Source organism: Arvicola amphibius, chromosome 3 (genome assembly GCF_903992535.2).
Source record: "Arvicola amphibius chromosome 3, mArvAmp1.2, whole genome shotgun sequence".
Classification (NCBI taxonomy): Eukaryota; Metazoa; Chordata; class Mammalia; order Rodentia; family Cricetidae; genus Arvicola; species Arvicola amphibius.
Genome location: NC_052049.1, coordinates 27,406,308 through 27,550,486, shown reverse-complemented (window position 1 = coordinate 27,550,486; position 144,179 = coordinate 27,406,308).

The window sequence follows — 144,179 nt, the reverse complement described above, 5'->3', positions numbered from 1 at the left end:
AATGGTTAAGATCATTGATGTCTGTTTCCTACAGCAGCCTGCACATCCCCAACAGATGGCCCCACGCCCATTCACATATGAACAACACTAATTGGAATTAGTGAGTTTTTTTTTAAAGAGAGAAGACATGAAGTTAAAAGGGTGATATCTGATGACACAAAGGGAGTTGCGGAGTGGGAAATGGATACTTGGAATAATCGTATTATTTAATCATGAACAAGTGTGAAAATTTTCAAAGGATACATTAAATAGCAGACACTTGTCAACCTACAGATAAAAGCAGGCTGGTATTGGGTTTACTTTTAATAATCAGTGACAAAGTTGCCAAGAATAGCAACATTGGGGAAAGAGTAGACTATTCAAAAAGCAGTGTTGAAAAACCTAGATATCAACAAGAAAACAGTGAGATTATACAGATCATTCTACAAAAGTCAAGCCAAAAATGTATTAATTATTTAAACATAAAACTTGAAGCTATGAAGTCACTAAGAAAAAGCAGAGGTGAAAATATCCTTGATATTGATCTTGGCAACTCTTTTTGGATAAGATACGAAAATCGAAGGAGACAGACAGAAATAAAAAAAAATAGGACTACATAATTCTCTAAAGCAAAGAAAAGAATCAGTATGATGAAAGGGCAGCCTACACAATGGAAATGCTATAAGTCCATGCACTAGATAGGCAACAAAACGTGTACAAAGGGCTTATAGCTCCATAAATATTTTGATCCATCAAAGTAAAAAAAAAAGAAAAGAAAGCAAATAAGAGGCAACTTGGTGTAAAGGGGAGTTCGGAGACTCAGTGAGTCCCATTAATGGCCAACAGGAATATGAAAGGTGACTACTACCAGTACTGACTGGGAAGATGAATACAAGTCACAATGGAATGTCACTTCACATCATTTAGGGTGGCTACTGAAGAATCAAAATGTCACAAGGATTAGTATGTGGTGAAAGGAACCTTTATTCATGATTGTCGTTGTTGGAAATTGTAAGATTCACCTCAAAAGAGGCCTACCTCATGGTCAAGCAATTTCATATTTGAGTTAAACCCAAAAGAAATGAAAGTCCAGTCTCAGGCAGACCTAGCAGGATACTTTGAAAAATGCTTGGATATTTTTCTTTTGATTTCTGTGAAATAGCGGGCTTTGCAGTGCTTTATACTTTTTTTTTTTCTGGACAAAGACATTCCCAAGTGAGGACATTTTGATTAAAATCTGCCAATATAACAATGGCAAATACTTACAAGTGGTATAACTCCCCATTTTATGACAAAACCCCAATAAAACAAAAGAGAATATATATTTTTACCCATCTCCAGTCAAAATGAATAAACTAACCTGAAATCTAATGAAGATGTTTGTGTCCAAGGAGGCCGTGGATTTAAACAGTAAAAAGGGTAGGTAGGTAACATGCATCAGGCAACAAAGAAACTAGATAGAGCAATTCAACAGAAGTCTTATGATTTGATAAAAGTTGACTATGAGCTGGTATGGGCAAGTAATATTTTTGCACTATATAGTGAAGGGAAGCCATCCTCATATTCTGATAGATGTGTGCTCAGTTATAAGACAGATCATGGACTTTGCAGACAGCGTGGAGCAAGTCTTTATTAGTTCATCTGTGCTGTCATGACAACAAGACAAGGCGGATATGTTTTAGAGAACAATTAAGTCGACTGCAAAGAAAAATGGGCCATTGAAATAAAATCTGTCTCCAAAACATCAGTTCTTAAATTAAATTATGTATCTCAGCTTATTTCATGACAGTCATCATGGCTCAAATAGTAGACTTTACCAGTACACAAATTAACTTTTCCCTGCTGAATCTATGAAGCTTTCTTTATAATTTATATTCTTTCTCATATTTTCTGAAGGTCATGTCTTCTGGCTTCTGAGGATGTGTGTAACATACCATAAGCTGTCTGTTTTGGAAACAGACATTGCTTATGCTTTGGTTTCTAATGTGCAGATCAGCTCTGGGATTTTTTTGTAACTGTTGCTGATCTGTAAGCCACTGCCATGCCATGGCTACACAATGCTAGAGAAAAGAGCCATATTTGTCATCAATTATCACATTTTATTGCTTCATAACTCATAACACCTCGCTCTTGCTACATAATTATTTGGGACAATGGTTAAAAAATAAATTGCAAGGGAATGATAGCATTGGAAGAGGTTCAACTATAAGAGAGCCATTCCAGTAATTCAAAGAACGGATTATGAAAACTAAAAGAGCTGTGATCAGGTCTTGTGATAGGAACAGCTGGTTGAGAACAATTAAGGAACAAATGGAATTAAGTGCATTTTTCCTTTGGTGGCCATTTATGAGTCAGCTGTAGCGTGTCATCTATTTGGAGTAGAAAGCCAAGGACAGTAGAACACCAACCCAGTAATAAGTATTCCTGCACATTAAGTTCCAGTTGAGAAACTGCAATCCAATGACGGTAAGAGTGTCTTAATGCTTGCTTTATATTTACAGACTATGAATCCTTTGCAATTATGCCAACTCAACTAATATTTACACGAGCTCTGCAAGGCAAAAAAAAAAAAAAAGATTTGGATTCATAGTTTTGGAGACATCCAATAACTTTTCTCATCTCGTGTGGTTAATTGAATATTTTATTTTTATAGTAATCGTGCCTTCCTAAATAGGAACATTTAAATTTTTACAGTACACATTCCAGATAAAACTTTAAAATTTCGTAAAACTGAAGCTGTTATCCTCGCCAATCAATGCATAATTTTGATTCCTAAACAGTGCTGTGATGTGGGATTCCCCTCTGTATGCTGTGATTACCATTGATTAATAAAAGCACTGCTTTGAGCCTATAGCAGAGCAGGGAAGAACAGAGCTAGGTGGGGAAAATTAAACTAAACGTTCGGAGAAAGAAGGGCAGAGTTAGAGAGAAGCCATGTAGCCCCGCCGGAGATAGGTGCTGGAACTTTACCCGGTAAACCACAGCCACATGGCAATACACAGATTAATGGAGATGCATTAAATTAACTCATAAGAGTTAGCCAATAAGAAGCTAGAGGTAACGGGCCAAGCAGTGATTTAAATAATACGATTTTTGTGTGATTGTTTCAGGGCTGAGCAACCAGGAACCAATAAGCAGTCTTCCTTCTACAGTGCTATAAAACCATTTTACAAAATCTCTCTCTCTCCTTCATTGTTTACTCACATGGACTGAGCTTTAATTTCCATCCACCCATTTCTTTCTCAACAGTTTTACAAATTATCTTTACCTCACACTCCGAAGACTTCAGTCTGATTTTTGCTTCAGTCTTGGCTAACAGACTCCGGTTCTTCTGCATAAAAACGGGAAAATTTTAAATCATATATCTAATGCATATTCCTTCAAACCTCACTGCAGAAGAGCCATAAATAGCATATTAAATACTTTTGCTCAACAATGATGTTATTCAATAACAATTTTGAGAACATCAATAGAGGAAACAGAAAAAACAAAATTACTGGTCCATTTGTGTTAATTTACCAGTTCAGCCAAAAGTGAGAACTGGTGTTGTTAATGGCTAAAAAATGTCAGTGGGTGAATTCAGACTCTCAGGGTCAGAGGAAAACTACAAACTAAAAAGCTAGGGTAGCCTTGTTCTTGTCATAGCAGTTCAGCAAGTAGACAGCTACTTGGAACTAAAGAGAGGATGTCTTTAGTATTCTCCCAAGGAAGCCTATATCACTCAATGTAGTAGATGGAATTTAACTGAACCCCATAAGCTCATAGGGAGTGGCACTATTAGGAGGTGTGACTATATTGGAGTGGGTATGTCTTTGGTGGAGGAAGTATGTCACTGTGTGAGCAGGCTTTGAGGTTTCTTATGCTCAAGATACCACTCAGTGTCAGAGACCACTTCCTGTTGCCTTCAATCAAGATGTTGCCAGCACCATGTCTGCCTGCATGCTACCAAGCTTCCTGTCCTGATGATAATGGACTGAATTGCTGAACTGTAAGCCATCTCCTCAATTAAATGTTTTCCTTTATATGAGTTGCTATGGTCATGGTGTCTTCACATAACAATGGAAACCCTAAGACACCAAGCCAGGTCCCAGATCCCATTGGCTTTCTACTTCCCTAGACAACACCACTAGCTAGGCACAAAGTGTTCTATCACATTCACCAGCTGGACACACTGGCAAGCCACAGTTTAGTGTAGCAGTCACCTTTGTGTTTTGGAAATAGATAAAGTTTCAAACTTGGTTGTCATTTGGTAGTTAAGCAGAACATTTATTTTACCCACTTTGTCTCTTAAGAAAAAGGATTCCAAACACGAGATAGTAATAATCCTTATTTTGAAGGCTTTTTATGAGAACCAAGTGAAGAAAACATATGTAACACTGTCTGGATGATCATCAATATTGCCCAGATGTTGCTAGGAGTCCTGGGCCAGCCTACAGGTAGGAAGCAGTTAACTGCTGTGCAAATGCAGGATGGTGGAGTTAGAAACACTGTAAAGTGTGCTTTAGAAAGTCTTGGCAAACTATATCACTTCAGACACATTGTTCTTAAAGAACATGGGGTTGCTGGTAGATGGCTCAGTGAAAAAAGTTTGCTGTACAAGTATGTCTACCCGAGTTTGACCTCTAGAATCCACAGTGGAAGGAAAGAAAGGAACCAGTTTTGGAAAGTTGTTTTTGACCTCCGTACATAGGCTATTACATATTGTGTATGTGTGTGCACTCACAAAACACAATTAATGATTTAAAAATATAGTATGGTTCTATTAGCATACTTTATACTATATGGCTAAGTAAATACAATAATAAATACAGGCGTTGGGATGTAGCTCAGTTGACAAAGTATTCACCTCGCATATGTGAAGGTCTGGGTTCTATTCCTAGATCACAAATTGGGTTTGGGGCACACATCAGAAATCTGAGCAGTTGGAAGGCAGAGGCAGGGGACTCAAAAGTTTGAGTTCATCCTTGACTACACAGCAAAGTTGGAGGTCAACCTGGACTATGTGATTAAACAGTTCAAAAGCAAAACAAAAACAAAACCAGACAAACTAAAGTAAAAATATGAATAAAATAAAATAATGCCATGTGATCGAACTATCCAAAGCCTCGTATTTCCACGTTTACACCCCAGTGGCATTGCTTGGTAGATTTGAATGTTCTGTCTTAGGGACTGGGCGTATGACCCAGGCACTGGGGACAAGGAGGAGCTGTGGAAGAAGAACTATGTTATCTATGCTCCATCATTTGTTCATTCCTGTAATCTTTGAATTAGTTTTCAACAATTAAAAGTGTTTTCTAAAATAATAAGAGAACACATTTAGTAAATCCACCAGGGAAGAAGAGTAGAGTAGTCAGCGGGGAGTCATGTGATCTTAGTGTTTGGGAGGCTGAAGCAGGAGGATCATCATGGTTCGAAGCCAACCTGGATTGTTTAGGGATCTCCTGGACAAAGAAGAAACAAACAAACAAACAAAAACTCAGCAGAAGTAATAACCTAAGGACTCAAGAATCTAGAGGAAGAAGGATCTGCTCTGGCTGCTTCTGTGACATCCTTGAAACCGGCCTTGTTTGTTTCATTCCTCAAGTCACAAACTGTGCTTCCAGCAGGCCAGTGTCATGCTCCAGCGACTCGAAGAAACCTGTGGAGCAATTACTCTGCATGCCAGCAAGAACATTCTGTAAACCGGGAAGACATTAGATTCTTACCTGTGTGTGTGTGTTCGTGTCCATAAAGGACCTCTTCCCCACACCAAAAAATAATAACACAGCTCGGCCAGCTTACTTACTAAGCCCTGTATGTGTTTCTGCAGGGTGTCGGCACACCCCTGGAGACTACCACAATAATCTATTAACACGTTCATTATTGCTGTGCACTCTTTCCAATTGGCGGGGTGGAAAATACGGGGAAGGAAAACACTTGAGCTGTGAGACGTCTGAGAAAATGGGAACCTGCAGCTGGTGGAGGGAAACGAAGCAGGTGCCATAGTGTTCGGGTGCTTGCAAGGGCTTTGCTGATTGGAGCACGATTGACTCCTGAAGCTTTAGAGAAGAAGTAAACAAGTCATGTGTTTGTAATTATTTGCGAACATTCTAACCTCTATCGTCCTCTTTGGCAATGTTTCCTGCGTCAGTGCGGAGCACAGCTTCTGTTGGACTTGAGAGGAATGTCTGACGATGTAAACCAGAAGTTCATACGCTAGAGTCGTCCCTGTCCTGAGTTTACCTTGTTGCCTAAACACTGATGGTATAAGAAAGATAAGCAAAAATGAGAAGGACCAGAAGAAGGGAAGTAAGCTCTATTCTTGCTTATTTTTATATTGATTTATTTAGTCACTGTTTTTATTTACTGCTATTCAGCAAGCACATGGAGTACCTATTCACCCTTGTATTTATTCAATAAAAAACATACGTTACATAATATAGACTAAGCAGGTTGTATTTATTTATTTAGGAATATATATATATATATACATACATATACATATATACGCATAAGTGTGTAAGCACAGTTAATGAGAAATGGAGGCCCCAAATTTAGAGAAGCATGGAGGGGTATATGATAGGTTTTGGAGAGAGGAAAGGGAAGGGGAGAGATGATGTAATCATATCATAATCTTAAAAATAAACACAATCACTTTAAAAAATGGGAAGGGGGATTTCACATGATACATGCTTATGCATGTTCATAATATGACCTGTTCTTAATAAAGACAACTAGCCCACTGATTGAAAATAAATTCACAACCTTAGTGCAAAGGAATTGGATAAGAGTTTAAAAAGTTTAAAATCTCTCACCCTTTCTTCTTCATCAATAACTTTACAGGCTCAGCCTATACAGACCTGTTTGAGAGTACTCATTATGCTTCTGCAACTGCTTTTGGGAAAATAAATGCTCTATGATTTTTTTAAAATTTACTCATTTATTTTACCTACAGTGGCCAGGAGAGGGCTCCAGATCTCATTACAGATGGTTGTGAGCCACTATGTGGTTGCTGGGAATTGAACTCAGGATGTCTGGAAAAACAGCCAGGGCTCTTAACTTCTGAGATATCTCTCCGGCCCCCTGTTCTATGATTTTTTTTTATGAGAATACATGAAGCTAAGTAATATCACAAAAAAGCTAGATGGTTTGATTTTTTTCAGTGTAAATTGTTATGGTATGCCATATTTATCTCAGGCTGAAATATTCTCCACGTCTATAGTTACTTCCCACGTGAGGATCGACTCACTAGCAAACTTATAGTAGGCAACAAGCTAATGGAGAGAACCTTCTGGTGCAGGAAGACAAGGCATTTCAGACACTCTTGTGACTAGGAACAGTGCTGTGTGCCTTAATAGTCATGTGCTATCATGTGGTACTCTTTGAAAGTACATTACACACAATTGAATTTTGAGTCTTATTTACAATGTATTCATTAACAATATTTTAGACTTCTATGAAACATTGTAGTCCAAAAACACATTTAATTTTTTTAAATGTGCACAGTGTAGCATTATGGCCCAGGAATTAGTGCTTGCTTTTTAAAAATTATGATGTCCACTGGTAATGGATCACTGTGAAATTTAAACTATTAGGATGCAGATAATGATCTCTCAGATCATTAGCATATAATGATCTGAGAGAATACAATATATAACAGGGGGTAAGCTTTTTCTGTAGCGTTATTCTCTCAGGCCACCATGTATCTGCTGCGACTGGTCCTTTTCATTGTTGTAGGGCTCCAGTCAGTGGCTACAGAGATGAGTCTGGGTTGCGACTGAACTTTATGTACAAACATAAGTTGACGGGGCTTGCCTATTAGCTAGACTTTTCAACCCTGAATTGTATTATTATAGGAAACAATCTAATTATATATTCAACCCTTAATGTCTCTGGGTTCTGCAGCTAGAGTTTCAACCAACTGTGGGCAATTGAGAAAAATCTGGGAAAATATGCCCGTACCAAATATGGAATGGATTGCTACTTTAAATATTTTTAACAATTTCGCAGCTTCATACATTTAATAGAATGAATTTTAGCTGCTTTTTACCTCATTTCATAACTGCCCTTCTCCCTCCTCTACTGTGGACCTTCTTCCCAACAGGATCCCCTTTCTGCTGTGTGGGACACACCTTGCTTAATTGCTTTATTTTTCCTGCATATGGGTGGGAGATAATTTATCAGAACAAGAGAAACTTCTCAGTGGTTACACCATTGAAGAAAATTACATTCCCTTCCAATGAGAGTGATTCAGCCATTCAATTTTGCATCAAAATATCAAATTGAACCTCATATACATGTACAATTATAGTTTATCATTTAAATGCTATTAATTTTTACAAATAAGAGCTTTTTCAAGTAATTATGCTTTATTCTTTATCCACTCATAAGCAGTGTGTTTATCCAAATATCTAGTTTGCTGAACCTTTGTGGCTTATGGTTATATGGTTATATGCCATTGTGGCATATGGTTAATACCATATCTTTCATTTGCTGGTGCTTGAGCATTCTGGGGCCTCTCTGACTCTGAGGGACCGATGGCAAGCAACTAGCCTCCAAGTGTACCAACCAAAGTATGCACTCCATCCCTTTACCAGATTTTCACACTCACTATCAGCATCCAAACTTCTTACTCAGTCTGGGGACAGGGACCAGACAAACCACCCCCAAGATTAATCAAACTAGCCAATCCTAAGCCTGCTCACCTCCATCCACGCACTTCTTTATACAGAGACCATGACTCCTGTCCTTGCATCTTTTCTGTTTCTCTACTGTCACGTGGTTTTTATATCATAAAATACACCCTCAGTATCTTCCAAAGTTAGGTTCCAGTCAGACTCCAAGGTTCCCATATTATCTATATGCTCAAATCCCTTATATGAAACGATGCAATATTTTGTAAATTCTACACACATCTTCCCATGCAGCTTAAATCACCACTACATTACATATATTTAACAGTCAAGGTTCTATAAGTCCTATGTAAGTAACTTCTATTCTGCTATTCTGCATCATTGTGAGAAATTGCATAGTGTAAAAAACTATTCCATGGTCAGTAGAGATATATTTTTTTTTCAAATCTCTTTTATGGACAGTTGGTTGAGAACAAGCCCTCCCATTGTCATTTTGACCATTATTTCTCTTTTTTATCACTGCTCAGGAGATATTCCCATAAGCATACATGACCATTAGCTGAAAGATAATAACCCAACAATTTTCTTACACTCAAACACAGGAGTTTAGCTTGTCTTGATTAGTGGTTGCTGCATTGAAAGCTGAAGTTTTGCTTTTAGAATATTCTGGATTTTATCCAACACTTTCATTTAGTAGTTTAAGTTTACAAATGTGGACCCCTGGATACACAAGGAAGACACTACCCAGTAATTATTTAAATTTATGATGAGTAAGTAAGGGATATGGAAGAACACCAAATCATGGTGAACCACAGCTGACTGAGCTTTTGCTTTACCTTGCTAAAACATCACAGTGGGATCATCAGTTACTTTCGGTGTTGTGAAAATTTAACCACTGATATGAAAATATTTCTTTCTAGATCTGGGTCCATAAACCCTATTGTCTGATACACTCAGTTTCCCTTGCTCTCCTTAATTTTAGAAGTGTTCTCCATTTCAGAATCTGTGCAGAAATACAAGTAAGGAATCTAGCATGGATGTTACATTTGACTCTGCAAAGTAGCCAGTGTGTTCACCAACTAATTTAATCTAAGAATATCTTTGTTCTTAAGCATTAACGATTACAATATTATCCACTGAAGACAGCAAACACTAGACGCTTCCTCAGATCATGTATTTATTCACTAGTCACAATCCAGCTGAAAATTTAGAGATTGATAAAAATGGCTGTTGGGTAAAGGAGTTCACAGAAACAACGCTCACTTTTCACGCTGTAGATATGACTAGGGCAGATATTTTTATTAAGCATTAAAAAATTCCCAACTCACCCTTTGGTAGTAGCTACTGATCACGTATATGTGCAACATTATTCTAGAACTAAAGGCAGCTGCTGAAGGTGGAAAATACGTCCCTAGGAACTGATCCTATAATGGCACAAAATTGCCCATTAAACGCTGCGTAGATGAGGTTTTCATAGTAGCTGATGTTTTTCTTCTGCATTGTACATTTCACGTGCTTACGATTACTCAAAGTCAGGGGATTATTTTACTTGTGGCCCACAGGTACTATTTGAAAAGCAGTAATTCCGAAATAAAATGAGAGTCATATGAAATGCCATTTGTTTACAGTACAAAATTAATATATTCCAGTCGTAGGGAGCAGAAACAGTCAAGGAAAGATTAAAATACTCTCAAAACAAATGAACTAGAGCAGCTCAGAATCCATGGCATAGGGTGAATCACTGTTGAGCTGGAGCTGTGTTTGGGGGGGTAGAATGCTTATCCATCATTTGTGAAGGCCTTGATTAGATCCCCAGCACCACAAAAAGGTGGAAGTTTATATATCAAACCCACAGACATTTCAAATAATATAATAATCTACCTCAAGGACTTAGAAAAGCAAGATGGGCCAAAGACTGAATTAGTAAAATGAAAAACATAATAAAAATCAGAGCAGAAATAAACATAATCTGAGGTGAAATAAAAATAAAAATGACTTCCATTAAATAGAAGTTCATTTTGAAAAAAGATAAATAAAATGGACAAACTAGCAAGGTCAGTAGAGAAAAACTCAAAATAATATTTGGAACATAATTGCTGTCAAAGAAATAGAGGCTCCCAGAAGAAACTGCCGGGCACTGCGGCCCCGGTCTGCGCTCTATGCGCTAGACCCCAGTTAGCGAGCTTCAGGAAAGGGGCTGGAGGTTGAGAATACACACGCAGAGACAGACCGACACACAGATCTTCAAACACTGGTACCAAAAGCCCTTCTTTATCAGCACCATGTAGGCTTAAATACACTGCAGTCAATGGCCAACAGGTGAAAATCCCATCCTCTGATCCTCTAAGCTAGGCACAGCTTCTAGTAACTTCAATTAGAAGGTTCTAGGAGGGAAAAGCAGCTGAAGGCCAGGACTCATTAGTCCCAACAGAAACGACCAAAAATTTACACCCTAGTAAATAGAATAACCCGGAAAATATGAGTAATTCTTTGACATATACATATTATCAATACTTTGTCAAGAAGACATAGTAGGCTAATGTGATTGATACTGTTTTTTTTTAAGAAAATCTCCCATCAAAGAAAAGTTTAATACACAGCACCTTCACAACTGTTTCATAATATATTACAAAAGAACTAAATAAATTACTCAAAAAAATATAAAAGGAAGGCATTTTGCTATACACTATCTCCAATGTCAGAATCATGCTGATCTAAAATCGGGTAAAGATGCAAAAGAAAACTTTACACCACTATTCCCAGCGCACAGAGACAAAAACATTGTCAAAAATTGCTGGCAAATTAAACGTAAGAGTACATTGGGTAGTCAACATTTATAATGAAGCATTTTCTGTATGTGATTTCATCATTGCATATATGAATCCACATGTACCGTCACCGTGTGCCCAAGATTCACCAGACCAAATCCAAATATTGATGGGGGAGAGCCTATGAAATCTCACCCTTAACTTAGAAGTTATTGTTAACTGATGGTTGTTAGCAACCGGACCTGTACCTTCCTCCTTAAAGCATTAATATTACTCTCTTTTTAATTTTACTCTCTTTTTAATTTTACTCTCTTTTTAAGTGTCATTAACACTCTCACAACATGTGATAAATATTTATGAAGCATGTTTATTCAACGAAAAATAGAAGTCTTACAATTGAGAGTTTGTTACAAAAGTAAACATTCCATTTTAAGTAACTAATGCAACGTGCTTTAGTTAAAACTCTGTCTTCCATTAAGATAGCGAAAAGGGGAAGCAGCTGAGCAATTCTTGATGCTTCACAAAGCATCACCTTCTCCACCTTAGCTGACTGCACATAGTAACAGCGTGGCTGCTCCATGTCTACCTTTTGTTAGCTCTGCTACACACACTGCCAGTAACCTGTCTTTATTCTCATTCATTGCCTTGCTGTTTATGGGCGTGGCTGATCTAGGAGTCTCAGCCTCTGTTTGCCCTGCTCTTGAATCCCAATTTCAACCCTATCTCTCCGATTTTCATCTGTAGCAACAGCTACACCTTGGATCTCTGTTCCAGAGACTACTCTGACTTATTTTTGCTTACCTTCTCAAACTTTTAGTCCTTGCAGCCAGCACCACTTATTTAACAATATTTATCTAACCTCAAGCCCCAAATTCTCTGTTTCTACCTTGTCTATTTAGTTGGAATCAAAGCTGCCAAATATTGCTCAAATTGTGGTTGGAATTCCAGTAAGCAAGCTGTTTTGCAGAGTGGAACCCTTTCAAAGGAGGATCTACTGGCCAGGTACAGAGACCGTGGTTGGCAGCCACATCCAGTGGCTATCTTAAGATCTGTGTCAGCTATGTTGAGCTTTTCATACAAGGTTATTCCCTTCCTGGATCGGTGCACATGCACTAAAGTAGAGACAGGGCAGTCTGACCTATGAAGGGTCAGCTATAAAGAATAACTTTGCTGAGGAGGGCATTTTTCTAGAGCTCCTTTTTGGTTTATTTACACTTCTGCTGTGCTCTGATAAAATACCATGGCCACGTTAAATTGGAAGGGCCTATTTGAACTTATGATTCCAGAGGTTTAGGACTCATAACGTCAGAGAAAGTATGGCAGCAGGTGGCAGACATGTCAGCTGGGGCTGAAAGTTTAGTGCTGGAGGCTCATATCTTGAATTACAACCTGGAAGTGGCGAGAACCAACAAAATGTAGAGACAGCCTTTAAACTCTCAAAGCACACCACCAATGACATACTTTCTTCAATAACACACCTAATCCATCCCAAACTGCACCACCACTTGGAAAACAAGTGTTCAAGTGCCCGAGACTGTGGGCCCCATATCATTCAAATGATCAGTTTCTGAAGATTTTCAGATCAGTGACCATTCAACTTCTCTGTCTACTCTATTCTTCGTCATTTTCTTTACATTCACAGATGTTGAACCTCATATATTGCTTACACTCCCTATAGCTCATCAACGGCTACCCCAGTATTTGACAAGCAGTAACCCCTTATGCTCATCAAAGCACCCGTTTTCTTAAACACCTCACTTCTTTCCACTGTGAACTCACAATCAACCCTCATTTCTTTCTCATATTGGACAGCGACTGTCAGGGAGTCGCTTGTAATTGAGTTAGGATGACAACACAGATACAGGAGAGGCCATAGCAGTGTCAAACTTGGTGCATTATTCTCATTGGAAATGTTAATCCTGTGTGAGGAGTCATAGAAAGACCTTGTCTCATTTAATAATTTTTTTTTAAAAAGTAAAATAGTGTGTGTCGGGGGCGGGGGGCTTAAAATGGTTTAGTGAGTAAAGGTGCTCACTGACACCTGATTTTGATACCCAGGCCCCACATGGTGAAAGAGTAGAAAAAAGGCTTTCAAGTTGTCCTCTTATAGACAGATAGACACACATGTACACATGCACACACACACACACACACACACACACACACACCACACACCCATTCATACAAAGTGGCAATTGTCTCTGTCTCTCTCTCTCTTTCTCACACACACACACACAGACACAATTAGAAATAAAATAAACATCAAAAAAACAGATATTATGCATGAAGGGGATGATGATAAACCAGCTAGGGTCAAATGCAAGTGTGTGTTCAGGGTTCAGATCCATGTTAGCAGAGTGATTCTTGTCTACTTCCTTTCTGCCTTCACTGGGAAGTACCATACCTGTAATTGTTATCTTATTCATGTTGAAAGGGCACTGAGAATCTCCAAGTTCCAAACTAAAAATTCATTGTGGTATTAATTCCATTTTTCTACGTGGCTCTCAGAAGCTCAAAGTGAGGATTGGTAGGTAGTGATGGAGAAGAATCTAATTTTCACTGGAAATACCCAGGAAAGCAATCAAAGTTCCTCAGCATCATATTGAAGTTATAAAAGTCAGAATGAGTTAGACAATATTTTAGGCCAGTTTGTGATGGCTACCGAGACCTGACAGACATAAAACCCAAATACTGTATATTTAGGTGCAATGCTAGCAAGTCAAAATGGAGGTGTCCCACTGAAAAGACCTGAAAACTTGGTTAGTAGTTGATGCCAGGAAAAAAACTCAATGAGTCTATGAGTAGAAGATACACATTCTGGCAAATGGTGAGCAGGCCGTCAATTCCTGGTCTCATACCTTACATGTTAAATTAAAAAAATTAAGAGTGTTTAAGCCCATAGCAAAGGAGGAGCTATGTTGATTTGAGCCTGTTTGGAGGAAAGCAGTGATATTTTAATTTCAGGATGCTTCCAGTGGTAAGAATTTCTAAAGGTAAAAATCCAAAGGGTTAAGGTGTTGAAATTCCCAAGAAAATTTCTATTTAGATGATTATTTTCGGTTTCTCTGGATCATCTTGTTTTGTATCCAGGGATGGATCAGCATTTGAATCAGTAGTGTTGGCCCTAGTTCAGGTTACCTCTGCACACTCAACTGTGTGACAAGTAGTGTGAAGGTGCGTGGTTGATCGGCAGTTATGATTCACCAGACAAGCTTTAATATATATATGTCAGTTTTAATAAAGGAAAGGAAAGGGAACTTACAAATCCAAGGTTCCAGCGAGGAGGGCAGGAAAACAAAGAGAGAGCGGGCTGTAGGCCCGCAAGATTTTATAAGTCAATATTAGCCTAAGGGGGACACGCCTAAGAGGGACACGCCTTTAGACCAAGGGGGCCACGCCTTTAAACCAAGGGGGACACGCCTTACAAAACAAGGTTTTGGGCTAGGCTTCCCCTTCATCTCCCCTTTTTGTCTAAATAAGACAGAACCAAACCAAATACAACTATATTCAATAGGAACAAATAATAAATATAAAATTACAAACAATATTAAGAAGAAACATATAACAAAAGTTTTACTAAGCATTCTATTTCAAGGAGTCTAAATAATGTAGAGGGTAACTACAATTATCTAATCTTCAACCCCATCAAAGATCTGAGAAGGGAAGTAATATTACTTAAGCAACCAGGAAGTACAAACAAGAAACTTCCAAAATGTGCAACAAATGACAGAGACAACTAACTACCTGGGCAGTCACCCAAAGTTTCGTTTTGCAATGTTGAGGCAACCAACTTTGGCTAAGGCCTAACACAACTGACATAACATTTTTCAAAGGCAAGGAACTTTTTGTAGAACTGTCCAACCCTGTCTTGGCAAGATAAGACAATCCTGTTTTTATCCATTTACGGATACTCTGAAACTCTGTCAGTGGTCGAGGTATGGGCTTTTTCTTTGCCTAAAGGCCACTTCTGCCAAGAAGAAGACAAGCTCCCAGTGGAGTGTCTTTGGTGCTCAACATTCTCTCGGGAGTAGAGTGGTGTTGCCAGGAGTGATTGTGTCTCATAAGTACCAAACTCTAGGTTAGATTAAAGGCCATGTTCTACAGCTCTTCAAAGAGGTCGAAGATTATACTATCTATACTAAATATAATTTCTATGTATCTAAAAAACCTGAAAAACAACTGTGCAATAAATGAGGACAATATCCCCAAACGTAAACAATGTCATTATACAAATAATATCAGAGGTAGAAATGTACATTGCAATATGATAAATATCTCAATATAACAATTGTTTTAAACAGAGGTAGAAGCATACTCTCATACAATAGAGGTAGAAGCATATTCATATACAATGTTCAATATACAAGAATCAACACCAATGCAATTTTCTAATAACAATAATTCACAAATACCAATCATCCCATCAAACCAGGTAATCCCCCCCCCTTTTTTTTAAATACCCCTGAGTCCATATAATACCTCCCCCATCCCCTCAACCCTATACCATCTACCAAATGATGTCCCTAAACCAGAGGGCAAACTCTGTTGGGAGAGGGGGCGTCGTCCTCTAAGATTGCTTCTAGCTGACATGGGGGCGACGTTCTTCTCAGGGGGTTCCATGAAAGCAAATGATGGTAAAATTCCCAGAATAACATTTTGTCGAGGAAATTGTAACTAGCCTCTGAGTGTTTTGAGGAGGTCCGGCCAGAGTGTTGTCAAAATTGTACACCATTTGAAACTGTCTTGTGTAGTTGGTACCAAAAAAAAAACAAAACCAAAAAAAGGTCTAATTTTAGCGCTATTAAAAAACATGACGTCATAGTAACCAGGTGAAATTGATGTTGTGGGGCCCCATCTTCATCCTGGAAACTTCAAAGATTACTGAAGGAAAATTTGTTGTTTGTTACAGGAAAGGTAAACATTATCTACAAAGACATATACAGACATATATATTCGATGGAAGGTATAATAAAGACAGACAGATATGAGGAAAGGCAAAGAAAGTTTATCAAGTATCATCATCATCATCATCATCATTATCATTATTATTATTATTATTATTATTATTATTATTATTATTATTATTCTGTCCCATTTCATGGCTCCTGACCTGAGACAGAAACTCTGAGATATCTCTTATAAACAGGCTTGGAATTGAAGAAGGACTGAGCCATAGTCCAACTCCAAAACCAGCTCTATATACATATAAATAAAGGCACAGTATATATGTAAAAAAATGTTTTATACTTACTAAACATATTCGGGTTCTGTGTTGATCCATATTAGGTTGTAACTAGTGTCCATGCATCAGTATTTAAATATCCAGGGTCCCTTAAGTTCTTTGAAGATGAGTGGTTTCCTGTGGAGATAAGAAAAGAACCCTGCCCCCAACCTATATGCTTTTCTTACCATCAGTATGATCATCATCCTTGTGAATGAATTATTTTTCTTCTCCAAGGGGCTTCTTCTCTTCAAACCGAACCTTTATTAATTTTGACGGTATCCACAATTTTTCCTCTCCTGTGGAGACAAGAGCAAAACCCCTTCCCCAACGCAGCACATCTCCTGGCTTCCACTGCGAGGTCAGCACATCCTTGAAATAAACTGGTTGATTTAATTCAGCAGACTTTTCCATTATCCAATGTCTTTCTGCAGCCGTTGTCCCCTTCTCATTAGCGTTGAGAAAATTCAAGGTTAATAAAGCACTATGTAACCTATTTCTAGGGGTATTTTCCACCCCTTTCTGTTTGTTTAACATATCCTTTATAGTTCTATTTGATCTTTCTATGACTGCTTGACCTGTAGGATTGTATGGTATACCTGTAACATGCTTAATATTGTAATAAGCAAAAAACTGTTTCATTTTCCTAGAGACATAAGCTGGACCATTATCTGTCTTTATTTGTGTAGGTATACCCATGATGGCCATAACTTCTAATAAATGAGTGATTACTGAATCAGCTTTTTCTGAGCTTAAAGCAGTTGCCCATTGAAAACCTGAATAAGTGTCAATGGTGTGGTGTACATATTTTAATTTGCCAAATTCTGCAAAGTGAAACACATCCATCTGCCAGATTTCATTCCTTTGAGTGCCCTTTGGATTAGCCCCTGCAGGCAGTGGTGTTTGGTTATAAAAAGAGCAAGTAGGGCATTTCTTTACAATTTCCTTAGCTTGTTGCCATGTAATAGAAAATTCTTTCTTCAAGCCTTTGCTATTGACATGATGTTTTTTATGAAATTCAGAGGCCTGCAGCACATTACCAATCAACAATTGATCAATTTCTGCATTACCTTTTGCTAGAGGACCTGGCAGACCCGTATGAGATCGGATGTGTGTTATATACATAGGGCAAAGCCTGTTCCTGATCATGTCTTGTACCTGGATAAACAATGAGGTTAGTTCTGTATCATCAGGTATAAATTCAGCAGTTTCAATATGTAAGATTACTCTTTCTGCATATTGTGAATCAGTAACTATATTAAGCGGTTCTTTAAAATCCCTTACCACCATAAGAATGGCATATAATTCTGCCTTCTGGACAGAATCATAAGGGCTTTGTTCCACCTTACTCAAATCTTCTGATTTGTAACCTGCTTTCCCTGATTTATTAGCATCAGTATAAAATGTACGTGCTCCAGTTATTGGAGCATCACGGATGATTCGGGGGAGAATCCAAGAAGTTCTCTTTATAAAGTTAAGCCTCTTGCTTTTCGGATAGTTGTTATTGATTTCTCCCAAAAAATTAGCGCAAGCTCTTTGCCATGGTTCGTTATCTTCCCACAATTTTTTTAGTTCATCAGCAGTGAAAGGAACTATAATTTCTGCTGGGTCTATGCCTGCTAGTTGACGAAGTCTCAATTTGCCTTTTATAATTAATTCAGAGACTTTTTCCACATAAGTTTTTATTTTCTTACTTGGTTTATGTGGTAAAAAGATCCATTCTAAGATAATATCATCTCTCTGCATTAAAATTCCTGTAGGAGAAATTTTGGAAGGCAATATGACTAGAATACAACTGAGCTCTGGATTCACCCTGTCCACATGTGTCTCTTGTAATTTCTCTTCAATCATTCTCAGCTCCTTTTCTGCTTCAGCTGTTAATTCTCTGGGACTGTTTAAGTCTTTTTCACCATCCAAGGTTTTATTTAAATGAATTATCATATCAGGTGTTATGCCAACAGCTGGTCGTAAGCTGGAAATGTCTCCTAACAACCTTTGAAAGTCATTGAGAGTCCGTAACCGATCTCTCCTAATTTGTGCTTTTTGTGTCTTAATTTTTTGTAAACCTATTTTATAACCTAGATAATTAACAGAATCTCCTCTCTGAATTTTTCAGGAGCAATCTGCAATCCCCATTTAGGTAAAAGTATTTTTACTTCTTCAAACAGTCTTTCTAAAGTAGCCATGTTTGAATCAGATAACAGAATATCATCCATGTAATGATAAATTATCGACTTGGGAAATTGCTTGCGTATTATTTGCAATGGTTGATTTACAAAATATTGGCACAGGGTGGGAGAGTTCAACATGCCCTGTGGGAGGACGGTCCACTGGTATCTCCTTGTAGGTTGAGAGTTATTATAAGTAGGCACTGTGAAGGCAAACTTTTCTCTGTCTTTTTCTTGTAAAGGTATAGTGAAGAAACAATCCTTTAAATCAATTACTATGAGAGGCCATCCTTTTGGTAATAAAGATGGCAGAGGAATTCCAGATTGCAGAGAGCCCATAGGTTGAATAACCTTATTGATAGCCCTGAGATCTGTCACCATTCTCCACTTACCAGATTTTTTCTTAACAACAAATACAGGAGAATTCCAAGGGCTGGTAGATTCTTCTATATGTCGAGCATCTAATTGCTCTTGTACCAGCTGTTCTAAAGCCTGCAACTTTTCCTCAGCTAAAGGCCATTGCTTTGTCCATATTGGTTTCTCAGTCAACCATTTTAGAGGCAGTGCTGTTCGTATCTCTGAAGGGCCATCAATTGCTTTGCATTCTTGTACAGCCCGAACAGCCGGTTTCTGCCTTCTGTAATATCTTTTAATATTTCCCTTGGTGATATAGGCTCTAGAAGCAGCAGGAATGTTAATTTGGGTATTCCATTGCTGCAACAGGTCACGGCCCCATAAATTCACTGCAATATTGGCTACATATGGCCTTAATTTTGCTCTTTGTCCTTCTGGCCCTATGCATTCAACCCATCTCGTGCTCTGCCTTACTTGAGATAGGGTTCCAATTCCCAGGAACTGAACATTTACATCCTGAAGAGGCCAATGCGGATGCCAAGATTCTGGAGTAATGATACTTACATCCGCACCTGTGTCCAGTAGGCCAGTAATAAAAACGCCATTTACACACACTCTCAACTTTGGTCTTTGTTCATTTATAAAAGTCTGCCAAAATACACGTAACTCATCTTTCAGGCCATTTTTGCTTTTAACAGCAGGCATGGGGCTTTCTAATTTTCTTGATGAGGCATGTTCTCGGCAGTAACCGGAAATGACTGGACCACATTCGCCATGGGGGCCTGCGAGAGGCCCCCCATTGAGTTTCCCAGTGGCAACAGGTTGCCTTGTCTATCTCTTGTTGACCTGCACTCATTTGTCCAGTGTCTGCCTTTTCCACATCTCCTACATATACCTGAAGGCTGAGTCCTCCTACGTCTGTTATTTCTAGAAGAGGCATTATTATTATTATTGTTATTATTATTATTATTATTATTGTTGTTATTATTATTATTATTATTTCTGAAAATCCGTTGTCTGCAATTTCTTTTAATATGTCCCATCTTGCCACAATTAAAACATTTGGTAACTTGATGCCTCCTTTTTGCATTAGAAATTGCTTCTTCGACCCATGCTTCAGTGCCATAGTCAAATGATTCAACATTCATTGTATGTAAGACCCATTCGTCCAAGGGCGCTGATCTCATCTTTAAAGGCCCCAGGATCCTTTTACACTCCACATTGGCATTCTCATAAGCCAAAGATTCAATTATTATACGTCTTGCTTCTGGGTCAGATATCCCTATCTGTACAGCTTTAGTTAGCCTTTGTAAAAAATCACTAAAGGGTTCTCTCTGACCCTGTTTAACTCTGATATATGATTCCAGTCTCTGTCCTGGGTCTTGAACCCTGTCCCAAGCCTTTAAAGCTGCTGTAGTACATATGGATAAGGTGTGTTCATCATAATTCGCTTGTTCCAGAGGATCGGAGAAAAGTCCTTCACCTAGAATTTGATCTAGGGAGATCTCAATTCCCTTTGCTCTTTCCTGCTGTTCTAAAAGTTTAGCCTCTTGTCTGAACATGCATTTCCAATTTAATTGTGACCCACTCTCTAGAACAGCTGATACTAATTGTACCCAATCATGGGGCGTTGCCTTATTGCTTATAGACCAAGTTTTGAGCATCTCTCTAACAAAGGACGAATGTAGCCCAAAGTTCATAATAGCTTGTTTAATTTCTTTGAGATCATTCATACGGACGGGTTCCCATGTATATTCCTTGATGACTTTAGGGTTTTTGGAACCAGTCACCTTTTCTGACGTTACTATTGGAAAGGCAGGTAGAACTTTATGGAAATTATCCCGGAGAGTTTTACTCATTGACGGAGTTAAATTTCGCCTTTGTACCGTTTGCTCCTGTTCTATAATTTCCTCAATCTTTTCTAATCTGCTTACTATTGCCTTCTGTAAGGCCTGGATCTCCTGTCCAGAATTATGCTCCAAGGCCTTCATGGAGGATTCCAAAACATGAAGTTTGTCCAGTAGAGTTAGTATCTCATCCTTGGATAGAATTTTCATGGCATGAATTGTGCCTTCTTGTATTGACAATCTGTCAGCCAATCTGTCATATCCTTTAGACAAAATCCGATTTTCACATTCAGCAGTTTTAATTCTCTCTGATAATGTTTCAGACAGGGACTGAAGTTTACGATCCAAATCAGCTGTTCTCTCCTCCGCAGCAATGAGTCTCTCCTTAATATCAGACTGTAGTTTTTCTAAATTTTGCTCATTTGACCGAGTCATATCAGACAAAGCCTTATTCCCTTCCTTGAGACCTTCAAACTCTTTCTTGGTGTCAGTCTGAATTGTTTTTGCAAATACCTCGACCGACTTAAAGTTGTCACTCAAAACAGTTGTGCCCTTTCTTAAGCATTCAACCTCTGTCCTAAGAATCCTGGTTTCATTCTGTAAGGACTTTATCATTTTTCTATTTTCAAACCATGTAAGGGAGAAACCAAATACGAGAAAAATTGCAAGCCCTATAAACATCCAAGTTATGGGAATATCATATGTATCCTGTAATATTTCTACCATAGTATAATTAAATAGATTGCAGAAGCTTTCAACGGTGATATGGTCAGACATTTTTTTTTTTTAATCAAAAGAAATTTTACCTGAAATGACCGTTCCCTGCCAGTAGGTCGCTAGGGCAATAACCGCTCGGCCAAACTGAGTCTGCAGTACCAGCGGAGCTCGAATGTTGGGACTCCGGCAGTAACCGCTAGTCTCCGGCAGGTCAGGGCCCAGGCCGAACTCAGCTGGGACTGGTGCTGCCTGAGGGGTTAGCGAGCTCGGACTGAGTCACGGACTGAGTCACCCGCGCACACACACACACGTCCTTTGCTCCGTACAAGCGGGGCTGGGACAGGCTAGTCTGGGAAACTGCTCTGAAGCAATCAAGAGCCCAAGGCCGAATCCCTGCCACGCAGTGTGGGAACTGGAGCTGAAGGCTCCCAAATGCCCTAGTTGGACGCCAAATGAAGGTGCGTGGTTGATCGGCAGTTATGATTCACCAGACAAGCTTTAATATATATATGTCAGTTTTAATAAAGGAAAGGAAAGGGAACTTACAAATCCAAGGTTCCAGCGAGGAGGGCAGGAAAACAAAGAGAGAGCGGGCTGTAGGCCCGCAAGATTTTATAAGTCAATATTAGCCTAAGGGGGACACGCCTAAGAGGGACACGCCTTTAGACCAAGGGGGCCACGCCTTTAAACCAAGGGGGACACGCCTTACAAAACAAGGTTTTGGGCTAGGCTTCCCCTTCAGTAGTGTCTCTTTAAGACACTTTAAAAACCTTCATTCCTCCCTGAAGATAGAAATGGATGATTTCCTGGAAACTAAATGCATGTACTTATAGAAAACCCATTAGTGAAATGAGTAATGTAGCCACAAGCATTGTCTGGTAGAAATATTTATATTCTGTTTTGGTTATTAGATGAGAAATAGGAAAAAATATTGAGATAAGAAAATACCACTTCGATCACTGGGGGATTTGGTTGGAAACTGATTTTCTTTCAGACTTCTTCAAACTGAAAAACAAATCAGTGAAGAGGCAGAAATGACATGGCATCTGTATCAGGAAAGCATGGAGCTTGTTAGCATTTAATGTCCAAAAGGCAGGCAAAAGCAAGTTTATGTCCTTATACATTAGTCAAGTCCCCAATGTAGTCAGAGGGAAAACATAATAGTCTGTATTTTATGCTTCAAAGATCACTGAGACACCATCACTTCAGCTTTTTTGTTTTAAACTCTGATCTATTTTTTCTTTATTCATCATCCCACCTTGAAGCCTAAATAGAGATGTTTTTTTTTCCAAATGGGTGACAGCAATATGGATTTTGAAGACTCTAGAGTGATTATGACCGAGGGAATAGTAAAGTGTATTTTAGAAAAGTCTGAACTGGTAACAGCAAAACTGAGAGACTTAATATAAAAATCCTGTTACTGTTGAGGTTTTAGAGGGATTGGAGGTTTTCCCTAAGGCCCTGATGTACTGAGAGGGAGCACATCACCTCCTCAAAACAAGGAACAAGCTTAGCCAAGGCAGAGCCAGTAATAGCCTGCGGGCAGGGCCTTGGGAGCTTTTCCTTGAGGCCCTGATGTGTAAAGAAGGAAGGAACACAGTTCTCTCTCTAGAACCAAGAATATACCTGACAGAGCTGGTCATGACCTGGGGTGAGGGCTTTGGGGGAGTTGGACTTCAGGTCTAAGGAACTCACCTCTTCCCACTGTACCAGGCAATAGTTATCAGTGCCAAAGTCATTGTGTGCTCAGTCTGTACTGCTCTTGAGATTATTTGTGTTCCTCCTATGCTAAGTTGCTTGATTAGCTTCTCTCCGTCTTTGTCCCATTCCTATCCTGGAAATAGTACATAACAGGCTGTGTTTCTTAAGCTTGCTTGACACAAAGACATAGCATATGCAAGGCCTCCAGACTCCGGCTTTCTGTATTCATCATCTTTTCTTCCTCTGTCCACTTTCCACCTAGGACCCTGTCACTGAAGAAGAATGAATGACCTGCTGGTCCAGGTCAGTTACATCAAAGAGCTAGAGGAATAGATGAAGAGAGGATAACTGGAGATATGAACAATAATCTAAGTGAAACAATGGCTAGTACCTATTGACAGGAGCACTTAGGGCTGCTGTCACTGCTGCCCAGCCTGGGCATGCTAGAAACACAGAGCTTATTACTGCTCTTGCATGGCCAAGGTCTGCAATAATCCTGTCCCATCCATACTATAGTGACCTGTAGAACCACCATCATTGCTGCCAATGTCAAGATCTAGCAGCTTCTTTCACCTGCTCTGAGAATATCTCCCAATGAAAAACCTCAACCCAGACTAGACAGGCTGATATATCACATGACAAACATAGTGGACAATCCAAAATTGTCCTACACAGTAAATTTTCTTAGTGCAAGCAAATACTAATATATAACAATGCAATGTAACTCAATTCCTATTTCTGAACTAAATGGCCACTAGGGTCTTTTTAATTCTTGCTATGTTTGGCAGATTCCAAGTAGAGATGCAAAGTAGCTTTTCTTTCTTTCTTTCTTACTTTCTTTCTTTCTTTCTTTCTTTCTTTCTTTCTTTCTTCCTTCCTTCCTTCCTTCCTTCCTTCCTTCCTCCCTCCCTCCCTCCCTCCCTCCCTCCCTCCCCCCCTCTCTCTCTCTTTCTTTATTAAATATGCTTTTAGTCAGTGCTAGGCATGATTCATTGTTTTTCAAATTTTGGTTTTGATACTTGTAAGCACATTGTTTTATTACTCAAACTTTGAGTGTTATTTGGGGTAGGTTCTTAAATAGAGATTGGATGCCTTGAAAGGAAGACTAAGTGCTCATAATCTTTCCACCCCAAATAGCTTTATTTCATCAAGAGCTGCATGATATGTCATGTCTAGTGCACACATCTTCACTTGTCATTTTATTTGGATACTCAATAAAATGTTAATGTTCATACAATACTTACTAAGTGAATTGTCTTGATCTGGAGAGGTTTTAGCACGATAATTTTTCTCGATAGACTTAACTATCTAATCTTCTGTTGCATATTTCAGTGTGCAGTGATAGTCATTTATTTTTCTTGTAAGATAAACATATTTTTAGAAACATTTAAGAAATTTCCAGAGTGACACAAAACTCTTCACTAGGTGAATTCCAGTATATTCTACATACTGTACAGTAATAAACAATTACTAAGTACATTCTGAGTGTTATTTGGGTTCAAAGTTTAGGTCTAGAAAAGACAAAATGTTTTCCTTTATATTTCACAGTATATATCTGTCTCCCTTTGATGCTTTATCTTTTGCCACGAGATTTTTCTATCCTGAATACATGGAATATATTCTCTTTTTGTGAATTACTTCTTTCCCACCTCACCATGGATTTGTTGAGAATATTACTTCTAAATATGCTATTTATTAGTACATGCATTTCTGCACTTATGAGACTCTGTGGGTAGTCTATTATGCATCCTGCTAAACTGTTATCAGTCTATTGTTTTTTCTTTGCATGGGTGTGATGGATTTGCACTCAAAGGTGAGATGTTTATATCTGTATGCATTTCCTGTATTGTTTCCATTGATGCAACCTCTGCAAATGAGCAGCCACACTTCTGCAGGAACAGGCGCTTCTAACACTATAAAGCACAGGAACATGCCAGTCTCTACCTTCCAGTTTCTACACTCTGCCTTTTTACAAAGTTAACAAAACAAAATAGAATCCTTACTAACCAGCAAAGGCAGAAATTTTGTGTTTTCTGGAGGCTATGATTAGTGGTAGCAGATGAGCATTTTGTGTCAAAGATTTCCGCATTCCAGTTAATAGTTTTACTTAATGCATTTGTAGTTCGGAGACCCACACTGAATACATTTCCTAAGACAGAACAAAATTTTGTACAGGTACTGTTGAAACCTTAGCATTTGCCATACAGATTTGCTTGAAGTTTTCAGAGATTTGTTCCTTTTAAGAAGATACTTCACCAGGATTACTACCAGTGAAGCATCCCTAGAAATGGTAAAGTAGGGTGGGCAAGTTTATTGCCTTAGAGACATTAATTCCACCATGCTGCTTTGAGGATAAATATTATGAGTAAAATTGTTCAAAACATTGACCCAAAGCAGAAAGCAGGTATCTTTATAAACCAGTGAAATTGATGTAGTTCTCCGTGTTCATTTGTAGAAACTGTCTCATTTGCTCATCTCTTCCTACATTAAAAATTGCATGGTTTTGGCAAGACTTATTTGAAGTATTTAGAAAATACTCATCATACGATGATATTTTAGGGAATTATGTTAAAATTATACTAACAAAGAAAAATACTCTCTCACCTGTACATGATTAATTGATTATAAACTAGATTTGGAGGCTTAATACTTGTAAGTTATAATTGATTATATCTATATTCACACACACAGACACAGACACATATATCGTAATTCGATCAATTAGTATATGACTTTGATGAATGCTGTGGAATTACCAGTCAATTAATAAAACAGCAGGGAGCATTACATATATATCTAAATAGGCACATATTTGTATAAATATATCCTACACACTTGTGTGCACACATGCATTTACATGCACATATATATTATGTATAATTTCCCTAGTGTGACGGCACCACCTGCATTCCTCAGGCTGATCCAAAATTCAAATGACCTCAATAGGTAGAATTTTTCACTGTGGTACTGGTTGTTATTTTCCTTTTCTGTAAACATAATTAACTCAAGGGGAAGCTTTAAGTAAGGGAAAACTGCTGGCGGCAATAGCCCTGGAACATGGGAAAAAATGAGTGAATGACTTGTAGTGATTTGGATTTCACTACAAGGTTCAGTGAGCCCCAAAGTAGCTGTTCATGTTTAATTCATATGGTAAATGGTAAGTTAAAGAGAGACAAAAAGTTTTCCACTATTTATGCAAAAAGCTTACCAAGATTAATAGAAAAATGCATTTGCAATGGGGGCAGTTCTTAATTTTTCTGTGCTGAATGGAAAGTATTCATAGATTTAATGTCATGTTCTCAAGACTAGAAAAATATTTCTTTAAGATCATCTATACCTGGAAAATCAGCTTTGTAAAAGGGAGGAGTAAACTATACTTTATGAAAGGTTGGTAGAGCTATGAAAAGAGAGATATACGTTCTGCTAAAGTTGCCATTTCTGAGGTCGTATAACTGGTGTGGGATTCTCCTCTGTATGCTGTGAATATGCTTTATTTCCATTGGATAATAAAGAAACTGCTTTTGGCCAATAACTTAACAGAGTAAAGTCAAGCGCAAAATCCAAACAGAGATGCAGAGAGAGAGAGAGAGAGTAGGCAGAGTCAGGGAGACGCCATGGAGCTGCTGAAGGAGACAGACACTCCAGAAACTTGCCAGAAGGCCACAACCACATGGCAATACAGATTAATAGAAATGGGTTAATTAAGATGTAAGAGTTAGCCAGAAATATACTTAAGCTATCGGTCAAACAGCATTGTAATTAATTCCATATAAGATTGTCTGTTGGTCTAGGGGATATTTTAGAAACATCATGAGAAAGGAACGCAAGTCTCATAAGCCCAGCTGGCTTCCTCATTCATAGATATTGTAAGATACAATATGTATTTATCATTTCCTAGGGCCAAATGAAACTGAAAGCAGCTGATCATCAGTGCAGCCACGAAATATCACCAACACTCAATGAAACTTAAAGAAAGGGGAAGCATGAGTGATTACTGGCTTAATCCAGGTAAGTTACAAAAAAATGAGAAAAACAGAATAAGTGAGGGAAATGAAAGGATGAATATGAACAAAGGGCAACATTGTTTACATCCATGTCATAACGAAGCACATTTTTATACTTAATATACGCTGTGATATAGGAGACAGAAATGTCTTCATGTACTAGAAAACAAATATTTAAATGTAATTGTGGAACTCCATCTCCAAGCTAGAGCCACCACATGAAGAAACAAGTTGAGCATCATTGTATGACATTATCAAAATATATGTTTATATAAGAAAGCAATCTGGGTTCTTTTTTTTTTTTAAACAAGATACATGAATAAGGGAAGAATGGTTTGAAGAAGGCATATGAATCATGATACTTTCTTTGCATCCAAATCCCTGTTCAATGGTAACTATTTGAATTAGTTTTCAATTTCTTATTAGGAAGACTGTACAAAAAAGATTAATGGTCATACAAACACATAAAAACTGTCAATGCTTGAAAAACAGAAAATGGTCGCATTGAAGATGGGTATTTTCAAACTAAAATCAACCAATATTGTTTATATTACATAAATTCATGAGTCAGTATGACTATATATTGTAAAACAGAGAAAAGTAGAAGAATAAAATACTTAAGAAGAAAAAAAAAGATTGTCTGTTGGTGTCATCCCTGTGCATGCCTTGTTTAGGCAGACATGTTGATGATGTTTCACGGGTGTAGCTCCTTTGAAATTTCTAGATGACAAAATCACACTGCAAAATTCTCATTCTTTGGAATTGGCTATCCAATGCCAGTGACCAGCCTTAAATAACATACACACAAGTAACAGTATATGAACTGAGAGAAAATATATATGTGTGTGTGTGTGTGTGTGTGTGTGTATTATATATTATATATATTGAACTTTAGAAAAAGAACAAATGGGTAAGGTATATGAGAAGGGCTGGAGGGAGGAAAGGGAGGGAGAAATGGTGTAGTTATATTTTAATTTCAAAAAGAAAAGCAAAGAATTAAAGGGTTGATCCAAAGACTCCAGAAGGAAATTACCAGTGTGAATTGGATTTAAAAGGTGACAACGGCTGGAGAGAAGTCTCAGTTTTTAACAGCCCTGTATGCTTCTCCAGATAACCTATGTTCAATTCCCAGAGTCAATATGTAGCTCACACCTCCAGTCCCAGGGGATCTGATGTCTTCTTCTGGCCTCTTTGTTAAGTACGCAAGTACATGATACATAGACATACATGCAGACAAACCACTTATGCTTATAAACTCAACAGGTAAAATCAGACAACAAAACCATGTGTCTGGATGAGAATCCACTGGGCTTCTCATCTGTTTCATTCATTATGCCTTCCTGCCTTACATATGTACCACTCAAACTATTCGTCATGTTTCAAGTCACACATTTTGTTTGTTTACTTATTAGCTATGTTGCACATATGAGCAATAGAAAGTATTTTGTAAGTTACTTTTAAGAGAAAAAATAGATTCTATTAAATAAAAAAGATTCTAAAAAGATTACATAATTGATCACATCTATGATAATAAAATATTGAACCAGTTGGTATCAGGCAGATGGTAAGAACCACCTGGGAAATTTGTTTTTATATAGAACTCAATTATTTTTGGCATTTCTGACTGTTTGATTTCTTTTGTTCTGAGATAGCATTTCACCTAATAGACTAAATTGGCCTGGAACTCAGAGCATTCCTCCTGCCTCAACTTCTCACATGCTGACATTACAGGTCTTCACCACTATTCTTGACTGTCACATCTTAATTTGAACCTATGAACATTAAACATAGATACATTAACAAATTAAAGAATTTTGTCAGTTTCAATTTGCCTACAAAGGCAATATATTTTAAATATATTTTGAAGTGCACATGACATCTCAAATTCTTCCTTCCCTACACTCGGTGCAGATAATGATGTAACCATCCCACTTAAATTCTCCTGGCATTTTATTCATCATTTCCTCTTTCTGGTATTTAACAGACCCATCCATGTGGGACCTAATTGCCAGCAACACATCTCTTCCACAAGAGTATAATACATGATCCTGGCATCGAGACTGAGAGGAAACTTGAGTAATGTTGAGAAAAGTCCTTCTCTATTTCATGACTTTCCCATTTTCTTTCCTGATTTTACTTTCCAGATGGTATTTTAGATAACTGAGATTTTTTCCCCATTGATTTCAGATGTTTTGGATTTGCTGCCCCTTAATTCTTTTTCCATTTTTCAGTGTTAAATTCTTGGAATTGGTATAAGAGAAGTATCAATTTTTCAAGATGAGGTCTACAGAAGAAACACCCAGTAATCTCCATCTTCTATGACTGCAGAAAGTTCCATAACAGCTTCCAAAGAATCTTCTGGTTTTGTTTTTGTGCTGTCTTTCTTTTTACTCAAAGAAAATCACTATGTGCTTGAAATAGATATCTCCAGGAATCCGACTACAGAGTAATTTTCGCTTTTAAGAGGTGAAGCCTCTATAACTATAGCCAACCATAGTTATCACCCTGATGTTCCAGCAGTGTGAGAGTTATACAACCTGGCACACAAGCCACCTCTCTGCTTCATTGTGTGCACCAGCCTCAGCCCTGCCCCATTGTGTGCACCAGCCTCAGCCCTGCCCCATTGTGTGCGCCAGCCTCAGCCCTGCCCCATTGTGTGCACCAGCCTCAGCCCTGCCCCATTGTGTGCACCAGCCTCAGCCCTGCCCCATTGTGTGCACCAGCCTCAGCCCTGCCCTCACTGTGCACCAGCCTCAACCCTGCCCCACTGTGTGCACCAGCCTCAGCCCTGCCCCACAGTGTGCACCAGCCTCAACCCTGCCCCACTGTGTGCACCAGCCTCAGCCCTGCCCCACAGTGTGCACCAGCAGACTTTTGCTTTCTTAAGTCAGACAGCTGAACCATCCATGTCTTAATCATGCCCTAATTATCATACTGAGGAACTTCTGCCCATTTGTCTCTCCTGCTCTTCTCAGTCCCACTCATTCTACCACCACATCTAACTGCATATGTTCCAGTGTGGTGGCCTCTTTTGATATCTGTGCCATTTCCAGTCCCATGGCCACCACAGATTATACTTTCTCTTGCCAGAAATATGTTGACTTCATCTCCCTGCCTCTTTCCATCCCTCTTCTTTTAAAATATTTTCTCCTGTACTACTGTTACTATCCAAAATATTTATTGTGACCATATAATTCTCATTATGTGTCATGAATTTAAAACAGATCAGACTTCTTTGTCTGATAATGAAAGCACACCTTTACCAGGGTTTCACCTTACAATGTCCTACAGTTGACTTTCACAAAGAGCAAACGGAATTTATGCTTTTTCCAGGATGTGTGCTGGTAACTGTGCTCTGGCAAATAGTTATCTCTTCCCGTGATCAGTTGACACAGTCAAGCCACCTTTCATTATTACAGTGTCACCGTGGCCTGCAGTTCCCCCTTCTGTGTTCCATTGTGCTGTGTGAGCCTTTACTTTGTGGGTCAAACAGTTCTCAATTTCAACCTTAGCTCTCCCTGTTTTGCTTCATGACTATGAACAGATTACACCTCTTTAAGTCTTAGGTTTCCTTTTCAATTCTGAAAAATAAATATAGCATTTTATTATTATGTAAAAATTAGATGAAGCCAGCTTCACATAGAAAATGTCTGGAACAGACATATATAAGAGTATCTGAACACATGCCTTCGGGGCAACATTCCTTTGCCTTCATTTCCCTTTTCCTTGCAGCATGCATTGCTGCCATTTGATCTTGATCCATCCACAGTGAATTATGACCTCACTGAGGTCAGTATTTGGACCCATCAAACAACAGCTTAATTACAGAGAGTGCTGAAAAGCTGATTTGTCGAGGCTAAATTAGATCCCGATATACATATAACGTCTGTGGATGGACAGCAGCACAGGGTCTGGCTACAAGTTACCTCCTGTGAGTTCAAGGCTCTGTTATTCATGATCATAAATGTCCTGAATATTTGAGCATAAGTGTAAGGAGAGTCCAAGAGCACAAAAAATATGTGGTATCAATTAGCAAAGAGAAATAAATAAGAAATGAATTTGGTACTGAATTGCTGACCTTGTGGAATTACCCACATTTCAAAACGAAATCATTACATGATGAATTTATAGGCAACCACTTACAGCTATTCTCAGAGATGACTCTTTTACTATCCATATAATTAATGAGGTGTGGGAAGGAAAGGGAAGAAGGGAAGGAATCGGGGAGAGGGGAGAAGAAGGAGAGATCACAATCATAAAAATTAGAGAACAGAGGAAATTAACCTCATACAAAGATGTCTGGAGTACATTTGGTAAGCAGCAAGTATTCAGTAAAAAAAAAGTATTTTTCACTTTTTTTCACATACTTTTGAAACTCTCGTTTTTACAATTGGTTGACAAGCTGTCTGAATGTCTGAAATATCTATGCAGCTTCGACTCAATCTTTTTCATAAAATGATTTTCTTGTTATTGTTTGACTTCTGTCAAAGGGAAGTTTTCTTCTAAGGTTTTCTATAATGTATAGAATATGAAGAACCCCCTAAACCCCACACAGTCTGATGAGTACAGAAAACTGTTAAGGGGATTATTTGTCTCCTCCCAAAGCCTGGTGCTAAGTGTGCTAACTGTGAAAGCTCCTCAGGCTCTTTGTGCAAGTCATTCATAAGAAGAAAAATAATAAAGTTAAACCCTAGTTAGATTGTGTTTTCATTATCATAGAAAGAAGTTTAATTTGTTTAAAAATAGACGTGAGTTCAAAACCCGGCATCATCCACAGAATAAGCCAGATGTTTTGCAAATGCCTTCAGTTTTAGCTCTGAGCACTTGTTGGTCTCTCTCTCTCTCTCTCTCTCTCTCTCTCTCTCTCTCTCTCTCTCTCTCTCTCTCTCTCTCTCTCTCATGCACGCACGCATGCACACACACACACACAAAATCTTCTTTTAAAAAAAAAAACAGGTTAAAGCAAGTATGGTTTTTAAGGGCATGAAAGGTTAATGGAAAGCCTTAACAGTGGTAGGGAATTATCTAAAACACCCTCCCAGGGAATTATGAAGTTAAATGAATTTTAGCTCTGGGAGTGATGATTGTCTAAGTTCTTATGAGCCTGTCTGTACAAGCATAGAAAAGTGGAGGACAAGGTAGACTCATATCACTGGTGCCACTGGCTGGTAGGAAATAAAATTTCCCCAATCACATCACAGTATTATGCAAGTGCAGGGCACACTAAATAGGCAATGCACATGAAAACAATGGATTCTAGTGTGATGCTTCTAAGTTCAGGCACTATGTCATTTTAGGCCCGTGAGAGCCTTTGCTTTTCTTGGTTTCCAATTCTAACTCTAATCAGATATTTTATTTCAATGTGTCTAATATTTAACCAGCTAATAGCATGTCACCAAATATGAACTAGACTAACTTCCAGCAAGTATCCTTTGTGGTGAAAATGCATCATGAGGGGAGCAGAATAAATGGTTCAAGAAGAAAGGAAGAAACTATCATTAATATTTGGGTGTTTAGAGGCGGAGGAATGTTCATCTTGGCAAGGACTGTTGGATGTGAACCTAAAAGCACAGACAACAAGAAGTAAAAATAGAAAATAGAATTGCGTCAAACTAAAATTTCTGCACGACAAAAGAAGTCATTAGCAAAATGGGAAGTGCGATTCGTTTCTGTCTTTCTAGTCTCACAGCAGGCCTTGAATCGTAAATATTGATTTGTTTCATCTTTTTGTCACTAATAACTTTCTAGTGTTTTGTTCTCACAACACAATTCTAATGCTAAATCATTTGTTTGAGGTTCTTGCTAGGCCTCAAAAATGGGTGCAGAACTGCATCGCAGTGTTGCTTTCTGTGGATTCTGATTCCTAATCATGGTAACAAGTTGGTAATGGGGTCCAGTACTTAAGTCTTGGTGATTTAGAGAAGGTACTGGGCAGTCCTCCAATGACTAGCAGTATGCATTGTTCATCTAGTGCAGACATCTGGGTTTCTGCTTACTTGCTGCATGACACAGGAACAAGCAGTTTATTTGAGCATGTGTTTGTCATCCCAAAGGTAAGGAGGTGGGGACAGCTAGATCACTAGGACTCCTTTGATAGTCAATCTAGTCTACTGAGTTTCAAGTTAGTAAGAGATGGTCTTAAATACATACAGGATTAGCACTTGAAAAATAAAATGTGAGATTGCCCCTTGACCTCTGCACAGAGACACACTTTTTATCAGCCCTGCATTTCTTATTTAATTTGATTCAGGGTATTTTATCATCTATTTCACGGAAAAGCTTAGATTCAGATCTCTTAGAAGTGTATCCAAAATTGCATGTCCGTCTTATGGATAGGCAGAATTTGAATCGAGTTGTATCCCATTCCAAAGCCCAAGTTTCTAGTTGTATCCAATAATTTTGTCACAAGTTTATATTTAGTAAATGAGGTTTACCTTAAAATACTTGTTAAATTTTTTTAATTCCTTCATAGGACTGGAGAAGATTGGTTTTAGATTCCAACAGAGAGAAGGAGTCACAATGGTACAGCTCTCAAATTGAAACAGAAAATGGCAATGAACAAATAAAATTTCCCCTCATATCAATTTCCATTTATAACCACAGACAAAAGGAAAAGGAAGTTACTGTCTGCAAGGGCTATAGATAAAGATCCACGGTTCTTGCAATATGTGAAGGATGTTTCTGTTTTCTTTTTTCTGGTTAATCAAGATGGATTTCTTATATTGTCTAGTTATATGAGAATTTGCAAAACTAAAATTGGAATTGATGAGGCACTGAGCTTCGGTTGAGAGCGTGAATGGAATATTCTGTCCTGGAGTCTGACTTTTGCACATCACTGAAATTTTGTTGATGCAGCCTGTCCTTGCCTGCCCTTCACCTTAGCTGCATCTTCCCGGAGAGATAAATTTTATTCAGCACCAGAGTAGCTTCAGTATTTTTGCCGAGCATCCTGCCTGCCGAATACAAAGTTATAGATCTTTTTCCAAAGTATCTAAGGTTGTCTATAATCGTCTAACATCTCTACTCTTGAGCTAAGTGGCAAGAACTATTACCTAACAAAATTAGCTCTAAAATTCTCAGTAGATTACTTTACATTCTTTAGAAATTTCTTATACATTTTTCTCTCTCTATTGTGAAATTCTGTATGTGTGCCTAAGGTGGAACTTTATGGTGTCCTTTCTGCAACTCAACAGGACAGGGATGAATTATAAGAAGTCTTTAATTCCTGACATTTTTGAGCTCTCAACAATGGTATTAAAATGGAGAACCTGGACTTAAGCACCATTTTATCTCTATCCCAGATATAAAAGGTATTGCAATAGATATTGCTATAATCATGATCCCAATAGTGTTGTATGTGTGTTTGTTAGTTTGCAGAGATGCCTATTAGATTACTATAGTTTTCATTTCTTACAGCAACAGAAATTTTCCATAGTTCTAGAGGCCACAAGCCTGACATGAAAGTGTTGGCAAGTCTAGGGTCAGAATCTATTCTTGTCTCTTCTAGTTTCTGGGTAAACCCCATCATACGTTGGCCCGTGACCGCACCACTCTAATGTGTGCCTTCATCATTACATTTTCTCCTCTGTGCATTTTATTTTCCTGCTGCCCTTGTAAGAATACTGGTGATGGCATCCAGAGCCTCAGCAATACAGGATAAACTCCCTGTTTTAGGACACTGATTAAATTATATTTTTGCTATATCAGATAATATTAGCACTTTTGCTACATTGTGTTCACTAGTTTTACAAATTAGGAGATGAAAAAAAAACAAATTAGGAGATGAGAATCAATTTAACTTTTATTTGGTTTGCTCCTTGACAATTGCATATGTGTGTAAAATATATTCTTGCTATATCCCAGGGTACCCCCTACTGATGTGACCAACAAGTCCTCTTCTGACATTCATGTTTCATCATTGTTTTGAGGCCCACTGAATTTAGCCATGAAAGTCTGTGTGAAAATGGATTTGGAACTATCTGCTGGAGGCTTGTAGCCTATGCAATGAATTCACAGCTGAATCTCCCACCCCAAGAAGCCAACAGTAGCCGGTAGTTAGTTCATCAAGGAGGGACAGCATCCCACAAATTTTTCCCTGACATATGATTGTTGTTATTTCTAGTCTTGTGTCGGCCACTGCAGAAGGTATTGATGCTATGAGGTCATGATTGCATTGGCTGTGCCATGCCCAGAGTGCAACCGTTTACAGCCCTTCTTCTATATTTCTGGGTCTCGTATTTTTTCTACATCCTCTTCTGAGCTACACTTAACTTTACGGTGGTTGAATAAATGCCCTCTTTATGGCTGAGTACTCAACAGTCGCTTACTTTTAGCACCTTGAGCATCCCTGCATTCACAACCATTCAAGGTAAAGAAAGACTTCTCTGATTAAGGCTGAGAGGAGCCTTTGTCTATGGATATAAAGACAAATATTAGGAGGCAGTCTGGTGTCATGATAATTTAGCCAAACAACAGTATTTCTATTTCTTTTTCTGATAGGATATCCAACCCATAGGCTTTTGACTACATTTACAGTATGAGGTCAAATTCCCTTATATGAAGTATGAATTCTTTCTTGAGGAGTGGCCCTCAAATCTAGTAAGATTATTACCTCCATGACAGTCTCTACATGACTGTTATTGTGAAAGAAAGTAGGATTTTGTTAATAGTGTTTCTGCATATATTGGCATAGAAAAGAGTACAATACATCATCATTTCATCTAACTTCCAAGTATTATTGTAGGTGCATAGCTGTGGCACAGCTTCCATTATAATTTACTCCGCACAACGACTCTTGGGTTGATTTTGTTTGTTGGAATGTTAGAGAGAAGAAAATCCATAAAATCAGCTGTGGTGGCACATGCTTGTAATCATAGAACTTGGGAGGTAGATGCTGAAAGACAGTAGTTCAAGGCCAGCTTCTGCTATACGAGTTCCAGGTCACCCTGGGATTCAAAGCTTAAAACCAATGTGAGAGCTATGGGACCCTGCCTCAAATAAACAATCAAACACACAACCACTAGCCCAATTTCAAAGCTTATGTTATTAAGCACATAAAACACTGCATATACTCATTGTCTACAACCGTATATTATGGGTAGAAATGTTTATTTCACTGCCCAGCCACCAAAGAATCCAACATAATCATTATTCATTAATATTCATTAAGTTGGGTTTAGTTGCAGTTCTCCATCTAATTTTTTTCTTTAGAAAGCAATATATGACAAGAGAAAAGGTGGCAGACTTGGTGTAAGAGTTGAACAATACATTTTCCGATGGACGTCTACACATACGATGAGGTGTTATTATTAATTAGTGTCACTCACAAGCATTTGTCATCATAGCCACAAGAGTGACTTAACGTTTTGTGTTTGAGCAGTGTCTTTCATCTGTGTACTGTGGCTTTACACAGCTCTGGACTGTATCCATTTTCTGAGGGACACAAAGCAGCAGTTCATACCTTCCCTATGGATTTCAGCCCTGGTGCCAGCTTGCAGATTATAACCATCATTTTGATGTTACTCTCTTTGTACTGCAGGATCATACCTTATTTAATATGTGTCCTCGGCTGGCATTGGCAAAAATTGTCTTATGTAGGGCCCTAATATTTTATGGTTTTCCCAATTAACATGTCAAACAAGTAATAGTTACACAGTTGGTTAACAATCATGGAAAATAAGGGTCCACTTTTCATACATTAACCAATTTATTTTGACTGTAATTGGAAATAGTAAATAACTTGGATATTACTTCATTATTTGTGTTATGTTTCCAAAATTCTGCCTCTCTCAAAGAACATTCAACAACGTATTTGATATGGTATAAAAGAAAGAGGCAGTTGGGTGCTGGAATGCAGATTCCTTCAACTCTCTTTGGTTCTAGAAGTAGGGATTACAAGGTGGTCTGGAACCAATATTCTATAATATTCTATAATATTCTATAATATAGAGAAATTGGTAACTCTTGTACAACTGACACCACCACTAAATTCTCACGGAATATTTTTTCTAGGACAAATGTTTTCCTGCTTCAGAATAAAATGGCCCTGTGTGTTCCATCTTTTAAATCAGGAAATCTCCTTTCCACAAGGAAACCTCCTCACTAATCTCATGCACTGGGTGATTGGATGATCTTCTCTGTGCTTATCATTTACTTGATAAAAACTTTCTTCTTTTTCCTAATGACACACCAAATGATAGTGCATAATACTACAAGGCAGAAACTATTTCCCCTCTTTACTTCCACCGATGAAGTTAAAAGCCACCCTGGAGAGGAGTGCTGGGGGTTTAATAGTCTTCAGCTGGGATACACCTCGTGAGCAAAGTGGGAGAGAGCGTTCCTGAGCTGCTTTCCATGCCAGTCTTATAGGAAAACCTGACTGTAATTGCAGCGGAGTTCCTCATTTAGACCTCTGTGTTTGTCTTTAGTGGCTTAATCTCATGTCGTGGGTGGAGGGAGAAATTAATCATCTCTCACCTCCAGTCTGCAAGAAGTGACTTCTTAGAAGATGATGTGGGTGGGGATTATGTTTTAAGTCCTTGCTGATCAGGCTATAGACACAAGTTTATAAGCAAAACTCAACTACTCGATAAAAAACAATTCCCTGAGCATATCACCCACACACCTATTCACACAAACTTATTTCTTCATTGGAACAGAACTTCATAGACTTAGGAAGTAATTTGCACTTGGTTATCGAAAAATTACAGCCCGTCTTGATCAGGTTTTAGATAGCCTTTCACTGCCAGCAGCAACTGCAAAAATCGGGGATCAGCAACCAAATGATCAACATATTTCTAGGGCTCCTATATCTCTCTATTTGTCATCCTTATATTTTCTGTGAATCACCGTACTTGTTTTTCAAATGCAACAAGAAGCTATCTTTCTCTAGAATTGTTATATTTAAACCTCAGGCCAATTGTCCTTTATTGACTTAGTGTCTCTACATTCATTTATTAAGGGTTGTCACCTAAATGACAGATTTGGTCGTTTGTTGTGATGCTGCTTCTGTATATTTCTAAGAGGAAAACAATTAATGAGGCTATAAACTTGAGCATGTCAAGAGCTTGTTAGTTTGGTTTCTTCTTAAGTTTAACACTTCACCTTTTCATGGTTCAGAGTCCATTATACATGATCAAATCCCTCTGAATAAATTTGGACAGAAAATAGCAATTTAATGGTGGAAACCATAGCTCTGATTATTCAGTTTTGGGAATTAAAAATATCTGATGGTTAAGTTTTATCTAGAATTTGCTTGCCAAGTGGAAGTGAACAAGATTATCCCATGTCTCTTGTGTCTAAAGCCTACGCCATGCTTCCTACCTTTCTGTAGTATGTGGCTTTGAATTATCCATGGGGAACTGATTGAAACATGTGCTAAACTTTATCTATTTCATACTCTCGTTACTTTTCTGTTTAGAACAACATGAAATCATGTATGCCTTCCCTGGTAGTTTTGGAAAAGACACAATTTAAAAATATTTTTGTACTTTTTGAGATTTTAATATAATCACATCACTTCCCAGTTCTCTGTCCCCCCTCTTTACTCTCCCCTGTACCACCTCTTAATCTCTATTAAATTCCTGTCCTCTATTTCCTTAATTGCTGTTAGACACACATGAGTATTTATATATTCTTTAGAAATGTTTGTTGATTTATTTAAATATTTCATACATATTTTGATTATGTCCTCTCAAATCTTCCCATATCCTCCCTATACACTTAAATTCTCTCCCTCTTTCTCAAAAAGAAAAAAAACCCAAAATAAAACAAAACAACAATAACTACAAAACCAAGTATATAGACCATACCTGTAGAACCAGTGAATAGGAGAGTCAATTAGGTCTCACAAGTGACAACCTCTTGATTTATGAACATAAACAAAACTTAATTTGAATTTTTTTTCTTTTAAGTACTTGTAATTAAAGAACTTAAGCTCAACCAATCTGAAAAAACTCCAATGAACTTATATAACTGGGGAACCCCCAATAGGTAGACCCAGTGAGACAACTGTGTAGTTGTAAACATCCTGTCTTCTTTCTGTGTGCTCTGTATAAGCAGCTCCTACTTGCATTTCATTGGTAGAGGTACTGAACCACTGTGCCTTAGCATTTCCCCATTAATGAGCTACAAATAAACAGTAATTTAATTTTATCTCAGCATAACTTCTAACACTGAATACAGGAACAAGTACAAAGCATGTAAGAAAATTAAAATTAGAGCATAGCCAAATCAAAACTGAGATTATAAAGTAACATATATTTCATCACTGTATTTGAGCAAAATAGAGTCATCAAAATGAGTATATACATCCAATACTCAAATCCAATTGTATAGAAGTAGAATCAAGTCGTAGGAAATCTGCAGGCCACGCCAACAATAGTCCAGCCACCGACCTGTGTGGGGAACCTGCACAGTGCAAGGTGTGTGTACTCTTGCCTTCCCCTTTTGAATGCTGTAGTGAAGACATGTGCAAAACCATGAGTTTCGGGTTTTTTTCCTCCTCCTCTGCTCACTACCTATGAATCCAACTTAGAGATATGTACAGTTTATATGTAACGTGTCTTCAATATGAGCTTAAAGATCAATAAGCTGAATGCTGATACTAAAGTAAGCAGCAAAGGATTTTGTAATTTAAAACAGAACAGCGGCATTAATATTCTCCAACACCTTGTGATCTGTTATGTGTAAAACACAGTATGTCTTGCATACTCTTTATTTTTTTTTTTACTGTGTATGTTTTACATATTTTATATTTTCCTGGGTTCTAAAATTTGGATTTGAAGACTTATTCAATAAAATTCTTACTGAATGTTCTAGTTCTCTGATTCCCTTGTCTAAAGCCATTTCCTGATCTACCCCTGCCAGAATTTGCCCAAAAACATCTTTCTGAATTATCTGCCTTTATTTCTGATCATACTGCAATAAGGATAATGTTTGCTTCATGGACATGTTTGGTTTAGTCTGTCTTCATGGACTCAATCCCTGTGCTCTCTTCTGTAGCATGTAGAGAGATGGTTTCTAATTACAAGACACCCAGACAATATATCTGACAATGAAAAATGAAGAAATTAAGACATCATTTGCCTCCTACCTCACCTATGACTATTTCCTAAAGCATCTGTAATTCTAGCATCTACTAACCAGGCCTGCTATTCTGTACAGTCTTTGCCTTGAGGACTCAAATAGTTTTCTGTTTTCTTTTTGAACTCCCAACCTGTGAGCAAAGGCTACCACTTCTGTTACAACTATCTATATGACTTCAATCTCTCCTTTCTGTTGTAAGTAACCTCATGATTTTGTAACTTTTGTTACCAGCACTTAGTTTTCCCGTTTGGTCTGTGACATAAAAAATGTCTACAAAGGTTATTTATAAATTGTTTTACTTGAAATGATTTGTTGGCACAGTGAAGGAAACTGCCATTTAATTTATTACAAGTTTTTGAATTTTGATTTTTCTGTATTAAAAATGTGTTTTGCATGCTTGGGACCAATTCTAGAGACCTTATAACAGCCACAAATAATGTTTTTTTTTTTTTAAACAAAACTTTCCCAAAGAGTTAACCTTTTTCTTCTGCTGACACGGCGAGGAGGGAGAGGAAACCGCAAGGTTCTAAATGAGAATATTCCTTCCTGCGTGAGGTTTATAGGTGGCGCTGCTACTGTGGCTGCACTGAGAGCACTGATAACAAAGGTGGTGACAGCAATGTTTCCAGTGGTACCCAGATCAAAAGCTCCCAGCAGAAGCCAATCTGTCCTTAGATGTGGTCCTTGCAAACTTGTGAATTAAAACTGTGCACTCTCATAAATCACCATACTGACCCTTTTCCATATGAAAAATTGAGAATTCCAGATCCTGACTGTGTAACGCAGGTCAAATGATTGTTATTAACTACACCTATATCAGGCCCCATTTGCACAAGCCCCAAATTGAATTTACTGTTTCCTTACACGGAAATAACCAGGTTTGCTATGTACACAATAGCTGCCCAGAGTTTACAAGTGCTTTGTGGCATTATTTCTTTTCCTTCAGAGTTGCCGTGAAATATGTCAGGTCAGAATGATAAGGATGCACACTCTTTACTTATATTTGCAAAAGTGGTATCTCACTGTTCAAGACCTTAGATATGTGGGTTTGAGTGCATACTGGCCATTTAACTAGTTCTGGGATTGAACAAGTAACAAAGCATAGCATCACTTAGTCTTAAGTATGCCACTCATAAAATATATTAAAGCTCCCCAATACTTAATTCAGAAAATTATACAAAATGTTACATAAAGGATCTAGCATGGTGCCTAGAACATTGGGTACAAGAAACACTCCAGATATTCAGGTTAGTGAGGAGATGGACACGTGGTGATGCTGTGTGTACTCCAGGCTGATAAAAATGACCGAGAAACAAAGCTAGATATGATCAGGGATATTTTAAGATCTCTGTAGTGATGGAATATCTTTATAAGCTTGTTTTTATATATTAGTTTCTATTTTCTTATTTTAAAAATGAAATCTACAGAGTATGTATGCATCTTTCAGGAAAAAATATCTTTGTTACCAAATATGGTGTTATCTTCATTTCTTTTTTCCAAAGTTGGAATCCACTTAAGGACATGGGAAACAATAACAGAGACGGTGTGGTAACCCTTAAAAGGTTCAACCTAATCTCAAGATGCAGCGCAGACATTCCCCTGTCTAGTCATAGCATTCTTCTGGGTGTAATACAATGCAGGACAGTCACCTTCAGACAGGAGGACCATCTTCTCTAAGCTGCCTTAGAGCATTGTGGAAGAAGACAGGAGCACATTTCCTGCATGTTCTAACCCCTTGTTTGCCTAACCATGAATTCTGTTTCTCTTATCTAGTTCAGGGCACGCACCCTTTCCTCCATGAGCAGGTCCCCTGCCCTTCAGACCGATGCACTTCTCCTGTGGCGTATTCTCAGAGCCACTCTGTCACTAGCTGTCACAGTAAGGCTAAAGAAACACATTGTGTTGTAGGTTGTTTAAATCTAAAGTTGTTACTGGGATATAAGTTCTTAGAGGGAGGAATCTGGAACTCAGGGTTCCTAGTGCTCACCCAGCATCTGAAAACATAAAATGTCATAAAAATATTTTTTTGTGCACTAAATGTTGAAACTAAATTTATTTCTAGAATTTCGCATTTGGAAAAACTGTGAAATCAACAATTAGATAATTGTCAAGACTGTTCTGGAAGTTGAAGAAATTATAGATTACATAGCAGTTATAATATAAATACCCTCTTTTCAAGTCTTTGTTTGAGAGCTAGCTATACATTTAGCCTGTGGAAAGTTCTCTCACCCACAAAGTCATAGGAAATGTGCTTCTTTCTCTTTGAGTGGAAATATTAGCAGTTCACTCTAGAGAATAACATTGCTTGTGAGGCTAAGGCAGGAGGATTGGTACAAGTGCAAGTCACCAAGGATTACAGAGTGAAACCCTTTGTCAAAAAAAAAAGAAAGAAATAAAAGGGAAAGGATAGCAATTTCTAATTTATTCTACAATTGTTTGTTATAATCAGCGAGGCTTCAAACCAAGCACCAGAGAAGAACCTGGACCTGCTGAGCCATACTGTTGGTGGTGGCGCAGGCCTTTAATCCCAGCACATGGCTGGCAGAGGCAGGTGGATTCTGTGAGTTCGAGTCCAGTCTGGTCTACAGAGAGAGTTTCTGGTCAGGCTCTAAAGCTACACAAAGAAACTCTTTGTTGAGAAAAAACAAACAAACAAACAAAAACCAAGCAAACTCATAATTGGACGGCACAGAGACCGTCTGCACATGGCTGCCTTGAGGACGGCCAGCCATGGGTGTTCTACTTAAAATTGTTCCCTTTCCACTTCCCACTTGGTAAAACTAAAACAGACAGAGGAAACTATTTGACCAACAGTGATTAACAGCGTTAAAGGGAAAGATGTGCCTGGAAGTCTCCTGTTACATGTGCACACGCCAGTAATTTTCCCTCCTCTGCTGGGGATCTAACGCATTCTGTTCAGATTAGTTGCTGTCATGATCCAGGAAGGGGCTCTCAAACGAAAATGCATTGCATAACGAGAGGCAGGAAGTTCCATGGGAAAAGTAATGCCACCGTCGACTTAAAGTTGCTCTTATTTCCCAAGCGGGGTTTACAAACTGCACTTTTTTTCCAGTAAATTCCCCACACCAGGAGTTGTATGTTGAGAGGAAGTGAGAGTTCCCCAACATTTCTTAACATTAAATAAAACAAAACAGCAACCCCTCGAAGATTGCTGCCTTCTTGCCTCCACTTATAAATAAAGTAATTTGAGCTTACTCATCTTCTAGCAAGCCTGTAAGAAGCATTCCTGTCATTTCCAACTTTTTATCCTGACACCTGAACCAACTGGTTAGAAAACCTAAATGTTTTCTTAGGTTATTTTTCAAGTGATATCATTTTTATCTTGATTAGAATCATCAGGATATTAACTGTCTTGGATATTTTATATTTTTAAGTGAAAATAGTCCCATCAGTATCATACTAACAGAACTAAAAAAGCTAGCATAATTAGCCAATAATTAATTGATTATAGGGAAAATTTGCTGTTATCTATCTCTATGTTGATAGATTGAATGAATTTACAGATGGCATGAAATATATTTATTATATAAAATTTCTATTTTATACTTGGACCTAAGACCAATACTCTGCTACACCTTCTTTTCTTTTCTAAGTTTGGCAACAGAGTAAAGCACACACAAGTCTTAAGTACAAGCTATGTTCTGTAGCCCAACAGTCTGGTCCCAGGCAGAAGCCTTCATGCCCTGTTCTTAATCTCAGTTTAGGGTAAACTATTTAAGTATTGTTGCCTTCAAACAGGTGCAGAGTTTTTCCAGTACTTCCTTCAGAAAAGCAGAATCTACTTCTCTTTCATCAAACAATCCCCTTCTCTTCAGTGTGGATCGGGTAAATGATTTGCTTCTAAGTACGGAAACATGGCTGAGGTGAAAAATCAAATTTGACATTTAGGTGTGCATGGCATTGATGCGTTCTCATTATTCTTTCTCCCGGGTCAGCCAGTCTTAGGGAAAGGACTAGTATCTTCTGAGGAAACTGAATGACCCGTGGTGAGAAGCACAGAGTGAGAAATTCAGGCTTCCTGTCAAAAGCTATGTGAGGAAGCCGGCTGAGACACAGATGTTCCTTCAAAAAGCTGGAGGGATGATCAGGCCGGACCATAGCCAAGTATACAGTACAAAAGGACACTCACACCAAGGCTCAGCCACAGCTGGCACGCCACAGCTTCTAGAGGAAATTGTAGTAGGGTCTTGGGCCATATGGTTGGCATGTTTTCCACAAGTTTGTATTCCCGTCCATTTCTAGGACTGTTTATCTGAGGTCCTCTTGGGAAGCTGGGAGCCTTTGCTGAAACCTTCTTATTAGAGACCGAAGTAAATCCTTTCCACTCTTTCTCAATACTCAGTAGTTTTCCACTCTCAGTTCTCCTCCTCTTGATCCCTAACAACCAGAGAGCCTGTGTCTGCATAGCTATAACTGACAGTGGACAAGAGTATTCCATTCCGTGGAAGAAAATGCAGCAGGAAGAATTGAGACTTTCTCTGGTTTTTAACCTCTTGTATATTGCACTACAAGAGTGATTAAGAATTATTTCTTTCATTTTGATGTTTTGCATTAATTAGCTCAGCCATATTTCTCTCCCACTCAATTGCAACATCTTCCTGCCCAAGCCAAGGATCAGGATGCAATATCTAGACCATAAACTCATGAGAAACCCCAAGTTAGACTCACCAATTAGGCCATATTCAGATTCTGTGCCTTAAATATTTATGTTACCATAAGTGTTTATTTTGTTTTGAGCTATATCTTTTCCAAACAGAGTAGATAAAGAAAAATCACCCAAAAATCAGCTAAACTAGGATCATAGTGAAGTTGTTTTCTGACATGCTGAGGTTTTGTTCTCTCTCTCTCTTTCTCTCTCTCTTTCTCTCTCTGTCTTCCAGTCTTTCTTCCTCCCTCCCTCCTCTCTCTCTCTCTCTCTCTCTCTCTCTCTCTCTCTCTCTTTCTTTTGATTCTTCTCTCATACAACACACCCCGATGGCAGTCTCTCCTTCTTCCTCTCCTCCCAGTCCCTGCCACCTCCCCTCTCTCCCAGATCTACTCCTCTTGTATTTTCCTTCAGAAAAGAGCAGGCCTTTTAGATATTTCAACAGCACACAGCATACCAATGCAATAAGACTAGTCATAGACCCTCACATCAAGGCAGGACAAGGCAAGCCAGTAGGAGAAAGAGTCCCAAGAGCAGGTCCAAGAGGCAGAGAACCCCTCTCATCCACTTTTAGGAGCCCCACAAGAACACAAAGCTAAATAATGTTAACACATATTTAGAGGATCTAGCTTAGACTCATGCAGGCTCCATGATTGCTACTTAAATCTCCCTGAGCCACTGTGAACCCTGCTTAGATGATTCTGTGGGCTGTGGGTTTTTTTTTTTTTTTTTTTTTTTTTTTTTTTTTTTTTTGTGTCCTCAACCCCTCTGGCTTCTACAATTCTATCTCCTCCTCTTGTGTGGGGTTCCCAAAGTTCCAAGGGTAGGGACCCGATGGAGAGCTTCAGTCTGGGCTCCCTCTCTGCTTAATGTTTGACTATGGGTCTCTGCCTCTGCTCTCATCAGCGGCTCCAGGAAGCCTCTCTGGTGATGAAAGCCCTAGGAACTCATCTATGAGTATAGCAGAAAACCATAAGGAATGGTTTTATTGATATTTTTTATTTTATCCTATGTCTTTTGATTGTCCAGCTTTTGGTTCCTGGACCCTCAAGCAGTATCTGACATAGGCTCTCTCTCATGGCATGAGCCTCAAATTAGACCAGTACTTGGTTGGTCACACGCCAAGTTCTGTGACCCCCATTGCCCCAATACATCTGGTAGGCAAGAAAGATTGTAGGTCGTAGGTTTTGCGCTTGGGTTGGTTTCCCAGTCCCACTACTGGAAGCCTTGCCTGGTGACAGAAGATGGCCATCTCAGGCTCCACATTTTTCATTATTAGGAGTCCTTGCTAGGGTCATCCTCATATAGTCCTGGGAGTTTCGGCTGCATTAGGTTTCCATATATTCCCCATGCCCTGTGCTTTCCATCTCATCTTTTCTCCCCATATTCACTTCATCCTTCCCCGCTCCTAACTAATCCCCCTGTTCCCATTCCTATCTGCTCCCAGCCAACCTGAACAGTGTATTCTATTTCCCTTCCCTATAGCTACAGGTGCCCCCCTTGAGCCCTCCCTGTTACTTAGAATTTCTGTGTCTGTGGATTGTAGCATGGCTGTCCATCCTTTATAGCTAATATCCAATTATAGGTGAGTACATACCTGTTTGTCTTTCTGAGTGTGGGTTGCCTCACTCTGGATAATCTTTTTTTTTTTTTTTTTGGTTTTTCGAGACAGGGTTTCTCTGCAGCTTTTTTAGAGCCTGTCCTGGAACTAGCTCTTGTAGACCAGGCTGGCCTCGAACTCACAGAGATCCGCCTGCCTCTGCCTCCCGAGTGCTGGGATTAAAGGCGTGCGCCACCACCGCCCGGCCTGGATAATATTTTCTTGTTCTGTCCATTTGCCAGGAAATTTCATGATATCATTTTTAAATATCTGAGTAATACTCTAATAATTGAACCACATTTCCTTTATCCATTCTTCATGATGGGGCATAATGAGATTTATGTTTGTTTGTTTGTTTGTTTGAAACAGGGTTTCTCTATGTAGCACTTCTAGCTGTCCTGGAACTCATTCTGTAGACCAGGCTGGCCTCAAACTCACAGAGCTCCACCTGTCCCTGCCTCCCAAGTGCTGGGATTAAAGGTGTGCACCACCACCATCCAGCACATTATGAGTTAAGAGGATTTTGTTTAATACTACAGTAGAGGCTTGACAGGAACACGACTTAGGAGAGTATTAGAAAGGCTTACCCTCTTATTAAATATATTTGTGTGTGTGTGTGTGTGTGTGTGTGTGTGTGTGTGTGTTAGGACATGTGTGGAAGTCAAAGGACAGCTTTCAGGAGAGAGTTCTAGCTTCGCTTCTTGATTCTGCAGCAGCCCCTCCCCCTCCCTCTGTGGACTGTATCCCGGGCTAGCTTCTCTTGGACCTCCTGGCTGATCCTCCTGCCCTCATCTCCTGCTTTATAATAGGAGTTCTAGGATTACAGACCCAGCATGCTATCCTATCCAGCTTTGCACATGAGCTCAGTGATTACATGATTTCAATGAAATCTCTGAGGGAGACAGAGTCTCAACTAGCCATCTCTTGTCCTGGCTTTGGGTTACATCTAATTGAGTTGCTTGATAAAGGGCACTCACAAGAGTCCGCAAACAACCCAGGCAGTTCCTAAGATAATAAATTGCTCTCCACAAATGTGGATAGCAAGTTCCCATTGCTGAAGACAATACCTCCACAACTCACTGAACATGAAGATGTCAGCTGGTGCCTACATTGAGCCTTCATTTCCAATTTCCAGCATCCACGGTACAGACAGGTACTCTGCATGCTCTGAAAGGAGAAATGCAAACACCAGGCCAGCTATAAAGACGTTCTCCATAATGGTGCATTGCCTATGAGATATGCTATGGAAATGGGGGCACAAAGCTTGTGGGAGTAACCAACCAGTGTCTGATATTACTTAAGGCCCACTCAGTGAGATGGAACCTCTGCCTGAAACTGCTTGGGTGACAATGAACCAGGGACTAGATAGCCCAGGGATCTAGGACAAAAGCAAATAATAGTGGTCTAACAAAGAGGCGGGGAAAGAGTGATAAAATGATTCTACATGATATTCTGCTATGCTCACAGGTCAGTGCTTTGCTCAGCTGTCATGAGAGAAGTTTCCTCTTGAAGAAGATGGGAACAAATATAGAGACCCACAGCCAGACATTACATGAAGACCTCAGAACAGTCATCCCTAAATGGGATGTCACTCACAAATGCCCCCTCTCAGAACTAAGGGAATCCCATGGAAGAGGAATTCAAAAGAGTATAAGAGCCAGAGGAGAAGGAGGACACAAGACACAGGCCCTCTAAATCATCTTGAATGAAGCTCATATGAACTCATAGAAACTGAAGAAGCTTTTATAGGTCTGCGCCAGGTCCTCTGCAGGTATATTATGGATTCCAGTTTACTGTTTTTATATGATTACTAAGAATTAAGGTATGTGAGAGGCATAATTATGAAACTGAAAATTATTATAATCTCAAAAAATAAAAGAAATAATCTGAAGGCTTTGTCTTATCTTTTGTATTTTGTTTTGTCCTCTTTGGCTGTTGTCTCTTGGAGACCTACTCTTTTCTGAAGAGGAAATGGACAAGGGGGGTGGAACTGGGGGAGAGGGCAGGTGGTGCAGAGCTGGGAGGAGTGGAGGGGGGAGAAGAAACTGTTGTTGGGGACGTAGTATATGAGAAAAGGTTCTATTTTCAATAATAATTTAAAAAATAAAAGGCACAAAATTACAAGTAAATAAAAGTATCTGAGTCAACAGGGAAAATAGTGTAGTCTATTGAGGAAAATAGAAATCAGCAAAATAATTATACAGACAAATGTTAACGTAGTGCTCTGTTATAAAAGTCTGTGAGGAGAGGGTTGACTTATGTGGGAGGTAGAGGAAGAGGAAAGATGGACATAACTAAATTCCGAATGAGAGACAGGAGCAACTAATTTCAGACGAGGATAGGTATGGCTCGTGAGATTTTCCTGGGAGAAAGCTGAGACTTAGTTATGTTTATTCTTAGCTAATAGACTGAGGATTGAGTTATCTTTTTAAACATCGTGGTTTTCTACGTGGACTCTGGTGATGTGTATGTGTTTGCTTCAAATACCCAGACTAATGTTAGCTGTTCAAAAACATACAACAAAAATTTCAGTGATTTAACATAACCAAAGTCATCTCTCTGGCGTAGCATTTGGTTGGCTGACCAAGGATGTCACCGTGATATGGTCACCTTCTACACAGTGTTTCAGGGCTGTGGATTTTTTTTATCTTATAGCTTCAACATCTACTAAGGTCTAAGAGATTGATACTCTGTTGTTACAGAGTAACAACCATGACATAAAGATTATCTACTTTAAAAATTCAAACTCAGAAATGACACACATCTTTCTAATTAGACCTATTCAGCATGACTTAGTTAGGCAATTGTGCCTTCAAGCAAGATATGCAGGACTGTCCTCCTACTCACATTGCCAACATTTGCAAAAATTCAGCTGGGCCTGCCCACAAAAGTTCATCATAGCTGAACTTTTTGACTGTTATCTCTCCATCATAGAAGGAGGGCCAAGGAGGGTCATAGGACATTCACCTGAGAATCCAACCACCTATCCCAAGTGTATGCAGTTATCCCTAATTGAGTGAAACTTTGGAGTCTCGGAATGGGCTAGAGTAAATAGGTAGGAGAAGAGAAGGAGAGTGGAGGGGACTACATATAAACAGCCTTGGAGAACACAGGGAATTCATCTTCCATGATTGGTGCAGACCTCCCCGCTCCAGTGTGACTGCCTTAAGTTCATGCATGCTCCCGCCTGCAAACCCTCATCCATTGCTCTGCAAATGAGGCTTATAAACTCATTGGTACCCCAGAGTGAGCTTTCGTTACCTTAGTTTGCCATTGGGATTGTAGGAGGAAGGAGTAGATATTGTTTATGTCTTCCATAGGGAAGATATTTTAACAACAAAATGGTTGATTAAAAGTTTTGTTTCTTAGCAAGAGTTACCATTAGCTAGATAATGCATATATTTTCTAGTGGACAAAGAAGATTGCTGTCACATGAATAAAGTGCATGATTAGATACCTGAATACACCATTGACCTTGAATTTCATCACTTTGTCGTCAATTGTGTGAACATTTCAAAGCAACTTGAGGACTTTTTTACTTAAAAAATGAAGACACTGTAAAATGCAATAATTACATATATTTTTCTATAAGAGAAAAAACCAAAGTCCTCTGGTAGGAGGAGAAAAAAATTGCTTAGTACTCTTGGCTTTGTTAATTGCAAAGGCTTAACATTTTAAAGCCTGAGGAAATAATTTTGTAGAAGGATCCCTGTTGTGGGATATTTGATCTCTCTAGTGGCTGGTTACACTGCTTCTCTGATGGCTCAGCTTTCACCCCCTCATATCTGAGTCTGGGTTTTTATTACGAACCATTAGAAGTCGTGCTACAACTGAAAACACAGAGATTGCGTTTTCAAATAAAAACAGCTGTAGGTCAAGAGGCAGAAATAGCAACCAGTTGACTGGAAGGAACCGTACAGAGTGAGGCAAAGATGGAAGGTGGGCGAGAGGAGAGAGAAGGTCACAGGAAGTAGAAGGGAGGGACATCTGGTTGTCAGAGTTTTGTATCAGGCAGCAGAGAAGAGGGCTCTCTTTCTGATACACCTGTGGAGGAGAAAGATCAGCCTACTGCTTTCTCCGCCTCTCCGAGCCAGTAGATTTTCACCCCAGTATATGACTCCCAAGAACATAGACTTAGTAGAATAACTTCGTAGAGGCAGCTGAGGTGTGATGGCTGGACTCCATAGCTTCCCTGGGATGCAGCCTCAGCAGTGAGGAACTGGCAGCCGAGGAGGAACAGTCAGCACCTAAAGCAGCAATAGGACTAGTTTCAATACTTGTGAATAGTCTTAAATGAATGGTGACAATTTCCATTTCAAATAAAGCCTCTATTCTACTGTAATAAAATTTAAGCAGAACTTGAATTATGAAAGTCACTGTTTGAGGTATTTATTCCTGTCATTCTTAAGCTATTTGGTTAATGTTAAATTATTCTGATAAATTGTATAATATAAAAATGTTTACGGTCAAAATCTATAGCAGAAAATACCACGGAATGAACCATATGTGTGGTTGGCCTTCCTCACACATACTATATAATGGGACAAGAGGCTGCCACAAGACAGCAGAAGAAATGATTGCACTTAGCACCCAGCCCTGAGGGGAGAGCAAGCACATTGCCAACTTCAGAACTACCCAAAGCAGGAGTATCTGACTCATCCATTCACAGGTGCAAAAGGATCTGGAATTTCTATTGTTTTTGCCACGAGAAGGCACCAGAGGTGGATTATCTTAACCTGATGTATATAAATTTAAAAGTAACCCCACAACATTAAATCTATAGAGTGCTCTGTGACTTTTCCCAAGCACCATCTGGGTTGATATGTACCATGGTTACAGTACAGCAATAAAGATGGAGAGATGGTCATTAAGTCAAGTGCTTTGGAGCTGTGAGCTATGTACAGGTCCTTGAGTTAAACTGCCCTTTTGTAATTAAGGGCATGAATGACACTTATAAAATCACACTCTGAAGCTGGGCACTTCTTGTTTCTCTGCTGATTGATTACACTATCCCACAACCTTAATGCACCAGCACTCTTGAATAATGTTTTTCGTTGTGTACGGAAGTCTTTGTACATCTAATTACCTTTTCACCACCAAAGATTAAAATTATTTAGGGTTCTTGTGTAATAAATGTTCATGTTTTCTTTTATTATTTTCTGGTATTAATGAATTTTATAGCCTTGACTAAGTTTCCTGTTTCTTTAATCCCTTTCTTTTCTCTAATATAAAACACCTGCCCTTATCAATGTCAATAACTCACTATACAATTTGAAATAAACTTTCATAAATCTTGCATTCACTACAAAGACAATGTAATATTGTTTTGACACATGTTCTTCATTAGCCCCTATAGTCTAACCCACACCAGAGGTAAACAGACCTAGACCAGTGGGGTTCTGTCTAACTGATAATAGTATCTGATACAACAAACTTTGTATGCAGTGATTTAAACAATGTCATGCTATGTAGTCTATTTGTCCTGAACTTGCTATCCTTCTGATTCAGCCTCTAAAGTACATGACTATATACAGATACACACAAATACACCCATACACACACACACACACACACACACACACACACACACAATCCTAAATCAGTACTAACATGATAAAATCTAATCTTCCTTCTTATATTATAACTACGTTTTTAGATTTATTCTTTAAAGTTTTCTTCATGTATTTATTATCTGCTTTTTCTTTTGTATTTTTCTTAGTGCTTGAAGTTGTTGTGTGTGGTATTCACAATATGACTATAGAAACCAACAATTAAGACACAAACAGGAAAGGAAGAAGTGAATTTATTAGTAGATGATCAAATTTTGTATTTAAGAAAATGTAAAGACTCCCCTATAAAACTCTTATAATTGATTATTTTAGCCAATAAGACAAAAAACTAAATTAAAAATCAGTAAATTTGTATATATCATAAAAATTAGGTTGATCAAAAAACAAGAGTATGCTTTTCAGAGTCTACCTCAGGGAAGAGCACACCAGCTGGTTATTCAATACCAGACGGTCAGCCCTGAAAACATATATACAAAGCTGGGCAGTGGTGGCACACGCCTTTAATCCCAGCACTCGGGAGGCTGAGGCAAGAGGATCTCTGTGAGTTCAAGGCCAGCCTGGTCTACAAGTGCTAGTTCCAGGACAGACCCCAAAGCTACAGGGAAACCCTGTCTCAAAACACCAAAAAAATGAGCATCAGTATACAAACTGAGCAGGTTATATATTTGTATTTATGAACATTTATGTTTATACATATTTGTATGAATCAACAATTGATGAAAATAGAGGTCACAAATTTGAAAGAGAGCAAGGTTGGGTGTATAGTAGGATTTGAATGGGGAGGAAAGCTAGGTTTAGGATCAAAACCTAAAACAAATATTTTAAAAAATTATATGAAATCATGTATCAGTAAAATAACTTTCACCAACACTTCTAGAAATGGAGTGTCCATCTTTCTCAGAAATAGAAATACCAGAATTAGTCAACAGGAGAATGGAGAGCAGCGCTATGAAGTTCTGACTGTGCACACCACACACTTCTACCCCAGGCAGGTAGACAATCACTGCCCCTCTGCTCTTGCACTTCCCTTTCTTGACTCTGAGCAGATCTGCACAGCCCATGTTCTCACTGGTAGTCATAATTGAGTGGGTTCTTATTCAACATATCCCCTTTCCCTGAGAGAAAACATATTTTCTGATGGGAGACGTCTGTTGTAGTTCTCTGCACGGAGCATCTCCTCATCTCCTCCTGTAACTCCAGGTGAAAGCTATGAGGCAGAGGCCCTGAGATTGTCAGGGATGATTTGCTGTAGATTTGTCAAGACTGTGGCTATGGGACGACTCCCTGCCTTCCATTCTCCCCAGCAAAGAATGAGCTGCTTTAGTTCTTTCTAAATGGAATGATTGGTCTGGAATTCAGAGGCAGAGACAATTATGTAGGAGTTTCTACTTGACTTGGACACAGATGGTTTGTAAAGATTTTATTGTTTTTGCTTTTCAGTAGTGACTTAATACTTAGAAGCTTTAATATATAATACTTTTAACATTTAGTCAAAGTATATAATTACTCCATAAAACTATAACACTCATTGTATGAAAGCAAGTACAACCTATTAAAGTAAGCAGTTATGTATACTTGTGAACTATTAAAAGTAAAATTTGAAGGCTTTGCTTAGAAAAAAAGGGCTCCTTTGTTTTATCACTTTAGATAGAATATACTCATTATGAAAAAAACCTGTAGGTCAGGAAGAGAGGTTTTTTTTATTAATTTTGTTGAACTATACATTTTTCTCTGCTCCCCTCCCCGCCTCTCCCCTCCCCTTTAACCTTTCCCAGGGCCCCTTGCTTCCAGTTTACTCAGGAGATCTTGTCTTTTTCTACTTTTCATGTAGATTAGATCCATGTATGTCTCTCTTATGGTCCTCAATGTTGTCTAGGTTCTATGGGATTGTGATTTGTAGGCAGGTTTACTTTGCTTTATGTTTAAAAACTGCTTATGAGTGAGTACATATAATAATGGTCCTTTTGAGTCTGAGTTATCTCACTCAAAATTATCTTTTCTAGCTCCATCCATTTGCCTGCAAAATTCAATATGTTATTATTTTTTTTGCTGTGTAATACTCCATTGTGTAAATGTACCACATTTTCCTTATTCATTATTTGGTTAGGGGGCATTTAGATTGTTTCCAGGTTCTGGATATGACAAATAATGCTGCTGTGAACATAGTTGAGCACATGTCCTTGTGGCATGATTGAGCATCCTTTGGATATATACCCCAAAGTGGTATTGCTGGGTCTTGCAGAAGGTTGTTTTCTAATTTTGTGAGAAATCGCCACACTAACATCCAAAAAGGTTGTACCAGCTTGCATTCCCACAAGCAATGCAGCAGTGTTCCCTTTTCCCCACAACCTTTCCAGCATAAGTTGTCATCAGTGTTTTTGATCTTGGCCATTCATGCAGGTATAAGATGGAATCTCAGAGTTGTTTTGATTTGCATTTTTCTGATGACTAAGGATGTTGAACATTTCCTTAAGTGTCTTTCAGTCATTTTAGATTCACCTTTTGAGAGTTCTCTGTTTAGGTCTGTACTCCATTTTTTTTTTTTGTTTGTTTTTTTGTTTTTCGAGACAGGGTTTCTCTGTAGCTTTGGAGCCTGTCCTGGAGCTAGCTCTTGTAGACCAGGCTGGTCTCGAACTCACAGAGATCTGCTTGCCTCTGCCTCCCGAGTGCTGGGATTAAAGGTGTGCGCCACCGCCGCCCGGCTGTACTCCATTTTTATTGGATTAATTGCTCTCTTGATGACAATTTTTTTGAGTTCTTTGTATATTTTGGAGGTCAGACCTCTATCTTATGTGGGGTTGGTAAAGATCTTTTCACATTCTGTAGGCTGTCATTTTGTCTTGTTGACCATGTCCTTTGCTTTACAGAAGCTGTTCAGTTTCAGGAGGTTCCATTTATTAATTGTTTCTCTCAGTGTCTGTGCCACTGGGGTTATATTTAGGAAGTGGTCTCCTGTGCCAATGCATTCAAGTGTACTTCTCACTTTCTCTTCTATGAAGTTCAGTGTGGCTGGCTTTATGTTGAGGTCTTTGATCCATTTGGACTTGAGTTTTGTGCATGGTGATAGACGTGGATCTATTTTCATTCTTCTACATGTTGATATCCTGTTATGCCAGCACCATTTGCTAAATATGCTTTCTTTTCATTTGAAATATTTTGCCTCTTTGTCAAAAGATCAGGTGTCTGAAGATGTGTGAATTGATATCCGGGTCTTCTATTTGGTTCCATTGGTCATCCTGTCTGTTCTTATGGCAATACCAGACTGTTTTCAGTACTGTAGCCCTGTACTAAAGTTTGAAGTCAGGGATTGTGATGCCTCCAGAAGTTCTTTTATTGTACAGGATTGTTTTGACTATCTTGGGTGTTTTGCTTTTCCATATGAAGTTGAGCATTGTTCTTTCAATGTCTGTGAAGAATTTTGCTGGAATTTTGATGGGCATTGCACTAAATCTGTAGATGGTTTTTAGCAAGCTTGCCATTTTTTACTATGTTAATTCTACCTACCCAAGAGCATGGGAGATGTTTCCACTTTCTGGTGTCTTCTTCACTTTCTTTAGAAAGAGAGTATTATATGGCTTCTATTCACTCCTATTGACAAAGCGATTTTGGTTCATAACAATAAGATTCTTCAAATAGCTCAAATGTTAAAACTGCCTACTCCTCTTTTGGGGAAAAAACTATAATGAACTAATATAGGAACATTGACTAAAGAGAAGTAGAAAAAACTTGTTTACAGGGACATCCCCAACAGTGTTCTCTCAGTGACTATCATTCAACTGGCTAGTAGGCATTGCCGCAAGCCATCAAGTTGAAAATGACAAGGGACAAGAGATTTTTTACTTAAAATATTGTTGACTTTCAGTTCACTTTGTCCTTTTATGACTTTAGTTGCTACTAGTTTTTATTTTGCATCTTGGATGCATACAAATAATAGATGTCTACACAAGTTTTGGCAGTTGATGTTGACAATGTGAAAGACAGTCATGGAAAAAATAAATAGATCATGGTTTTTTTCTGTTTTCTCTTTTACTTAATGCAAAATATTATTAAAGAAGATGCAGCTAATAACTTGGAAAAAATGCTTTTCATTGTGGGATCTCAAATATGATCACATAGATAGTCTATCAATGCATATAAGGATAATTGTGTTCTTTCAACTCCTGTATATTAAACCCATACACTGAAATTATTTCATAAGGTTCAAAGCAAGAAAAAGAGCCTTCCTTAACAGTATTATAGTCCAAGCACAAAAAAGTCTTGAATACTAAAAAAAAAAATGTTGCAGAGCTGTTCTATGGGAATGGCCAATGCACTTAATCTCAGACTTGGCCAATTTGTCTTCATACACTTCATCTAGTGCCTTGTAATTACATTCAATGCTCTACTGGGTTAATTATCCTATTTCTATCTTATAAAATTAATATTTAGGTGAAGCATGATTAATAAAAACTCAGAGACAGATAATGGGGTTCAACCAGAAGACTAGAATGGCAAAGCAGCCAGCCACTGGCTCTTACCTCAGCCTCAGTCCGAAAATGGTGATCCTGCTTTTAGGAAACTTCAGAATGAGACTGAGCTGGAAAGCTGTCTCCTCCCGTCTTACAATCCTCTCTAGGGTTTGGATTTAAGGCATGCACCACTGTAATTAAAGGTACCCACCATCTGATTTCTATGGCATACTAGTGTGGCTACTGGGATTAAAGGTGTGTGTCACCACTGCCTTGTCTGTAAGGCTGACCAGTGTGGCTGTCTTACTCTCTGATCATTATGCAAGATTTATTATTGAAATACAAATGTAATATCTCTACATTTAGGAGTTTAGACATTATAGCCTTTGCAATCTTTATTGATCTTTGGGATCAACTTAAACAAAACAGAATAATTAATTCTATTAAATACTGTATAAAATAAAAACCTCAAATAAAATGTACCTAACAGCACATAATATATGTGAGAAAGTGTGTAACATTATTAAAATACATCTTTATATATCGAGGTATGTATGAGTTATGCTTCTATTTGCTATGGCAAAATCATAACAAAAACATTTTAAGGTTTGTTTAAGGTCACCATTTGAAGTGGCAGGTAGTTCCCTATGGTGAGAAAGACATGGTAGAATAAATAGCTTTTAAAGGTGTCGTCAGGAGGTGAGGCAGATAGACTCATTACACCTGTAGTCAAGAAGTATAGAGACATATGAACACCTGTGCTTAGTCTGCCCTCTCCCTTTTAGTCCAAGACCCCTGCCTATGGGTGATGTTGAAGAGGTTCAGGTATGTCTTCCCACAAAACTAAAAATTCCCTAACAGACACACACAGGGGTGTGTTTCTTAGGTGAAACAAATCCTTTTGACGGGGCATGACAGTTCATTGTTTAAGATCCTTAAAGATGTATTGTCAACTGACAATGAAGGTTAACCACTACAGGGAATAAGGCTAGCAGAAGAGATGGAAAGTAATCTATACGTTTGGTCTTTCTCGTCTTTCAAAGTGGAAATTTAAGAGACACTAAGATTTATGGTGTAGGAAACAGGGGCTTGAGTAGGATACACAGAGTCTTAGAGATGACCAATATAAAACAACATATTTTAATAGAGGATTTGGGAGAGTAAGTGGAAACTTTATAAAAGGCTAGCCTTTGGACACTATGTAATGATCATCCGTCAATGAATAGAGCTAAAAACCTATTGTTTATACTATGATTACAAACATTTCAGAGTTTAGGACTCTAGCAAAATGATTGTGTAATCTTCCTGTTTTACCAGTTCTTTTGATGAGAGACAGCAGCTCATGGGTGTTTTAATATTCCTTTACGATGCTTAAAGACACTTGACATCTCTTTATTTATCATTAAAAACTCTGTGGGAGATTTACTTGTCTTTTAGTTTTTCCTGCTTTTTTTTATTAGTTATTAGACTTAGTGAAGTAATTATAATGTTTCATTATAATGAACTAATACTATCCATTATTTAAAAGCATGGGAAAACATACAAATAAAGTAGGGAGGTTATTATACCATATTGGTATTGTATAATAAAGCAATGTAGAATGTATGTAATGGGTTACTTAACTTTTATTTTATAAATGATAGATCTACATATAAACATTTTCTATCTTTTATAACTTGAACTTTCTTCTATATTAATTCTATTTTATTGTTTTATTTTTCTTTGTATTTAATATGTGGCAATTTATGATTTTAAAAATAACAATTATATCCAAAGTTTGATCAGAAAATTATTTGAGTTTCTTTTTCTAGCTTGTATGTTCCTTTTATTGCAGAAATCATCTCTTGTAACTTGCTACATAGGAACTGAATCATAGGCCTTACCAAACGAACTCTTTCCCAACTCAGGGAAAACACTGGCAAGTAGTATTATTCACATTGTATCTTTCAAACATAGTTTAGATCAGAATCATTTTCTTGCATGACATACAAATTCCTAGCATTAAGCTATCTATTACTTAAGGATGCTGTAACAAAATGACCTATGTGATTTTATCAGCCTCTTGGTCTACTGAACGCATGCTACCTCTAAGCACTGATATATTGGATGTTGAGGCTCTAATGTATGAATTTTGATGAGAACCAGTCATCCAGTCCACAGCATCGAATTCCTGGATTCTCAGATTCATCATAAGCAAAAGATGTTCATTTTGCCTTAACAGCTCAGAAAGTTTTGTTCTAACAATTCTGCCTCTTATCCAAACTGTCTTCTAAGTCTCATAGAAATCAGATATTCATAAAAATTCTAAGAAACACTCTTCAGTTATGAACTCATGAACCCGAATAAAGTGTGTTCTTCTAAAATGGTGTGGGGCAGCCTTATAAACAGCCTTGTCATTAAACGAGGAAGAAAAAAGAAGGAAGGAAGCGATCTGCCTTCTGGATGCATGGGAACAACGGTCCTTCCTCGGAAGCTCCATTAGGTAAGGTGCCTGCCCACAGTGCTGCATTATGGGGTCTTCCTGTCCTCACACACCAATCTCCTTAGCAAGATCTCAGCCCACTCTTTTAGTTGAATTCTTTTCTGCACATTCTCACTACATTTTGATAAAATAGACATGCGGAGAACTTTCTAAATCTTGAATTTGGTTCTTAGTGCTTAACTCTCCATCCTCAATCACTTTTCTTGAGTTTCACTATTATTAGGTTGGAATGAAGCTGTCTTCCTAACCCTTGTTTGGAATTCACCAGAGTTAGTACCGAGTTCCTTCCATCACTTATGGATTCTACCTCACAAAACAGGAAAATTAACAAAATCAAGCCAATTCTTTGTGACTTTATAACAGTGATTGACATTTCTTCATCATTTATTATATTCCTCCTTTTTATCTGAAGCTTCATCAGAATAACCATCACTACCCATTTTTCTGCAAGTATTATCTACCCAATTATTTATGTAACATTTAAGAAGAAAATTATCTTCACTTACCATGACACCCACACACTTTACTTTTAAACTCCTTTCACACCAATATTGGCTTCCATAATACATTTCAAAATTCTTTCAATTGCTATTGTTTGCACATTTCTAAAAGCTCTCTGTATTTGTTACAGCTGTAACTTCTGGTAATGTTACTAAGCTTTGTGTTAGTTAAAAATCTTTAAAGAAATAGAATTAATAGTAGAACAATATATTTTATTTTTGGAACTTATTTTAAACCAGTATATACAAAAAAGTAAAAAAAAAGATACAAATTTGAGAAATTACCAGGAAATTACCTCTACATGGAACATTAAGGCAAGAGTTGACTATTGTTAGAGTTTTGTTAAATACTGTTGATATCAAGTGGCTATTTTAATTTTAATTTTTCATGTATATATTTCAAGGCATTGGGAACTAGGACACTTTGAATCCCCAAGAGTGGCTAAATCCTTTTTGGTTACCCCAGCTTCCTCACATGAAGGACTATAAACAAACCCACTAACCAGAAAACCCTTATGCCAGTACCAGCTGTTTTGGAAACTCTGCATATGGCTTGTGGAAGCTACATGGTAACCACAACTGTTAGCTGCTGGAGCACAACACTGTCAAATTCACTGTCTTAATCACAGCTGTTGCAAATCACTTACACCACTAGTAACTTACATCACTAGATTTGGTGAACTCTAGGTGACCATATAGCACTTTCTCGTTGGACCAGAGGGATAGCACTTCTCATGGTGACCAATAGAAGCCCAGTGGCAGGCACAAACACAGTTTTTCATTTGCCTTAGAGAATTTTGTGATTGTAAGAATTTGAGAGACTGTATCCTTTGTTCATATGAAAGTTATCCTGCTTTATGAAATCACCTTGCTGTAGCACATATCTGGCCACTTAAGTTGGCCTTTCAACTTGCTGTATGAGCCACCTTGGAGACATCATCTTATCCACCATAACATCCAATAAAAGTGTCCTCTAGATAATTAAAAGTAGATTATTGCTATGTAGGAGGTCCTTCTGTTTCTGTGTTGCTTTCATTGGTTAATAAAGAACTGCTTTGAGCCTATGGCAGGTAAGAACATAAATAGGCAGGGAAAGCTAGGCTGTATGCTGGGATGAAGAAGGGCGGAGTCAAAGATGCCATGGAGCCATAAACATGCTGGAACTTTGCTGGTAGGCCACGACTTCGTGGTGATACACAGATTAATAGAAATGGGTTAAATTAAGATGTAAGAGTTAGCCAATAAGAAGCTAGAGCTAGGCCGGGCGGTGGTGGTGCACGCCTTTAATCCCAGCACTCGGGAGGCAGAGGCAGGCGGATCTCTGAGTTCGAGGCCAGCCTGGTCTACAAGAGCTAGTTCCAGGACAGGCTCTAGAAACTACAGGGAAACCCTGTCTCGAACCCCCCCCCCCCCAAAAAAAAAGAAGCTAGAGCTAATGGGCCAAGTAGTGATTCAATTAATACAGTTTCTGAGTGATTATTTCAGTTTTGCGTGGCCGGGATGAACAAGCAGCCTTCCTGTTCCATTACTACTTTTGGTTTGTATCATTAGCAGGGTGGGGTGAGATAGGAACTTGAGGAGAGGATGATGGAAGTGCCGGTGAAGCCACAGCAGTGACAGTGAAGAGAGACACACGCGCACAAGGGATATTTGATCACACTATGAACCCTGACTTTGCATTCACGTTGATTAAATAAAGGTATACTTGGGTCAGGGAGCTGAGTCTGCAGTTAGTTGACAGAAAATAATCATAGAGCATCAGAGGCCGTACCGGAAGACAGAGAGGCACAGGAAGTAGGAGGGAGGGATTTGGAGTGGCAGAGATTTTTCTGGTTTGTCTAAGCGAGAAGCATGGGTCTTTTCAGAGAAGTGAGCAAGGAAAGAATGTTAGCTAGTTTTGTGTTTCATGAATCAAATGCTGACATACAGATCCTTGCATCTCTTTTTGAAGGACTGGCAAGGTAATGTGTGGATTTTAATGTTGTGGTATCTATAGTTCACAATTCTACAAGATTAACAAAGTTACCTCCTTCCCGCCCCCCCCCCCCTTTTAAAATGGAAATAATGATCAAAAGACATTTGGTTGGACCAGAACAGTGGCATTAGTTATAATAACATAACAGTCAGAATGGCAGGCAATATGGTACCAATAGCTTGTGTGTCTGAGTTGTTATGATCCTGGCTGCAGGAAAGCAGTTAATTAAAAGGCATATTTGTCTATATTTGTAGCATGTCATGAAAATTACATGGAACTACATCTGCTGACAACTCAAAATGATTATTGCCTTTTTATTTTGCAGAGGGAGAAGGTCTTTGGCATCAGTGACAGAGAAAAGAAGAATGGTGAAACCATGAAACCATCTTGTCTCCCCCTGCTGGAATTTAGTATGAAACTTCATTTGGAATAAGGCAAGTACTGAGAGCATTTTAGTATGCTTGAAATTTATATGTGCTTACTTGGAGTATTTAAACATAAGCCTGCGGCTTGGCCATAGATTTGTCATGACATTACAGAGGTTATTGTTGTGAATTGATGCCTGAACAAATTCATATACAAATACAAAGAAAGATACTAGTTGGAGTTATTTACAAGTTGTTTAAACTCTTGTGGCTCTTGACAACTGTCTTTTGTTTATCTTAAAGAGACAAAAACCTCATTTGAGATTTTTCTGTACTTGTTTTCAACAAGATCTGAATGTCCCTTTAATGTTTCCCTCCCCATTTTTTTTGAGATTATAGTGTAATTATACCTCCCGCTTCCCTTTACTATAAGGCTTCCTTTCCAGTCCCACCCCCATATGCCTTGTACTCTTTCAAATTCATGGCTCCTTTCATCACTAATTGTTTTTGAATTCATATGTGCACAGATATATACATATATATTCCTAAATAAAACCTTCCCAGTCTGGATAATGTTGCTTTTATGAATGTTCTCAGGACTGACCATTTGACATCCGACAAGAAACTGATGTTCTTGTCCCTGGGGAAGACCACATTTTCCACTCCCAGTTTTCCTTGGTACCTGTAGTTCATTAGGGTTGAGGTCTCATGGGCTTTCTCCAATCTCCCATGCCATGTCTGCCGAAGTCAGCCTTGTTCAGCTCTTATTTGGGCAGTCATGTTGATGAGACTTCCATGTTCTTAGGGTGGTAAAAATCATAGAATGGATCTTTTGGGGGCACTAACTGTTAGATGTAGACCCACTGCATTATAATTCATAATTCTAAATTCCTGAGAAAAAGATATTAAGCCTTTTTTCTCTACAGCATATCTAAGTGACCTTAATAGCATATTAATTACAATGCTTTATAATTTAGTCACATCTTTTTCTTTATAGATGCCCATAATTTGAGAAGATTACAAGCCCTTTTATTAAGTACCAACTTAAGCTTACTGTGTAATGGCCATCTTAGAAAACATGTAATATAACCATGACTAGGCCTAATTCAACTGAGTTTTCTAAAACCGAACATTCACATTAATTAATTTAAATATTTTTCTGTATTTTTTTCTTGTTCTTAAAAAGTTTAAGGTGGGCTTGGGCATGGTGGCACATGCCATTGGTCTTGGTACATCGAGTCAGAGGCAGGCAGATCTCTGGGAATTCAAGGCCAGCCTGGTCTATAAATCAGGTTCGAGGACAGCCAGAGATACACACAGAGAAACCCTGTCAAGAAAAATAATTAAGGTGATTGTGAAGATTAATAAATGTAAGACCAAAAAGATGTTTTTGAAAACATTTAATACCTCTAGTGCATAAGTGAGAAAAAAATGAAATCAAGCATAACTCATAGGCTAAGTGTGCACTGCAGAGGCATGGCCAGTTTCCTGGTGCATTGTCAAGCTCTCATAAACCACTGAAACACCACAGTCATGGTTGGTCAGTTTTTTCAAAGTGTCCTACAATAATAGAAAAGCTCTCACTTTTATGAATGCAACAGTTCTCAAGCTTGAGTCTAAAAAATATGTTTGCCATTTATCTTTAGAGTAAACCTATGGAGCAATGTGTTAAATGAGTTTTTCTGAAACAGTTTTAAGAAATATAACAGCGTGTTTGGTCTAGGTACAGTTACTGTTGTGAGGAGAAGCCCTGACCATGACAACTCTTAAAAGGAAAATATTTAATTGAGGGCACTTGCTACAATTCAGCGGTTAAGTTCATGGTTGTGTGCTACATTGAATCACGCAGGCAGAGGTGGTGCTGGAACAGAGAGTGCTGCATCTTGCAGGCAACAGGAAATCACCTCACTGTCCTACTGAGTGAAGCTTGAGAAAAAAGACTTCAAAGCCCACCCCCACAGTGACACACTTCCCACAGAAGGGGTGACCCAGATTAAAGGAGTGTCCTCCAGCCTCAATATCCGGATTAAAGGCCAGTCATCCAGCCTCCTCCAAGAAGACTAGAGGTCCTCTAATAAGGCTACACCTCCTAGTAGTGCTACTCCATATGAGTTTATGGTGGCCAAATACTTTCAAACTACTACAGTGTTCAATGAGACTATCACATATTGCCCCTCAAAGTCAATTACAGGTATCACAACATACAATAATTCAGCAAGTTAAAAAGTGCAATAGCAGCCTGCATCCTCCTTTAGATGTGCGGTTTTTTTTCTTATAGTCCATCTACATTAATAGAAAGAATAGTGTAGGAAAAAACATTTATTCCTATTGTTACTTTATGCCACAAAGTCTTCCAGCCATGTAATGCAGGACAAATGTGTTTCTTTATTAAAGCAAGAAAGCAAAAAGAATTATGTTTAACAATTTATTCTTGAGTATATCTACCTTGGCACATCCAACACAATACTGTAAAAATTAAAGGGTTGAAATCTCTCTACCTGTTACACTCATTTCCCAAAATGAACACTTTTATCTATGTTGGCCCTGCCCTTTTAACACTACTGCAAATATAATCTACTTATCTCCATGTAATATTTTAGAAGGTTTATTATTTATATGTCTATGTGGATCTGTTTGTGAGCTTATGCATATTAGTGTGAGTGTCCACAAAGGTGTCAAATCCCTTCGAGCTGGAGTTACGGTTGTAAGTTACTCAATGCTGGGGACCAAACTCCACAAACATATAAGCTCTTACATGCTAAGCCACCTCTTCAGTCCCTATTATTTTACAAGGTAAAGAATAATACACTTTTTTCTCTTACACTTTTCTTCCAGCTAGTCCTGCATTTTGTCTTCTGTCCCACCTGCCTTTTCACTAGCTGTGTGACTGTGTAAGGTCATTCCATCCCTCCCCTTTCCATCCCATCATTTGACAGATGAAAATGGTAATGACTTACTTTTAAAGATGCCATGAAAATGAAATAAAGTAATTGTAAAGCCACCACTATTGATTGTCAACAATGTAGACCTCTAAAACTGTCTGTGCACTGATTACATACTCCATGATTTCACAAGATGTATTTTGATACTACACTCTATGGTGTGATGAAAACTCTTAACACAGGATATGTCTTGGTAAATGTTTCGGCCATCATACAGTGTTCTCAGGACTAAGAACACCGAAGAGCATCAAGTCGATAGAACTGACCTACTTCACCTCATGTAAAATTTGGACTCTTTAACAATCCACCACCCATTTCTACCTCCCCCACAACCCAGCTCCTGGCAATCCACATAACATTCTGTTACCATGAGTGATGATGGTATTTGTCCTTTCTTGCTTGGTTTGTCTTCCAGGTTCATCTATGTTATTGATGCAAAAGGCGTTGAACTATAATATATTATCAATATATTTTTCAATGTTTTAATGAGCAATGATTTGGAAAGGAGAATGACAGTCAAGCCAAGGTGAGAAAGAGCAAGCCTTTTCTGCAAGGAGCACCAAATCCCCCAGGACTTGGTTTACCATCCTGTTTCCTAGCAGCAACAGCCAACTCTAGGGGGTTGGTACTTTTCACTCCAGAGATGCCTATGGGTAAGAAATATTACAATTTTGATTTTTGCACTTATAAATTTTTTGAAAAAAACAAGGAAGTAGCAGCCATTGGCTTCAGTAAAATTGAGTAAAGCAGACTGTGTAATTAAAACAAACAGAAAACCCACAGTGTAATTTGAAGCAGTCTTGGATCCTCCCTTTTCTAATGAAGCACTGGGCAATCTATTATTAGTACAAAGCACAGTTTGACCCAAAATTTGACTCCAGGCACAAGGCAGACCTGCTACTTCTCTGCTTATGTTTCAGGGGGATTGGTGTGGTTTATAAAAACTAGAGCAAACTAATTGATTTCAGAAATGAATTTAATTGACTTGAAGCTTGCTCTTAAACTGTGTAGTGTTGAGAAGAAAATGATGTAAAGAAAAGATGCATTAACATAGTAAATTGCTTTGGACCTTTATTACATGCCCTGCACATCTAACCATTACTCAATGATAACTAGCCAAGTATGCAAACCATAAATGTCAGTAATTGCTAGTTATTAGGTCCTAATTATGTCTGAGGAATTTTACAAGTAAAGTGCTTTAATATTATCACTAATATTCAAATTTATGTTTACTTGAAACTTCAGCATGAAAACTTGTTTAGAAAAAGTATCATGGCAAATATAATTAAATTAAAATGACCACATACTAGATTAAGAGAAAGACACACAGTCATGCATAAAAGAGATGCCATGTAGCAACAGAGAAGGTCAGAGTGGTAATCCTCTAGAGAGGACATCAGAAAAAGTCATGGGACATTTTTATCCTCAAAACCTTCCAAAGAAACCAACACCTTGAATACCTTGGCTTCAGATATTCAGTGTTCAGAACCATGAAAACCATTTTTTTAATTTTCCTAGAAAATTCAATTTATCGGTAATTTATTAAGTTTTTCTAGAATATCAGTGGGATAAACAATAGCATTTTAAGGTATATGCTGCTGTCTTTGGGAACAAATGAAAAATAGACTCTATAATCTGTGCTCACTCTAGTGTTCTAAACAAGTTCATTGGATATGCAGTATAATAATAATAATAATATAATCATTAGTCAGTCCAACAGAAAGATTATACAAAGAGTTTGTTCTCATTGGCCACAAATACTTCTTCATTTTATTTCTCCTCTTTTCAGATGAGTATTATTACTTTGTCAAAACCATGTGGAGAGATAGCTAAATAGAGCTGTTGGCAACTTCCTGGCCACAAGTACTAATTATGCTTGGGGTAGGGAAGGTCATGGATATTAAAGGAATAGGAATTAAGAAGAACAAGTGTGCCCACTCTGGGATGGGTGCCCAGAATAATGAGACGCAGACTATTTCAGAAGGAAGGGAAATCTAGTATTCTGAGAAAAAAAAAAAGCAAAGCACATGGGAATTACCATGAGCAGGGTCAAGGAGAAACACAGGCATCCTAAGCAGCACACCAAAGTCAGTTTCTGAATGCAGGCACTGGGTTATGTGAAAGAGATGTGCAGGAGTGGCCAGAGCAGGAGCAGAAGAACTAGGACTGAGACTAGAGTCGGCACAAGGTCCAAAATGGACCAGGAGTCAGTCGTGTAAGGAAACAGCTTGTCTGGAATGAAGTGCATTAATGTCTTTGCCTGAAAGAATCTCAGTTCACATCAACAACTGGAAGATGTATATGTCAAGTAAATAGAGCAAGTCACAGTTGGGAGACTTAAGACAGATGGACAGATATAAATCTGTACACACAAAGTTTTTGGCAGAAAGATAAAATATCAGAAGTTTAAGACTCATTCATAGGAGTATTAGAGTCAATATTTTAATCACCTGGATTTCTGGTAGCAAGTAAGTAGGAGTGCAATTTTTGTGTTTTTGTGTTCATGGCAATGCAAAAAAATTTTTTCCAAGTTCCTTTCTGTTGCAGCAATTTTGTTCCCTTTATATGACAGTCAAAGTGCAGCTTGAGCCTTAATGTGTAATTTGACCTCCTGCATGAATGTATGCTTCTGTTGGAATAAATGGCTATCAGTTCTGACCACCTACTTACTATGCAATAGGTATTTTTGCATTGCTTAACGGACATTGCAATGCCATTTAGTTTTAATTCCCATAACTCTTAGGAGTTTCAAATATGGATATATAAGGAACTTTTCATAGCCACACACTGGAAAGGATTAGAGCTCAAACCTAAACTCAGCAGTTGTATTTTTTTAACCAGCATTTTCTGTTGCTATTCTGCTGGAGTTTTTTTCCCTCTCGTCCCCCACACTGTATTGATTGCTATAGATATATAGTCCAGCAGCAACAAAGCATTAGGTGGCATGGGGATTTCCCTGCACACAGAGAGGTATTATGTGCTTCCTACAAAAAGGCACCCTTGATGGCAATTTTATCAGAAGCATAAATAACTTCTTGTGGGGTATCTCGGAGGAAGCATACAGCTCAAGTCTACAGAGTTATTCTACACAACCAGCTTCCAAATTGCAGTTGTGAAGGAAGATTTGTTTATCTGGAGTCTTGTCATATTTTCCATAAGGGCAAAGATTGATGTCAGTGTGAATTACATAAAGAAAATGTCTCGAAGTAGATTGGGAGTCTCTCTCTCGCTCCTTTTCTTTCTCTCTATGGATATTTATGTAAATATACGTATATGTGAAGACAATTATATATATATATATATATGTATATGTATAATTGTCATCTCTCCCTTTCTTCCAAGAAAACTTATCCAGTGAATTCCGACAAAATGCTCCATGTAGTTTTCTGTATCTCTTCAAAAATATACTGTCTTGTACTGTATCCATGTACAGGAGTTGAGGAATCAAACATAGGTTTGTTAACTTCTGTTCTTTTAAATAATGTGCTATGTTAAATGAAATGTCTATCCCAATATAGTTCACATTATATGTTCTTTCTTCTTTTATTAAATAGAAAACTTTCTTAAAAATTGTGTGAACTCCGTATTCCATCTGATTGCCCCCCACCGCTTCATTTTTTTTCAATTTGGCTTTGGCTTAGACAAAGTTCTTTTAAAATATACCCATGAAGAGAAACTCTATCTTCTGTGTGAGCATAACCAAAAGCAACAACAACGACAAGGCCTCCAAACACCCTTTAACTCCAACATATTTAAGACATTTGAATAATTGATATGTTCCTCATGAAACCTTTGCTTGGCTTCCTTTAGTCTCTCTTCTCCAAAATTTCCCTAATCATTTACTAACATTTTCCACCATCCAACTTACAAACTTCCCCTTTGCTGTGTTACCAGCTTCATTGTCATGAGTATGTATCGATGAGCTTTCTGCACCGCTGTCTATCTTTAGACGCAACCTTTCTTCATCTCAGCTGCTGATGTTCTCTTGTAGCTGAATGGATTCATTTGGTCTATTAACATTTCAACTGTTTGTCATCTCAGGCGAATCATGTTGCTTTTCCTCCCAAACTGTCCCTCTCTGAACCCTTTTCCGTTAAAGAAACCTTCAGTGTTTAAAACTCTCATCTCGATTTTTTTTTGACTCCAGAAATGTTCGTGCTGCTCATTTATTCGGGTTCTGAACTTTATTAATTATTCATACCCCTTACAGGAGATGGCCCTTTCCAGTTGGAATATGAGATTTTTAATGAAAGAGAAGCAAAAAGTTAGGGCAATCAATTTTCCAAATCATTAGTTCAAGATTCACGAAGTACTATTGCCTGGTCTAGAATAAAGAAAGGGTTCTGACTGAATGTTTTGAGGTAGCAACTTTTATTGGCATGTTATGGGGATGATGTCCTGGACTGGGAAGGATGTGAGAAGCAATGAACACCAAGACTTTCTTGGAATAGTCTGGCAGGAAGCAGGCTCTCTAGAAGAGGGTCCCAGCTGTCCAGGAAGGTATCAAAGACCGTCTCCAGTCTTGTCACAAAGCTTAATTGAGCTTCTGAGCTCAGAAAGAAGTAGAATCTGTCAGGCTAGTCACAGGAGAAAACTGGAGTGGATATAGAAAGATGCACATTTCTAAAGGAGCAAATCTATCCACTGAGACTAGTTCCAGGCTTCACGCCGTTTTAAGTGTATAAAGTCTAACTCATGACAAAGCCATTCACGTCCTGGTTTACAACCCTATGGGAGCTGAGTCAGCAAGGGGCAGGTATTCAATTTCTGTGAGTCAAGGATGGCAGGCAGCAGAACAATGATGGCAAATCCATTAGGTTATTTCCTCTCCATAACACTATGCCCACAGCTAGGTAAGGTGTTGATGGTGATGAGACATCCTCCTGCTGTCTGTCTTCTTTATCATAGTCTTCTTTATGCAGCCAGATTTTTTTTCTCAAAACATAGTTTATTTGTGCTTTTACCTAGAATTCTTCAGAGACTCTTCAAATTCCTTTTTGCTTCATACTCATTATAAATTTTGTCCCTGTTACCAATTACTCTACTTTTTTTTAACTATATTTTAAGTCACTTTTAATTCAGTGAAACAGTGTGCAGTATATTGGGACTCATGTTAGTTTATATATACAAAGATGATCAGACCCATGTCTTTAAGTAATACATAACCTTGGAGGGAGAAAGACACATAAAAAGTTACATTTACATTTTATAGTCATTTTTCCTTCTTCCTCTGACCTTTCTTTGAGAATAATTCTTGTTGTTCATAGTCTACACCTCTATCTCATTTTTAAAATCTTAGTCCTATCTCAGTTAAAGGAGAAAAATATTAAGAGCCACCTTTTCTATTATGCCCTTCTCATTGCTTCTAATCTCATACAAATGGTGACAAAGAATTTTGGACAGCATTTGTGAGTCACTGTATGTGTGATTGGTGTTTTTTTTCCTTATTCGCTTATCCTTGTCCTTATCATTGAGGCTTTTGTAACAGATTTGCAATATTTTCTTATATTTTAACTCAATATTTCTTGCTATGGTTCTTTATATTTAAATGTATTTGTATTAGAAGTTCTTTGCAGGAAATTATTGGTAGGGTTGGAATGGAATGGAATTTCATTATTTTATCATTACATAAGGGGAAACTATCTAATCTGTTCGAGAAATTGAAAATAAAATGCGGAGAAATATCACTTCCAAGTTCTTGTAACAGAGGAAATCAAAAATATTTTTTACAGTAGAATTTCTTAGTATTGAGGTCTGACTATATTAACTAACAGAAAGAAAAACCTCATTGTTTGATACATGCAATATTAAATACTGAGAAATAGCAACCAGAGTTTGTTGTGTACCAATTCTATTTTAACATTTATTTTGTGATATTTGGTAAGCTTTCAAAGTGTTTCTGTTGAAAAATTCATAGAAAATATTTCTCTAAGGATTAAATACTTTCTTCATACAAAATAAAGAATATGCTGTGATATAAATGAACAAACATTCTCGTCATTTCTAATTACATACTCACATATTCGTTACACAGTTTATACAATAGAAGTTAGTTGGGTCTGTTTTTATGCTAGGTGTTAATAGCATCTATTTCTTTATGAGGTGGTTCAAGTGGTATCACAATATGGGAAAGGGTATCACAGAGAATAAAATGAAAATGAGGTGGAGAGAACTGAACCATACCACAGCCTACCACCACCACACACTCTCTATATTTCATACACATGCAAATATCACACACACATACACATACATACACACACACACATGCATGCACACAAACATGCACACACACACTGACAGTATCCATATGGTTCCTAATAATCAATATTATATTATGATTCTCAACTATCTTCCCCCTATACACCATCAAATAAAGGTACTAAATATTTGATTTTAAAATACTTTCAGGATCTCATTCTTCATGTTTGTAACCTTCACCCAAACTATAGTGATAAAAGGCAGATTTGAGTGTTCACCTGGCTTTTTACACAGGTACTCATGAAGTTCCCTCTCCTGTTACTATTTGTTTATCTATCAATGAACTTACAATTCTTTCAGTGGCAAAGCCTGACTACAATATTAAATCATAAAACAATAGTTTCCACCTTAATGTTAATTAACAAGATTTGGCAGTATCATATCTATCTAATATGTCATTTTGGAAAGAGGATTTATTCGCTGTAATATTTCACTCCAGTCTTCTAGTTAATTGCTTTGTTTTCTTGAGACATCTCAAAATTATTTTTTTATTTAAAGTTTTTGAGAATTCCATGTACGAGCACTGCATTTGTGTAATTCACTCCCTTCCCTCCAGCTCCTACTGTGCCCCTCTCTGTCTCAAATTCACAAGCTCTTCTTTAATTATTGCAGCAGTTTGGAGAAGATATAAGCACAGATTCTAATGAGAGGAAGCAAAATTGCTTGCTGAGGAAGGAACACAAGTTGTGGTTGATGCATAACAGGGGCCAAGGCAAATGTATGCCAGTAAAAGGAATCTGTGTCCGACTTTAAATCGTTTGTTATAATCATAGAAAAATAGCTCATTGTTCGCCACGCTAGACGTGAACCTCTCATTGGCATTAGGCAATGAGCTTGAAATCAAAACGGTTTCCTTCTGCAAAGGATTGGTTGTAGCATTTGTTTTCTGAGATAAACATCCCCGGGCCTGTTGGCAATTTAGAACATGTGAAGAATATACTCTTGGAATCCTTGGACAAATAGCTGTGGTTTGAAATTCTCTTTCTGTTACTGAGGTGTATATCTTTGGACAATCTTTTAAATCCCTCTTAAGTCTCAGTTTCCTTATCTTTACAATCACTCCTCTTTGCCTTGTTGTGCTGGTTATGAAAATTAAAAGAAATAACGTCAATAAAACTTTCAGCAGACTGTGTGGGAAGAATTGCCTGAAGGAAGAGCCAGGGAAAGTGAGGGAAGCCAGGAGATGGCAAAGTCCTCCTAGGTGACCTCAAGGGATTTAGATATCGTACTAGTGTTTCATTCTCTCTCTCTCTCTCTCTCTCTCTCTCTCTCTCTCTCTCTCTCTCTCTCTCTCTCTCTCTCTCTCTCTCTATCAGTAAAGAACACCCAAAATAACGGCCTTTTCCATTTTTTTTCCAATTTCAAATTTTGACACATTGACTGTCTCCTACTCTTTATTAAAATTTTTCATTCTTGGGGCTGTTTGGCCAAATAGTTAAGAGCACTTGGGGGTCACTTCCAGAGAACCCAAGTTTGGTCTCCATCACCCATATCAGGCCGTTCATAACCACTTGAAACTCCAGCTAGACACGGTCCAATGCCCTTTTGAGGATTCCCTAGGTACCCTCACACAAATGGTATTTACAGGTAGGCATAATTAAAAATTAAAAATAAATAATTTTGCTGGACAATTTTTTAAAAACCACAGAATAATTCTCTTGAAATATTTTAATAGCTAGTGTTAGGTTGAAGAATATATCTCACAAAGACACAAAAGTCATATCAATTTTTCTTCTTGCTCGAAATGTTCATTGATATGTCAGCAAAAAGACCTCAGAGATATGATGAGAATGATTTTGTCATTAGAATTAACTAAATTGTGCAACAAAATAAGAATAAGCTGTTAATCTCAAATACCCCTTGAACAACAACAAATAACCCTATGCTACTATTTGAAACATTTTATGATGACAAATTTCCAGAACATTCTTCAAACAAAATACAAAAATATCTGGAATTCAGGGGGTTTGTGAATATATGATTTTCATAAAATTTTCATATTAATCTGATATGCTGTCATATTTTTCATGGATTCTAAATGTTTGGCAGTCTCCCTCATGACTTCAGTGTTTAGTATTTAACTGTCTGTGGTGATCCACCCAGATCCAAACAAGTAGGTGGAGAATTGTGTTGATGATCAGGAAGAAAGTTTGTGGACCATGCAGGTATGTGCTGGAGAAAGGAGGCATACACACACACACACACACACACACACACACACACACACTAGAGACTAAGAGATGGAGACAGAGAGACACACAAAGAGGCACAGACAGAAAGAAACAGAGAGAGAGAGAGACAGAAACAGAGTGGGACATAGAGATAGACAGAAGAGAAGGGCAAGGGTTAGAGGAAGGAAGGGAGGGATGGAGAGATTGATGGTTCTCTTCAAACTTATCTGATTTTTAGAATTAGGACAGGAAATCATAACACCTATCTGAGACTCTGGCATGATTTTATCATCTGCTTTGCAGCTTGCCTAATATTGCTTATCTCAGATAACAGGTTCCTCACATATAAAATAAAGAATATTGTGTTTCTACATTATAAAGTTCTAGGACGAGTAAATGTGATAGCCAATACACAAAGCAAAATGTGGTTTAGAATAATCCTTTGCTTCTCTTCCTTGTCTTCTTAAATTTTCAAGGTACAAATTTGTCCTATTTTTACCTTGTCCAATTTTGCCATTTTTAAATACTTATCTCTACTTGAAATGGTTTAATCTAAATCATAATGCAATTTTAGAATCAGTTCTAAAATCTGCTTATGTATTATTTTTCAGGAATTATTATTTTTTACTCTCTTAGCTCTATCCTCTATAACAAAGCATATACTTACAAATAGTTTATGGCAACTGCTTGTGTTGGGAAGTGTGGTAGTTTGAATGTAACTGGCTTCCACAATATTATAGAGAGTGGTCCTATTAAGAGGTGTGGCTTTGCTGGAGTGGGTGTGACCTTGTTATAGGAAGTGTGTCATTGTACAGACAGACTTTGAGGTTTTCTATGCTCAGGATACTGCCCAGAGTGTTAGTTGACTTCCTGTTGCCCGAAAAATGTAGGATTCTCTGTTACAGGTACAGAACCATGTCTCCTGGACAGTGCCATGCTCCCTGCCATGATGATAATGGACTGAACTTCTGAAAGTATAAGCAAGTCCCACCCCCAATTAAATGTTTTCTTTATAAAAGTTACCATGGTCATGCTGTCTCTTTATAGCAATAAAAAAAACCCTAACTAAGACAGGTGGACATATAGCATGTTTCAAAAACATTTTATCCAAAGAACTTGAGTGCAAAAAGCAATGCCGAGTATTCCCTACTTTTACTGACACATCAATGAACATTTCGAGCAAGAAGAAAAATTGATATGACTTTTGTGTCTTTGTGAGATATATTCTTCAACCTATTAAAATATTTCAAGAAAATTATTCTGTGGTTTTTAAAAAATTGTCCATATAAATGTTGTTGAAATCCTCATTGTAAACATGGCTAAATCACTCCCTTTTCTTCAGGTGAAAGTGTGGGGATGTTGGGTTGTGCAAATACACAGCAAGCTGGAAGTACCTTTGCTCTACTTAACTCTGAGTTTGTTGGCCTCAGACACTGTGGTTCTGAGGATCTAGGTAAGGCCATTGGATTTTCACAGTAATGCTTTCCCCACCTAGACATTTCTTTCACTTTTATGATGTTGCAACTTCTTCATTGCTCCTAACCTTTAAAGCATAATTTTTGTGATCATTGTGTATAGAGCCATGTACTAATTATCTACATTCCAACACCTTGACATTGGGAAAACTCTATTTTTTTATTGTTCTGACTTGCAAAGCAAAAGTAAAATAGCCTAGGAGATATAAAATATACTCTTTTTCTAGCTGCCCTTTACAGTGCATGGCATAATCTATTCATCTAGTAAATGTAGGCTATTGCAATAGAGGTCACTGTGGTGTCTGTTGGACACTCAATATTTGATAAGCATCACCATTTGTATTGGAGTCATTCTCATCTCTATAATTTCACCTGAACAAGACCCAGAGAAGAAATTCCTGTCTTCCCCCACCTGTACCTCTCCATTTTTTACAACATTTCATAAACTTCGGACACATTGGCAGTGTGATATATCAACTTGGCCACCATGAGCTCTCTTCAGCCCCATCTCTTTTATCCTTAGAGCCCATTTTATGACCCTGTTAGCCCCTCCCAACAATCCTTTGTCAACTGTATGTAGCACAACCAGTATATGTTATTTGATTCTCTACCAAGTGTTCAGTTGGGCCTGCATTTAACAGAAGTTAACTCTTTAGAAGCTTCATCAATTTGTCATGGTGACTTCCTGACTACAGAAGCCACCAGCAATGCATATTGTTGAGTTCCTTAAATACCATAAAATGGCTGAAATTTTAAATATTTTTGTAGTCTCAGAGACTTGTTTTATTGGTAATATTTTACTTTTAAATTATATTCTTTGTGTGTATGAGCATGTAGTTCATGCATGTTTACATATTTGTGTGTGCATGTCCGTGTGCCTGTGTTCTATGTGCAGAGGTCAGAGAGGGACACTGGGCATCTTCTATCGTTCTTCATCTTAGCTTTTTAGACAATGTTTCTGATTGAATCTGTAGCTTGCTGTTTGAGTTCGACTGGATCTGCTTTCTTAGTACATCCTAATATTTATCCTTATACTCACAGAGAAATGTAGCTCTCCCTATCCTTTCAGAGTCTTCTTTATGCAGCTTCTATAGTAGAATCCCAAGACTGGCCAAAATGCTCAGAACAACAGATCATGAGGTGGCCAACCCTAATTAGTACATCTACAGTATAGCTTCTACACCTAGGGCTCAGAGAACATCACTGAAGAATGGGCAGAAATATTGAAAGCCTGAGGACTGGGACATTAATGATGGGACAGTGTCTTCTACACATAACAAGGAATGCTTACCCTTGAGATAGCAACAATATGGTCACCTAAATAAGATCTGCGTAATGATGTCAGTTGACATCCCAGTGGAGGTAGGGTAAATCTCACAGGGCCCCACTCCTAGAGGAAATGCTACAGACATTAAGTAGCTACTGAGACACAAAGTCCTTGATAGGGTTTTCCAATTACAAATGATCAACCCTAAACACATACACATATGAGCAACACTAAGTGTGTGTGTGTGTGTGTGTGTAACAATAATTAAGAAGAGGTCATGAGTTTTAGAGGTAGTGAGGGGGCAAAGGAGGAAATGGAAGAGTGGAAATGATGTAACTATAGTAATCATGTATGAAATTCTCAAATACTTAAATTAAAATAACTGAAATAATAAGTTTATTTGAATGATTCACCAATCTTTACAAGAGGCTGGAATTTAAAAATGAGATGGCTAGTTTAATAGTTATCTCCCAGAATCAGTATCAAATTTTCTCAAACTTTTCTTTTCTTTCTTTCTTTCTTCCTCCTTTTTTGTGTTTATGTGTGGTATATCAGGACTGACCACTCTGCACTGGACAACTGCTGGAACATGTCATCCCTAGGAGAGCCTAATTCTCCCTCTCCCAGCAATCACTGGTTTTCTGTAGTTCTTTGTCTAGGGTTGAGACTCCATGAAATTGTCTCCTTTCCATGTTAACTTGTTCGCTGATTGTCATTCTGGGATAAATTGTTTCACAGTGAACTTTGCCATGCACCGCGCCCCCCCCCGCCCCTTCTGCTGTGCTCTATGCTCTAGAATCCGGTTAGGTGAGCTTCAGGCAAGGGGCTGGAGGTTGAGGAACACATGCAGAGACAGACCAACGCAGGGACCTCTAATCGCTGGTACCAAAAAGCCCTTCTTTAATAGCACCGTGGAGGCTTAAATACCCTGCAGTCAATGGCCAACAGGTGAAAATCCCATCCTCTGATCCTCTAGGCAAAGCACAGCTTTTAGTAACTCCAATTAGATGGTTCTAACAGGGAAGAGCAGCTGAAGGCCAGGACTCAATTAGTCCCAACAAACTTCCTGGTATTGAAGCTCTTAAACATCTCTCCACTTCCTTTTCAGCCATATACTATAGATTCAAGAACTGTGGCATGATCTCCCTAAGATCATTTGAGCTCTGCACATGAATTTCTCTGATAGTCTCTATTTGCTATAAAATGAGGCTTCTTGGATGAGGGATGGTAGATACACTTATCTACGGGTATAAGGATACACTTTAGAATGTAGTAGGAATTATGCAGGTTTAGCAGAGTAGTGGTAGTAGATTTTTTAAATAAGGTCCATTACTTCACTAGCCCCAGGAAACTGGCTAGGTTTCCAGTAATAGGCATGAAATAACTTAAATGTCCTTTAACACATGAGTGGATAATGAATCTATTGTATGTATACACAGTGAAATATTATTCAAATCAAATGTAAAGAAAATTGAAATAATGAAAATTTCCAGTAAAAGGATGGATCTGAGAAAGATTATATTAAATGGGGTAACCTAGACCCAGAGAGTCAAAAGCCCCATGTTCTCTCTCATCTGTGATTCCTAGCTCCAACTCCTCAGAGGTGAGAATATGACATAAAGTAGGCACAGGAGATGCAAAAGGGACCTTAGGTTGGGTTCTGGGTTGGGAAGAAATAGCTAGATATGGGTGGTGTTGAGGTGGGAAATGGGGCAATAGGCAGGGAGCAGCCATAGGGAAGGAGGAAAGGAGTCAGTAGAGAAGAAGGAGGCGTGAGTAACTAGTTATACTTGGGTTGTTTGATGAGGCCTCAAGCAATTATGTTATTTTATATTTCCCTAAAATTATACACAATACATATAAGTCCAAACACATAGAAACACGTATGAACAGAAGTTAAGCAACCTCACTTTCAATGTTCCCAAACAAGAACCACAGACTGCAAGAGCCCCAGCATCAAGCATGAGAAACCTCCTTTAGAATGGGTGGTCAGGGTAGTCTAAGTGACTCCATACCAAGTTTATTATTAATTACTGTTGTTGTTGTTGTTTTATTTTGCATCCAAACCATAGTTTCCTCTCTCACCTCTCTTCCCATTCCCTCCCCCACCTCCCCTTCACCACCCCAATCCACTCCTCCTATGTATCTGCTCTGAAAGGGGCAGGCCTCCCATGGATATCAACAGAGCATGGCACATCGAGTTGCAGCATGACTAAGCTCCTCCCCTCCTATTAAGGCTGAGTATTTTGTAATATATTTGCCAAAATCCAACACCCCTTGCCAAGTTCTAACACTTGTATACAATTTCTACACTGAACTTCCAACCAGAGAAATGTATGTTTTCTTCCCTAGATATAGAAACCAACTTTTGAAAATCTCTTTATGGCCCCAGATGAATGCTTGCTGTGAGTCAGTGTCCCTGGTCAAATGCAGTGTTTTTTTTTTTTTTTTTTTTTTTTTTTTTTTGGTCCAATCAATATTAAGTACAACCGAGACAGATTCGAACGCCCCTTAAAGAATCTCAGATTGCTGTAGTGTGTCTGCTCGTCTCACCACAGAACATTTGACCAGTAATCCCTCTAGATTTTAAAGACATTTATTATTGTCTCATATCATTGCTTCTCATTCCCTCAGCTAGACATTTCCTCAGGAACGTCAGAATGTTTAGCCTTTTCTAAAACTAAGCAATCTTTAGAAAACATTATTTTTGAAACATTTTTCTACAGAAACTAATGTGATTGTCATTAGAGTAATTGTCAAGTGAGTAATTTAAGTCACCAACTCAAATGCTGTTAATACACTGTCACATTTCTATGTGCTTCAAATTAAGAAACTGTGGTTTTTTTTTGCCTGTGGCATGAATGCGCAAAAAAAAAAAAAAATCAGTTAAGTGGAAGAGTTGTCTGAAAACACGAGCTTTTTTATTTTTTTTCTGCTGTTGTTGTTGCTTTTTTGGAGATTGGGTTTACTAAAAATTAGTAGAGTTAGTGCATTTATAGATGAGCAGAAATAAAATCAGGAAACAGTTATGCTAAGAATGCAAAACTAGTATTTGCATTTTAGCTTAAATAAGACAGGCCTCTACTTTGTGTATTTAAAAAAAAATCTCAAGTATAAAACTGGTCATGAGTTGTGCATATCCCAGGTCCCACCTGTCAAGGATCTGGCTGGCCCTCTCTGGGAGGAAAGGCTGGACGGGTATCTTAGTTCAACTGGGAACCTGTGAGAACTTGTTTGGCACTGCAGCCAAACGCCAAACTTTACGGCAAGCGCTTGCCCACTGGCAAAGCTGGATTGGAAATGAATGACATAGTGTATTATTGACTTTTCACATTAATAAAAACTTTAGAATTTACATTGTATTTTCACATAACATTGTCCCAGAATGCAGAGAATAAGATCTGTATTGAATAAGAAAGAAGAACAGAAAAGAGAAGGAAGAACATGGCAGTGCTGGAGAATTTGCTGAAAGTAAGATGAACGTCAGTTCACCGAGGATGTTTGCTCCACACAGTCATCTACTCAGCAGATGACGGGGTTTCCTGTCACTACCTTCAGACAACTTCAAAACAAAAGCAGCACATGAGACTTGGAGCCCCCTTTCCCCCTTACCTCCGTGGATTCTGTTTTCTTGTTGTCCCAGTTTTCTGTGAAGCAGTGGAATAAGACGTTTTCCTGAGATTTCACAGTCTAGATTAAACACAGTTTTAAAACACTGGGGGAAAGAAAAACATATTTTCAGAATAGGATAGCCTGTATCCTGCTCTACTTAGATGCTTGTGAACTGTGGCCTAAAAACAACAAAAAATTATTCAGAATAATAAGCAAGCAGCGTCTTCATGGTTGTCACATCTACTAACAAGCTTTTAGTAACATATTTAGTATATGAAACTACTCTTCTGAATTTCATACCTATATGTTGAGCACTTTTAATATTGCACTCCAGAGCCTCTCTTGTCCACATTCTGCTCATCACACTTCTCTACAAATCCTTTACCCTTTACTTTAAAATTTTATTTAAGTGGAAGCAATGTGAGTGAGAGAAAATATCATAGCTCCAAAAATAAGTTTCAAAAGACATCAATAATGGATCTCCTGTATCTGCTTTTCTTCCTAATGTTAAGAAAGAACTGTAATTGATTTTACACTAGTGTAACTCCACGGACGAGCCATTATTTCATAGATATGCCTCTTTGGTTTTTTATACTGACTCTTCCATTGTGCAGTTTAGGAAAGACATAGGAACAAATATAGTAAGCAAATTTTTCTCCATATTTAAATTCAGGTTTATATAAGTACTTAAGAAAATATTTGGTTTTAAAAGGGAAATGTTTTTTATTCCTCATTTTTTTTATTAAAAATTTCCATCTCCTCCCCTCCTCCTCCCCCTTCCCTCCCCTCCCTTCCACCTATACCCCCACTCCCTCCCTCTCCAGGCCAAAGAGCCATCAGGGTTCCCTTCACTATGTTAAATCCAAGGTCCTCCCAACTCCCCCTAAGACCAGGAAGGTGAGCAACCAAACTGACAAGGCTCACAGTGAGCCCGTCCAAGCCCGTCCAAGCCCATCCTTGGTTTCTCAGTCCTCCTCCACTGTCAGCCACATTCAGAGGGTCCGGTTTTTTCGTTTCATTTTGTTTAATTTTTTTTGGCTTCTTATGCCATTGTATCCACAATGATATTTTCGTATTTTTTCCCTATAATCAGCCTCATATAGGGATTTTGAAAAGAATCAACTATAACTTTTAAATCACATTGATAATAGTTTCACCATCCAAGGTCATTGCTATTGACATTTTGATACATGTGGCTGTGATTATTTTCTTTGTCTCTGTGAATCACAAGACATATATATCATTGACATACTTTTTAATTGTATGAAAGATTAAGGACGCCTATAATAAGGCAACATAATTAAGCTTAATGTGTTGAAAGAAAGACAAATTTGCCTTCCTTATCCTTCTTTTCAGATTCACCCTCATGATGTCCCCACAACATCCTAACATGAGCTTCTTTCTATGCTCCCTGTTTCTTGCATCAACTTGTGTCCTTCCCTTTGGTGTGTAATCCCTTCATAGACACTTACCTGTTTCTGAACCCTTACGTTCAGTGGCACATACACATTCAAAAGAGAATTCTAGAACCCATCAAGGTGTACACATAAGATGGACTAATGGCTGTATGTTGAAAAGTCAAATCTCACCCTGTGAGAAGACTCCTGAGCTAGAACCCTATGGGGAGTAATTAGAATATGCTTTCAGTAAGATGGTGCCTTAGGGAGGGTTGCCATCCTTACTCTTTAAGAGCTAACTGTCTGAAAGAGACATACAAAGAAATGCTTTCAGTCAAAATAATAATGCAATATGAATTGCAAATAATAGATAAATCATTTTAAAAGTTAATGGTTTCAGTTATAATTCATCAATTGAAATATCTTTTAAATTATTCTTTACAGTATTTGTTTGTGTATATGTTTGTGCGCAAGCCTGTGATGGTGTGTACGTGGAGGTCAGAGGACAGCTTTCAGGAGGTGGTCCTTTCCCTCCACTGGGCAGGTCTGGGCATTAACCTCAGACTGTTAGGCTCCGTGACAAGTTCCTTCACTCACTGATCCATCTTGCCAAGCAAAAACATATTACATCTGTGAAAATTTTCTATTTCCTCTCCATTTCTCACCTGTATGTATTACCTTGTCCTCTTGCTGATATTCCATGTCCCAATCTAGAAAGCGGGTGTCAAGTAGAAGATACAGCATTCCACAGAAAAACAAATTTACTAGTAAATGATGGCATGACCCCAATTCCTCTCTTTCACACATGTATTTGCTAGCATGAGTTCATACTGCCCCTCATCATTTATTTTTTGGATTTTTAATTAAAATACAATTGCATCGTCACTTCTCCCTCTAATGCCCTCTTGACCCTTCCCACTCAGTACTATAATCGGTTTAGAGGTATTACTTAGCACTGGTATCTATAACCATTGTCGTTATCGTAGTTCAAACACTGTCTAGAAAAAAATGGGAAATCTTTGTAACTGAGAAAAATTACTGGATGTCCTACCTAGCACATAGTTCTCATAATCCTTGAGATATTTTATGGCTCTTAAAATTATAAAAACCAGGCAAGAATATAAATGAGTATTATTCACAAAAATTTAATTCCTCAGAAGTCTGCGGTTAATGACAAATTAATTTTTTAAATTTTTCTTTATTTTTGAAAATTTCATATACGTGCAGAATGAAATATGATAATATTTGCCCATTCCTTCCTCTGAATCCTTCCATATGCTTTCAAAACATCCCATTCCAACTTGTCTATTTTTTTAATAACCCACTAAGTCCAGTTAGCACTGCTTTTATGTGCATGGGTGTGTTGTCATTCCCTAGAGTGAGGAAAACCTACCAGTCAGTACACGTTTAGGAAAGAATGACTCCCTCTTTCTTACAAACTACTCACTGCCAAAATACTCTTGCATACGTGGTGGGGCCAGGAGATCATTCACTTATTTACGCCGAGGTTTTGGCTACCTCCCTGTTTTGCAGGTCTTATGCTGGTAATGGCAGCTGCTGTGAGTTTTTGGTTGTGATAGCACTGTTGTGTCCAGAGGACACCATTTCACAACAGTTCTCTCACTCTTGTACTCTTTCCATCTCCTCTTCACTGGTAGTCCCTGGACACTGGCAGACGGGATTAATATAGATGTTCCATTTAGGGCTGAACTCTGTGTCTCTTATTCTTAGGTGTTTGATAAATCATCGATCTCTCCATTGACTTCTGCCTAAAAATTATAAAAGGTTTCCTGACCATGATAGAAAGTAGCCAACTGTATAAGTATAAATGTTAAGTATTTAGATGACATTTGACAGTATTCCCATTTAACAAAATAGCAATAGGACAGTCTATCCTAGAGCCTATAACAGCTCCAGATCTAGGAGATGACCAGGTCATTACATGCTCTTTTGTTGAACAGACTTTAGATCTAGTTAGAAAAAGATTATTTACTAAGTAATAGTCATGCCACAAGAGCAGCAATAGGGACATCATACCTGGCGTTTCAATATTCCAACATGGAGTTCTAGAACTGGATATTATCACTGATGTTTTTTCTCTGCAAGCATAGCATCTTTGACACCATAAAAATTAAGGTTTGCTGATATGAGATTGATTTCTCTATTTATTTATTTCTCTATGCCCTACATCTGAGCGTGTATGGTGTCTTCAGAAATATGGTAACTAGGGGCAATGGAGATGGCCTGTGTTTATTTTTTTTTTTTTGGAGACGCCATATGGCGTCTCCCTGATCAACACCTTGAATTGCATTACCCTAAACTTTACACTTCATATTTCATTCAATAACACTTCTTCTGAGAGTGGTATTGCCTACCAAAGCAGGTTAATTTTGTTTGAACACTTCATTTTTAAAGTTCCAGTCTGAAATTAGCTTGCTAACTGGTCATGGTCCTTAAAGCATTTTCATACATCTGTAGTTTTAGTTAGCCCACCTAGTACCCATCCCAACCCCTTCCAATCCTTTAATACTCTATTCCCAATCTTTCTTCTCACGTGTTCTACTCTTCATTCACTTACTTTTCAAGTTGAGTTGTAAGACATGCTTCCACATATCTTTCGTACCCTTAGCCTTGGGTTATCACCACCTTTCATTCTTTATTTCCCCTTAACTCTTAGACCCTGCCTGATAAGGATCTCCCACCCTTAGTATACAACCTCATGGATTTCATATTACCTAAAATCTATCCTTCCTGATTCCTTAACACATCCTGTATAGGAGATCCTTTCCTGCTTTCTTACCTCTGTTTATGCCCCAAGTCTACGACACAAAGCAAGAGATTTGAAGACAGAATCTACATATAAGAGAGAACATAAGGCCTTCCTTTCTAGGTCCAAGTTTCCTTGCTTAGTGTAATTTCTTTTCCAGTTCTGCTCATTCATCTTTAAATTTCACAATTTCATTTTTCCTTGCAGCTGAGTAATATTTCATTGTATATGTGCCATATTTATGCATTCATCCATCTATGGACATCTAGGTTGTTTCTCTTTCCTAACTATTGGGAATAAAGTAGAAATGGGCACAGGTTTGTAGGCACCTCTGCAGTGAGATGAGAAATGTACTTTGTATTTTCTGAAGAATGGTATAACTGTGTTATATAGCAGTTCTATCTGAAAATTTTTAGAAACTTCCAGAATTATTTTCAAAGTCCTCACACTAGTTTACATGCACCTCCACAGTAGGTAAGAGTCTTCTTTTCCACATCCAACATGGTCTTTGCTATTTGTATTCCCGAGGCTGGCTATTTTGACTGTAGTAAAATAGACTCTTAAATCAGTGTTTATTTGCATTTTTCTGGTAACTAAGGATATTGAGTACATCTAAGAGTGTTTCTTAGCCATTTGCATTTTTTCTTCTGAGAATTCTCTGTTTATCTCCATAGCTCATTTTTAATTGTGTTGTTTGTTTTTATAATGTTTAGGTTCTTTGATCTCCTTGTATATACTGACTTTAATCTTCTATTGAATAAATAGCTGGCAAAGATTTTCTCCCAATCTCTGGGCTAACTTGGTTCATAATTTTCTTTGTTTTGTAGACGCTTTTTAGATTCTGCGATTCCATTTGTTGGTCTTATTATCTGTTGTTGTTGAAGTCTTCCTCAGAAATTCCTCACCCATGTCTATAAATTGAATCATGCTTCAGTTCTTTCTTCTAATAGTTGCAAGGAATCAGTCCCATGTTGAAGTATTGTATCAATTTTAGGTTGATAATGTCAAAGAGGAAATAATGCCATCACTACTCAAGTTATTCCAAGAAGTAGAAAAGGAAGGCGGGCTCCCTAAAGCTTTATATTAGCCTGGTACCAAAACCCAGTAGAGACAAAACAAACAAATGAAAAGCTGATAGGCTGTACTCCATGTGAACATTGATGCAAAATTTTCAATAGAATCCTAGCACACTGAATTCAAGTTCATAGCAAATAGATCATCCATCAAGATCAAGTTAGCTTTAATACAGACATACAAGGATGATTCAATATGGAAAAAAAATCAATAAATGTTGCTCGTTACATAAAAAACAAAGACGGAAGTCACATAATTATCTTATTAGACATACAAAGTCTTACATAAAGTCTCAACACTCCTTCCTGATAAAAGTCATGGAGAGGATTGGAAGCAGCATACTTCAACACAATTAAGGCTTATATGACAAACCTGTAAGCAGCATCATGCTAAATGGAAAACATTCAGAGTTCCTATTAAGTTGAGAAACAAGGCAAAGACGTTTTATGTTTCCACTTCTACTCATCATAGTGCTTGAAGGTGTGGCTAGAGCAATACAAGACGGCAGTAAAAGTGATGCAAATAAAGAAGTCAGGCTGTCCCTATTTAAAATAGTATGGTGCTCCCCACTATAGACCCTGAAGACTCTCCCCTAAACTCTTAAACCTGATAAATATTTCAAAATAGTGGTAAGATATAAATGAATACACAAAATGAGTAGTTTCTATATACTAATGATAAACATTGAAAAAGACAACAAGGCAAAAAATTCAATGTACAATAGACAAACACACACACACACACACACACACACAAACACACACACACACACCCTGGGAATGAATCCAACTGAGCCAAGGAAAGACCTCTACAATGAAAAAATTAAAGACACTGAGTTGAAGAAGACAGTAGAAGGTAGAAGGACATCCCATGCACAGTGACAGGAAGAACGGATCTTGGAAAATATCCACCTTCAAAAGACAATCTATAAATTCAATTCAATCCTAATAAAAATTCTAATGCTATTCCCTATAGGCATAGAAAAAAATATTCCAAAAATTTATATGGAAGTCCAAAACACCAAGGGTAGCCAAAGCAGTTGTGAACAAAGAGCATAGCACAGAATGTATCATTGCACTTGACATCAAGTATTGCTACATAGCCTTAGTAATTAGAGCATCATGGTACTGGCACAGAAACCAGATGTGTAGGCCAATGCAATAGAATGGAGGACCCAGATAAAAGCCCAGGCAGCTTTAGTAAACTAATTTTTGGCAAAGATTTCAAAGATACTGACCAATTTTGCAGATATTGTATTTGAAAATTATTTTAGCTTTTCCAAGTACAAATACATGTGTATGTGTTTAATTTGCCCCTGAATTAGGTATAGATTCTTAGTGATTTCCCTCCTACCTGGTGAAGCAAAACTATGCTTGGTACCTATTTAATATTTATAATAATGTTTTTTCTAAATGCCACTTTCTAATGTTTTTCATTTATAGTAGACCCCAAATTTATTTGATAAGCTTTTGTATCCACGTCCAAATGATATACATCCTCTGAGTAATCTTTGTAACAGTACATTTTTAGTTTATTTCATCCTGCTTATTGTAATCTGCATTCTATATTGCATCTCTACTTGCTATTTCTACTACACAGTAAGCTCAAATAATAGGGATATGATACATATTTTCTGCTATATTAGCAAATAAATATATTTCGTACAGTAAAGAATAGTTGTTGAATATATAAAAATATGGGCCAGGTCCACTGGAAGAAACACATGCCTGATAATGTAAAAATGGCCAAAAAAAAACATGGTTGAAGATCTCATAGGTACCAAAGGATGAAGCTATTTCTTTCATTTTGCTGAATGAGTATAATATCACACTGCCCTCTGAATTTTTATTTCTGTACCCATAGTCTGAAAAAACATCAAGCCAATTTCTTTGTGCAGCTACTGCAGAAACGTCCTGCTCTTCCTTCTGAAATGTTCCCTGAGCTACGGGTTTTATCCCTAGACTTATAGGACAAGTCATGGGATACCTCTTGCAGAGTGAGTTTTAAATCCAATCATTAAATAGTTGGCTTTACCCACAGCTGTTGAACCACTATTACATCAACAAATACATGATGTCTGGTATTTTGATAGTAGGATTGTTGGCTGTAATTCTGACCTCGCAGCCTGCATCGCAACTTCCAACACTATGAATGTCTCCAGCTTGGAAAGAAATTTCAGTTCAGATGCAGTCTCCATCCAAGAATCTTTTGTAATCAGATATGGTTTATGGGAAGGTTCCAACTTAGATATGATACTTCTGTATTTGAGAAACATATGATTATGGATTCCCCAATTTTAGGCAATATGCTGAACCGGCTATTTCAATTAGCCCTTGATTAATATGTTTTGTTTCTCCAGAATAACTCTGTTGCAATTTCCATTGGCAGAATAGCCTTGTCTAGTTCTTCAGAATATCTGCCTTTTAATCTTTCCTCTTGCCAAACTTTTTTGGGAAAATTTCGAAGTGAATATTTTTGCTTCTATTTTGCAACAATTGGGCTGTTTCTCAGTCATTCTTCATTAAAATGTAAATACTAGGACATATGATTTAATTGATTTTAAAAATATAGGCAAAATATAAAAGAAGAAAATATAACAAAATATATTTAGCATTTGCTTGGATTGAATGGAAAAGAATAGCAATATGGCAAGAGGGAGGTGGAAAAGAAAATTTGGAGAAGAGGACGAAAGGAACAAGAAAAGTCAAGACAAAAGGAGTGGAAGAGGAAGAGATGCTTGCAATAAAATTTTTATGACTATTACAATAAAACTATGCAGTTTTACCCACATTGTAAATACATAGGGGAAAGGAAATTGGGAAACACAACTTTATATTTCCAGTATGAAAATAAAATACTTCAGAAAACATATGAAGTTATTTTCCAGTTTTTCTTTTCAAAGAATTGAGATATGGAAATTCTTTTGTGTCTCCTGTATTAGTTTCTTTTCTTTTTTTTTTTTTTTTTTTTTTACTTTTCCTCATTTTTTTTCATGGTTTATTTTTTTTTATATTTAAAAATTTCCATCTCCTTCCCTCCTCCTCCCCCCTCCCTCCCCTCCTCCTCCCCCTTCCCTCCCCTCCCCTCCCCTCCACCCATACCTCTCCTCCCTCCTTCTCAAGGCCAAGGAGCCATCAGGGTTCCCCACTCTATGCTAAGACCAATGTCCTCCCAACTCCCACCAGGTCCAGGAAGGTGATCGATCAAGCTGAGAAGGCTCCCACAGAGCCCGTCCATGCAGAAGAATCAGAGCCCAGAGCCATTGTCCTTTGCTTCTCAGTCAGCCCCCGCTGTTGGCCACACTCAGAGAGACGGGTTTGGTCGCATGATCCATCAGTCCCATTCCAACTGGAGTTGGTGATCTCCCATTAGTTCTGTCCCACCGTCTCCATGAGTGAACGCACCCCTCACGTTCCTGACTTTCTCCCTCATGTTCTCGCTCCTTCTGCTCCTCATCAGGACCTTGGGAGCTCAGTCTCCTGTATTAGTTTCTTAACCATTGCTGTAATAAGACACCATGACCAAGGCGACTTGTAGAAGGAGGTTTTATTTTGGGTTTATGGTTCTAGAAGAATAAGTGTCCATGATGGTGGGAAAGCAGGACAACAAACAGCAGGCATGTTGGCTGGGAGCGGCCGCTGAGAGCTTCCATCCAAAAATGCGAACAGAAAGCAGAGCGCTAACTCAAAATGAAGTCAGTCTTTAGAAACCTTCAAAGCACATCCCAGTAACTTCCTTCTTCTAGCAAGGTCATACCTCCCAATCTTCCCCACCCACCAACTGAGGAACAAGTATGCAAATGTCGGAGAATTAAGGTTGGGAGAGATCTCATTCAAATGACAACAGCTCCTAATGCACCCCCATAAGAATTTCTCATTCCCTCCATCTACTGTTGTGGGCAACCCTGCACAGACACCACTTGGGGGAGGAGGTGAGAAGGCATGGAGTCAATGGCATAGATCCCAGCAGTTGGAGGAGTAGAGGAGCATGCTGCAGACTCACTTATTATGGTAATCAGGCTTCTTTTATGTCTCCCTCCAGCACCCCATTGGTCATCTAAGCCTCTAGAAGTGTGTTGTTCCCTCTCCTGGGCTCCATGGACAATGGGCCTCCACATTAGTAATCTCTAGCCATCTCATCAGACTCTAGTTTGGCTCAAGGGGAAAGTTACTATAGTGTATGCTTAATTGAGCTTGAAGAGCGATGGCCCAGTTGGGGCTATTGACCATCTTCCAGCTACAATTTCTCACTGTCTTCATACCACAAACCTACTTTAGGACGTGCATCCATGACACCTCTTTGTTTAAGAACCAACTTTACCTAGTATGTCAGCCCTTCCCTTTGTCTCATCTTCCCAACCTGTCACTGTATGCAAATTCACAACCTAGTTTCAGACATACCACTTATAGGTCCTCTGTAAGCCACCTTTGCTGTGTAAGTTACTTCTTCCTGACACATCTCATTTTCCCTCCTTCCACCCATCAGGATCTCTATACCCACAAATTATATAGGTCTGGAGGTCCAGTGCTATCTCTTTATGTTCAGGAGCCACCTTGGCCCAGTAGGTCATTTCTTTTCTCTTTTCCACCCCTCTACAAATCATTACCATTTGAAAACCCATTAGTCCAGTTTCAGCACACCCTCAACCTGGGAGCCCTCTTTGTTTGAACACCACCATTCCCTGGTATCTTACCTTTCCTACCCTTCCTGATGTAACTATCTTCACACTCACAGGCACAGGTGCAGATTCAAGGCCTTTGAACCTGCTTTGTACCAGGACCATCTTTGACTGGAGAAATGCTCCTTTCCTTCCCCATCTTTCCTTCCCCTGGCTGCTGTCTATGTACACACAAGTTAGTTCCAGACTCCTGATTTGGAAGCCATCATTGCCTGGTCCAGTGAAAGAACTTATCCAGTAGCTTCGCCAGGCTTCCCTCATCCTCATCTTCACAGCTCCTATATTGCTTCAATCTATTGGAAGGCAGCGTGTCTCATCAGGCATACAACCAAAGGGAGAAACCCACATGCCCAGGTCTGTAGCATGAATAATAAAAACTCAGAGACATATTTTGGGGGTCATTATGAAGATCAGAAAAGCAAAGCACCCAGTCACTGGCTCTTACCTATACCTCAGACTGAAAATGAGCAATCCTGCCTCCATGAATCATAAGACTGAGAAGAAGTGTGAAACCTGTCTCCTCTCACTTTATATTCCTCTCTAGTGCTGGGTTTAAAGGTGTGCATCACCACTACCCGGCCTCTGTGACTAACTAGTGTGGCTGCTGGGATTAAAGGTATGTCCAGTCACTGACTGGCATGTATTATTGACTAGTGTAGTTGCTTTGCAATGATCTTCAGGCAAACTTTATTGATTAAAACACAAATAATATACTACTACATAGATCAAAACACAAAAACAAAAACATTATCAATGCCCAAAGTAGCATAATTTAATCAAACCTAATAGTCCTATAGAAGTATTCTCTGAGGAAAAGTACTTAGATAAACCCCAGAACACAGAATTTAAAAGAAAAAAATCTTTGTCAAAGAATTCAGTGAATTTAAAGAAAATATGAACAAGCAACATTGAACTTTAAGAGGATAACAATAAATGAATAAGTAATGTCCAAGAAAATACAAACACAGCTGAATGAAATGATGGAGATAATCAGGATTTTGAATCAATTTCAATAAAGAAAGAAACAGTAAAGAGAAGACAAGCTGAAATGAAGAGGAACTGATACTCAACATTTTAATTAGAAAATTCAGGGGAAATCTTTGCATGTAGAAGGAATTAATAGGAACACAGAACATAAAGGCTAAAAGGTAGAGAATCTAGATGAAATAAAGAAAGGAAAACATTTTTGGAAGAACATTCAGGGAATGTGGAATGCCAGCAACAGACCGAATGTTTGAATTATAGGCATAAATGAGAAAAGAGGATCCTAGCTGAATGCCACAGACCAGCTTTTTAAATAAGACCTTAGAAGAAAATTTCCCCAAACTAGTGAAAAGCATACTAATAAATATACAAGAAGTACACAAAAGAACAACTAGACAAGACCAGAGAAGAGACACCTGATGGCATATGATAGGTAAAACACTAAGTATACAAAAAAGTATTGAAAGCTGTCATATAAAATATACCAGTCACATAATAAGGAAAGTTCATCAAATAACACTTGATTTCTCAATGGAGACTCTGGAAACCAGAGGAACCTGGAACAAGTTCTAAAAGATGATGATTAAACAATCTAGACTACTTTACCAAGTAAAACTATTTGGCATAGTCAAAGAAGAAAATAAGAACTTTTCATGATACAAACAGTCTTTTAAAGTTCATATCCAACCACAAAAGCTGTAAGCAAAATACTGGAAGGAATACCTTGAAATAAAATGAGGAATAAACATAACCAAGGGACTGTAATACAACAAATGAAGCTATAATTGAGTAAAATATGAAGCACAACTAAGAACAAAACAAGCAAAAAAATTAATCTGTATACATCTTTCAAAAATTCTAAATATTAGTGGCCTCCAGTTTCCAAACAAAAGGCACAGACTGAATGGATTAAGAAACAAAATACATCAATCTGCTGTCCACAAGAAACAGTGTTATGATAGGAACAACCTTAATGTGAAGGAAAGAAGAGAATTCCAAGCCAATGGGATCCGGAAGTATACAAGTATTGCCATCTTATTATCTAACGAAATAGACTTCAAAATCAAACTAATACAAAAAGAGAAAGTAGAACATTTCTTTGTAACAAAGGGATCAATTAATCAAGAAAAATATTACAATACTAATCATATCATCACTAAACTATAGTACAAGTAATTTTATTTAAAGAAATAATGAAATTAAAGACATAGATCGACTTAAATTAAATGATAGTAGGTGATTTCAACATCCCATCTTTTCTCAGAGACATACATCTAGACAGAAAATAAACAGAGAAACCTCAAAATTAAATTATTTCTGCTGTGGGAGAATGCTCTTGTACACTGTGAAGATTTGTCACTCTTATTGGTTTAATAAAATTTTGATTGGCCACTATCCAGGCAGGAAGTATAGGCACAGCAACCAGACTAGGAAAATTCTGGGAAGATGAAAGAGAGAGATGCAGTCACTACCAAGACACAGAGGGAGTAAGATGAGAATGACTCATTGAGAAAAGGCACTAAGTCACATGGCCAAACATAGACAAGAATTATGGGTTAATCTAAGTTCTAAGAGTTAGGTAATAATATGCCTGAGATAGTAGGACAAACAGTTAATAATTAACATAAACCTCTGTGTTTCTCTTTGGGTCTGAATGGCAGTGGGACTGGGCAAGACATAAATTTCCATCTACAATTTCTTTTATCAAATGAACCTAATGGGTATCTATAGAATTATCTATCTAAACATCAAAGAAAATACATTCTACTAAGTAGCATATAGAAGCTTATCTAAAACAGACCACATCCTGGAACATGAACCAGATCTTAACAAATACCAAAAAATGAAATAATTCCCTCAATTAAATAATCCTACTTGTAAGCAATAAAACTTAAAATTGACAACAAACAAAATTACAATAAATGTATAAAAACATGAACATTAAATAATTACTGAATGATGAATGGGTATGATAAGAAACAAGAAAGAAGTCAAAATATTTCCGGAGCTAAATGAAAATGAAAAAGTACAACACAGCACAATAATACAAACCTCTAGGACATAGTAATAACAGGGTTCTTAATGTTTAAAATGTATCTCTTAATTTCTTTCCCCCCTTTTATTGAAACTAGATTATTTTGTCATACAGTATATTCTAATTACAGTTTCCCCTTCCTCTACTCCTCCCACTTTCTTTACATCTCCTTGTATGTCTCTCATTAGAAAGAACAGGCTTCTGAGACTAACTGCAACACACACAAAACATAGCAGTTTTTAAGAGGAATGTTTATAGCCCTAAATGCCTAAATTAAAAAATCAAACATAGCATTAAAAATAAAACTTAAAGCTGCCACTCAAGAATTTGGAAACCTAAAAACAAACCAAACTCAAACTCAGTTTACAGAAAGAAATAATATAAATCAGAGCATAAATCAGAGAAATAGAAACAAGGAAACCATACCCACACAAAAGAAGTATTGACTGAATCTAAGAGCTGATTCCTTTAGAAGAAAACCAAGATTTTAACCGACCTGCTAAAGAAAGAAAGAGAAGATCCAAATGAACAGAATCAAAAATGAACTGGAAAGCATTACAACAGACACCAGATAGATTCAGAATATTATAGGAAAATACTTTAAAACCTGTAGTTGATTAAGTTGGAGATTCTAAAAGAAATGGATGAATTTCTTGATTCTATCAGAGTTAAATAAAGAAATCCAGAGCCAAAACAGTAATGTAGAAAAGGAGAAAATTGAAATGGTAATAATAAAAATCATTTGACCAGAAAATTCCAGGCCCCTGTGGATTCATAGCAGAATTCTACTAAATTTTTAAAGAAGTACAACCAATAATTCTTAAATTATTTAAAGAAAAATAAAATGAAACTTCCAAACTTGTTCTGTGAAGTCAATATTACTCTAGTATTGGTAAAGATGCAACAACAATAAAGATAAATCTAAACAAAACTGTAAACCATTATCTATGATGAATATAAATCGGAAAATCCTAAATAATATCCTAGCCAACTGAATACAAGCACATATCAAGATGATCAAGTTGCTTTTGTCCTGTTGATGCAGTGATTGATGAACATATGCAACCCAAAATGTAATACATCACATAAACAGAGTAAGGTAAGGACAAAAATCTTTTGATTGTCGCAATAGATGCATAAAATGTCTTTCAAACAACTCAACATTCTTTCATGATACAAATCCTAGAGAAGGAAAGACTGGAAGGAGCATGCCTCAAATCAACAAGGGATATATATGACATACTCACAGCCAACAATATTTTAAATGAAGTGCATCTTCAGGTTTTCCTATTAAAATCAAAGATAAAACAGGCCTGTCCACTATTCACACTCCTTTGAAATATAGTTCTGGATGTTCGTAGCAGCATTATATTTAATAGCCAGAACCTGGAAACAACCTAGATGCTTCCCTACCGAAGAATGGATTTAAAAAAAAATGCTCATTTACACATTAGAGTAGTACTCTCTTAAAATTTGTATGCAAATGAATGGAACTAGAAAACACCATCCTGAGTGAGGTAACCTAGACCTAAAAAAGATAAATATGGTATGTACTCACTCATAAGTGGATACTAGCTATAAGCAAAAAATATTGAGCCTATAGTTCATGATCCTAGAGAAGCAAAGTAATAAGGTGAGCCCTAAGAAAAACATAAATAGATCCACCTGGAAAGTCAAAATAAGATAAGATTCCTGACAAAATTGGGAGCATGGGGGTGGGGGAAGAAGACAGGGTAGGAGGAAAAGAAGAGAGGAAGATGGGCAAGGAGAACTTGAGGGCAATGACGTTGTTGGAAAAAAGGGAATCCACATTCACTGTTCATGAGAGAGCAAATTTGCACAGCCACTCTGGAAATCAGTATTGAGAATAAAGAAACTAAAAAGAAATCTACCGTGGGAACCAGATATAATAGTCCTCGGCATATGACCACAGGACTCAACCTCCTGCTCCACAGATACTTGCTCAACTGTGTGAGATAGAGGAAGGACAGAAATGAGAGCAAAGAGAGAGATACCTTGATTGAGGGAGCCATTATGGGCTCAAGAGAAATTCCCAGGAATACACAAGGATGACCTCAGCTAAGACCCTAAGTAATAGAGGAGAGGGTTCCTAAACTGGCCTTGCCCTGAGGTCAGACTGATGAATATCTTAAATATCACCATAGAACCTTCATCTAGCAGCTGATGGACACAGAAGCAGAGACCCGCATTGGAGCACTGGACTGAGCTCCCAAAGTCCAGCTGAAGAGTGAGAGGAGTGAGAATATGAACAAAGAGGTCAAGACCATGATGGGTACACCCACTGAAACAGTCTACCTGAGCTAATGGGAGCTCACCAACTCCAGCTGGACTGGGAAGGAACAAGCACAGGACTAAACTAGAACCTCTGAATGTGGTTCACAGACACATGGCTGGGACAGACTGAGAGGCCATAGGCAGTGGCACCAGGATTTTTCCCTACTGCTTGTACTGACTTATGGGATTCTATTCCCTTTGGATGGAGACCTTGCTCAGTCTAGATATAGTAGGGAGGGCCTTGGACCTTCCCTCAAAGAAATGAATTTTACCCTGTCTGAGGAGTGGATGGGGGAATGGGGGGAAGCTGGAGGGAATGGGAGGAGGGGAGGGAGTGGGAACTTGGATTGATATGTATAATAAAAAAAAGATTGTTTTTTTAAAAAACAATAAAAAATATAAGAATATCTAGAATATCTAGAAAAATAGATAAGAGAAGAAAATTAAAGACATGTTATAATTAAAGAAAGAGGTCAAATTATCCCTACTTCAGGTGATATGACATTTTACATATGAGATCTCAAAAATTCCACCAGAAAAAAAAAGAACAAGTTCAACAAAGTTGCCGGGTACAAAATTAACTTACAGAAATCCGTTATGCCCAAATCCACGAAGTCTCCACCAAAGCCAACAAGGAAACCCAGTTCCATATGTAAAAGCAAAGAGTCTTTATTTTAATCAAGATTGCAAACAAGGTCTCTCCGCATGTCTAATATATTGAAATAACTGGAGAGCCACAAGCTGAATTAGAATAGGGTTTTACAGTAGTAAAGGTGGGGGTGAGGGGTTTCTGAGTGAGGGTGAGGGGTTTCTGAGTGAGGGTGAGGGGTTTCTGAGGTTCTAGGACCCCTGATTGGCTGATGTTTGTCTAGGGTGTCCTGGTGAAAGTATGTTGGCAGGTGTTTCTATGTTTAGTGCTTGGAATGCCAGGAATTTCCTTTAAATGGTCTGTTCCTGGGTGGAAGTCAGGTAACTTAGCTTGTAGTTCCTCTGGCAGCTAGGCATTGCCTCCGGGTAAACTTCTGAGACTCAGGCCTCTTACTAAATTTATTGAGGGCTGAGTTCTACTCTGGCAAGTGATAATGGTTGGAAATAAAGAATTTCCTTTGGGTGACCTGTCCATAGTTAGCTTATCATGGCTGGCCCCCACAAAATCTTTCTACACACCTGCAACAAATACACCAGTTAAGAGATCACCATTCTCATTTACAATAATATTGAAGCCAATATATCCTGGAAAATCATAACAAGGGGGAAAGGTCCTCCTTGAAAACATGAAGTCCCTGAAGAATAAGACTGATAAAAGCAATATAAAATGGAAAGACACCCTGTCTTCATTCATAGGTTGAATAAATACTATGATGATGATGATCATCCTTCCAAACGCAGCTTTCAGATTCAGTGCAGTCACTATCAAAATACCAACAACATTCTCCTCAAAAATAGAAAAATGAAACATCCTAAAATTTATATGGAGCCAGAAAAAATCTGGATAATCAAAATTTTTAGTAAAAAGAAAAATACTGGTGAGATTGCCAAAGTGAACCTCAAGATAGATAAATTATAGTGCTACAGTAATCAAAGAATCTGGTGCTGGCACAGAAACAGACATGAACACCAAAGGGATAAAGTAGAAGAACTCGTAACTGCTGCCACCTGATATTTAACAAAGGGGCAAAAAGATACACTGGAGAAAAGAGAGGATCATCAACAAATGTGCTGGGAAAATGTCAACATGAGGGAAAATAAAGTTAGACCAGCTTGTATTGATCTGCACAAAAATTGTCTCCAAGTGGATCAAAAAAACTCGAAATAATTAACAGCTCTAAGAAAGCATTTGCAGTACTCTATGGGCTCTAAGTGTCCCTGAACAGGACTACATTTTGACAAGTGGTACTTCATAAAAACAAAAGGCTTCTGGACAGCCAAGGAACTAATCAGTAGAGTAAAGAAGAGACCCACAGAATCTGGGAGGGAATCTTTGCCAGCTATATATCTGACAGAGAATTAGTATCCAAAATATCCAAGGAACTCAAAAAATTAGTTAAGGAAAAAAATGACTCATTTAAAAATGCGCTAGGTATCAAAAATGATTTCTCAGTAGAAGACATAAAATGGCTTAGAAACACCTCAAAAGTGTACATCATCTTTAGTAGTTAGGGAAACATGACTTAACATATCTTTAAGATTTCCTCTTACCCCAGTTTTAATGACTAAAATTAAAAAGAATAAAATAAAAAATAAGTTAAAACAGATCACAGCAAAGTTGTGGGAAAAAGGGAACCCACGTTCCCTGTTCATGGGAGAGCACATTTGCACAGCCACTCTGGAAATCAGTATTGAGAATCTATCATGGGAACCAGATAGAACACTCCTTGGCATATGCCCAAAGGACTCAACATCCTGCTCCACAGATACTCGCTCAACTGTGTTCATTGCTGTTCTATTCAGAAGAGCTAGGAAATGCAAACAGCATAAAAGTCCTTCAATAGATGAATAGATAATGGAAATTTGATACATATACACAGTGGAATACTACTCAGCTGTAAAGAAAAATGAAATCATTACATTTGCGGGTAAATGGATGGACCTAGGAAATATATTCAATGAAGTTGACCAGACCCAGAAAGACAAAAGCCACATAGTCTCCCTCATCTGTGGTTCCTAACTACAGTCTTCGGACATGAGTAAAAGAATGGAGTAGCCACAGAAATCAGGAAAATGGGACCATGTATAAAGGCACCATGCTGGGGAGGAGGAAGACTTGAGAGGAGAAAAGCAGGATACAGGTGACATGTATGTATAAGTATATATATATATATATATACATATATATATATATATATGTATATATATATATATATCAGAAAACAAACCACATTTCTACATATAGATGATATTAGGTTAAAAATCTCTGTTTGTGTATGTGTGCGCGTGTGTGTGTATGTGTGTGTAGCTTTCAATAAAATGTAAATGTTGACATTTTCAATAATCATGTATTTCCACGACATTATGATACATGCTATATAAAAGATACAGGAAGAAAAATACTGAATCATCTTATGTAAACATGGAATTCATGAGTTTGAAATGATTGAAGTAGAGGTAAAACCATGGATACCTGGGAGAAAAAGCTGGCAATATAAAATATGCACATGTTAATTAGCTTTATTGTGGGGAAAGCATTTTATTGTGTGCTTCATTTTATCATACCATCATTTTGCATTTATTAAATACATTTGAGTATATTGTAATAAACTTTAAAAAATCACAAAATAATTCTGACAAATGAATGTAGAAGGAACAGCGGGACTGTGTCCCGCCACGTGGCTAGCTTTACCCAAAATAATTACACGGAAACTGTATTCTTTTAAAACACTGCCTGGCCCATAGTTTCAGCCTCTTATTGGTTAATTCTCACATCTTCTTTTAACCCATATTTAGTAATCTGTGTAGCACCACGAGGTGTGGCTTACCAGGAGAGATCTTAACCTGCATCCATCTCGGAGAGGAGAATCATGGCGACTGCCTGAAGCGTCTCCCCAACTCTTTCCCAGAATTCTGTTCTGTCTACTCTGCCTACCTAATTTTCTGTTCTCTTAAAGGGCCAAGGCAGTTTTCTTTATTAATTAACCAATGAAAGTAACACAGACAGATAACTCTCCTCCATCAAATGAACAACTAGCATAGTTCAGAAACTCACTGGATATTCTCCATTCTAAATTGTATATTGTTGCCCCTATATCAGAAACTCATCTTCATTTATAAGCAAGTAAATGACATCATTTTTATAGTGGATAAATCTGACTTTGATACCTGACCCCCGCCAGTTGTCCATTTGAAACAACAAGAGTAGTGATTGCAAGGGGCATGGGTAGCTTTTTGTTGCAGGGCATAAACACACGAGTTCCATGTGTCTCTGAAAATGGCAAGTGATGATAGATAAAATATGAGAAATCCTACTGCAAAACTTCATGTAATCTTTAATATGTTTCTCTCTGTTTATTTTGTTTAACTGTAGAAGGGTCTCCCTCAACATTTTTCATTAAATCTACCACAAGTAAATGAATACCTCACTTAGAATAGGGTCCGTGGATAACTGAACAAGTAAAGCCTGGCCTGTCGAAACAGAACCGGAACATACTAATATTACTAAAAGCAGTTCCTGTGTATGGAAGAAAGCACAACATTGATTAGCATAAATATGTCGTGTTCCAACAGTTTCTAAATGGTCATGGCAAAAAGGCTTTCCTGTGGTTCCTTTGTGCATCTGGCTATAAGCTGCAGATTCCTTTGGTTTCCTCATGTTCTATAAGGTCCTAGAATTGTCCACAGAACTCAAGAGACGAGTTTATTTACCAGATTACCAACCTCTCATATACAATTGAAGATACTGTTAAACTTACCCTCCCATAGATCATGAGTTTAAGGGGGGGGGGACTAGAGTTGGAACAAATTTGAAAATGCCTCTGTGGGCTTCAAACTGCAGACATAGGCACTCGGTCCTCCAAGAGCACTTTATTGGGAAATATGACGAATGCACGCATATGCACAGACCTTCTCTGTCAGCTTCTTCCAGTTTTGGAATATTTAAATCTTTGGTGGGTTGGTTGGTTAGATCACTGGGGATCTTATTGCTGTATTTATTTTCATTGTTGTGAACCTTCCCCGACTCCCAAGCTGTTGAAAATATGGAAAGAAATAGTAACTAGGGAACAATGTGGACAGTTTCCATTTGTATAACTTCCATTTTTTCTGTCTAATATTCAAGCATATATAAAATCATTTGTGATGTTGTCAAGTGTGTCTATATCCAGCTCTCCATGATAGATTATAGCAAGATCTTACCTAACTCATGAAACCTCCCTCACTGCACACATAAAGTGGAAATGGAACCTCACATGGTATTTTCAGGAATCCCACAGAAACAGAAGCCCTGGCTTAGGGATCGTCATTCAACTTGTTGGTATCACAGCATCATTTTGTCATCTGGATCTAAGCGCAGATCACAGATGTGTCGACACTTTGTTAATATTCCCGTGGCAGATGAACCGACAGCATGTGGCATCTGGTTAGCATTTAGAGAAGCTCGCAGCTATACTTCTCATTAAGTGGGGATGACTTGGCTTGCCGTGGGGCTGGCAGGCATTTTAAAGCTCTGTTATTCTCGTAACAAATGCCAGATGCCAGCCTGGATCTATAAACACGAGCCAGGTTCAACTTGAAAATATTAATGTGCTACATTGGAAACTGCTGCTACCCAATTCAACTTTCCAAAAATTTTACATATGCCGCTAACGGAATGAATTCCTGGGGCAATTGGGGTAAGAATGGCGGAGAGAGAACTGGAGTATGGGGGGGGAGGTGTAGAAAGAGACTGTGATTTGGCCCAAATGGACCTGTTCTCATGCAACTAGAAGGGGCCTGAGTATAGTGAGGTAACACCCCTTTTCTGTAAAAGAACAGCTAGTTCCTTGGGCAGCTGAGGTGCCAGAAATGTCCAGATCCTATTGCCATACTCATGAATATCTTGCATATGACCATAGAACCTTCACCTGGCGTTGGATGGAGAAAAGGACAGAACCCCACATAGGAGCACCGGACTGAGCTTCCAAGGTCCTGATGAGGAGCAAAAGGTGGGAGATCATGAGCAAGGAAGTCAGGACCGTGAGGGGTGCGTTCACCCATTGAGACGGTGGGACAGAAATAACGGGAGACCACCAAGTACAGGTAGAATGGGACTGATGGAACAGGGGACCAAACCGGACTCTTTGAATGTGGCTGACGGTGGAGGAGGACTGAGAAACCAAGGACAACGGCGATGGGATTGGACTCTACAGCATGGATGGGCTCACTGTGAGTCTTGTCAGTTTGGTTGCTCACCTTCCTGGACTTAGGGGGAGTTGGGAGGACCTTGGACTTAACATAGTGAAGGGAACCCTGATGGCTCTTTGGCTTGGAGAGGGAGGGAGTGGGGATATGGGTGGAAGGGAGAGGACGGAAGGGGGAGGAGGAGGGGAGGAGATGGAAATTTTTAATTAAAAAATGAGAAAAAAAAAAGAGACCAGATGGGGGAGGTTGTAAGTGAGGGTTTAACTCTTGCTTCTTTCAATACCAAGGATTAGTGGGATGGAATCTGCAAGATGTCTTAGAGACCACACTCACTTAAAAGTTACACTAATGGTGATAGAATGTCTTTCTCAAGGCATCAGAATCAGCTTATGCAAAATAAGTACAGGATGCTAGCCCCATATGAAGATAAAAACTAGTGATTAAACTTCTGGGGAAAAAAAATGACGGTTTTTATCATAATCTGAAGAGCCTCCTGAAGATTTTCTACTTGCTCTTAATGCCATATGATTTTGAGATGTTGTTTATTTACATTATTTCCCTTTGACTTTGAATTGTTGTCAAAATGAATAGAGGTCTGTAATTTCAGCACAAAGAGCCCGAGACAGAGAATGATACTAGTTCAAGAACAGTCGGCTGTATGGTGGAGTTCAAGCCAGTATGGGTTACAGAGTCAGATTCTGGCCCCAAGTTTAACTAACTAGAACATTAAAAATAAATGAGTAAATGCCAAAATGACATGGTGTGAATATTTTAAATTTAAAGATATTCTTATATTTTTGGTTGTGAGCCTAGCCTTTAACGGCTGAGCCATCTCAATAGCCAGAACCTGGAAACAACCTAGATGCCCTTCAGTGGAAGAATGGTTGAAGAAAGTGTGGAATATATACATGCTAGAATACTACTCAGCGGTAAAAAACAATGACATCTTGAATTTTGCATGCAAATGGAGGGAAATAGAAAACACCATCCTGAGTAAGGTAACCCAGGCCCAAAAAGATGAACATGGGATGTACTCACTCATAATTGGGTTCTAGCCATAAATAAAGGACATCGAGCCTATAATTCATAAAAATCCTAGAGAAGCTATATAAGAAGGTGAACCCAAAGAAAAACATATAGTTATCCTCCTGGATACTGGAAGTAGACAAGATTGCCAAACAAAAAATGGGAACATAGGGGTGGGGTGGGATGGGGGGAGGGGGGATGGGGCGAGAAAAGTGTGAAGTGGAGGATGGGAAGAGCTTGGGGGAATAGGATGGTTGGGATATAGGAAGGGTGGATATGGGAACAAGGAATTATAAAAAAAATAAAAAAATTAAAAAAAAATAAAAAAAAAGATATTCATGGTGTACTTTTTTGAATGTAGGAAAATAGATAAACAGAATCTAAAATGGAATTTCATGGAACAAAAAAATTATAGATTCATAAATACTATTCTTGTTCATAGAATAATATATTTGCATTATTTCATATGAGGTATAGCATTTGAAGATAAACTAAGGTTAAATTCCTGGTTTCATACTCTGTGACTTGGTGACTTGAGGAAGTGATTATTAAATACTTGCTTTAAAAATGCTTTCACAAGAATGTGACAATTTGAATTGTAGCCAATAGAAATATCATGTAAGTCATTTCAAAAATTACAGCAATGCTTTCTTAAGTCTACAGGATGAGATACACTTTACAACAAGTTAGTAAAATGACAAGCATCGTGGACAAAGGGGAAAAACTAGACAAGCCAAAGAATGAACACACAAGGAGAACCCCGTACTCCAGGTGATGATGACATTGGCAGGCACTGTGGGCGTGGGGGGTGATAACACAATAAAAGTGAGGGATGATAAACCCAGCGGTGGACTGGGCTGTCGCTGAAAACCAGTGGTGGGATCGTGGAGGTGGCCCCGTTGGTAAGAGTGCGTGCTGTAGTAAGCATGCAGACCTGAGACGGTTACCAGCACTCATTCTTGAAGTACGGACACAGCTGCACATGCCTGGAACACTAGCCCTGAGAAAGATGCAGGTGCATCCCTAGAACCTGAGGGCCAGCCTAGAAAAATGGCAAATGTCAAGTCAGTGAGAGTCCCTCTGTCATTGGAATAAGGTGGAACAGGAGGACAGAGCATAGCTTTCTCTGGTGTCTGAACACGGCAACCTACCATGTACATACACATATACACCACAGCCATACACTGCCACTTCCACACACACAAATCTTTAGGATTTTTTTTCCTTTTATTTCTAGGCAGCAGTTCTCAATGTGTGTGTCACATATCAGCTATCCTTCATTTCAATATTTATATTATGATTCATAACAGTAGCAAGATTACAGTTATAAAGTAGTAGTGAGATAATTTTATGGTTGTGGGTCACCACAACATGAGAACCACTGTTTTTGAGATTATAACGTGATTACATCATTTGTATCTTCCTTTTGGTTCTTCCAAACATTCCCATATTCTCCTCCTTGCTCTCCTTAAAATTTATGGTTTTTTTCTTATTGATTATTGTTACAAGCACACACACACACACATACACACACACACACACACACACACACACACGCTCCTAAATATAACCTTCTCAGTTTGTATAATGCTACGTTATATATGCTTTGAGGACTGAACATTTGCTACTATATAACCAGTTGGTCTGTTCTTCCCTGGGGGAGAATATTTTCCCACTCTTAGCATTCCTTATTTGCTTGTAGATTGTGTGTATGACTGAAGCCTATATACGTATCTATGGGTATAAGTGTAAGATATGCAGAGCGTCCCTAGGGATTATGATGTTTTAGTAAAGCGGTGATTGTTGGTTCTCTTCCAAGATCCTCGACTTCTCCATCCCTGGATAACTGGCTAGATTTCTCTTGTTGAGCAGCTCTTACATTCTATTTGAGAACTATTGATTTTGGCCAAGTTATGGCATTACTGCATCCTTAGGGTTAGCATGTCATAACCGTCATTGTTATGGCTCATAGGCATCATAGCTGGGTAGAAACGTGGGTTGTTTCCATCTTTTCGAACCTTTCATGGCACCTTTTGGTACCATGAAAGCCAATCCTTGGGGAGGAGGCTTTCAGATCAGTTTTAGCTCAAGATCCTCTGGGCTCTGTGCCTGAAGTTCATTGTGTCTTCAGCAATAGGTACTTACTTCCCACCTCTGGGTGGCAGCCAATGGTACTAACAATGGGTTGTATGCTTTGGAAGTCTCTTGGATATACTTGACCAACAACTATGGGTGGCAACCACTGGCAATAACAATAAACTGTTTGTTTTGGAAGTCTCTTGGACATCCTTGACCAACAATTCAAAATAGGGTTCTTCATGCCTGGTGTTTGGGTTTTTGTTAGGTGATCTTTGGCTTTTAGAAGCTGTATTTTCAACCCAAATGAGAAATTTTCATTTAAACTGTATATATTTTATACACAGACTTACATGTATTATAATTTTATATTTAAGTAAATTGTTAACAGTATAATTCTTTCTATATTTTCTTTATTAATTAAATTGATTTTGCAGTTTCCTTTCCCTCTTCTCCTCCTATTCCTTCTTCCCACCTCCCCTCTGTCTTCACCTCCAATACTCTTTTTCAGAAAAAGGCACAACTTCCTTTGGGTATCAACAAAGCATGGTACATTAAATTGAAGTAGGACTAAGGACCTCCCCTTGTATTAAGGCTGGGCAAGGCAACCCAGCCTGAAAAAAAATACGTTCTCAAAAGCCAGTCAAAGTGTTAGGTCTGCCCCTGTTCCCGCTGTTAGGATTCCTGCAAGTAGAACAAGCTACACAACTGTCATTTATATGTAGAGACCTAGGTTGGTCCCATACAAGCTGGTTGTCAGTTCAGACTCTGTAAGTTCCTATGAGCCAAGTTATTTGATTCTGTGGATTATCTTGTGATGTCCCTAACCCCTCTGGCTCATACAAAATGACTCCAGCTAAGACTTAGAGCAATGACAATATGTAGTCTGAACTGGCCATCTCCTGTGACTAGGCAAGACTTCTAGTGGAAGGATTAATCCAGCCACTTAACCCTCGATCTATAGTCTGTCCTGCCAATGGGATGAGCTTGGGTAAGGGTGGTGTTGAGATTGGAGTAGTGGTCAAATAATTCCAGCCTGAGACCAATGTAAGAGAGAGCCCACCCCTGAAACTGCTTGCAGTGCCAGGATCTAGATGGCCCAGAGACCTAGGATAGATTTAAACATGATTGGACAAAAAAGTGTCAGCACAATAATTTTTAATGATATTCTGCTCTACTCATAGACTGGTGCCTAGCCCAGTTGTCGTCAGAGAGACGTCATCCAGTAACTGATGGAAACAGATGCAGAGACCCCAGCCAAACATTAGGCTGAGCTTGGGGAATCCTGCTGAAAAGAGAGAGAAAGAATAGTATGATTCTTTATGATTTTTTTCAGACACCTTTACTGTCATTTACCCTCTTTCTTCTTTCTGTATTTGTCTTCCTCTCCCTTCCCTAATTTGAGAACCCATTTTTCTCAGTTCATTACTTGTACTATTATTATCCTCTCCATTTCTCTCTTATTCCCCTACCCTGGCAGTATTTGGGGGTTTGTTTATTTGTTTTTTCACTTTTCTGGTTTCTGAATTTACTCCTCTATGTGTATTCTTAATCTGAAAACTTAGAGATAGGAACCACTGATGAGAAGGAATATGTGATGTTTGTCTTTCTGGGGCTGGGTTTACTCAATCAACACAATCTTGTCTATTGTAGTGATATTTCATTTGTATTTTAATAAATAAAGCTTGCCTGAAGTTCAGAGAGTAAAACAGCCACACTGATCAGCTTAGTGGGCTGGGTAGTGGTGACACACTCCTTTAATCCCAGTAGCCACAATAGTTTGCCATAGAAACCAGGTAGTAGTGGTGAACTCCTTTAACTCCAGCACTAGAGACGCGTATACAACACGAGGAGACAGCTCTCACTCCCAATTTCATTCTGAGATTCCTGGAGGGAGAATCGTCATTTCAGACTGAGGTAGAGGTAAGAGCTAGTGGCTGGCTGTTTTGCTTTTCTGACCTTCAGGTTGAACCCCAATTTCTGTCTCTGGATTTTTATTAACAGTGCTACAGGCTACCTTCATCCATTTGCTTTCAGCGTTCATGATTTCATTTTCTTTATAGTTGAATAGTATTCCATAGTATATGTACCACATTTTCATTATCCATTCATCTGTTGAAGGAAATTAGGGATGTTTCCATTTCCTAGTTATTATAAACAGGAAAGCAATAATTATAGTTGATCAAGTATCTGTTGAGTGGGAGATGCTGATTCCTTTGGACAGATGCCAAGGAGTGGCATAGCTGGTTGGTAAGGTAAATTTACTTTTTAGCTTTTTGAGAATTCTCCACTTAGGTTTCCTTAGTAGCTCTACCCATTTGTAGTCTCACCAAATGTGAATATGTTCCTTCCCCCAATATCCATCCAGCATTTGTTATTATATTTTATTGATATTTTACATCCTAACTGAGGTAAGATTAAATCTCCAAGTTGTTTTGATTTGACTTTCCCTAACTGCTAGGCATAATGAACATTTTCTGAGAATTTCTTAGCAAGTTTTTATTCTTCTTTTGAGAATTCTCTACTGAGGTCCTTGGCCTATATTTTGAATAAATATTTTTAAATTCTGGGGGTGTTATTTATATATTTTGGATATTAATCTTTCATCAGAAGTATAGCTGGAAAAAATTATCTTCATTCTGTGAGTCTTCACTGAACCAATTGTTTCTTTAGCTGTGCAGAAGCTTTTTAGTTCCGTGATATCCTGCTTATCAGTTGTTGACCTTAATTTGGCAAATGGAGTCCTTTCAGAAAGTCCTACAGTTATACCTGTAGGGCACTGCCTATGTTTTCTTATAGCATTTCAGAGATTCACATTTCACATTTGGTCTTTGATCCATTTGGAGTTAGATTTCTTCTGTGAACTGATAGATATGGGTATATTTCACACTTCTGCTTGTAGACATCCAGTTTTTCCAAATATTATTTATTGAAGATACCATCTTTTTCCAGCTTATGTTATCCCTGTCAAATATCAATGAGGAGCGGATATGTGGGAGTCCCCTCTGTATGCTGTGAGTATTTTCATTGGTTAATAAAGAAGCTGCTTCGGCCTTTGGCAAAGCAAAATAGAACTAGGCAGGAAAACTAAACTGGATGCAGGGGGAAAGAAGGCAGAGTCATGGAGACATCATGTAGCTGCTGAAGGAGGACACACCAGAACCTTACCAATAGTTCATAGCCTCGTGGCAATTCACAGATTAATAGAAATGGGTTAAATTGAGATGTAAGAATTACTTAATAAGAAGCCTGAGTTAATAGGGCAAATGGTGTTGTAATTAGTCTAGTTTCTGTTTGATTATTCAGGTCTGGGTGGCTGGGAAATGAACAAGCAGTCTCCTTTCAGAGAGCAGGATTCCATATGGAATTTCCATACACATCCTTGGTGATTCACCTACATACATGCTCCTCTCACATATCTTCCTGCCTGTCCATATAGGTTGTACCCAATAGTTTCTCTTCTACCATTACATAATGTATTCTATTACCCTTCTCCTTCTTCTTTAAGGCTTCATTTTCCCCTTTAAAGTGCCCCTTTGTAGTATTTTGGCTATATGCACATTCATTCCCACATAAATACAAATATGTAAAATTAGATGCTAGGATTCACCTATAAGTAACAACATGTTAAGTCTTTCTGAACCTGAGATACCTAGCTTAATACAATAATTTATTCAATTTACATCAATTTCTCTGCAGATATCATTATTTTATTTTGTTTTATAGCTGGATAAAATTCTATTTTATATAGGTATTACATTTTCATTACCAATTCATCTAGGCTGATTTAATTCTCTTGATACTGTGGGTAGAATGACAATGAGTGATATTCATGTATCTCTTGGGTAAGATAGAGTCTTCTTAATAAATGCCCATGAAAGTTACAGCTAGGCCATATGGCAATTCTACTATTAGTCTTTTGGGAATTTTAATGCTGGCCTTTATGGTTTGCCTCTTTCTTTTTGACTAGATTGAATTATGAAGTTTTATATTTAGACATATAGAGACAGATTTCACCTTTAAAATAATCAAACTAAATTAACATTCTCAAACAATACATTCTTTTCTGTTACTAAGAAGATCGTTCCTCCTTTTCTTGTTAATGATGTCCTTTTAATAATATTTTAAAGAACTCAGAACTATGTAGCAATTCATGCTAGTATGTAGAAACCTAAACTATGCCAGATGTATGTGATGCACAAATATATAATTTTCCATTTTATTTTCAAATTTGGTTAATCTGTTCTTACATATCATTTTAATTACAAAGAATAATAGTAAACTATTTATTTGGAAAAACTTAACTTTTCACAGTGTAAAATCAGAAAACTGGATTTTTTAATATAAAAAAAGAAAATATGAAGGTCTTTAAAAATGTCTTACATGCACTTTTGTATTTTCATTGTTTCTTAAAAATGTGAACTTGTTTTTCTTTATAAAGCATGTAGTTATGATTCATATTTTAGCTTGGGAATTTTCAAAGTGCAACCACTTTTAAGCAGGCCACATCAAGTTCTTATTTGGATATATCTCTGGTAGACTAAGGTTATAACTCTTGCTATAAATCTAAAGTTAGTTGTAACTCTGATATGACATTTGACTCTTGAATAAACATCATAAACAAATACAGTGACTGAATAATACATGAATTTCCAGTTATATTTAGTGCAGGGTTTCCTCCAACGGATTTTATAACTTTAGCACACTGTGGCTTTAATTTAAAATGGAAAATGAATTCAGTCCATCAGGATTCCCAGGATTTAAAGTAGTCAGTGAATCAGCAAAACAAACAAATAAAAAGAAATAATAAAAATTATATATATATACATATGTATATATATATATACATACATATGTATATATCACGAGCATCAATAATAAAATAAAAACTATGTCTTGAAATATTTTGTATTTAGTTATCTTAATTTCAGTTTCAAAAATAAACCATCTGATGTGTTAACTTTTCGCTATTGTGAACATATAGTGTTTCCTTTTGCAGAATACCAAAATGAAAATCCTTGCAAGCTCCTGATTGCAAACAGTACTGAAGAGCACACATGTAATGGCTAAAAACATTCAGAGCTTTTAGAAGTGGACTCAGATCTTGACTCTGTCTCTTGCTGATCAAGTTTCTGAAATCTGGCAAACTCCTTCCTCTGAGTTTCAATTTTTCATTATTAAATCTACAAGCTAATGCTTTCTCTTCATTTGGTTGAAATGCTGTGGACACCTCTCTGTGTCAATGACTCTTGAAGAGCAAGTTCAACATGGGATAAATTCTATTTGACTCCCTCAGCACCCCATTCAAAAACAGGGTCCACGCACAGAAAGATTCTCTGTATTGATCATGCGCTACTCTTAAAACAGCGTTTAGCAAGGAATTAATTCACAAATGCTAACACAATACAGCTAAGACCCTAAGCAATAGAGGAGAGAGGCCCCGAACATGCCTCGTCCTGTAGTCAGACTGATGAATATCTTAAATATCACCATAGAACCATCATTCAGCAACTGGTGGAGGCAGAGGCAGAGACCCACACCGGAGCACTGGACTGAGCTCCCAAGGTCTAGTTGAAGATTGGGAGGAATGAGAATACGAGCAAGAGGTCAAAACCAGGATGCATACACCCACCGAAACAGTCTACCTGAGCTAATGGGACCTCACCAATTCCAGCTGGACTGGGAAGGAACAAGCATAGAACCAAACTAGTCCCTCTGAATGTGGTTGACAGTTGCAAGACTGGGGCAGACTGAGGGGCCACCACCAGTGGCATCAGGATTTATCCCTACTGCTTGTACTGGCTTTTTGGGAACCTATTTTCTTTGGATAGATACATTGCTCAGCATAGATATAGTAGGGAGGGCCTTGGACCTTCCCCCAAAGCAGTGTGTCTTACCCTCTCTGAGGATTGGATGGGGTGGGGTGGGAGGGTATGTGGAGAGAATGTGAGGAAGGGAGGGATCGGGAACTTGGTGGTATGTTAATGAAAAAAGATAGTTTTTCTTTTTTAAATAAATAAATGAATAAAATTCCCTTTTAAAAAAAGAAAAAAGAATTTTTGTATTCCTTGCTATTTTCTGTAGCAACAAGAGCCACATTTTAAAATTTAAATATAAGGGGTAGGAATTGTCATAGAATCTAACAGCAGAATCTAACCACAGGACTGGTAGTGGTGGTAATGTCCTTAATTTTAACACATTCTGGTCAGAGCCATGATGATGACAAGTTCAAAATTACCTGGAGTTACATAGCCAGAATACATGAATCAATAAATAAACAAAGAAACCCAAACCAAAACATTAAACAAATATTTATGAGATGGCATAGGTATCTACTAGTAAGTATCATCTGCTTAGACCTGATTTCATACAACTGTATTTTATTTATGTATGACTTTTTGAGAATTGCATATATGTATACAATGTGTTTTGATCAAAACCCCCACCCCCAGTGCCTCCCACCAACACTTCTCAGATCCCTATTTTCCATATTTTACTCTCAATTTCATTCCATTGTTAAGAAAAGGAATGGGAGGCCTGCTCTTTTCTGAAGATAAATGGAGAAGGATTAAATCTGGAGAAGAGGGGGAATAGAAGAAGGAGATGAGGGGGAACTTCAGTAGAGATGAATATATAAGAGAAGAGTAAATTTTAAAAAAAAGAGACATTCAAGGGTCTTTATCCTAAAGCAAACACTTCTGGATTTCAAAATGTTCCTTCCCAGATTTAGTAGGTTTTGACGATCTTGTCATTCCCCAGATTTTACCACATGGCTTCAACTCCCAGGTTACTGGGCAAAATGGCTGTTGTGAAAGTCTTCGCTGGGATGAACAAAATTCAGTGCAGATCCATCACCCAACCTACTTTTGACAAATGGAAAGCAAGGAATTAGCACTTGGCACACGTTGTGGACTCACTTTTGAAACTTGCACGTTTATTCTATTCCAGGCTGACCCTTATTTGGTTTGGATTTGGGTGATCCCAGGATAAGGGGCTATTTCCCATCTGGTTCATGCCAAAATTAAAGTTCCCTTGAGATTTTAACAGGAGCTTTTGAGTTTGCCAGCTTCGTAATAAGATGAATAATGATCCACAAAGCATAACCGGTCTTATTTCCAGAGCTTCTTTAGCAAAAGAGCACAGCATATGATGCTCAATGCTTTCAGCTTTGCCATGGAGCAAATAGACTGAACTCAACAATAAGTCGTGCTTATGCCCAAATTTGCTTGGATAGAGAGTTATTTCCTTATGCAGTATAACACACGGACCATACATATCCTTTTCATAAAGTACCCTACTTCACTAAACTCATTCCTTTAGATCTTCCATCATTTATTTCTCTTCTAAGCATTAGAAATCAAATTCCATGGATGGAATTATTTTTGTATGTTTTTTTTGTGCTAGTACCTTACTCTGTTTTTTAAATTATTATATCTGTGTAACGTAGCTTGAAATTTGCAATAGTAATCCTGCCAGGATTGCTTTTTTCTCAGAATTGCTTTGGCCACCTGAGAACTGTGGTTCCATGTGAACTTTAGGACTTATTTTTCTATTTCTGAGAAAAATGGTTTTTTGAAGCGGGGGGATTTTGACTGGAATTACATTAAACCTGCAAATGGCTTTTGGTAGCATGATCACTGTCTTAATATTAAATCTACCAATTCATGAGCATTGATTTTCATTTTCTAATGCTTTTATCTGCTCCTTCGAAGATTTAAAGTATTTGCTGTAGAGGTATTTGTGCTTCCTAGATATTTTATTTTCTTTGAGGCTATTCAGAATAAGAATGTGTCTACTCTTTGCAGTATGTTATTTGTTGGGATATAGGAAGGCTAAGGACACTTGTTAGCCATTGTATTGGTGCTGGGAACCCAGCCAAGGCCCACTACAAGAGCAACCAGGGCTCTTAGCCACAAAGTTGTTTCTCCAGCCCCGTCACCATGTATTTAAGTGAAAAAATCATTTCTCAGGGTTTTAATATAGAATATGGACTAAAATTTTGAGGCCGTTGTATTGTTTACTTAATTAAAATTTACTCTTTTGTGTTTGAGGAAAAGACAGTAGAGTAAGTACACAGGATTTACCTCATCTTTTTCTATCCTTTTCTAAAATTAATAGTACAGACCTAGAAAGAATGCTTACACGTGCCTAGCACATAACCTAAATTTATGGATGTGAAGTAAAAGATTATTTTCTCTAATAAGAATATATAACTCATTTTTAACTATTAACATGAACTATCAAGAAGATATGGGATTTTTATATTATAACCACAAGAATCTAAAGCATTTTAAAAACTCCAAATATTACTAAATGTATATTTTTATCTAAGTTAGCTTTAATTCAAAATCGATAATTATGTATCAAGTTTCAAATTACACAGTGCTGCTAATAATGTTAATTGAAATTGTCAGTAGCCATGGAAGACTACCACAATGACCAGTGAAGCTGTGTAGAGAGGCCTGAGAGGTGCCCTCTATGGAGCTTCTTGTCTAATAAACCTGGCAATCTACTTATTCAGTCATAATAATGGATATGAAATTGGAAACAAACTTTTAAAAGAAATGAATGCCACAATTTCATCAGTTTTAATAAATAAAAATTGTGCAGAAAACCTCACTTTAGAAAGTGCCTAATAAATGATAACATCTTTATCTCATTAATTTGCAATCTTTGAAATACCTCTTTTTCTGAAGAAACTGAAATTTTCCATTGGTATCCGTAGGTCAGTAAGCCACTGGCATGTGGCGATACACAGATTAATAGAAATGGGTTAAATTAATATGTAAGAGTCAGCCAGTAAGAAGCTAAAGTTAGTGGGCCAAGCAGTGATTTGACTAATAAGTGTCCATGTGGTTATGTTGGGGCTGAGCAGGCAGAAACAAACAAGCAGCCTCCTACAAAAACTGACAATGACAGAGTCTTCAAGAGCATATAACATGTATAAGCAAAAGAATACAGGTCATTTTGTGAGCCTTTTTGTATCACCCTTCTTCCTTTCCACTTCTTTATTTCCCCACAACACACCAACCTGTGCTTGTTTTTCTAAAACATCTGTAGTCCAGTTTGCTGGGTTAAGATTAATTTTACTGGTGCTGTAGTTCAACTCATTCATTGCAGACTAAGATAATGCCATTATTATTGCTTGTTCCACTTAGAATATGAGTTATCATTAGTTTGTTTTAAGACGAAAATAGAAGCTATGTGTCCACTGTTGAAAATTTCAGAGTAAAACTAAAAACTTAGGAGACTTTGTGGCTGGGTCCTTTTCAGTGCCACCCTATTGAGGAATACTATAAATTTCTAGGAAATACGCACCAAAAAGTACTCATGTCTATGGTAAAGCAAATATGAACTACATTTTAATATATTTGGTACTTTTAGAGTATGATACTGAAATTTTAAATATTTAAATTGAGTATTTCTATCAGAATGACTCTAGGAGAATAATAGTGGATGTACTGATAAGTCTTGCATTTTTTTCTAAGTTAAATCTCTATATATGACACTATCAAGTATACTGGAAATGTGAGGACATCATAAAAATGAGCTGCAAAGTGTTACTATAAAAGATGCATGATTTCAGGGCAAGAATTCTTTCATTTGTGAATGTCAATTTAGAGGCAATGACAATCAGACAAGAAATTTGTAAGTGATTGTCACTATTTTTAAATAATCTATTCCAGAGATCCATTTCAGACTATTTTGAAATCAAATTCCATATCAATTGGCCAGCACCAAGTCCCATCTCAAATATGTATGGTTGGCATTTTACAGACAAAGTTCTTTTTTTTAAATTGTTTTTCAGACAAAGTTCTTTAAAGTAACTCTTGAGTATGCTTTTAATTTAGCCTGCTTTTTATCTACCCTTAAATTTTTAGCATGTTTTTCTATTTCTGTGGGGAAACAGAAATGGGAAAGGCACTATAATCTTCTATTTCCAGGCAAGTGTTTGCAAACCATAAACATCATGGAAGTTGCTTTGTCTGGTGTCCATTTGCCTTTCTGCACAGATCTACACTAAAGTAGTAAATAAAAAGGTATCTCTCAAAATTTCTATTCAAGTTCATGAAACTGAAGATAAAGGAAGATAGCCAAAACACTTCTGATTTAAAAACATACTACAAAAAAGCTAGAATCAGTGAGTAAAAATTAGGTTGAACTTGGGCCAGTAGCAGCAAGAAGTATCAGAATATACAGGCTTGGGTAACTGTGGAATCATCAATTAGTTTAAACTGCAAGATGAATCAGAGAGGAACAACCACTGAAACCTTGCAACCTTCCCTGCTAACTTCGTTGTAAGTTTGAGGCCAAAACCAAAAAGGCAAACATGGAGAGATGCCTTAGTCTATGACTGTAGCTTCTGAAAGTAGATGTACTTTCTTATGGATTGTGAACACATCAAAACATTAATACTACTCATCAACCCCATCCTCTCCATCTTCTTAATACCCTTTTTATATCAGTGATAAAGACAAGTTCTTACTGGTAATAGTTCATAGAATAGGATGAACTTAAACTCAGTTTTCAAAAATATGCAGGATATATACAGTGCAAGAAAAGAGAAGAAAAATTATCATACAGTTGACATTTAATGAGGAATATGCTTTAAAAAGTATTTTTATAAAATCTGAAGTGCCTGATCAGGAAACATATGAAATATCAGAATTGGGCAGAGAATAAAAAATGCTTTATCTCATCTGAAGACCTGGTGTAGTTTTGGAAACCAAGCAGAAAAATTAGTATTTATCAAGAATAATTCAGTAATTCAGGAGTTAAGAAACTCAGCTGTTCTGAGCACGAGACCTGGAGTTCCTGATGGCAGGAAAGTGGTTTCTGGTGGGTTTGGCTGGGGCATGGCTATCTCTATATAATCTGCCCCTGAGCACAATAAAGGAGGCATTCTTGGGGAATTCAAGGATGACCCGTGTCTCTGTCTCTCTGTCTGTATGTGTTTGTGTATTTTAACCTCCTGCCCGTTGCCCGAAGCTCGGTAACAGGGTTCAAGCTCACTGAATGCAGACACCTGGGCGCGGTGCGGGGCAATTGGAGGTCTCCACCCAGATATCGGCAATTGGCATATCTTCCAACCCATTAATTTTCCCATTGACATTAGGAATAGCTCATAAGAACAGAATGGTACAAAGATAGGTAGCATGGATAAAACAGGAAGCTACACTCAGCAAAAACCAAGGTAACACAAGAATGCTCAATGAAAACAATGTACAAAAAGCTCTTTATGTTTTCAAAATGAAGTTGAGTGACTGAGTGGTTTCTGTCCTGCTGTTGAGCCATATCCATGAGCTGCTAGCAGTACTTCAGTGCAGATGGTTCTGTCTGTACCTTAACCGTCAAAGAAATTTCAGTGCTACATGCATTCTTGTGTTACCTTGGTTTTTAATCAAGAATATACAGATTTGTCTTAAATGCTTTTCATTTCTTCTTTATTTTGAAGAAAGAGGAAGAAAAATATGATATAAAGTTAAAAGGAAATCAGTGGCATTTGTGTGACAGATGATAAGTCACTTGTCTTAAGGCAGGGAAAAAAAACATTGAACTGCAATTCACAATCTATATTTGTGCCTAATTAAGATTTTCTAATTTCATTCCTGTGTCTGACATGTAAATATTTCTTGGAAAGCAACCTCTGTGATCAAGTTGATGTAAATAACTGTAGTTTTTGTTAAGGAGGCATAAAACAGGTTTTCATATTCAAGAAAAATAAAGTCATTTTATTTCTTTGGTGAAAAATAGCATTTAATTTCACACAAGAAACAGGCTCATTTTTCTTTTTATTTCTTTCTTTTTTTTCTTTTTGAGGTGCGTACTTCACTGCCTCTACTAGCTCTTCTCAGAATACAACTTTCAAATGACACTCTGCTGTGTGCAAACCAAGTAGACGCACGTTAAATGGTATGGTGCAGATTACCAATAGACTACGCTCTATCTACCTACAGTCTTTACAGATAAGAGGCATGCAGCAAGGGACTGCCTCTACCGCTTGTGGTTCTTACAAGTAAGAGGTCTGCAGTGAGGCACTAGCTGTTAGAGCAAGGGAACACTATGTCAAGTAGATTCAACACGTTCCTGCCGCCTATTCTCCACCATCACTTACTATGACTTAGTTTGTTTGAAAGCCAATTTACTGAGGCATTTTCTGTACTGGCACATGGATATCTTCCAGCCCATGCCGATGTTCAAATAACTGAGCAGTGAGATTACCCTGGGGAGTTGGTGTCTTGTTTAACTTGGCATCGGACTGGTTGACATTCTGAATATGCCCATTTATGACACCTTATCACCAGGAACCCATTTGGCTATCCTCAAAATGAAAGAGAACATCTTATATGATGCTGCCTGTCTGCTGCATATTGGTTCAGAATGTACTGATCACAGTGTTCTTTGACAGGAATTACTGCATCCACAGATAGAGTTATTTGTTTGGTAGTAACTTGGCAGTGGCCGGCTATATGATAGATAGATACATAAGACTCAACTGTTAATCAACATAAGAGGGAGACCTTATTCTTTTGTGTATTCCTTTTGTTTTGGCTAAAATTTTGATGTGGCTTTTTAAGAAATAAGATTCAGTTATGTTTTATGTTGATCTCCACATCCACAATATAGGCACAGGCAGCCTGATTTGATAATTATGTTGATCCAACTATAACCTAAAATCTGAGGGAGATGATTAGAATGTTCTAAAGCAGTGGTCCTCAATCTTTCTAATGTTGTGACTCTTTAATACAGTTCCTCATGTTGTGGTGACCCCCCCCAACCATAAAGTTGTTTTTGTTGCTACTTTATAACTCTAAGTGTACTATTGTTATGAATTATAATTTAAATATTTATGTTTTCTGATGGTCTTTGGGGGTTGTGACCCACAGGTTGAGAACCACTCTAAAGAGAAATAAACTTTATATCTGTCTCTAGCTCATCAATTTTTATAAGGATCATGTTTTTAATTAACTATTTCCTCTGAAAGACTCTAGGTATTATTGAATATAAATAAGAAATATGTCATAGTACTTTGTATATTTGTAATGCTGATAACATGACAGGACAGAACTTTTATAACATACAAGGGTATATACATAATTATGCCACATCTATTGGTATGATCACATCTTTGAGGGGAACTGCCACTTCTTTAAAAACATTTTAATTTTAATTTAAACATTAATTCATCATTTCCACCCTTTCCGTTTTTTCTTCAACCCCTCTCATGTCCTCTCCCTCCAACCTCTATGGATATTTTTACTCTTTCTCAGATTCATGACCTCTTTCTCTTTACTATTGTACTGAACTCAGTAGATTATATATATGCATATATTATATATAATATATACACTGAGTTCAATATATATGTATAAAATCTACTAAGTTCAGTTAGACTTGCTTGTATTTATATGTTCAGAGTTGGTCACTTGTCATTGGATAACAGTTTAACAGAGAACTAATCCATAGAGAAGCCCAAATCACCATTTCTTAGCATTCCCTAGTTGCTTATGATTCCTTATCTTTTATCTATGTGTGCTGACTAGTTTTATGTCAACTGATACAAGCTAAAGTTATCTGAAAGAATGAAACTACAATTGGAAAAATGGCTCCATGAGATCTGGCTCTAAGGTGTTTCTTATTTAGTGATGGGGGAAGGGCAGTCTATTGTGGATGGGGCCATTCCTGGGCTGGTGGTCCTGAGTTCTATAAGAAAGCAGGCTGAGTAAGCCATGAGGAACAAGCCTGTAAGCAGCATCCCTCAATGGCCCCTGCATCACTCCCTGCCTCCCTCCAGGTTCCTGCTCTGTTTGAATTTCTGTCCTGACCTTTTTCAATGATGGACTACATTATGAAAGTGTAAGTCAAATAAACCCTTTCCTCCCTAAGTTTCTTTTTGGTCATGGTGTTTCAGTTCAGTGATAGAAAACCTAAGATACTAGGGAATGCTGTCAACATTCAGATCTTGTTTAGGTAACCATATTGTTGAGATAGGAGAGTAACTTCCTTGTCATTTCTGGAAGACACACTCACACAGTAGACTTCCTCTTCCTTTGGTTGTTAAAATCTTTCTGCCCTGCCAGGTTGTGTTAGCATATGCCACTTGGGTGGCAGAGGCAGGTGGATCTCAGTGAGTTCAAAGCTAGCCTAGTCTACAAAGCGAGTTCCAGGACATCCCGGTCTGTTATACAGAGAAACCCTGTCTTGAAAAACCAAACCAAAACAAAACAAAAACAAACAAACAAAAAAAACAAAGAAAGCAAACAATTTTCTGTCCCATTTTCTATGTTATTCCCTGAGCCTAAGGTTTTGAAATTGTGCTGCAGTGTTGTAAAGGAGAGAGGGCCTGCTTTTCATCCCAGCTGGCTAGCTTACACACGAAACAACCACAAAGAAATTGTATTAATTAAAACACTGCCTGGCCCATTAGCTCTAGTCTCTTACTGGCTAACTCTAACATCTTGATCTAACCCATTTCTAATAATTTGTGTAGCACCACAAGGTCGTGGCTTACCAGGAAATATTCTTACCTACATCCGTCTTGGGCAGGAGTTTCATGGCGTCTGCCTGACTCTCCTCTTCTTCCCAGCATCTAGTTCTGTCTTTCTTGACTACCTAAGTTTCTGTCCTATCAAAAAGCCAAGGCAGTCTCTTTATTCAACCAATGAAAGCAACACATCCTACACCACTGCAGCTATACCAGGTGGTTCTGGATGCTCCATGGTCACTTATTCTCTGTATTTTAAGCAGTTATGGTTTCCTGTGATGTTCCCCATCTACTAAGCAGAAAAGTTTCTTTGATGAAGGATAAGTTCTATAATTATCTGTAGGTCTAAGGATAATTGTAAAGAATGCAGTTAGGGATTATATTGGCTTAGTAATATAATTGGCAGTTATAGATTCTCCTCTAAGATCCATGACCTCATCAGCCCCAGGTAGTTGTCTAGGTTTCTTTCCCTCCTAGTGAATGAGCCTTAACTTCACTTAGACAACTGTTTGTTGACAATAAGATATGAATGTCACAACTCACCTTTAGGAGTATCTTGAGGTGCTGGTCATTGTAATTCATAGGCATTAGAACTGGATAAGATTATTGCTTACATCCCCCGTATTTGACAAATTCATAGCACTCTCTAGCACTTCCTTACCTTCTAGAACCGCTTATATATTGTCACAGGTTTGCCAATAATGGAGCTGCAATTGAGTTTAAACTTACAATGTATAGAAAAAGATCTTGTGCCATTTTGCTTCAAAGAGGAAATAATGACAACATCTTCACCTAAGTGATATTAGAGGAATGCTTGATCAATTGAATTTAGAGTTCTTTTTAGAATTTCATGATAAAAAAGAATTAACAATGGAAATATTACTATTTATATGAAAGAAGCTTTTTTGGTTTTGTTGTTTGTTCGTTTTTACTTTAAGAAGTGATTTCTGGTTTGACAACAGAGTATTTGGAGATTTATGGTTTCTATTCCCAGGATCTGCCAATTTGAATAGATTTCCAAGCCTTGGGACTTTTTATAGCACCAAATTCTCTGTTGACTTACTATCATATGATCCAACAGAATTAAATCATGAACACGCTTCCCAAAGCACATGCACTGCTAACCTGATATATTAGGAGCTGCATTTTAAATCATTAGTAATGTGGATAAGCAAAAGAAAAACTCAATTAAAATTCTTTGATTTGGAATTTTACTTGACTAATTCCCTATATTTCTATTTTTAGATTATTAATTTATTAATCGCTTATTGATTCATGTACACATTTGACATATATTTCTGAAGGACAAATAAAACCTTGTAGATGTCTTCTAGCAGACATTCGAAGTCCACAAGGAAGAGCCTGTCCTACCTTTAGAAACCTTGTGTCCAGGGGGTCCTGGAGAGACACACCATTAGTGTGTGAAAAGGGCTAGTCAGCATTAAGCACATGGTACATAGCGTCTGTACTCAGAATCTAATGCAATTCACGCTCAAGATGAAGGAAGACTTCAGAAGAGTTAGAAAGGCCTCAACAAGCTGGCGTAGCTGAAGAGGAAGGACTTCCCAGAGTAGAGCCACAAGTGGAGATGGAAGGGTGCTGCTTTAATAGTTCAGAAGTGATCTGTCGAAATGGGTAATGACTGATTTAAGGAAAAACGAGAAAACTGAACTTTCATTCAAATTCCTACCATACAATTGGCGGAAGTTGATGTAAGGTGATTCTGGTAGTCATTTAGAGGTTTTTGTGTGTAGGATTAGACCCCTTCACTCCAAAAGTCTTTTGATATATTTATTTATATTCCCTCATATGGTTCGATGATTCTTCAGCTCAGTCATACCACTAAATCCTTACAGAGTAATTAGGCTAGTTACAATAGATCAAACTGATCCAATTTTGCAAAATGATTTCATTTAGTATCTGTTTCAGAGTGTCACAAGAAGATGGATCATAGATGAGGTACAATGGCAATGAAGCTTAGTTGGTGCTCAAACTAAGTCATTTTAATAACTGTGTTCAGCTAATTATAAAAGATGGGCAGGAAAAGAACTGTTTCTTTACCTTGAAGGCCAGATTTCTGGTTACAAAAATACAAGTTACACGATGTGCAGAACAGTAAAGTCCTTGCCACTGCTACCTGAACTCACTGTAAAGTCCTCACAACTGCAACTCTCCCTGGACTCACTGTAAAGTCCTCGCCACTGCTACTCCACCTGAACTTACTGTGAAATCAGGACACAGGGCACCCTTCAGTATGAGGTCTTTTATTCGTGGTGATTTCATTTTTACTGAAACAATCCAACATTAGGTTTACAAGCAGCAATGGATGGAATAATTGTAGTTCAATACATCTTACTGCAGAATTTCTTGGTTTCTTCTGGGTGTATTTGAATCACTATCTGAGAATTTTCTGTCTCACTTTTTGTCTAAACAAGAACATAATTGGAGTGTGGGGATCAGTGAATCTATTTTTGAGCCAAACAGAAAGCCTTTCTTATGCTTTGAGTTTGCTTTTCCCTTCAGTGTAGAGTGTCTTCGTCTCACAGAAAATTATAGGGCACTAAACAAAATCAAATTTTTTGGAATGTTAGGTCTATATACAAAGCTAGCTGAAAGAGGTTAAGACAGTGCCATTGGATGTGTGTCCTGGGGAGGTGAAGTTGGCAAAGATAACGTAGTGGAAGTGGAACTCACAATCCTTTAATATACCCTTATCTTATATTATCTTTGTATAGGATAGCTATTTAAAAGGTGACTCCTTTCCAACTGTACAGGAGACAGATGGTTTGCCCTCTATAGCTTGTTTAAGTCATAAAGCAAGATAGCAGGGATGATGAACAAGACTGTTCTGGGGCCTACAACAAGGTACTAACATTTCTTCGAATTGGACAGTGAGGGTTTCATATCATTAACTACCTTGCATGAGGAATTGTCTTTTAATCTATTATCTGAGAAATAGATAAATAAGCAAATAAATACATAAATAAATGGATCTTTCAGCATATCTGCTTTGATTTACTACCAAATGTTGAAGCTTTTATGTTTGCTTATTAGTGAAACAGAAAAAAAAAAGGCGTAACTCTATAGGCTTAGAGGTATCCAGTATATTTTAGAATATACGTGACTGTAAATACGTGATTCTTATTTTCACACATAAGGAATCTGTTATCCTGAAAGACTGAATGACACTTCTCAGTACCAAGCTGCAACTGAGGCCTCTCTTACATCAGACTGGGGATTGCTAAAAATCCAGACCTCTGTTATTTTCCCAACGTTCCCGTTTCTTCCTTTCACTTGATGAAGGAAGCCTGTTTCCTGTGGCTCTGTGGGAATTACATCAATTGCATGTTGCATTGAAACAACAACAACAAAAAAAAGGTTTTCTTTGCCCTCTTTGTTATTTCTAGTGATCTGCAGATGCTGAGGGAGAGATTTATTTCATCCATGTTTTTCTTCTTAAATTTCTCTAACTTAACCCTGATTTCTGATGGTCTCACATGTCATTGGGGCTTCTACTCAATTTATCTGCCGTGTAGAAGCATATCATTTACACTTTACTGGGGCAGGTCCTCATTCAAAAGCAGGAGGGGCCACCAAGGGTGAATATGATGAGGGCAGATAAAATGAAATCTCAAGCACAAACATCTTGGTCTAGCGTTGAAGAACCTCTGTAAAGTGAATCCTATGTCTCCCCAGGCTGGTCTTATAGCAGATAAAAAAACAAAACAAAACAAACAAACAAAAAAAACACTTTGCTCCTTCAGGAGCAAAAGTACTCACCTTTTTTTTAAACTTATTTTTTCATGCGCATTGCTATAATTATGTCAGATTCTCTTGAACTGGAGCTACAGACAGCTGCGAGCTGCCATGTGGGTGCTGGGAATTGAACCCGGGTCCTCTGGAGGAACAGTCAGTGCTGTTAACCACTGAGCCATCTCACCAGCCCCAAAGTACTCATCTTTTGCAGGTCAATCATACCTACTTTTACAGTCTGGCTCCATACTACTGGTTCATATCTTTTATTACAACCGTGAATTTGAAATTTTACTCTCTGAACTTAATTCTTCTTGCACAACTTCAACTTGTCCATGCAGTACTTCTGTCGAGCAATCGTCACTTATTTTTACAATTGGCTCTTTATTCTTACTGTTGCTGAATGCCTTACATAGCTTTTCTTAGCACCACACTCTTAAATCTTAGCCCATCCTTCCACTGGCTCTCTGCTTTGTCTACACATTGTTGACACGCGTGTCTTATTCTCCGACTATGGTCCTGGAAAAGAGGCTGTTGTTCTTATCATCCTGTTGATTCTTGGACTTAAAATATTATGGCAACTTAAACATAATTCTACCTTCTTGGTTATATGGCAGGACTGCCCTTCCTTTGTCCCTCTAAAGTTAAACAAGTTCTTATGACTTGATTTGGACAATAAAATGTAGGGAAAGTGGCATATGTGATAGGCAAGCTTTAGAGCTACTTTATAGCTCTTTTCAATCCAATCCCTTGCCATGGGTTATGAATATAAAACATCTCCCTGTGAGCCTGCATAGGTCCGACCTAGGTCCTTTGCATACATAATGGTTGTGTAGCTTGGTGTTCTTGTGGGACAACTAACAGTGGGAGCAGGGGCTGTTTCTGACTCTTTTGCTTGTTTTTAGGACCCTTTTCCTACTACAGGGTTGCCTCATCCAGTCTTAATATGAAGGGAGGTACCTAGTCTTATTGCAACATGATATGCCAGGTTTGGGTGATATCCCTGGAAGGCCAGCCCTTTTCTGAAGATAAATAAAGGAAGAATGGATGCAGGAGAGGGAACAGAAACTGTGGTCAGGATGTAATATATGAGAGAAGAATAAACAAAAATAAATAAAAATTGAAATAAACACCAGGCTATGGTGGCACACGCCTTTAATCCCAGCACTCAGGGAGGCAGAGACAGGCAGATCTCTGTGAGCTCGAGGCCAGTCTGGTCTACAAGAGCTAGCTCCAGAACAGGCTCCAAAGCTACAGAGAAACCCTCTCTTGAAAAACCTAAAAAAATTGAAACAAACGAAAACCCCTCTCTGCTTGAGTCTATAAATGATGACAGTAGCAGACCTTGATGGTAATCTGAGACAGACATGTACTCATCTGTGAGTTTTAGATTGTTTCTGCAGAATAATCATGCCTGATAAATATCATACCTCCAATGACTGTCTAATACTTATGGCATGCCTAATACTTGAGGCACGGAGAGCTAACCAATTAGACAAATATCCAAGTTTATAAATAATTTTGAACTTGTCATGATTAATTAATGCACATTTTCAGGCATGCTGACAGGAAAGTAAAATCATCAGTGGGTTATTTGTGTTCAGTTATACAAAGTCGAGCATACCGGATTTCCCTAACTTCAGCTGACCTTTGCAGTCCTGAGAGAATACTGGAACGGCCTGAAGCGGCAAACACTCGGTTGCCCAATTACTGGAATAGTCATTCTGAGGCCAGTTTGGAAATGTGGAAGAGGTGAGAGTGAGAAAGCTGGAACGAGGGGCTGTGGAAAGAAAGAACCGACAAGCTGTGTTAGTAAGAAAATTAAAACGGATTTAATAAACATTTCGACACTCTGAGGCAGTCTGAGTTATTAGTACTTATTACAGACTCTGTGCAATTAATGCACGAGTTATGCACAGAAACATGTCCAAAGGCAGAAACTACCATCTAAGAGGCTAATAGATGTTTTATAGAAGTAACTATTTTGAGAATAGAGACTAGACAAAACAACTAGGAATGACTTGGGTATTTATATCACTCCTTTAGGACGATGGAGTAGCAACATCATGGCAAGTTTTGTCTTTCTTAAAAGCCATTATTCTTTTTCATGCCATTTTCAATGAAATAATTGTGTGTGCGTGTGTGTGAGTACAGTGTGTGTGCATGTGTGCGTGTGCGTGTGTGTGTGTGCAGACATGATGAATCCTTTTAAACAACATAAAACATTGAACTCTGCTTTCCTTCACTTTGTTCCCATCAGCGCTTTAGAGCAAAGTTTCTCAAACTTTATTTTGAGGGAGTTTTGTCAAAACACCAACGGGTGTGGGGCTAAAATCCTGCTTTTCTATCAAAATCTAAGTTGTGCTGGTGATCAGGCAGCAGAGCGCATTTTTTAGAGGCAAGTCTCTAGTCAAATTCTCAAAGTCCTACTCACGTTAGAACTCTGGGAACTCAGTGACGCTAATAGCCATGGGCAACTCCACTTGTCAGGGGATCCATAAAAGTGCCTTCTATGTTGTCCCAAGCCATTTGTAGTGAAATGCCTATCTACCATGGACTTGACCAACATACTGTGAATTTCCAAGACAGAAATCTACCACCTAAATAGTCACCTACACAACTTTACTTATGACAAGTAGGGGACCCACTGAATTAATGAAGAATTGATGTTCCCAGCACTGGTGGAGAAAGAGATTTAGTAAAACCTGTGACTCAACAGGGAAGTGGAAATAAAGAAGCCAGTCCTAGGGATAGAGCACCAAGCTACCCTATGATATACCTGCTCACATGTCAAGTAGTTGTGTTCATTGGTTACAGGTATGTCTTTCACAGTACCATTCTATCTGGCTACAGGATCATGGGTCTAGCTAGGCATGCACATTTTGCAAACAAGAACTTCTTTGTTATCTTGAAATACTTCATACAAAACTTACAGATTCAAACAAATTCATGTTAGAGATATCGCTGATTAATAGTTGCTGCCTCCTATTTATACTGACCTTATGGTTTTATAATGCAGTGTATATTAGTGCTTCCTTAGCCTTAAGGGATATACCAAGCCTTTTCCACCTTATGCCAACATTCCAAGTAAATATTATAATGTTTGTGTGTCTTTGGCGTCAAGTAAAGGAATATAAGGAATGTTATTGTTAGACCAATCACACATTCCTACATAGCTCTCATTCTGGTGAAAGGAAAAATAATGTTAATTAATGTAGAATCACACTTCCCCTGTGGCAAGCAAACAAACAAAAACCAAAGAGTTGTACATTCCAAAAACAAATGTAAAATGGATTTTCCATTAAACAGTAAGAGGGTGGTTTCCTTCCATCTGAACTCATGCGAATCTCTATTAGAAGCCAATATTTACATGAGAGACTAGGTAAATGGCATAGAGAGGAGAGACTCCTTCTGTCAAACCTTACAATTTGAATTAAACTTTCAGGACTCACATGGAACAGAGAACCTACTCCTGTATATTGTCGTCTGGCTTCCACACAGCTACACACAAACAAGTGCAAACAAAGCAGCTCGTCCACAGGAACATACAAAATAAATAGATATAAAAAATTAAATTTGGATTTCATGGCTTCTTTTAATCCTGAAGTAGGTGCAAAATTATTTTTCAGGACCAAGATGTTCCACTTCAAATCTTTTTAAAAATAAGATGATAATTGTATTAAGTTTTCAAAAATTCATACAGCTTATGCCATATTTACTACCTATTCCTCCTTCTGATCTCAGTTCCTCTCAGATTCATGTCCTCCATACCCTGTCCACTTGTCTCTCTGTCTCCTTCTTCTCCTTCTCCTTCTCATACTCTTCCTCCTTCCCTTTTTCCTTCCCCTTCTCCTCCTCCTTCTTTTCTTCTTTTTTAGAGAGACTATCTTGTAGCAGTTATCCTGGTCCCCAACTCTTACAATCTTTCCACCTCATCTTCCTGGATGTTCCCTGAGCCAAAGTTGTAAGGTTGTGTTATATTAATTGGAAGCCAGCACCTCAAGGGCAGTTGATTTCTGTGATGATCTTTCTATGTGACGTTTCTTTGATAAGGGGTGAGAACTACACTTTACTGTGGTCATAATGGTGTATGGAATACAAAGAGGAAGAAGCAGTAGCATCTGTGTCTCTAAGTTCTATGGCCTCACCAGCTATGGTGGGGGGTGTTTCTAATTTGTAGTGTCAGACACAAATATCCTCCTATGGAACAGGTAAATTTACTTAGGGGTCTTTAGTCACCCCAGGGCTTCAGAGCAACTCAGGTCTTTCAGGATATCTTGCCATGCTTGTCATTGCTGTAAATCAGAATTATGACAGCTGCATAGGACTACTGATTTCTTCTCTCTTGCAAGTTGCATGGCCCCTTCTGAAAATATGAACTAAATTCACAGAGAAGGCTTCCTGGTCAGATCCAAATCTCTTTTTCCAAGTCCCATGCCTAAAATTTGTGGTATCTTACCTTTTGTTTTTCTGGAAGGCACCAAGGATCATGAGCTGGTGTTGTTTGGGATCTCTTGGACTCCCTTGATGAAAAACTCAAATGGAAGTTCCTCATGCATCGTTTATTTTTAGATAATCTATAGCATTTCTGTTGAGAGCATTACCACCCCAATTAAGCTTTTAAAAAACATCTCTCCCTATTTGTTTTTCCTATTGTCTTTGGATAACAACGGTGTCTTACTATTCCCCCATTAGGGTGCTCATCCCCACCTCCACTGTTATGGTCTCTTTTCACTATCCTGGTATCTGTGATTGCTCCAGGTTATGAACCAGCAACATTTAAAATTCTTCTGAAAGCCGGGCGGCGGTGGCGCACACCTTTAATCCCAGCACTCGGGAGGCAGAGGCAGGTGGATCTCTGTGAGTTCGAGGCCAGCCTGGTCTACAAGAGCTAGTTCCAGGACAGGCTTTAAAGCTATAGAGAAATGCTGTCTCAAAAAAAAAAAAAAAAAAAAAAACAAAAACAACAAAAAAAAAAACGAGAAGACAATGGATTTAGCTGTCATCAGAATGTTAGAATGTTTTGGAAAAATTCACGATTTTGTAGTTTCTGAAGATATAAAAAGTGAACAAGATGCTTCAGGTGGAATGTTTAAACAATAAAGTTTTTCTAAAGAATGGAACGTGAAAGTAAAGAAGAAAGAAAAACAACAGGAAGTTTATAACAGAATTGAACTAAGGCTGAAGTTGGAGCTAGTCAGCATTCCAGTAGAAGGGAAATAATCAATAGCATCAGTAATCCCTAGGAATTGAAATGAAGCCATGAGAATCTGTCAGTGTTGATTGAACAGTCGTCATTAATGTGCAGTGTAATGTATTGCAGTATGTTCTATGTCTGTATAAGTAAAAGGATGAAAAATGTGAGGGGCGAAAGACACAGTAACGAAGCAGTACTCCTATCTCATGCAGTTTGTGAAAAGGAGGTGAGCTACGGCACATGCTCACATTGCATCATCTACAGGAAGCAAAGACAGCCAAAATAGAAAAGCTTGCATCGAAAGTAATTAAAGATTAGAGTGAGAAAGATTAATAGAGAACTGTTCCTGTCGTCAATTCCCAAAAACCTTAGCTCAGATACAGAAGCAAAAATTCCTCAGGGTAGAGAAATTTGTGGTAAGAAAAATAACAGGTTTAATATTATCAAAACTGATAGAACGCCAACATCTAGACGAATTTCTCCCTGGGAGACCCAGTTAGGTAAGAGTATTGTTTATTTCAACTTCTGGGTGAAAACAGAGAGGCATGCAGAGTTGGAGAAAGCTTTGGACTGACTTCCCAGGATGAAGATAGAGAGTTTGGATTTGAATCCAAGCAAACTAAATCCTGACTGAGTCTTAGCTACTTTGATGCTCACAGGGGAAGAGTAGGAAGGAAGGGTTGTCAATGACTGCACTTTGATAGCTGGCCTCCCAATGGCTTAAAAATAAAGAAAAAAGAGAGAGAGAGAAAGAAAGAAAGAAAGAAAGAAAGAAAGAAAGAAATAAAGAAAGAAATAAAGAACACAAACGTTTTTAAAATTATTGAACTATGTGTTTTGTTGTTTCAAGGACTTTTTACTCTGAATAAAAAGTTTAAGAATGAATGTGGTCTTTTCTGGTGTCTCTTAGGTTTGTGATTAATGGGTGTTTATCAATTATCCACAATAAGCACCAGATCTGCTTTCCAGTAGCCACGAAAACTCTGACAGTAGTATAAACAGCAAACCAATCTAACTACTGAGCACTCAGAAAAGTAAATTGGACAGATGATTGTTTGCTTTATATCTCATTGTATAAGAAAAAGAAAAAATGAATCATACAAAAGAGTTTAATGACAGCAATTTCATACTACTTAACTCATTAAGTAAAAATAATATTTAGTGAGGCAAATATTGACATCTGTAACATATTGTTGTTAGCTGTGCATTGGTATATGTGCTGTGTGTCCTAAGTGTTCTTGGTTCATGTGTGCACATATATGTTTGCAGGCACATGTGTGCATCTGCTTGTAGAGGCCACAGGTTGGCATCTAAGCTCTCTCATTGAACCTAGCTCACTGATTTGATGACACCGAGTGGTCAGTGGATGCCAAGAATCTGCCTGTCTCTGCCTTTCTAGAACCCAGAGTACAGATGTGAGCTGCCACAACCACGGGTCTTCCTGCTTGCATGGCAAGTTCCTTAATGACTGAGTTATCTCCCCAACAATATAATTCATTTTATTTCATAGGAATTTTGATGATCATGGCCAGTGTTTGTCATTCTTTATGTGTATATGTGTGTGCACATATAAGTGTGAGGGGAAAATCATACTCAGGCCAACACCAAGTGTGAAAGGGGAGCTGTTTCTCTTCTGCTTCTAGGTAAGTATAAGATATGGTCATATGCTTCTGGGTATGCATATGAAACATAAAAATGATGGAACTTAACCGAAATGGGACATTCTAATTTTATTGTTTCCCTCCTTCAAGGTTTATAAGAGACTTACACACATCTGTTCTCACATGTAGTACACCAAGGTTTCACATGTAGAAACCTTGGGATCTCTAGACTCAAATAAATAAAAATATTTTATGAATTTCAAAATCAGATTCCCATTGAGAGAGTATGAAGGATTTATGGAAAGCCTTGGACATTTAGAGCAGAGAGAATGCTGAAAAGGTACATTTTCTATGATATAAAATTATAACATGTAGGTTACATTTATGTTATATATCTTTATCTATGAGGATTTTATGTATGATAGAAAATAATTTTGTCTGATTACTAGTTAAACTTCTACACATCATTGACATGATGGCTAATAATACTACAAAAGGTGGCCCCATCTCCCTTGAAAATATGAGTAAGCCTCCATTAGCGCCATTACAAGTATATGCCCTTAAAGGACTGGTATAGTTTTCATCTCTAGCTATAAGTGATAAATAAAAACAGTAAAGCACACATTTATTTTTGTGTCATCTGATTGAGTCTGAGCTGTGTTATCTTCAGTGATGGCCAGATTACATGTGACTAGGTTGGAGGTGACCCAGGGAAGAAGCAGATCTTTATGTCCCAAATCTGTATGTGTATTGTGCCCTCTGCTGGTGGAGAAACCCCTGAGTTCATGAAAGTGGAAGGAAATTATCCTCCCTACCCCACAATTACACACTATAATTAATCAGGAAACCAGGCAAACCTTATAAATATGTCTTTGTATTCCAAATCATGATTCAGGGAAGCAATATTCATTTGTAAATAAACACTTCTCATCAAAACACAAGATTAAGCTATGTGCTCATGTCTATAGTCAATAATTATGATTAACTTGAACATACAATGTAAAAAAATAGAAATCAAACCAAAATCTGGTCTATACTCATTCCTTTCATGGAGACCAAATAAAAATCCAGCAAACTAACTTCAGAAAAGAAGTCTGGATTAATCTAGATCTAGTCATCAAGGCCTTTTGTCCAGTAGGAGTTCCTCTGTGACACTGGGTTCGTAGTGAACATCATCATGTGCCTTAAACTAAGGCTCAGGTGAAAGCCCTGTGCCATCCCACCAAGGCTTCACTGCTGCTGCCTTTCAAAAATACCATGAACCAATGTTAAGGAAGCCTCAAGTTTTTGCGGGGAAGCTGATGGAAATGCAGCAGCTTCCCTCACTCTAAGTACAGGCTGTGTGCAATCTGGGTGCATAACAGCAAGGACCACAAAGAAGGAGAACACAATCCTCTGTGCCCTTCTTGATGGAAAGGCTGACTTCTGTTCTCTTTAGAATAATTACAGAAGTTAGTATCGATCATGAAGCATTCACGGAAGCTCTAGAGGAAGGAAAAGGTTAGTCATACACGGCATCCTAAAATAACAGAACTTACCGAACTGTCTATCTCTCCAGTAAGCAGACATGATCACTGTTTCAATTGTTCATGAAACTTCCAGTCACTAGCCCTAGCGCGGGAAAACATGAGAGAAATGTGGAGTAAAACCATGAGAGAAAACAGCACACTCGACTCCATTCTGACCACAAATCCCTGGATATGACTGTCACTGACGTGAGTGAGCTCGATCCATGCCAGTAGAAACAAGGTCAGGACCAGGGAAGAGATACCTTAGCACTAGTTTAGGGGCGCGCTAGCCAATGTGAACCCCTCAGTCAGTCAATCCTCACTTTTCCCTATAGTGAAGAAACTAAGTTGATTGGGTTTTGTTTGTTTCTTAAAAGAAGAAATGAACAAGAAAAGGCCATGGATTCCACCTTTCTGAAACCTAGGGTAGAGTGGGAGATAAACGCTGCATGCTATGTAATGTAGGGGTGTGTGTGTGTGTGTGTGTGTGTGTGTGTGAAAGAGAGAGAGAGAGAGAGAGAGAGAGAGAGAGAGAGAGAGAGAGAGAGAGAGAGAGAGAGAGAGAGAGAGAGAGAGGGAAGTGTAGCCAGGAACATGCATGGTCATACACCCTTCTATACAAGCAGAAGAAATATTTACGATCAATTAGCAATGTGTCTGTCAGTAAATTGGGGGACATCATTTCCATTTTTTTCTGCTATTTTGAGACAGGGTTTCTCTGTGTAACAGGCCTAGCTGTCCTGGAACTAGCTCTTTTAGGTCAGGCTAGCCTCAGACTCACAGAGTTCACCTGCCTCTGCCTTCCAAAATACTTCTGCATGTTGACATGAACCAACACTGCCCGGCCATCATCTCCATAAATGTAAAAAGAAGACATTACAGCTAAGTGTGGAACAAGTCTTTGACAAGCTTCCAATTCCACACATCTGAATATTCAGCTTGCTTGACTTCTGGAGAAGAATGTTTTGGAGAAAGATCCAGAAAATCTGGAGCGTTGTTGGCATGCTTGGAGTCAGTAGAGTCTCTCTCAAGGAAGTTTCATGAAAGGAGTAGGTTCTGGTTTGTTTCTGAAGATCTTTATCGAAGTTTGGCACCTAACGCATGAGTGATCAGAAGCCAGATAACTAATAGAAATGTTTTCACTGGATGCATTTTTTTTTTTTGAGTTAACAAAGCCTTAAACGGCAGTTTGAAGGAGAGGAAGAACAGGGTCTGAGAGGATTAGGGTGGGTATGAGTGGACAGGAAATGAACAGGGAATAGCTTTGAACAGGGGGTGGACTGGTCTCTTGAGACTATCAAATGTAGATTTCTCCCTTTACACTACTTCAGTTCTGAAGAACTCTGATAAGTTTCAGAGGAAAAGCATGCACAAGAGGAAACAGCGCCATTATTCTGTTTGTAATGAATGCTAACTAAGCGACTTTGGTCATTTGGAAATGTAAATAAAGGTGTAAATATGACTTTCTCTGAAGAAGGGATAGCATAGACAGATGCAAGGGCCTAGAGGGCGAGGAGACGACAGCTTTGTCCGAATTACGGGAGAACGCACCAGAAGGTCAGGAAATACAAATAAAAAGAACCTATTTGTGTGATATTCTGTGCCAAGCTTAGAGCCTTGGATCGGAACTTATGCAATGGCAACTCGGGGCTTGGAACAAATTCATGCTGCAATTGGAGTAAAGCAGACATGGCACAAAAGGTTTTTTTTTTTTTTTTTTTTTTTTTTTTTTTTTTTTTTTTTTTTTTTAAGGTGGATGAACTAGAAAACTGACTTATTCTATAGCCAAAGACAGATTACTAGGTTGGCACGTGGAACACAAGCAGAATAGACAAAGGCAAAAAGAAGCATGCCTAGAACTGGTACGAAAATAGACAGGATGCTGGCCAAGGAGGGATGTGGGCTGTACTCACACGACTTTGGACACATTAATTAGTGTCTGAGTTTCAAGAAAAAATGTCTTTTTGAATAAGCATATGAAATGTCTCACCTGCGGGCCATGGAGCCAGAGGCAGAAGAAGCTGGTAAGAACTCACAAAGACTGAATGATATCAGTGCACGGTATTTGAATTATTGGATAGGAGTAAATTTAAACTTGGTAGAATTTACAGTTCTGTTTGCTTCTAGCAGCAGTCAAGTAGACAAAGCCAATTGAAAGATTAAAAAAATTATAGCCAGAATATTAAATGTATTTTTCAGCACAACTGATTTGATGAGAAGTTTGATTGCTCTAACTAGTTACATCACTCAATATACCAAAAATACTCAAACGTGAGTAGTTAGAATTAAACAGCAACTTGGAACTGGTATGAAGTGGACAGAGAATGTAGCAATTATTGTTTTTTTTTATCAAACTTAGAACCCATAAAATTCCATGTATGAGTTATATAATTAGCTAATGTTGTCATAATCAAATGCCTTGTGGAATAAGGATGAGAAGGACAGAGTAGGGGTAAGCAGAGAGAACATTTCAGAAAGCTGGGTTTGAAGCACTAAAAGAAACGAATGGAGAAGTCTGGAATATAGAAGACACTTGGGAAAGGAGCTGATGCAAAAAGCCAGCCCTGTGTTCACAATGTGTGACGAGTGATGGCCAAAACATGGAGGAGAAGCTGGGTTTGAGAGGATTTAGGTCAGCATGAAACGGCATTGTGACAGGACTGAGTAAACACGGAGAGACTCAAGCAGACACAGATGTGTGTCTGATCATGGGATCCGAGTAAAGAAATCCCAAGGCAGGCAGAGTTCAACAGGCAGCACTACAAGCAAAGAGCAGGCAGAACTAAAGACAGCAGCTGAATTGAGTCATGATTAAGAAGACACTTTGGCCAGGTGGTGGTAGTGCATGGCTTTAATCCCATCACGCGGGAAGCAGAGCTGAGTTCGAGGGCAGCCTTGTCTGCAAGAGTTAGTTCCAGGACAGGCTCCAAAGCTACAGAGAAACCCTGTTTCAAAAAGAAAAAAAAGATACCTTGGAGGAAAGGCCTATGACAATTCTTTTCCCATTCAGTGTAGACATCCTGGAAAATGGAGCTGTACACATACCATAAAAATTCTACTTTTAGATAAAACAGATTTTTCCAGTAAATATTTATTTTACTTCCTAAAATTTTTGCAGTGCAAAATATTTAACCTTTTCCTTTGAGCTGGATAAATGCTGGCTTGTTTTAATTATTTTATATCCCATTGCAATATAAATAAACCTAAATCACACTGTGGATCCCGTTGGTTTTCACACAGAACATTAATCTTGATTTCAATATTTTTTCCCAGTGCACGATCCTTGATAGAGCTTTATGTCATCCTTCATTCAATTAACATTCCTGGAATATTTTCTTTTTGTAGTAGTGGTTATATTTGTTAAAATGTGTTTTATACAGATATGATTATTTGAGTCTGGGAGTTAAAGGTAGCAACAGAAACATTTAAGATTTTAAAAAATTAAAATCACCCCAAAAAGCAATGGTTGAAACAGAAATGCTGACTATGGGTATGCTATTTTTTATTGTAAAATGAGAGTATCTGGATTCAATTTTAGAATTAGATATCATGATTTGAGTAGGATGTGTGTTCAGTATATCATTTTTCTAAATTTACATAGATGTGTGTGTGTGTGTGTGTGTGTGTGTGTGTGTGTGTGGTGGCTGTGTTTGTCAACTTCACTGGATTAAGAAATAATTCAGCCATGAGTAAGGTTTAGGGTGAGAGCATTCCCAAGGAGAAATGAAGGAGAAAAAGGGATGCCAAAAATTTGGGTGACACCATTTCATGGTCTAGAATTCAGGGCTGAATAAAAAAGGCAGAAGGAAAGCAATTGAAGCATTGACAATGGCCCTCTGTGCTTCCTTACACGCAAAGGTGTGAGCATGCTCCTGCTGCCAGGCCTACTCCACCACAGTGGACAAGTGCTCTCAGACTTCACCTTTTACCATAAATAAGTAAAAGTCAAACAAAATGTTTAAAGACTATTGAAGTACAGCTCTGTCTCCCACCGCCTCCTCCACAACCAAGCATCTCCCAGTTCTCACATGAGTGACAGGTCACATCACATACATCACACATTCTCCTTTAATCACATCAGGTTCACGGATTCTAACAAAAACATGAAACAAGGTTAATGTCTAAGAGCACATTTTCTTAAAGAATACATAAATGCAGAGTTGGCAAGGTACTGTGTGCAGAGAAAAGCATGAAAAAGCTGTGTTAAACAGGAGACTTGAGATTCTTGCCTATCTTGCTAGTACACATAAATTCTAACTCACACCCACTGGGATTACATAGTGTTACATTGCACGTTTCAACTCCTTTCTCTTGGAAGCTGAATATAAGCTCTCAGTTGAACAAGGACATAGTATGTTTTCATTGTTCAACATCTTACTTCATTCTTAGGCAAGCATAAAATATCTGCCAAATGTCAATTGGCACACACTGATAAATAATATAATTATTCCAGGAAGCTAGCTAATCATTAAGATATGTTTTTTGATTGGCTTGAATGAAAATACTTACTGATTTTTAAATTGACACATGCATTTTCTTTTACAAATACCACACAGGAATTTAATTATTAAATGATGTTATATCCTCCCTATAAAGGAAGACAGGTGGTAAATTTGATACCTGGGTTATGGCTTATTGTTCTGAATACATTTGTATCAAACTAGGGAAAGATAATGCTGAGTACATTTTTTTTCCAGATTGGTTTTATCCAAAGTAAGTCTTTGCTTTTATAAAGTGTGTTACAAAACTATATTTCAAGTTGCACATTCTTGCAGTTTTTAGTGTTCTAATCTAGTAAATCTGTTACACAGGAGATTAACAGTGCAATTTAAAGCAAAAGAAAGGGGATTTAGGTTTTAATGTGAACTCCTTTTGCTGTAGACAACATTTGAAATGAGAAAACAGAAAGGGCAAAGAAGAATCAAAAGAAATCTCATCACAACTCACTAATATCAACCATGACAGAAACACTTCCTAACCTATAAAACCCAAAAGGATGGCAGGAATGACGGGGAGTTCATTACATTTCGTTTACTTATCTTGCTTATACGAACCTTGTTATGAGATTTTATAGATTTAATTCTACCCTTCACAATTTGTATGCTGAAACTTACCCTCCAGTGTGAGAATACTTGGAAATAGGGATTTGGGGAAGGTAGAGAGTTAAATGAGGTCAAAGAAGAAGCCCTCATCTGACAGGAGGGAAAGCCAGGTGTCTCTTTGCATGAACGCAGGAATGGGGCCATGTAAGGATGCAGCTCTCCAAGAAGATGTGTATGAGGTTCTATGCTCCAGCAGCTGAACTGTCTGATGTGAAGTCTATCACAGCATTTCCACGTCACAAATCTGGTGCCCTTTGTTGTGGGTGCCCTGTGTTAAGTAATGAATGCCTTCTACTTCGAAGAGTAATTAGGAGAAGAAGGTCCAGAACAGCAAACATTGCACAAATGCAACGGAAAATTTTACTTTAATATTTTTCCATCTTTCATTCTGATTTTTGATACTTTCATGGATTGGAAGGAAAAAATTTTAAAAAAAATGCTTTGATTACTACTTTTTTCCTTTCTTCCCAGATGCCTGCTTTTGTTTCTGCACAATTTTTATTCTTTTCCTAAGTTTGGCAAGCTCCCATGTATAGTCAGGACCTCAGCTCACATTTTCTCTTTTCTACAGTGTCCTTTTTGATCCTAATGCGAGTACCTCTCTTGTCAAGCTGCACCTATATAATAGCATGCACAACTGGCATATTAAATTCATTTGTTATTCCTACGTATGTAGTCTAGCGTTACTTTTCAGAAAAAGTCTCTTTGTCTTTTTGTTGTTTTTAAATTATAATTGTGTTTTCTGTCATCTTGTTTTGTTATTCCTGTTTAGTTACCTTTTTCAAGTTTCTTTTAAATTTCCTCACCTTGACCACCTTCTTTAGGGATAGCTAAATTGATTTCTTGAATTTCTCTTTGTTCTGTGTTGGTCTGGACTTATGAACTATAATTACCTTATTGATTAGGCATTTGGCACATTTGCTAGTGTAAATTTAATTTATCTCTTCTTCCTCTTATCAACAAGCTTCCTGGAATATTCGTTTCCTTAAGAACATTTCATTCATAACATTAAGAAAGGACTGGGTTGTACTCATTTCATCTTGCGTGTTAATGCTGGCAGCCATTCTATGACCACTATTTATTGCTGCTATTACTTCATAGAAAGTTCTGCATAGGACTTTCTGCACTTTAGGAATCAAAGGATGCTTGTTTACAGTTACTGTAGGTAGAATATTCTTATCCATTAATCCTTATCCACAAATCTCAATGAATATTGACATTTTCTTTCCCCCTTTTCCAGAATTTCACATGTACCTTTATTAATCCCCCCATCTTGTTTTGAAACAAGGGCTCACTGTGTAGCCATGACTGGGCTGAAAATCATTATATAGAACAGGCTGCCCTCAAACTCGCAGATATCTACCAGCCTCTGTCTCCTGAATGCTGGGATACCAGGCCTGTTCCACCTTGCCCAGCTCATTAGTCTTTGATTACCTGCAATCAAATAACATCCTTAGATTTCTCTCCTTAGTCTGTTCTCTGAAAATTTTACCTTTTCTGTTCTAGTCCACATTATTATTATTATTTTTCTAAATATGTTGGTCTTTATTTTAAGCTATCCGGCAAATTTTCCACTCAAATGATTCTATTATTGTTTTTAGAATCATAATGTATGGAAAAATAATGGAGGAAGAGAAACTACCCTATGTTTCAGAAATAAACAGCTTCCAAAACCCAGCACATCGGCGCGAGCAAGGCTTCAGGTGATGGTGGTAGAACAGCATAAGAGGAAAGAGCTCCTTTGTGTGCAACACAAGCTCGTCACTGACCTTACCAGGGACCAGAGACAGGCAAGGGGCAAGCTAAGAGGATGGAAGTGGCTACATTGTTTCTAATTCATTTCATGCACAAGCAAACCGGAAGTGTTACCTAATCTATATAGAGTAAGTTATGTTGGAATGTAGAATGAACATGCAACGGGTGGTCTCACACTTGTCAAGAGAGAAAGGAAGGGGGTCTAGATGTTTATTTATCCCCATACGTTATAGTACGGGGACACATATGATGTAAAACAATACTTAAATTTCTGTTGTACCATGACTCATGACAGTAGCAATAATGCCAACAAAATTACAGCCATATCTCAGGCATAACCAGCAATTTGTGACCATGCAAAGAAGCGCATATTGCCCCAAACTTGTTTATATTTCACCGGAGATGCAATTAAAAATGAAGCTTCTTTCCCAGACAGCCAACATCCCTACTCCGTTTCCATCCATGAATCAAAATGCAGCAGTCTCTGTACCCACAACTAGTCCAAAAAATTAATGTAAAATACAGGAATGTAATTAATAAGCTTGTACCTCACTAGGCATTTGGTTAAGTAAGAAGGATAAAAGTAAACCTACATCCAGTAACTGACAGAAGCAGATGAAGTGATCCAGCAATATCACTCTTGGGCATCTACCTAAAAGATGCTCAATTATACTACAAATACAGTTGTTCAACTATGTTCATAGCAACACTGTTTGTAATAGCCAGAACCTGGAAACAACCTAGATGGCCCTCAACTGAAGAATGGATGAAGAAAATGTGGCACATTTACACATTAGAGTACTACTCAGCAGCAACAATGACATCTTGAATTTTGTGTGCAAATAGATGGAACTAGAAAACACCATTCTGAGTGTGCTAACCCAGACACAAAAAGATGAATATGGTATTTACTCACTCATAAGTGGATACTAGCTATAAACAAAAGATATTGAGCCTATAGTTCATGATCCTAGAGAAGCTAAGTAACAAGGTGAGCCCTAAAAAAAGCATATATAAATCAACCTGGAAAATCAAAATAGAAAAGATCACCTGACAAAATTGGGAACATAGAGGTAAGGGGAGAAGGGAGGGTGGAAGGGGAGGAGAAAGGGAAAAGAGGAGGGGTGAGAAGAACTTGAGGAACTGAAATAGTCAAGATGGAGAAAAGACAGAGATGAGAGCAAGGAAAAAGATATCTTGTTTGAGGGAGCCATTATGGGGCTAGCAAGAAACCTGGCTCTAGAAAAAATTCCCAGTAATCCACAAGGATGACCCCAGTTAAGACCCTAAGCAATAGAAAGGGTGCCCAAACTGACCTTCTTCTGTAGTCAGATGGATGATTATCTTAAATATCACCATAGAACCTTCATCCAGCAACTAATGAAAACAGAGGTAGAGACCCACATTGGAGGACTGGGCTGAGCTCCCAAAGTACAGTTGAAGAGTGGGAGAAATTAGAATATGAGCAAAGAGGTCAAGACCATGAAGGGTTCATCCACTGAAACCATTTACCAGAGCAAATGGGACCTCTCCAACTCCAGCTGGACAGGGAAGAAACCAGCCTAAGACCAGACTAGTCCCTCTGAATGTGGTTGACAGTTGCAAGGCTGGGGCAGACTGAGGGGCCACTGCCAGTGGCACCAGGATTTACCCCTACTGCTTGTACTGGCTTTTTGGGAACCTATTCTCTTTGGATGGATACTTTGCTCAGCATAGCTATAGTAGAGAGGGCCTTGGACCTTCCCCAAAGCCATGTGCCTTACCTTCTCTGAGGTACTGATGGGCAGTTGGGGTAGGGGAAGGTAAGTAGAGGGAATGGGAGAAGGAGAGAGAGTGGGAACTTGGATTGGTGTGTATAACGAAAAAAGGAAAAAAGATAGTTTGTTTTCTTTTGTAAAAAATAAAATTACTTTAAAATAAAAGTAATAAAAATAAAATAATAAAAAGAAAAATAAGCAAATTTTAGATGCACCTGTAACAAAAGTGTAAACCTGTTTGGGATGGAAGGTATGGTAATGTTTTATTATCTTTGCCATTTTGCTAGGTATATGCATCAGTTTGTAAAATTCAATCATACACAGAAAATTTTATTTTAAAAGGATAACAATAAAGCACTGTTATCAAAATAACACAGTATAGAATTAATTTGATTGATGCAAATAAATCACTGCTAATTCTTTATACATCTTATCCCTTCCCACAAGTATAGAAATAGATATTTTGTTGGCTTCTGAGGGGAGAATGCCATATTTTCCACTGGGTTTCTGAGGCAAAGTAGAATAATATCAATGACAAAGTAAATATGCAACATAATGTTAGTCACAGAAAAGTCATGTGTTGAACACACAAACATTAAAAAGGGTTTCCATTAGTTTGAAATTAATAATGGGCAGAGATTTGTTCATGGAGGTAAAAGATAAAGAAGTTTTGATTTGGTTTTGTTAATATTCATAGGTAAATGTTTCTAGTATTTATTTTTCATGAAATACATTCGTTAGACCTTGGCAAATCCACTAAACAAATATTAATAAATACATCATGTTTTTCCTGCTGGATCCTCGCAGTTTGCAACTCTGATGAGCTGTCTCTGAAATCAGTCAGTCATCCCTGAATAAAGTGATGGAAAATTCTTTAATCCTCTATATTCCAAATATACAGATTTCGAGTTCCTCATACTGTTATGAAACATTTTACATTGTAACTCATACATCAAGTATAAAAATTTATATATAAAATAGGTTGTAATAAAATGTGATGCCATGTGTTTATTTCTGAATAATATACCATGTGTGGTTCAAGGAAATGATAGAAAATGGATAAACTGAGAAAGGAGAAAACAAGAACACATTGCATAGTTCAGTGTTTTTCGCTCAATATTGGTGATCTGCTTTTGGCTAGAATACATGCCATACGTCAGTTCAACCCGTTGGCCACTCTCAGACATTTTCTTCTCCCTCTTCTGCTATTCTCTGCTTTCACTGTTGGAATCAGTTCTTTAAAAATGCCTTGCTCAGTTTTTGCTCCTTGTTTAAATTTCAAATGCACATTTTGGTCTTGAAGCATAATGTGCTCAAGAGGTACAGAATTTACCAAACTGCTTCGAGGTAGGACAGGTCTGCTTGTATTTCTTTTCAACAGGTAATTTTTTTTTTCGTGTACTGAAGGCTTTGTCACCACTGTATCTGCTCACACTCTCTCCTGTGCTGCAGTTCCTCTTATTTCCACCATACCTCCAGGAGATGCCTTTTTTTGCAAGCATGAAGGTGCTCCTTTTCCTTCTTCTTCTTTTGCTTTTTAACTTTTTTTGTTTATGGGTATTTCGCCTGCATCTATGTCTGCCCTCCATTTGCATACCTGGTGCCCATGGAGACCAGGAGAGAGCATGGAATCTTCTAGAACTGGAGCTACAGACAGTTGTGAGACACTATCTTGGTGCTGGAAATGGAACCCAGTTCTCTGGAAGAGCAGCTGGGGACCTTAGCTGCAGAACTATCTCCTCAGTGGCAGAGGCCCTTGTTTTAGTATTCATTTCACAATGTATTCATTTATGCATGCAAACTAATATTAATTAAATGCCTCTTATGTTCTAAGATTAGGGATGTGTGCAGGAAAACATAAAAATGGGTAATTGTGATTTCTATCTAGTGGGGAACTCTGGCAACTCAAAATCATTTTAATTGTTTGGTGCCATGATTGGAGGGATGGAAAGTATATAATTTTGATATCTAACAAAGTCTAGGAAGAATCCAGAAAGATTCCTGTTGAATAAGTAGGTAGAAATATAGAGTTAGTAAGTCCATAATATAGATGAGCTAAGAAAAAATTCATTTAGCAAAGCCTGGGACCATTGTTTAGTTTTTTCTCTAATTCAGTAGCAATGTATAAAGAGTTTGCTGTGTTTACTCAGCTGTGTGTAGGGATTTAAACATGCTATTTGGACTTATTTAAATAGTACACGGAAGCAATATGGGAAAAATTGCAGTGAATCAGGACACAGCTCATTAAAAGACGAAGCCTGAGGAGGTGAAATATGTCCTAAAAAGAAAGTAAAGCTTAGGTCAGAGCCCAGGAAGAAGCATTTAATAAAGATAAAAAGAGAAATTGTGATACACCAATCCCAAAGGAAGAAAAAGAAGAGACATAACTTCATGAATAAGGCCTGCTTTTTCATGAGTAAGCACTTGAATAGTTGTCTATGGAATATCCTGAGCTTGAAAATGACTCCATAAGAAGTAACTTCTTCTACTTATCTTCCTTGAGGAGGAGAGAGTTACAACAAAACTCTCTGCTAGCTGTAGAGAAAGAGCAAACTTGAAGAACAAAATTCTTGCTGGCATTTACTGTGTTCAGTCTCTTTAGTTTTGACATTGTATTGAAAATGTGGTAATTACTCCTTGTCATTTTAGTTATGATTTTCTCTAATTATTACTATCTCACATCTCTTTATACATCTATTCAATGTCTATATATCTTTTTCATGTGCTTTCTTTTCAGTATTTAAGCATTGTATTGTATGATATTGGTGTCCTACTCAAGAACTATCTGCCAAACATGCTAATGGCAATGTCTAAAGGCAAAATTTACTTTGAGAAGTAATCTAAAAATATATCTTAAATTTGAAAATTCTAGCTACCATATAATCTAGAAATTCTATTCTCCGATGTTTATCAAGAATAAATAAGCCGGGCGGTGGTGGCGCACGCCTTTAATCCCAGCACTCGGGAGGCAGAGGCAGGCGGATCTCTGTGAGTTCGAGGCCAGCCTGGTCTACAAGAGCTAGGTCCAGGACAGGCTCTAAAAAAAAAAGCTGCAGAGAAACCCTGTCTCGAAAATTCAAAAAAAAAAAAGAATAAATAAAAGCATATTTCTACCCACAGACTTGCTCAGAAAGATTCTTAAAATGTATTTGCAATGTTTCCAACCTCCAAACAACCCATACATCATTATAAGTTTTTCTGATCGATAAATGGGAGCACAACCACAAAACAGTGTATTATATGCCTATAAAAAGAAGGGTTACCATAATGTATCAATAGAATAGGTGTCAAAATAATCATGCTGAATGATAAAAGACTTATTATATTCAAATAAATGCAAACTAATGCATAGTAATGTAAAACATTATAACAAAGCACAAAAAGATTTGGAGGGCTGATAATATGTTTGCTAATTTTTTATGGTGGTATTTTACAATTGTATTCATGGTTCAAAAGTTCTTTATATGTAGATTATCTTGTAGATTATCATTGGTACTTAAAAAGAGCTAATGTGTAGTATTTCTGCCTTCCAATTTCATGAATATAGATAACAACACTTCAAAATATTTCGCTTCTATGATGCAAATAAATTACTTATTCAAACTTAAAAGTAGGTCTTAGAGAGATTTCTCAGTGGTTAAGAGCACTTGCTGGTCTTGTAGAGGATGCAGGTTCAATTCCCAGAACCCAGATGTGGGCTCACAACCATCTGTAGCTCTAGCTCTTTGAAAGTAGTTCTAACTCTGACTTTCATGGATATCAGGAGCACAGGGTACACATACATGTATGCAAGGGAAAGACTTATATGCCCAAAATAAAATAAATAAATGTCAAAATTAAATTAAAAACTGCTAAGTAGGACCAGTCTCTAGAACTTGTCCAACAGTTTACCACCCAGGGTGAGAGGACTCCAAACACTCTCCACGAGCCCTGAGAATGTGATGACAAGCTGTCCCTGTGTGCTCTCACACACCAAATACCCAGAGAGCTCTGTAGTGCTGGCTCCAGGGCACAGTGTTGCTCTTCAGCGTCTAAGTACATGTTCAGAAAACAACCTTAAATACACTTTATTTCTTTTTTAAAAAGATCTGTTTTCCACAAGTTTGGAAAACTCAACTCTTTTCTTACTATATTTGGTCTTTTAAAGAAATTTTCCCAAAAATAGAATTTAGCTGAATTTAAGTATTTTAAAACCCTGGCAAACACCTTCTCTGAAAGATACTCAACCACTTTCCATTTAATTCAGCCCCCTGAGGTACTTGTATGATCCTAAAAATGAAACCGTATGTCCATGTTATTCACTTTTAACATCTACTGCAAGCCTAGTCTATCTAAACTAAGTTTTTCCTTCTTTTATGGAAACTTTTGTGTTTGAGGATGGCCTTGCGTGTGTTATGTAGCAACACCCTAGTCCTCCCACTACTTAGAGCTGATTTAAGAGGTCTGCTCTACAAAAACCTGTCCTGAAACCATCTCCCGAACACTTGTTCCCTTTCATTTCGTTTTTGGGCACAGTTTAGAAATAGTCAGCATTCAACATGCAGCTTTGCATCATAGGTTAGGACATATTTTATATTTAAGTGGAAAAAAAATCATGTTAATTCTTAATAAATCTCTAACTAAAACTACTTACAATTTAAAGATAAAAATATTCTAGTTTTGAGAGATTGAAGTATGGAAGACTGGAAGAGACGAAATTATTCTCCCTGCTCCTCTTTTCTATCTACACTAAGGGTGACCATCAAGGAGGGACGTCTGCAGGGGAATAAAGGGTTTTTCATGCCTGCACATTCAGTGTGGAAGGTTGCATGCTCCTGAGAGATAAGCCAATAGGCTATGGTATTGTTCCATGTCCCATACAGTCAGAAATAAAAAATAGAGGTAGAACGGAGATGTTTTCCCATTTGATTTTAACTGGCTTTCTGTCCCAACTTAAATTATTCCTGTTGGAATTTTGTAAAATCCTAGGTGTTCTTCATTACGGTAGGCCACCCATTTGATATTGGTCACCTAGAACTTGTTAGTGAAAACTCACTGCTGTCCCTTAGCAGGGAATACTCTCCACT